This window comes from Acinonyx jubatus, chromosome A1 (assembly GCF_027475565.1).
Source record: "Acinonyx jubatus isolate Ajub_Pintada_27869175 chromosome A1, VMU_Ajub_asm_v1.0, whole genome shotgun sequence".
NCBI lineage: Eukaryota > Metazoa > Chordata > Mammalia > Carnivora > Felidae > Acinonyx > Acinonyx jubatus.
Genome location: NC_069380.1, coordinates 32,125,850 through 32,270,028, shown reverse-complemented (window position 1 = coordinate 32,270,028; position 144,179 = coordinate 32,125,850). Strand labels below are relative to the sequence as shown.

Below are 144,179 nucleotides of genomic sequence, written 5' to 3'. Positions count from 1 at the left end.
ACTTCCATTTTCATTACTGTCAACAGAAATTAGGGTCCTCCTAGCTATTTATTTGTAGTTCTAAATAATCTTTAATAATGTCAGTTGTACTTATTCCTGTTCTCTACTGTCACATGAATTATACTAATGCACTATTCTGTCAAAAATATTTATTGAATTCTTACCAAATATAGAAAATATTCTAAGCCTCTTAGCTTCAGAGTGAACATTTTCTATGATCTCATCACGGCCTGGATTTTGCCTTCTCTTTAACTCTCATCCTCTACACACGCCCTACCTTCTGTTGAATTAGACTACTACTGATTTCTCAAACACAACTTAGACTTTTTCCACATCCCTTATATTTGCTTGTTGTGTTCCTAAGGTTTGGTTTATATTCCATTTATTACCTTCTTTACATGTTTCACATCTGCCTAGGTCCAGCACAAATTTTAACTTTTCCATGAAAATCTTTTTATCAGTATCCTCAATATTTACTAGGAATCAATATTTACTATTTTAACCCTTAATAACTTTTAATAAATACACTTATTATAATATAATGATATAATTAAAATAATGAAATTTATAATATGATATGTAATATATATAATAATATGTAATTATATAATACAATATATAATATTTTAATAATAACACAATGACTTTTTAATAATACACATTATTCCTTAGGAAAGAAACCTTACCTAGTAAAGTTCTTGGCACAAATTTAGGACTCAATAAATTTAATTGAATTTATATTGATATTTATATTAGAATTATTTCTGTACATATTTAAACTCATCAGAATTTTAAGTCCTTGACCCTCTGGAATACGGTATATTCATATTTTGACCCATATTACTTAATAGTTCATGACATAAATGCATAGATTTATGCATTTCCTTAGTAATTTTTATTTTCCTTAGTAATTTCCTTAGTAATTTTTATTTTCATTTCTGTCCATTTTCTGAATACATTTGCCAGCTTGAGTTTGTTTCAATTTATTATTTTTTTCAATATATGAAATTTATTGTCAAATTGGTTTCCATACAACACCCAGTGCTCATCCCAAAAGGTGCCCTCCTCAATACCCATCACCCACCCACCCCTCCCTCCCTAGTTTGTTTCAATTTAATGTGAAATTTCAGAAATTATCAGTTAAAAATTTTGACTAAAAACACAAGTCAACCACTAGTGAAATGTTTGATTTTTTGAATTATATAATTATCTCACCTCTAAACTCATATATTATCTAAGATAATTTGTGAAGTTAAATCAATCCAATATTTGAATAAAAGAAAGGCATAAGTGACTGTCAGGCATATTTTTAAAACACATTTGTATGTATCTATCCTTATTAAAGACTGATCCCAGTGTTTAAAATACAGATAATTATGTGTTTGAAAAATCTTTTATGTTTCATAATCTAATTTGATATCATTGTTAAAAATCAAAAATTATACAAATAAGCAATTTCAGATTTATTAAATAAGAACAGAGCATCATAGAATTTCCCGTTTTCTGAAAATTTATAACTTAACAAATCATAATCCAAATATTCATTTTAATGTAACCCAATTATTGCAACAATTTGTAAAATAACATTTAGATTTCATTAGTTTAATATTCTTCATCTAATTACTACGGTAAAATTATTTTTAACATTAAAATCTTCACATAATTAAAAATGCCCTTTAATTCTGACAATCTCCTTCAGAATATCAAATTATATGATAAAAACTCCTAACCAATCTAAGTCCCTCCCAAAAAGTGTCCACTTCAAATCACCACTTTCAAGTAAACATTTGGATAAACAGATGGGATTTGTATCATGCCATGAAGGTCAGAACATTTAAAACTCCAAACGAGTGACAGTTTTTTAGAGTTAAGAATCCCCTTCAATGGTTATCCTTCCCCTATTCCTCCTGAACTTTTATTTTAAATTTATAATTAAATATGTTTTAAGGTAATTGTTATTGAAATTTGACAGACAAAAAAAAAAGTCTATATTAAGGAGAGAAAATCCATAAAAAACAAATGCATTAGTGAATATCTATATATTTTAAAAAGTATAATTTTCACAGTGTTGCTAGTAAACCAAGGTATACAGTTCAATCAGTATATTAAGGCTCGAGTTACTAAACAAAACTTCCTGCTAATTAGGCATCCAGTTGACGAATATACATAAATATCATAACAGTGGTCATTGCAGAGTATATAAGACACTCTGGACTGTTTATTGGCCCAAATAACTGATTTTTCAGTCATATTGAAACTTTCATCTTACATCATTTCAATGATTAATTTCTAACAATCAAATTTACAATCTTGCTGCTATGCTTTTATTATTAAAATAAATCACACACAACACACTGAATTTACAGTCCCTAAATTTAATATTAATAGGAATGATAAAAATGTTATTTATAATCTGTTCTAAAATTTATAAATCAATTTTATAAGTGAAAAGTGTATAATTAGGAAGCATTTGTTTTTGTAAATAGTTTCATCTTTCTTTGATTTCTTAAATCTTGGTTATTTCCTTTTTCTTGGGCATCATTGAATGAACTTTGCAAACAAGGTAATAATTCTTATTCCTTTTATCAGATACCTGCAGATTTCAAATAGAAGACTGAGATGGGATAAAATCTTCGTAAGTTAGCTAATTTGTACATCTGATTTCAAATAAATGCTTAGGTTTTTTAGGTTAATCCACTTTTCCCACTGTTTTACTCTTCTAAACCTTAATAATAATAGAATCTCAAACAGTTGTTTCAAAATATATTCTGAATTTGTCCAAGGTGAATGAAGTGTGTCTAGCAAAGGATATTGTATTACAACCCACTAATCCAATCCATTTGTCAATATTTTAAAAGTAGATGAGACTCAAAATGTACACTTAGTGTCCAAACTGAATTATTTAAATGAATAAATTCTAACTAAATATTTCTATTCCCCTCAAAAAGTTTGAATAGTATATTTCTATACAACAGCAACTCTTACTTTTTCTTTTAAATAACCACTTATAATAGTTAATATATATTTCTCTTTCACATCCATATTGCTATTATAACTACAAGAGTAATTTCCAGTTATTGATATAGACAGCATCTCAAACTATCATAAAATTATTTAATAGTAAATGTTTTAATATCTTGTCATAACAGTCACAGCATATGATGTCCAATACTCTCAAGTTTTCTGCTTCCCTTGATAAACAGTGATCATTTTGAAGCACTTAAAGTAACTCATGTTTTATAAATAATAGTTCATTTAATCCCTGTAAAGCAAGAAGTATTACTTCACAAAGGAGACAACCTAATGCCAAAAAAAGAGGGAAAAAATAGCATAACGTGGTACAGTAATTGACAGAACACAGATTTCCCTTCGTATGATGACAAAGCTGATGCTTTCGCCTTCAATATGCCTCTTAGAGACACTCCAAAATAAAAATGCAAATGTTACCAAGCCATGTAAGACTCTATTAGAGGTCTGTACTTGAGAGACAGAGCTTGATTCTTCCATATACTGACTTAGGGACTCTAATCATTTTCCCAACTAAAAAATATTAAAACATTTAACAAGACTTAAGTTTATCAATTCTCAGAGAAGTTTCAAAAATTCCTAATGTCAACTTAGGCTACGGTTCTAATAGCTAGTCATTTTGTCACTGGAGATGTCTCATACTAGGCATGGTCACAGTCCCACTGCTCTAACACATTCAATCTCAAGCCAAAATCACATATTTGTCTTCAAAAATTATCATGAAATAACTAATTAAACTAATTACAATAACTAATTAAACAGGCATATTGTTTTTATAAATAGTATCTAGAAATTAATTTACCTAGCTTTTACCTAGGTAAAAATTTACCTAGAAATTAGTTAGTTACCTAGCTTTGTCACGAACTTAGTGTGAAATGTAAAATGACTATATATATTGTGAATACATCAATGAACTGAATGTTTCTTATGACGATGCATTTGTGTGTTTCTTTTTAAAAATACTGACATACATTTTCAGGAAATGCACATAAGCATCATGAGTTTTAAATTCAATGAATTTTCATAAACTGAATTAAATCCAAGTAAATAAAATCCTGATAAAAATAGGCCACTGTCAGCATATCAGAAACCCTATCCCCTTTTCTATCATTAGCCCTCACCAAAACAGTATGATGCTTATAAAGGCATAGATATTTATCTGATTTTATATAAAAGGAGACATAGTCTTCTGCACCTGGCTTCTTTTACGAAGTATTACGTTTGTGAGATGTGTCATGCAATAAGGTCATGGATGCACACCCCTGGCACCATATGCTACAAATATAACAGATTTTGTGGGGCAGGAGAGGGAAAATTAAAAAGCAGACAAGTAGAAGAGTGCCCAGAATCCTAACTCTGTTTATTCCACAGCACCGGTTGGGCAAAGATGATCCTTGTGCACCACAGTCAAGATTCTAGCTAAAAGAGATTTGAGGTGAGAAATATTTCAAGAATGAGAGCAAGCCCCACACAGACACTGGAGTACATTTGTGAATTCCTGGCCAAATAAGGCCTTAGGAAACACCTGGTTTCCTAAGTAACAAGAAATATATCACTGGATCTCTTGCTCAGGAACAGCATGTGGGAGTGTATATAAGGAGTATCAAGGATTGCGTACTAAGGCTAGGGAAAGGACTCCACCAGATAAGAATGCTGACATTAGTTCAGCTGGGCCAGCTCTGCACGAAGCAACCAAAAAGAGAAAGGAAATGAGGCTCTGTGGCCATCCAGATTTGTCTCTCATTATCAGTCTTATTTTGTGTAGTTGTATATTGCTCATTATCGACGCCAGGTACTATACACTCTTGTGTGACTATAAGACCATTTATTTATCCATTGTACTGTTGATGAACCTTTAGATATTTATAATTTTGGATTTTTTTAAGTTTATTTATTTATTTGAGGGGGGGAGAGACAGGGAGAGGGGGTGAGAGAGAGAATCCCAAGCTGACTCCATGCTGTCAGCACACAGCCAGACATGGGGCTCCATCCCACGAACCCAGAGAACACAACATGAGCGGAAATCAAGAGTCGGCCACTTAACCAACTGAGCCACAAGGCACCCCTGTAATTTTGAATTTATAGTGTTGCTAAGAACATTTTAGTACATGTCTTTTGATTATTCAATATTTACATTTATATTGGAATTTTTGGAGTATAATTCAAAGGTCACAGGGTATACACCAATTAAGTTTTGTCAAATAAGGCCAGAGTTTCTCCAGAGTAATCTAGATTCCATTAGCAGTTAATGAAAATTTCAGTGAGTCCACATCTTTTCTGACCATTGGTATTTCCTCCCTTTTTCATTGTATTCATTGTGATGACTGTGTAGACCAACTGAATTATGATGACTAATGAAGTTCATCACCTTTTTATATTTTTATTGGCCATTTGTATATTCTTTTTTTAATCCAATGTTCCATTATTATTTTATTTTTTACTTAAAATTGATTTTGGAAATTTTTTAATACAAATACTGGACATGATCCTTTGCTTACTATCTAGAGCAAATATCTTCAATTCTGATATTTTTCTTTGTAGTCTCTTAATGGCTGATTTTGAGTAATATATTTAAATATATAATTTATATATTTAGGTAAATTTGTATGTGCAACTTAAATCGTATGAAACATATAAATAAGTGCAATTTGACTTATTATTTTACTGTTAGTTTTATATAAGAAATCTTTGTCAGTTCCAAGCAATACAGATACTCTGTTGTCTCCTAAAATTTTATTTTTTCTATTCTAATTAAGTCTAAAACTACAGTAAAACCTTGGTTTGCTAGCATAATTCATTCTGGAAACATGCTTATAATCCAAAGCACTTATATATCAAAGTGAATTTCAAGAACCAGTGGATCACTTGGGATCATGTGACATTTGGCGTCACAAAATACTCATACTGCAAGATACCACTCATTTATCAAGTTAAAATTTATTAAAATGTTTGCTTGTCTTGCAGAACACTCACAGACCAAGTTACTGTATCTGAAATTGATTTTCTTCTTTTTATTTTTATTTCAGCGTAACTGTGTGTATATGATGTAATGTAATTTGCAAAATTATCATCTCATTATATTTCATAGATATTTCAAAACTATATTTCATAGATAGTCAATTCATCCAGCACTATTTATTAAAAAGGCCATATATCTGATAAATGTACATATCTTAGAGGTTAATTCTTAATTCTCAACTTTGTTCTTTTTGTCACCTTTGTTCCAATACATTAATTGCTATACTTATAAAATATTTCAGAATTAATATGTGTTTTTATGATTTCTTCAGCTTTGTTCTTTAAAATTCCCTTGATCATTCTGAATTCTTTTCATTTTTGTATGATTCAAAACCAGGTTGTCAATTTCTCCTCAAAAAGTTAAGATTTTTACCTGTATTTCCATGAAATTCATGTCTGTTGGGGTTACCTGACATGTTCACAATACTGAGTATTCAAATCCATGAACATGGTACATTCTTCCATTTATTCAGATCTACAATTTCTTTCAACATTATATCATGTTTTTCAAAGTAGAAACTGTGCACATCTTCTTTTAGATTTTTTTCATCTTTAATAAACCTAGCATTTCAATACATTTTCTTACTAGCCAACATATAAAGGTAAAATAGATCTTTTTCAAAATTTTGACTTTATAACCTTATCAGTTTTACTTATTAAATATAGTAATTTAATAGTAATTTAGGGGATTATGTTATCTATAAGTGAGACAGTTTTGTTTCTTCCTTCCCTTTGAATCCTATTGGTCAGTGTTGAATATAACTAGTATTTATGAATGTATTTGATTTTTTTAACCAAAGATAATATCTCAACATGAAGTTTAATAGGTATAAATTCTTTCTTCTATCCTTTATTAGATTGAAGAAATTTCCATCTATCTAATTTCTTGAGTTCTAACATTCACTGAATACTATTTTTTTCAAATAATTTTTTGCAGTGGGGTGCCTGGGTGGCTCACTTGGCTGACTTAGACTCAGGTCATGAGCTCACAGTTTGTGAGTTCGACCCCCACATCAGGCTCTGTGCTCACAGCTCAAAGGCTGGAACCTGCTCTGGATTCTGTGTCTCCCTCTCTCTCTCTCTCCCTCTCTCAAAAATAAATAAATATTAATAATGATAATAACAATAACAACTTTTTGTAGCTATTTGAAATGAATGTTTTTTTAACTTTTTTTTGTGTGTGTTTGCATTGGATTTTTTTAAGTCTTCGATGTGAAACCAATCTTTTGTTTTTGGAATAAATTACATTTTGTTATTTTTATCACGGTGTATTCACTGAATTTTATTTGTATTGCTTTTTATGAGATTGTGCACACCATATCCATGAAAAAAAATAGGCCTGTAATTTCCTTTCACACAATGTTCTCAGGTTTGGTATCAAATGCTAACTTCACAAAAAAACGTTTCTCCTTTTCAGGTAAAGATTTTATAAGTTGTTAGTAAATGTTTCCCTTAATAAGTATGGTAAAGAAAATCATAATGGGGTGCCTGGGTGGCTAGGTCGGTTAAGCATCTGATTCTTGATTTCAGCTCAGGTCATGATCTCATGGCTTGTAAGTTTGAGCCCTGTGTCAGGCTCTGTCCTCACAGTGTAGAGCCTGCTTGGGATTCTCTCTCCCTCTCTATCTTTGCCCCTCCTCCAGCCTCACTCTCTTTCTTTCTCCAAATAAATAAATAAACATTTAAAGAAAAAGAAATCACAATAAAATCAGATAGAGTAAAGAACTAATTAGCTCTACCAGTAACATATTTTGCCAGGTCAAGGCAGTGTTTCAGTTTCATCAAGATACAAACCACTTCTAGGGATAAATCTAACCAAAGATGTAAAAGATTTGTATGCTGAAAACTGTAGAATTCTTGTGAAAGAAATTGAAGAAGGTATAAAGAAATAGAAAAACATTCCATGCTCATGGATTGGAAGAATAAATATTGCCAAAATGTCAATACTACCCAAAGCTATCTACACATTCAATGCAATCCCAATCAAAATTGCACCAGCATTCTTCTCAAAGCTAGAACAAGCAATCCTAAAATTCATATGGAATTTATTGGCGCCGAATAACCAAAGTAATTTTGCAAAAGAAGTCCAAAGCAGGAGGCATCACAATCCCAGACTTTAGCCTCTACTACAAAGCTGTAATCATCAAGACAGCATGGTATTGGCACAAAAACAGACATATAGACCAATGGAATAGAATAGAAACCCCAGAACTAGACCCACAAAAGCATGACCAACTAATCTTTGACAAAGCAGGAAAGAACATCCAATGGAAAAAAGACAGTCTCTTTAACAAATGGTGCTGGGAGAACTGGACAGCAACACGCAGAAGATTGAAACGAGACCACTTTCTCACACCATTCACAAAAATAAACTCAAAATGGATAAAGGACCTGAATGTGAGACAGGAAACCATCAAAACCCTAGAGGAGAAAGCAGGAAAAAACCTCTCTGACCTCAGTTGAAGCAATTTGTTACTTGACACATCCCCAAAGGCAAGGGAATTAAAAGCAAAAATGAACTACTAGGACCTTATGAAGATAAAAAGCTTCTGCACAGCAAAGGAAACAACCAACAAAACTAAAAGGCAACCAACGGAATGGGAAAAGATATTTGCAAATGATATATCGGACAAAGGCTAGTATCTAAAATCTATAAAGAGCTCACCAAATTCCACATCCGAAAAACAAATAACCCAGTGAAGAAATGGGCAGAAAACATGAATAGACACTTCTCTAAAGAAGACATCTGGATAGCCAACAGGCACATGAAAAGATGCTCAACGTCACTCCTCATCAGGGAAATACAAATCAAAACCACACTCAGATATCACCTCACGCCAGTCAGAGTGGCCAAAATGAACAAATCAGGAGACTATAGATGCTGGCCGGATGTGGAGAAATGGGAACCCTCTTGCACTGTTGGTGGGAATGCAAATTGGTGCAGCCACTCCGGAAAACAGTGTGGAGGTTCCTCAAAAAATTAAAAGTAGACCTACCCTATGACCCAGCAGTAGCACTGCTCGGAATTTACCTAAGGGATATAGGAGTACTGATGCATAGGGGCACTTGTACCCCAATGTTTATAGCAGCACTCTCAACAATAGCCAAATTGTGGAAAGAGCCTAAATGTCCATCAACTGATGAATGGATAAAGAAATTGTGGTTTATATACACAATGGAGTACTACGTGGCAATGAGAAAGAATGAAATATGGCCCTTTGTAGCAACGTGGATGGAACTGGAGAGTGTTATGCTAAGTGAAATAAGCCTACAGAGAAAGACAGATACCATATGGTTTCACTCTTATGTGGATCCTGAGAAACTTAACAGAAACCCATGGGGGAGGGGAAGGAAAAAAAAAAGAGGTTAGAGTGGGAGTGAGCCAAAGCATTAAGAGACTCTTAAAAACTGAGAACAAACTGAGGGTTGATGGGGGTTGGGAGGAGGGAAGAGTGGGTGATGGGTATTGAGGAGGGCACCTTTTTGTATGAACACTGGGTATTGTATGGAAACCAATTTGACAATAAATTTCATATATTGAAAAAAAAAAAAGATTCAAACCACCTCTAGCTCTCCCTTGTTCTTGTGCCTGGCCCTAATGAGATTTGTTTCTTGTTTGTTTGCTTGGTTTTGGTTTTGTTTTTTGTTCTAAACTTTGTTATATTTTTTTAATTTCAGCTTTATTGAGATATAATTGACATATAATTATAAAATATTTAAAGTAGAGTATATCATGGTGACTTGATTTTTTATGTGTCAGAGAATGTTTAAGTTCTACTCTCAGCAAATTTCAATTATATATATATATATAGTGTTAACAACTACAGTCACAGATTTTACATTAGATCTTCAGACCTTATTTACCTTACAGTGAGATTTTGTACCCTTTTACCACTTTCTCCCAATTCCCCAAAACCCCAGCCCCTGGCAATCACTTTTCTATGCTCTGTGTCTATGAGTTTGACTATTTATGATTGTTTATATTTTTTAAGATTCCATATATAAGAGATACCATACAGTGTTTATCTTTCTCTTTTTGACTTATGAGCTTTTGAAAGAATTCCAGGAAAATAGTTACCTCTTCAGTTCTAAAAACCTATGAAAATAACAAGCATTGTTTCCAATGTTGCCTTGCCTTTCAATCTACAACTCTACTCACCTTCAGCTTTTGTCAAATGTCTTTATAAGGAGATTGGAAAATTCTTGTTTAAGGCCCATGCCACCAAGGTATTTCTTTCCTTAGCATGATTACACTTGAAAATATTTTGCTCCTCATTTCCAAGCTTTCAGCATAGTTTTTATCGTACCTGGAATTCTTGATAAGCTCCTATTTTTCTTAACGATAATTCTCTTTCTTGAGACAAGAATTATGTTTTTATATTTTTTTCAGAAAAGTATGTTATATCTAAATGTGAATTCAATATAGTCTTATATAAATCTATTCAATCCTATTAAAAAATGAAAAATATGGTAACAAGATGAAGAATGCCTTTGTTAGACTCATCAGTAGAATGAACATAACTGAAGAAAATAATCAATGAACTTGAAGACAGTTAAAAGAAATTTTCCAAAGTGAGTATCATTGAAAAAAACAAAAAATAAATAAATAAAAAGGATTTGAGGGAAAAAATGAGACTTAAATAGAGCATAGCAGCCAAGGAGTGTAGGGCAATTTCCAATGGACTGACATAAGTACAACTGAAATCTCATATGATTAGAGACAGAATGTGGTAGAAGAGTACTTTAAAAGATATTGGGTGAGCATTTTTCAGAAGAAATAAAAGACATAAAATCAAAGAGCCAAAAAGCTCAGACAACACAAAAGAGAATAAATAATAATAACAGCAACAACACCAGCAGCAACAACAATACAACTAGAAAAAATTATAATTAAAACAATAACATACAGGGGCAGCTGGGTGGCTCAGTCAGTTGAGTGTCCAACTTTTGACTTCAGCTCAGGTCACGATACCACAGTCGTGAGACTGATCCCCATGTCAAGCATGCTGACAACACAGAGGCTGCTTGGCATTCTCTCCCTCTCTCTTTCTGCCCCTGTGTTGATCGCACGCATGTGTGCACTTTTTCTCTTTCTAAATAAATAAACATTTAAAGAAAACAGTAAAGTACAATGATGAATAGAGTATCATGAGACAGCTAGAGGAGTAAAAGCACATCACCTATAGGCAAACAAAAATAATAATTGAAGCAGACCTGTCATTAGGAAGTATTGTTGAGAGACAAATTCCTTGTCTCTCATATTTCTTCTTCTAATCAAAGGCATTAACAGCTTCTGACTTGGACAATTTTTTCAATATTATTTGTATACTAAATAGCTTTGGAACATAGACAATGTCTCTCTCAATATCAGAATGCATATATGTTTGTTTTCCAAGATAATAAAAATATACTCCCTCCAGGCACAGTTTGGGCACGTTTGCTTACAATCCCTTGTAACCATATTACCAGTGAAATAGATGAATGTTTCTATCATGAATGTTCTGGATTATAGTGATTATACCTCATTTTCTTTATCTTATCAAGAATATTTTAAAACTATATTCTGGTAATTTTATGCATTGAATTTTCAATGAGAAAGTCAGTTAAAATAGTTCAACTTGTCATATCCCAGAAAGAGAAGTCTGTATGCTCCTTTTATCTGGATTACTAACAGTACTTGGCACAGTGTCTTTCTATCTTAGGCACTTGATAAACACCTATTAAATGAATCAAAGAATGTGTTTAAAATCAATATGGCAACATAGGAAGATCCTGAACTTAAGTCCACCCACAGTCATACCAAGCCCAGAGTTACATATGAGCAATTTCCTCTGGAAACAATAGAACAATAACTATACACTGGGCAAATAAGAAGAAAACAACACTGAAGCAGGTAGGGACATAATCTCATGATAAAGCCAACCCAGAATGGCAAACCACAATCAGGAGAGGACTCAAGACCAAAGCTTCTCCCTGAGATCTGAACAGTTTGAACCTCATTTTGGGCAACTCAACTTTTAAGAACTTCACCTGAAGGAAAAGCCCCCAAAATATCTAGCTGTAAAAACCAATAGAATTCATATCCATAAGACCAAGGACTATTGTAAATGAGAAAAGGCCCCTACGTGGCCCCCTAGATGGCTTATACACTAAGACTCACTAAACCCAGGACCCAGCTCAGGGGCAAACAATCATGTTCAAATGTTAAGAGAAAGAGGCTCATTTGCTCATATTAATGTGTTGGCCTGAGGGGCAGGCATCTAATTTAATACAAAAATCTAGTAGACTACTGGAATACCTATATCCAGGGACAGAGACTGGAAGGCACCAACTTTGTGCTCTCCCTCTGTCTGGTAGGTGCCAGCATATTTTTTTTTATTTTTCTGGTATTTGTAAATATTTATGTACCCAACATAGAAATACTTAAATATATAAAGTAAATATCAGTAGATCTAAAGAGAGAAATAATCAGCAACACAATTTTAGTAGGGGATTTTAATATCCCACTTACACAAATGGATAGATCATCCATACAGAAAATCTATAAGGAAACAACAGTCTTAAATGAAACAATAGACCAGATGGATTCAACAAATAATACAAAACTTTCAATCCAAAAACAAAAGAATACACATTGCTCTCAAATACACCTATAACATTCTTCCAGATGGATCAGAAGAAAAGTATTAATAAATTTAAGAGGACTGAAATGATCACAACCATCTTTTCTGATCTCAATGGTACAAAAATAAAAATTAATTACAGAAGAAAACTGAGAAATCACTAATATGTGAAAATTAAACAACATGCTACAACAAATGAGTGGGTCAAAGGAGAAATCAGAGACAAATTAAAAACTACTTTGAGACTAGTTAAAATGCAAATACAACATGACAAAATAATGGAATGCAACAAAAGCAGTTCTAAGAGCTGTTCATAGAGATAAGTGCCTAACTCAAGAGACAAGAAAAAATCTCAAATAAACAACCAAACTTTACACCTCAAATAACTGAAATTGCTGGAACAAAGTCCAACATTTGAAAAAAAATAACAAAGATCACAGCAGAAATAAGTGACATAAAGACTAAAAAGATGATAGAAAAGATCAGTGAAACTAAGACCTGGTTCTTTGAAAAAATAAACACACTTGACAACACTTCAGTAAAACTCACCAAGAAAAAAGAAACGACTCAAATAAATAAAATCAGAAATGAAAAAGGAGACATTACAATTGATACCACAGAAACACAAAGGATCATAAGAGACGACTATGAACAATTATACACCAACAAATTGGAAAACCGAGAATTGAAAAAATCCTAAAATACACAACCTACCAAGACCAAATCATGAAGAAACAGAAAACCTTAACAAAAGTCATTGAATCAGTAATCAAAAACCTCCCAACAAACAAAAGTCCAGAACCAGACAGTTTCACTAATGAATTCTACCAAACATTCAGAGAAGAATTGATACTAATTATTTGGTAAACTCTTCTAAAATATAGAAGACAGAATCCTTCCAAACTCATTTTAGAAAGCCAGCATAACTCAGATACCAAAATCAAACAAGGACACCACAAGAAAAGAAAAATACAAGCCAATAACCCTAACACATATGAAAAATCTTCAAAAAAAATATTAAACCAAATTCAACAAAACATTAAAAAGATCACACACCATGATCAAGTGGGATTTATTCCAGGGATGAAAGAATGTCTCAACACTCACAAATTAATCAATGTGACACATCACATTAACAAAATGAAGAATAAAAATCATATGATCATCTCAATACATGAATAAAAAGAATCTGACAAAATTCAATATCCATTCATGATTAAAAACTCTTAAAGTGATTGTGGAAAGAACATACCTCAACATAACAAAGATCATATATGACAAGCTCAGAGCTAACATTATACTCAATGGTGAAAAGCTGAAAGCTTTTCCTCTTAGATCAGACATAAGACAAGGATTCCTATACTTAGGACTTTTATTCAACATAGTATTGTAAGTTCTAACCAGATCAATTAAGCAAGAAAAAGAAATAAAATTCATCCAAATTGGAAAAGAAAAAGTAAAATTGTTAGTATTTGAAGAGGACATGATATTATATATAGAAAATCCTTAAGACATACCATAAAAATGTTAGAATAAAATAATCCAGTACAGTTGTAGGATACAAAATCAATATTAAAAATCTGTTATACTTCCATACATTAATAACAAATTATCAGAAATAGAAATCAAGAAAAAAATCCCATTTATAATTTCATGAAAAAGAGTAAAATACCTAGAAATAAACTTAACCAAGGATATAAAAGACCGATACATTAAAAACTACAAGGCATTACTGAAAGAAATGGAAGAAGGGGTACCTGGGTGGGTCAGTCAGTTGAGAAGCTCACTCCTGATTTCAGCTCAGGTCATGATCCCAGGGTTGTGAGATTGAGCCCTGCATTCGTTTCTGCATTGAACATGGAGTCTGCTTAAGATTCTCCCTCTCTCTCTCTCTCTCTCTCTCTCTCTCTCTCTCTCTCTCTCATTCTCTCTCTCTCTGGCCCTCTCCCCCACTCACATTCTCTAAAATAAAATAAGAGAAAATAAAATAAAATAAAGAAGACACAAATAAATGGAAAGAAATCCATGCTCATGGATTGGAAGGATTAAAATTGTTAAAATGTGCATACTATCCAAAACAATCTACAGATTCAATATAATTTCTACAAAAATTCACAATACCTTTTTCACAGTAAAAAAAAATCCTAAAATTTTAGGGAGTCAAGAAGACTCCGAATTGCCAAGTAATCTTGAGAAAGAAGAACACAGCTGGAATTTCCAACTATACCACAAGGCTATAGTAATCAAACAGTATACTACTGGCCTAAAAACAGATACGTGGATTAATGTAACAGAATAGAGAGCTGAAAAATAAAGGCACATATATATTATCAATTAAATTATGGCAAAGGAACCAAGATATAAGTGTATGAAGAACAGTCTCTTCAAAAAATGGTGCTTATAAAACTGGAAAGCTACTTAAAAAAATGAAACTGGACCACTAGCTTACACTATACACAAAAGTATTAAAGATTTGAACATAGGGCGTAAAACTATAAAACACCAATAAGTTCTTTATCACCAAAAGGAAAAGAAACAAAAGCAAAAATAAACAAGTGGGACTAAATCAAACTAAAGATTTTCTGCACAGCAAAGGAAATCATCAACAAAATGAAAAGTCAATATACTGAATGAGAGAACATATCTGCAAATCTTATACCTGATAAGGGGTTAATATCCAAAATACATACATAACTCTTATAGCTCAATGTAAAAAAAACAAACAACCCCATTAAAAAATGGGCAGAAAATCTGAGTAGACATTTTCCCAAAGATGTCCAGATAGCCATTAAAAGATATTCAACCATCATTAACAATTAGGGAAATGAAAATGAAAGCCACAATGAGATATCACCTCACCCTAGTGAGGATGAGTATTACCAAAAAGACAAGAAATAACAGGTGTTGGCAAGGATGTGGAGAAATGGCAACTCTTGTACACTGTTGATTGGAATATAAACTGGCACAGTCACTATGAAAAGCGGTATTGGAGTTCCTCAAAAAATAATAACTAGAACTATCACATGGTCCAGCAATTCTGCTTCTGAGTATTTATGTGAAGAAAATGGAAACACGTAACTCAAAAAGATATATGCACTCCTATGTTCGTTGCAGCATTATTTACAATGGCCAAGATATGGAAACAACCTAAGTGTCCATCAACAGGTGAATGGATAAATAAGCTGTGATACACACACACATACACACACACACAATGGAATATTATTTATCCATAAAATTGAAATACTGTTATTTGTGACAACAGGGATAGACCTCTAAGTCATTCTGATTATGGACCTCTGAGTGAAGTAAGTCAGATAGAGAAAGAAAAAAAAAACATCTGGATCTCATTTCTATATGGAATCTAACAAAACAAAAGCATAAACGAAAACAAAAACAGACCAATAAAAACCAATCTCAAATACAGAGAACAGAGGCAGGGTTAGAGAGACAGAATAAATGGGTAAAGAGGATCAAAAGGCACAGACTTCCAGTTATAAAATAAATAGTCACGGGGATGTAATGTACAGAAAGCTGACTATAGAAAACAAACTAGATTGCATACTGAAAGTCGCTAATAAAATTTCTCATCACAAAAAAAAAATAATTTTAACTGTGTAAGGTAATGGATGTTAACTTGTGGTTATCATTTTTGCAATGTGTACACATCAAATCATGCTGTAAACTGAAACTCTTATAATGTTATATGTCAATTATACCTCAATTTTAAAATATCAAGGGGCGCCTGGGTGGCTCAGTCGGTTAAGTGTCCAACTTTGGCTCAGGTCATGATCTCCCGGTCCGTGAGTTCGAGCCCCGCGTCGGGCTCTGCGCTGACTGCTCAGAGCCTGGAGCCTGTTTTGGATTCTGTGTCTCCCTCTCTCTCTGACCCTCCCCCATTCATGCTCTGTCTCTCTCTGTCTCAAAAATAAATAAACGTTAAAAAAAATTAAAAAAAAAATCAAAATAATCAAAGAAATTTTCTCCCTTTCCTTTTTTGATTCTATTAGAGGCAAAATTCCTCTTTATTTCATCATGGTGTATGTATGTGTACAAAAGCAACTCACGTTAAAAGAGAGCTGTGGTTTGGTTGTTGGTATAAGTGACATGCTGCTCCCTTAGAGTTAGTATTTAGCTCGCTTATATGAAAACATCATTAATGACTAATAAACTGGCCAGGCTTTATTAAAATTCAGTAGTGTGATATGAATTAACAGGAAAGAACAGTTATGTCTTTCTGGAAACTTCCCATTTCCCATAAGAAATAATTCTACATCACTATTGAAGATATAATACGTTAAACAGAGGTATGATAGGCAACATTTAAGCAATTAAAAAATAACTCTTATTTATATTGAAAACTGACAATAAGCTATGACTAGCCTAATTCAGAAAATACGTCCGCATATATTATGCACATATATGTATAAATATGTATATATATTCAAGAACAATCTGCTAAAACTCACTTTAATTGTGTAAAAAAATAATTTTGCAAAGGCTTTCCCTTAATTATGTCTACAGCTGATAGAGATGAAGAAAATAAACAAAGGGGAATTGGAAAGCACACAAGTATGTTTAGTATTTGCCTATTAACACCTGGCAGATCAAATGGTTTAAGTAATAATTTCATCCAAATACACAGCAAATGTCTATTAAATCTAACAGAGTTATTTGCAAAAAAGAAAAATTCACATCTTGGGATAAACTCTATTGCAGACACACAATTTGAAGTTGAAATTCAAGTCAAACACCCATTTATCCTCATTATGGACATGAATAAATGCATACTAAATAGCTTAAATAGTATAATAGCGCTCTAATGTATTTGAATGTGTTTTGAACAATTTATGATTTTATTAGGAAAAATGGATAGAGTGAGAAGCTGTGCTATAAGGAAACAAGTTATCGTGTATTTATTTAAGTTCTAACAGGTGGGTGACAAAATTCAAAAGCAAAATTTATAACAAAATTATAATTTACAGAATAATACAGAAGCTAACTAATTATTTCAAAAGGAGAGAAAAAGTTGTCAGTTAAATAGTAAACATGAATTACTTCTTAATTGATAAAATTGCTTGCTATGTTAAGTGGTCCTTTCTTTTATAGTTAAATGGAAAATAATTAAGTCAAACTTCTGTGGCTAGCCAGTAAATAAATTAGGCTATGTTTTGTTTGTTGTAATTTTATCTTTCACACTATAGAATAGTTGCCCAGGTGAAAAAAAAAAGCTACAAAAGCTTCTTAAGTGAGGTACAAACTACAATATAAATGGAATCCCCTCTATCTGTTTACCCCCAAGCATTTTTAATAAGGGATTCTAAATAATAATACAACAGTTATTTTTATCATCTGAGTAACAAAAACAAAAACAAAATCTATCATGCTTGTTCACTATTAGTATTTAGTAGTAACAATTAGGAAAATCTTCCCAAGTTGCCTTTTAAAGCACAATAACTAAAGTAATAAAGGAAAACTACCCAAACATACTTTGTGATAGGCCTTCCTTGACAACTTTAATATTATCGTATCTCCAGAACCTATTTAAGTGTTCCGTTGGTATTTAAGAGGAGAATTTTGAAGTGCTTGCCCATTGGGACAGATAATTACCAAAAGCATTTTCATTTTCAATTTGGGTTTATCCCCCTAAAGTAAGAGACTATGAACCCATCATATCAAAATAAGTATGAATCCTTCCGTACCTGAAGCAATAAAGAGTCTTAATTGAGGTATGTTATATTATAAGTGTCAAATTACCATGAAAAATGTATTGTTGTTTATTAAATATTTAAAGCATCTATTCCATCATCCTCTAGATTCAGTTATGCTCATTTAAAATTTCACACCTGAATGCTATTTATACTTAAAAATACTTTATAACTAGAAATGATATGCTATTAGAGAACCTATTCATGACTGGTTAAGTTTTCCTTAACCCCCTTATAAACCTAAGCATTTATATATATGCACTTGCAATGAGATTGACTATTTCACATTAAGCTACTTTTTACTGAAAGATCAATATTTATTCAATATTTATTCATCATCAATTCTGGGTCTTTCTATTTAGATTTACTTATTATGATTTAGTAGGAGGCTTAAACATATCATGTATATTACCTGTCACTATTTGTCAATGTTTTCTAAGAATCTGCTCATATTTTTCTACTACTAAAGTTACATAGCAGAAAGTACAGCTGACCACCATGCTCTAAAATGCCACCCCAACTATTTGGAATAAGGTGGAGAAACTATCCCAGATTTCAAGCCTACCGAACTATACACAACAGTTAAATATTAATTTTACTTATAAAATTTTCACCAATTCATAAACAATTTCTTTAGTCATTATTCTTGACCAAGCTCTATTATGACACATGCTTTTTAAATGTAGTCAGAAATGTCCTCGTGTATTTATTCAGATAGCCATGAACCAATGCATCTCAAGGACTACAAAAACAATTTTATGAATCAATTTTTGAGGAGTAAAAAATAGAAAAGGGAACACTATGAAGAGTTGAAGAGCCATCCTCTTACACAAAAAAACAGAAAAATCATATTTACTGACCTTCATAAGGAGTATAAATAAGATCAACTGTTCATTATTAATAGATTATGAACACACACAAATACTCACACATTTGTGTGCACATATACACACCACGACCATGGTTAAGTTAGTATTGTTGACAGTAATGCTATACATACTATTTTTTTTAACATTTATTTTTAGTGAGAGACAGAGCATGAGCAGGGGAGGGGCAGAGAGGGAGAGACACAGAATCTGAAGCAGGCTCCAGGCTCTGAGCTGTCAGCACTGAGCCCGATGTGGGGCTTGAACTTGTGAACCGTGAGATCATGACCTGAGCCGAAGTCAGATGCTCAACCGACAGCCACCCAGGTACCCCTGTACATAGTATTTTAAAGCTGAAACATCTTTTTCACCTACAGGAAAGACTGAACTACAGTATAAAGTGTGAAACTGGATACTCTCTTATTTTGTTTCGATCCCCATGCATTATGACTGAGTTTAGACATTTGTTAAAGAGCCCTCTTATTCATTATTTTTACTTTTTTTTGGTTTTAGGATAGTATTTAAAAAGTGTTGTATTTCTTCACATTCTTGGAAATAATTTGGCATTGCCATACATCAATAATCTGCATAGTCCACTAAATAGAACAATTTTGTTTTAGCCAATATTTTCTTGTCATCACATTAGAATTCATTACTAATTAGGACCATTACAAGTGGACCCAAGAAAATACATATCCTAAGTTACATGTGATCGTGTAATTGTACAACAATTTCTAATGAAAACCTGATGGAAAACCAAGTTGCCCTGTGCACATATGTCAAACAAATATTAGAAAAAGGAATGCTCAAATATTCAGGACAGGGAAGCTCAACTCTACCTATAAAGAGACAAGATGACACTAACCACCAAAGAAACAAAATAAACAGTGTTAGCCAAAAATGTCCTATTCATTCACTCAGATATCAATGAACCATGCATGCATCATCACTTCAAGCATTGTAAAAATATACTCTTATGAATCAAACTTTGGGGGAGTAAAATTAAAAACAAGAGACATTATACAGTGAGCTGTAACCATAAGCCATTAACAATCAGAATGTAATTGCAGATGTTTTTGAAGATTGGCTCATGAGACTGAACAATAGTAGAGTAATAGCCTTCACTCTGGGATTATGAGTTGCGAGATGGAAGAGAAAGGTTTCATTGTCCTTCACTCCTCCCCAAAACCTTTAGTTTTGTTCCAAGAGCAATCTTCTAGATAAAATTATGAAACACTGAATAGTGAGTTTCAAGTAGGGAGCATATATGTCTATTACATGTGGATATTTTTTATAATATGTATTATACGTATTTTCATATTACTATACACAGATATAGATAGTCCTGTAGAGGACATATGCTTAACTGTGTTTCCTTTTGAAATGATGCATTCTTAGCTTCTGGTTTAAAATGATACTTACCACCAAAAGGAAAGGTAGCATGAAATAGAGTTCTACATTAGGATATGGGGCCAAAACAATAGCCAATATAAACAGTACAGGCATACTTTGGTGATACTGTGAGTTTGCTCTGGACCACTGCACTAAAGCCAATTTCACATTAAAGCAAGTCAAACAAGCCTTTTGGTTTCTCAGTGCACATAAAAGTCATGTTTATGCTATACCATAGTCTACTAAGCATATGTCTAAAAAAACAATGTGTGTACTTAAGTAAAAAATGCTTTATTGCTAAAAAATGCTAATCACCACCTGAACTTTCACAAGTTGTAATGTTTTTGCTAGTGGAGGGTCTTGTCTCCATTCTGATGACTGCTGGGTGTTCAGAGTAGTGCTTGCTGAAGGTTGAAGTGGCTGCAGCAATTTCTTAAAACAAGAGGACAGTGAAGTCTGCCACATCTATGGACTCCTCTTTTCATAAATTATTTCTCTGTAACATTCAATGCTGTTTGATTGCATTTGATCCCACAAGTAGCACTTTCAAAACTGGAGTCTATCCTCTCAAACCCTGCCACTACGTTATCAACTAAGTTTATGTAACTTTTCAAATCCTTTACTGTCCTTTCAAAAACCTTCACAGCACGTTCACCAAGAGTAGGTTCCAGGAAATAGACTCAGTGACAACCAGTGTTTCAGTTCACCTAAGTCAAGGAAAAGATGATGTTTTTTCTTCCTGGAAGAAATCTCTTTTGTTTATCTTCTTAATGTTTATTTATTTTGAGAGAGAGAGCGAGAGAGAGAGAGAGAGAGAGAGAGAGCGAGAGCAGGGAATGGGCAGAGAGAGAAGGAAAGAGAGAATTCCAAGCAGACATAGGACTTGAACTCATGAGCCGTAAGACCATGACCTGAGCTAAAATCAAGAGTCAGATGCTTAATTGATTGAGCCAACCAGGCGCCCCTGGAAGAAATCTCTCTTGTTCTTTTTTCTTCTTAAATGTTCCTTTTGAAATGCAACTTCAACATTAAAGCCATAGGGGACTGATGTTTTCCCTGTGGGAAAGTATTTTACAATTGATTGATGGATTAATTCAATTTATAGTATAGGAAGTTCAGTGTTTTCTTGTGTCAGTTTTGCTAGTTTATTTCTCTAGGCATTTTTTCACGTGATTTAAACTTTCAGGATAATTTTTAAAAAGATTGTAATATGCACTTTTTCTGGCATTAGTTTTGAGGGTAGATGTCAATTTTTTTTTATGTTTAATGTAGTTTGTGCTTGCATTATTTATTTTTTTACTTGATGAGCTTCACAGCTGTCTATCAGTTATTTTAAGGATTTTGGCTGCCTAATTTTTGTCTTCAATATTTTTTACATTCCTTATTTGTTTGTTCTTGCAATTCATATATCTTTACGTGTTTTTCTTAAGTTTTTTTCTTCTGAATTTCAGTTTCATTCATTTTAATGATTTCTTTAAAGAAATGATGTTGTTGATTTTCAACTTTGATTTTTGAATACATTCAATCAAGTCTAAGAATTCTTATCTGAATCTGTCTTTAGTTAAATCCCACAAATGTAAAGTATTTTCCTTCTCATTCAATTCATTATATTTTCCAATATCCATTGTGATTTCTTCTTTTATCTTTGTGATATTTGTAAGTGTATTTGTTATTTTTGAATGGCATGGGGATCTTCTATTTTTCCTTTTAGTTAATGATTCACATCTTAATTCTATTGTGTCACACAATATTCTTTGTATGGTTGCAGTCCTTTGGATGTTTTTGAAACATGTTTTATGGCTCAGCATATGGTCACATTGTAAATGTTTCATGTGTGCTTAAAGATAATGTGTAATCTGCAGTGGTATGGATGCAGTGCCCTCTAAGCCTCAATTATGACGGTTTTGTTAATATTGCTTTTCAAATCAAGTATATCTTTATAGATTTTTTACTCGTTTGTTCTATTCATTTCTGAGAAAGATGTGTTAAAATATCCAATTTCCTTCACATGCATATATTCACACTACTGAATATATATATATATTCTGACTACTCATATTTTTTTCTCTTAAAGTCTAATTTGTCAGATATTAATATAGCCTGATCATCTTTCTGTTGGTTATTATTTACTAGTACAACTCTGCCTTTCATGATACTGCACATTTAACTTTTCTTTTGTACAATACTCCATAACACATTGTTAATGTATTGTGTAACGAATATTAATTTATGTTTACTTACAGATTTAAAGTTTTAGTCTTCAATCTGTATCTTTGAGCTTCTACCTGTAATCATTTTCTCTCTGCCTAAAGAAAGCATCCAGTGCTTTCTTAATTCAGTCATGTTATCTCTGTATTTGCTTGAAACTATTTTGTTTATTCACTGGCTGTAGAATTCTAGATTGACAGTCTTTTTTTAGCACTTAAAAATTATCCCTTGATCATTTGGCTCTGTCTCTATTGAAAAGTCACACATTAGACCGATCTGCCTGGAGGTAACCTATTATTTTATTCTGGCTACTTGAGATTTTTGTCCTTTACTATGTATGTCAATAGTCTTGTTATGAGATTCTAAGTTCTTTTCTTTTTTTTTTTTTTTGAACATAGAACAAATAATGGTTTATTGAAAGAAATTATGAGTCCTCCAGATTCCATTGTCCCAGAAAGGTTTACTCATGCAAGTATTTTGGAAGGAAAAATGGAAAGGAAAATCCGAAGTCCGTATGTTTTGAGTTATTTTCTTTGTAGTATTCCTGCTGGAAGTTCATTGTGCCTCTCAAATGATAGCAGAAAGACTTGATGTTTCAGCAAATTCTCAGCAATCATTTTTGAAGGTTTTGAGTCTGTGCTATTTTCTTCCTTTTATCCTTCTAACACTCCATTGGTGAAAAATTAGAATTACTTTCATTATCTTTTCAGTTGTATCTCATCTGCTCTTAACTCAGGTTTGTTAAGGACTGTTATTCTTGCTTACACTTATTTTGTCATTACATTATTATTTTATTTGAAATTTAAAATTTACTCTCTGGTTCTACCTTGTAATTTCTACATATTGGCTGATTTTCAAATTTTATTTAGTTTAAGAATAAACAAATATTCTACAATTTTATTTCTCACAATTCAAAGAACTAGAGTCTCATTATTTAGGTGTTTTTTTTTTCCTTCTACAATGCTATGTTACATAATGGATATGTACCGATAATTGTCTGTGAAAATAATTTGACTTCAGGTGTACTTACACTATTCCAGAGATGTTTTATGTATGTTTCTAGACAGTTAGGAGAGGGAGCAATAACCATCCTGGCCATATTCTAAATAGGGTATGAGATGATTTGGTGTTTGATTTCGATTGCTGTGAAGGATAGTCATTTCTAGCTTACCATTAATCCTGTATCAAAGGCCTTTGGGCTTTTGCATCCAAAATATTGGGGTCTATCAGATCCTTTTCTTTTAGTTATTGAACTCTAATTTTTTATCCCTTTAGACCTACAAGTCTGCCAAACTTCTACTCACTTATTCCTCTCTGCAGTCTCATTTAAAATTAGAGACATATTGGGGTGCCTGGGTGGCTCAGTAGGTTAAGCGTCCGACTTCGGCTCAGGTCATGATCTCGCAGTTCATGGGTTCCAGCTCTGCACTGGGCTCTGTGCTGACAGCTCAGAGCCTGAAGCCCACTTCAGATTCTGTGTGCGTGTGTCTCTCTCTCTGACCTTCACCAGCTCACACTCTGTCTGTCTGCCTCTCTCTCTTAGAAATAAACATTACAAAAAATTAAAATTAGAAACATATTTGTCAAAGTTGGCATAGAGCCACTGTAGGTTTTCATATTTTCCTGAATCTTGACCTATAGTTTTTATATTCCTTGTTAGTTCGACAATTCATCCATCAAGATATTTTATTAATATTATATCCGCCTTTTTTTTCCATAAGGGGATGAGTCAAATTTACTTAATCTGCTATTAGGACAAACATATTCAGCAACCTTGAGTTTAAAAAATGTATTACTACTAGATAAACAATTTATAATACCATCATTTTCCTAGTCATAGTGCAGATTTTAAAATACTGGTCGTAAGCCTCTTCCCTCTTATTTTCCTGATACATCCTTGGCAAGTATATATATTCACCCTGTATCTGGCAATGAAGGCAGAGAAAGTGAAAAATTAGAACATGTGAAATCAGAGTTTTGTTGAACTGTTGTGCTTACTCTTTCCCTGGTTTAAGTTTGGCATTACTGGCTTTGTATGATAACATATCAATCTATTCTCCAGAAACCATAGCATTCCCTTATCCCCCATACACCCCAAATAAACCATTATAAGCCTCTTAGAGGATTAGAGAGAGGGTCTGGATAATTTCAACAGTATTGTCCAGCAACACAGAAATCTCTGCCCCGAGGAATTTAGCTATTATAAAATCAGACAGTGACAGGAGTATCCAGAGATCAATTTTTGGCATGTTGAGTTGACACTTCTTGGACATCCCAGTGAAAACATTCAGTAGGTCACTGAATAGCTAATTCAAAAACAGAACGAAGTCTGAGGTTGCAATAAGTACTTCATAATTGTCAGCTCCATAGTTGTAATGAAAGCTGTGCTAGTGACTATGAACACTCATCCAGGGGAAAACTGAAGATTACTCTAGAAGAGTAAGTGAATAAGAATGGCCTGATGGAAAAAGGGTAGGAATAAGAGTGTGATATCTGAAAAAGGATGGTAATAGTAGTCAAAGGAAAAGGAAGGGATCTGTTTATCAAATCCTCTAGAGATGTATACCAATGATTATACACACCTAGACATTTTCTGTGATTGAAAAGGCTTGTACAGTGATATTAGTAGAATCATTGGACAAAAGGCCCTGAATGTAGCTCATCTACACCAATGCCCAAGCAAAATGAAATGATCATCTATCTGATGATCAACAACCAAACTATCTGATAGAAAAATTATTTTTGCCTAATAAATACTGAACATATGACTAGAACTCACTTGCAAAGGTAAAATAAGGTGGAGGAATCCTTTCTGTATATATTCTTCACCTAGCTCATCTCTGGAAAAATATCATAACTAAATTGAATCATGCAAGTAAGTTACTGATATAAGAAGTTCATTTTTCAGAGGACATACAGTTCTTACTAATAAATTTCATCTGTTAGGAACTGTAGAATTCCTTGATGATTCAATATTTTCTAAAGCTGAAAAGTATACCTATAAAGGTAATATCTTATTAATTAGTAAAATCTCTCCAGTTGGAAAGCTTAATTAAAAAATATTTTATAATAGTGATAGATAATAATTTAGAAGAAATCCTGATATACTATGATGTGTACTGTGATGGTGTGATATTTTTAATATAAGAAAGTCATTTATGTTATTCAACACAGTGTTGGAAACTATGCCTCAGCAATCAGACAACGCAAACAAATAAAAGGCATCCAAACTGGAATGGAGGAAGTCAAACTTTCACTCTTTGCAGACAACATGCTACTGTATAGAGAAAACCCAAAGACTCCAAAAAAACTGCTAGAACTGATTCATGAATTCAGCAAAGTCGCAGGATATACAATCAACGTACAGAAATCAGTTGTATTTGTATATCCAATAATGAAGCAGCAGAAAGAGAAATCAAAGAATCAATCCCATTTACAATTGCACCAAAAACCATAAAATACATAGGGATAAATCTAGCCAAAGAATTAAAAAATATATACACTGAAAACTATGAAACATTTATGAAAGAAATTGAAGAAGAGACAAAAAAAGGGAAAAACATTCCATGCTCATGGATTGGAAGAATAAATATTGTTAAAATGTCAATACTACCCAAAGCAATATAGATATTCAGTGCAATACCTATCGAAATAACACCAGCATTCTTCACAGAGATAGAACAATTAAAAATTTGTATGGAACCAGAAAAGACCCAGATAGCGAAAGTAATGTTGCAAAAGCAAACCAAAGGTAGAGGCATCACAATTCCAGACTTCAAGCTGTATTACAAAACTGTAATCATCAAGTTGGTATGGTAGTGGTGCAAAAACATACACACAGATCAATGGAACAGAATAAAGAACCTATAAATGAACCTACAAACATATGGTCAACTAATATTTGACAAAGCAAGAAAGAATATCCAATGGAAAAAAGACAGTCTCTTCAGCAAATGGTGTTTGGAAAACTGGACAGCAACAACAGAAGAATGAACATGGACTACTTTCTTACACCAAACATAAAAATAAACACAAAATGGATGAAAAACATAAATGTAAGACAGGAAGGCATGAAAATCCTAGAAGAGAAAACAGGCAACAACCTCTTTGAACTCAGCCACAGCAATTTCTTACTTGACATGTCCCCAGAGGCAAGGGAAACAAAAGCCAAATGAACTACTGGGACCTCATCAAGATAAAACAAAACAAAACAAAACAAAAAAAAAAAAAAAAACACAGTCAACAAAACTAAAAGGCAACTGACAGAATGGGAGAAGATATTTGCAAATGACATATAAGATAAAGGGTTAGTATCCAAAATCTATAACGAATTTACCAATCTCAACACCCCCCCAAAAAAACATATAATCCAGTGAAGAAATGGGCAAAAGACATGAATAGACACTTCTCCAAAGAAAACATCCAGATGGGTAACAGGCACATCAAAAAATGCCCAAATTCCTCCTCATCATCAGGGAAACGCAGATCAAAACCATAATGAGATACCACCTCATACCTCTCAGAATGGCCATAATTAACAACTCAGGCAACAACAGATGTTGGTAAGGATGCGATGAAAGGGGAACCCTTTTGGACACCTGGTGGGAATGCAAACTGGTGCAGCCATTCTGGAAAACAGTATGGAGGTTCCTCAAAAAATTAAAAATAACACTACGCTACGACCCAGTATTGCACTACTAGGTATTGATCCAAAGGTACACAGGAGTGCTACTTCAAAGGGGCACATGAACTTCAATGTTTATAGCAGCACTGTTGACAATAGAGAAAATATGGAAAAAGCCCAAGTGTCCATTGACTGATGAATGGATAAAGAAGCAGTATATGTATACAATGCAGTATTACTGGCTATCAAAAAGAATGAAATCTTGCCATTTGCAACAATGTGGATGGAATTAGAGGGTATTATGCTAAGCGAAATAAGTCAGAGAAAGACAAATATCATATGACTTCACTCATATGTGGAATTTAAGTTCAAAACAGATGCACATATGGGAAGGGAAGCAAAAATAATATAAAAACTAAGAAGGGGACAAACCATAAGAGACGCTTAAATACAGAAAACAAACTGAGGGTTGCTGGAGGGGTGTTAGGTGGGGGTGGGGGGAAGGGCTAAATGGGCAAAGGGCACTAAGGAGGAAACTTGTTGGGATGATCACTGGGTGTTATATGTAAGTGATGAATCACTAAATTCTACTCCTGAAATCATCATTACACTCTATGTTAACTAACTTGGATGTAAATTTAAAAACAAAAACTTTGAAAATAATTTTAAAAAGTAAGAATAAATGTGTATGTAAACAACAATAAAGAAATGATACTGTATTGTGCATGTTGATAGGCTACCATTACATTTACTAGTATACCACTTATCAGAGAATCAATTACTTGAGCAAGGAGGGCAAATATGAACAAAAATGATAAATTTGAATTAGTGAACAGAGATTTGTAATTCACATCAAGGCCCAAAATATAATTTCTTCTTCACTAGAAAGGTTGCTATCCCAAGTGGTAGAATTTGGGCATGGCTTAGTGTGTGCTCTTTTTGGTGCTCAAAAAATCTGTGGATGAAGACTTCTGTGAACATTTTGGTTGGTATCATAGGGTGAAAGGTGTGGCCCTCAAATTCACATGCTGAAATCCTAATCCCCAGTATGTCAGAATGTGACAGTATTTAGAGAGAGGTTCCTTAAAGAGGTGTTTAAGATGAAGTGTCATTGGGGTGAGTCCTAATCCAATATGACCAGTGTCCTTGTAAGAAAAGGAGAATAGGACACATACACAGATGAAAGGACATGTGAGGACACAGGGAGATGATCACCTGCAAGGCAAGGAGAGAGGCCTGAGAAGAAACTGACCTTGCCACACCTCGATCTCAGCTTTCTAGCCTCCAGAACCAATAGAAAATATATTTCTGTTATTGAAGCCCTCAGGTCAGGGTTACTTCATTATGGTAGCCCTTGCAAACTAACACAGTTCATACCTACTACCTTTAGGTTTCATGGTGTGGCTGTTTAACCATCTCTACAGGTCAGTTACAGACCACATGCAACCTCTTTCTGTGTCTTAATACCAAGGTCGTGAATTTAGAGAAGTTACAATCTCCACGGTCATTAATTACTAAAACAATTATTTTTAAAGAAGACTTTCCCAGCCAGCCAGAAATACACGTTAACACTAAATTCTAGTTCTTCCTTCAATCCTCAAAAAGGAGTGATTGGAATAAATGAAAAAAAAAATCCTATACTTAATATTAACCCTATTTCACTTGGTCATTGATAAGAAGTTAGGTTCACTCTTTTAAAAAGTCATTTACTGCTAGTTTGGAAAGGCAAAAGTGAAAAAAAACAGTGAATATAATATAAAAAATGCAAATATAATTTTGTATGCTTAAGTAACTCAGATGACAGGTAAATTAATGTAATTAAATATATTCATTTTTACATAAATGTACGTTGCTCCTAATATGTGAAGTAAAATTATTATTTTTGAAGTGCAAATTTCAGAAAGACCTCTGAATCTGCTGCTCATTTTTAACATTCCAAATTAAAAGAAAAATCACTTTATTGATTAAGTTTCGAAAATGGATGACGAAGGGGCACCTGGGTGGCTCAGGTGGTTAAGCGATTGACATTGTCTCAGGTCATGATCTCATAGTCATGGGTTCAAGCCCCACGTTGTGTCAGGCTCTGTGCTGACAACTCAGAGCCTGAAGCCTGCTTCTGGATTCTGTGTCTCCCTCTCTCTCTCTGCCCCACCCCCACTTGCAGCCTGCCTCTCCTCTCTCTCTCTCAAAAATAAACATTAAAAAAAATTTTTTAGGGGCGCCTGGGTGGCGCAGTCGGTTAAGCGTCCGACTTCAGCCAGGTCACGATCTAGCAGGTCCGTGAGTTCGAGCCCCGCGTCAGGCTCTGGGCTGATGGCTCAGAGCCTGGAGCCTGTTTCCGATTCTGTGTCTCCCTCTCTGCCCCTCCCCCGTTCATGCTCTGTCTCTCTCTGTCCCAAAAATAAATAAACGTTGAAAAAAAAATTAAAAAAAAATAAAATAAAAAAAATTTTTTAATAAAAAAAATGAAATGGATGAGGAAGAGACAAATGACTTGAATCACAATTTCAAAATCAATCTTTGCAATGTAAAGAGTTTTTAGATTATTATTTGAACAAACTCATGAGAAATTAGCAACAGAAAGATTTTTTAATCTTTTCAACATTACTGGTGATCTTAAAAATGGTGAACTGATTGTGGGTAGCCAACTATTGTCTTGATGCTTATTGCCATAGATTAATTTGGTCTCTCACCTCAAATATCAGGCAATCCAATTTAATTCCAAGGTCATATGAGGTCAAATTTAGTGTAAGAGGAGTAGCATAAAGCACTGGCAACTACATATTTTCTCAAAAACATTTTAGTCATGGAAATGTTCATTTGGTTAATCATTGTGACAATTTTTATGGTTAAAAGTAAAGTAAAAAGTACTCATAGTAACACATGAAAACTGGGAATATAGAGTAAAATATAACTGCTCAACATTGATTTAATTTTCATCATTGTGTTTCTCTTATTTATAAAGCTGATTTAAACTCTGCAATTGCATTTTAGATACTTAACTCTTAAATCAAGATAAAAGAGTGGTACACAAACCTCCCTACTATATTTATGGTAACAAAGAATCCTACCAAAACTAGGCATTGACAGACACTCACTTAGGAAGAGAGGCTTTGAGCCTTTACAGATTCATATACAGATTTAGGATTTAGCATTTAGGATTTAGAAACCCCAGATACTACAATCCAACAATCACACTACTAGGTACTTACCCAAAAAATACAAAAACACAAATTCAAAGGGATACATGGACCCCTATGTTTATTGCAGCATTATCTACAATAGCCAAAATATAGAAGTCGCCCAGGTCTCCACTGACAGATGAATGGATAAATAAATAAATTTATTTATAAAAATAAATAAATATTATAAATAACATATACATATATATGTTATTATTCAGCTATAAAAAAGCCGTCAAAAAGAATGAAATATTGCCATTTGCAAAGACATGGATTGATGGAGCTAGAGAGTATAAATCAGGAAGAGAAAGGCAGATACCATATGATTTCACATGATACCGTATGTTTGAGAAACAAAACATAGGCACCTGGGTTTCTCAGTTGGTTAAGCATCCAACTTCTGCTCAGGTCATGATCTAGAGGTTTATGAGTTTGAGCCCTTCGTTGGGCTCTGTGCTGACAGCTCAGAGCCTGGGACCATCTTCCAATTCTGTTCCCCCTCTTTCTGCCCCTCCCATGCTCATGCTCTGTCTCTCTCTGTCTCTCAATAATAAATAAACAAAAAAAATTTTTTTAAGAAACAAAACAAATAAGCAAAGGAAAAAGAGAGAGAGGGAGATTAAGAGAGAGAGAGAGAGAGAGAGAGAGGGAGGGAGGGAGAAAGAGAGAAATGAAGAAACATTTTAACTATAGAAAACAGGGCCACCGGGGTGGCTCAGTCAGTTAATCTGACTTCATCTAACTTTGGCTCAGGTCATCATCTTGCAGTTCATGAGTTCAAGCCTCACCTTGGGTTCTGTGCTGACAGCTCAGAGCCTGGAGCCTGCTTTGGATTCTGTGACTCCCCCTCTCCTGCTCACACTCTGTCTCTCTCTGTCTCTCAAAAAATAAATAAACTTTAATTTTTTTTTAAATTTATTTTAGAAAACAAACTGATGGCTACCAGAGGTGGGTGGGTGGGGAGGTTGGGTGGGGAGGATGAGTGAAATAGGTGATGGGGATTAAGAGTACACATCATAATAAGCACTGAGTAATGTACGGGATTGTTGAATCACGTACATATTTTACAACTAAAACTAATATAACACTGTGGTAGCTCTACTGAAATTATTTTTTAATAGTACAAGAATAAATAAATAATTTGGAACTCTATATGTGTTTTCCTGTGGGAGAAAAAAAAAGAAATCCCACATACTGAGTAAAAACAGTACGGAGTAGAGGGTAAAATAAGGATCAAATTAAGATCTATCAAGAGTAGATTACTCCTGCCAACCCTTCCTCATTTGCTGGCTTTGACTTTGACCCCATATATGTAGACAATAGCAACCAAAGTTTCCATATCTGTAGTCTAGCAATAGCTACCCTCCAATGTGGAGGTCTGTTTTCCACTCTACCAGTCTAAATTTAAAAATTCCAAAAAGGCCAACAAACCTATAAAGAACTCATAAGCAGCTGTTTAAAGGTTTTAGACTTAAATTTGAACAATAAACAAGGATTGCCAGTGTACTGAACATTTTTCAATCATTTCAGTTTTCCAGGATTTAAATTCTTTCATGCTCTCTGTGTCTCCCTCTTTTTCTCTGTCTCTGTCTCATCAGTGACAGGTTACACTTTAGATGGCCCCTGGGTTAATTTCCTGACAGAGGTGTCAGAAATTACAATATAATTGAAATTTTGGATTATTTCATTTTCGGAGGTACTGTTTCTGATAGCTTAGACCAGAGGTCCTTGGCCCTCAAAAATATTTTGAGTTACTCAATATTTAATGAATCACTTAGTTAATAATATATAATAAGCTTTGATCATTTTCAATTAAGACTGTTGACTGATATAAAAATTGGTAACTGGATTAATTGTGGGTCAGAAAACTTTAGGAACATGATAGGAAGGTGGCATTTGTTTTATGGTTGGTGGCTAAAGGCAGAGAAGATTCCAGTTGGATTAAGACATGGGATTCTGGCAGCCCATGACATTTAGCGGAAAAACAGCTAATTAAATTATTACCTGTGGTCACCTAGAATAAAGTGTCTATTAATGACAAGGCTTTGAGAGATTGAGTCACCTCTAAAAAGAACAGAATGAAGAGTATGAGGAATCCAAGGCTCTAGGGTGGGCTGGTTGCTTTTAATTTTTCTGAATAGCTTAAAGAAAACTGTAACAAGCTCAAGGTTCTAAATTCTCAGCTCAGAACTCAGACAGACAACCAAGGATTTTCAGTATCTCTCATTTCTTTTTGCCTCTAGGCTGAGATAGATGAAAATCAAACTAAAACTTGATCCTAAGGGTTTTCAATTTATGTAGGTTGAATTAACAACCTGACAATGCATCAAATGTGACAAAGCTTTGATAAGGAAAAGAATAAAACCCTGAATGTAGGCATAAGGACCTATTGAGAGATTTGGATGTCTTAAAATACACCAAATATCCAGACTCTAACCTTTATTTCCAACTGAGACATTACCTCTGTCTTATGCGACTATTCCTGTCCTACTCAAAAATCTTAAAATTATTTGACCAAAGCCGTTTCTTCCAAAGAGAATTCAATCCTTCCCATTTTCCATACTCAACAGCTCTCTTATTATCTTTAACTAAAATCAGATTCCAGCAGATGTATGAAATTACATATTCAAATGCCAGAGAAAAAAGCTTGTATCAAAAAAGAATACAAGATTATATATATAATCTTGCATAGAAACAATCATTTAATTTACTTGCATGGTTACTAAAATCTTGATGAAAGATCATTCACACTAACATAAGTGGACAACCTAAAAATGCCTTTGAATATGTAGATGAAGGAAGAAAAGGACTTAAGGATGCATTTCTCACATATAATATCTTAAACTATTCCCCAAACTAAAGAGACCCAGAAAACATTACACTCATCAAAGCCTCGAGAACACCTTTAGTGAGAAGAGTACATGCATCTGTGAAAAGGCAGGAATGGCACTGCTCCTGGGGATGGCTTGTTGATGGGGTGCAACACTTGAAATTTAACCCCAGATACAAAATGGATAGGCCAGAAATGAGATCAGACAAATCACCAGACTGATTTGATAAACAGGAATTATCAAACAGGAAGGTTGCTAATTTATCATGGAGTCTATAGGACTGAGATTGCTATTTCAAATAGATTCTGCCTTATTCACAACCAAAGTTTATGCTAGGTTTGGCAAACAGAGCACTGACATTAAGAATCATTTCTATACCTAATTTCAGTTCCTATACCTGAGTTACTTCATAGACTTTAGAGTATCTAGAAATAGAATAATCATAGGTAATTTTGAGAAATAACATGCAATTGTGTACTATAAATACTTCTATCACTACAGAAATTCACCTGCAAACATTCACCAGGATCATTAATCACTGCTAAAAGGGAAATAACCAAAATTTAGGAAATTGATTATATTGGATACCATCTCTAAATTAATGTTTATTTCTGTGGTCCAGGATAACACCGTTGTGCACTGAGGAGGGAAAATTAAATTTTCACCTGACACATAATTGGTATGGTGGGCTGTTAAATCTCTAGTTTCTGAATTTATGGTTGAAGTAGTTACCCATATAAAACAGCATTTATGATAGGAAGAGTCTAATGAAACCCAATGGAACTGCTTTCTTTTTTCAAACCGTAAGCCAAAAGCAATAACATATTCTTGCAGTCATCATAAACATTACTATTGAGCTTTAGATGACCAAGGAAAGATGGTGATTCCTATATGTAACTTATCTGTTTCCCTAAATAGAACACAGATGAGATACTGTTTTTTAATACATTAAGCTTATTATAAACTTAATTCAATTTCGTCTGTTAATTTAGATGTCTACTTTTACTAAAGAAATCAACACAGCCCTTGACTGGTATGTAGCTATTGATCTATAATGTCCTCTTGTACCCACCCTAACAAGCAGAGATTATTAGAAACTAGATTTTCACCTGCCAGTAATATTAGCACACATTCAGCTTATAATGTCAACTCCCTGACTTGGGCCACAGTTTAGTCCAAAAAGACTTTGATCATCATCTTATCATGCCATAAGAGGTCCTACTCTCAATTACACTGTGACAGCATTCTACTAACATTTGGAAAGCTAGAATCACCAGACATTCTCAAAACACCAAATATCCCAAGTTATGAGTTAATAAAAGAATAACAAAAAGTTAAGATACCCAATTCAATGATGGTCTTAGAGGTCAAGTAGTCTTGGTTTATATTATAATAAATTATCCAAGGTAAAGTACCAAGTACTGCCCTCAGCATATTTTATTATTGCAAAAGATATATCATACCTATTGCATATTTTAACAATTTGGAGACAAATTGATATTTTGGACACAAATGTATATTGGGAAACCTGGAAGCTTTCTACTTTATGTGGAATCTAAAGGAAGTGAAGGTTCTCAATCTTCTCCAGACAGTGATATACTCATCTCTACTACTGGACTATTTGAGGCAACAGGTACAATGTTCAGGCTGCATTAGTTCCATTCACTGTGCAACTCCAAGGATACCATTCAAAGCTGACAAAAATGTGGGAGATTCCTTGGAATTAGACAGTGCCCAATCTTCATGATTATATATAGTGACCCGAACAAGTATATGACAAAGTAGAATTCTCTTTAATCCATAAGAAACTCTTACTGGAAATCCTAAGTAGATGCCTCTAGAGTTCTGGAGATAATCCATGATATCTTGGGGAAATAAGGAAAGATACCTTTTTAAAAAGTTGTTCCTAGCTTTTCTGAGCACTAACATAAACTGAATGGTTTACTCTGAGATACCAGATGATCACTCCAGGTGATATCACTTGAGTGCCCATCACGAGCTGGTGTTGTATGCACAGTGAACAATATTTATTATTGAACATTAGAGATGAGGCTAGGTTCAAATAAGTTTGAAGGCACAAGTAGGTTGCATGAGCACACAGCTCATTAGCCTAAAATATCCACCCTATCACTTTCCTCAATCTACACTTATGGCTTCATAGACATTACAAATATACAGATAATGCAGAAAAAAATTAGTCTTATTTTAAAGACAGACCTCTAAAATTTTCTAGCACCAGCACAACATGCAATATTTTGGTGAGACACTCCTGGGCTGAAAATGCTAATGATATATCTCACTGCCACCTCTATTAGAAAGAAGAGATGGTTAGAGGTAAGGATGTCTAACATTTGGGGCTAATAGACTATATTTTAAGTGAGTTTTTAAGAGCAATATTAGAAATCTAATGATCAGCTTTGGGAAAAAGGGATGCAAATGCTCAGCTTCAAATATTCCAAGAGTGTGATATCTTCGTCCTGTATGAATGCTCAAAAAAGCCTTCAACTGTAGGAAAGCCTATAAATGTCAAGTAACCCTTTACCCTGCCACACTCAGTTTTCCCACAAAGGACTCATGAACCAAGTGATAGTGGCAGCAGGGATAAATACTGTACATAGCCGAATATTGACTTCCCTTTATCAAGGCTGACCTGATTGACAACACTAGTAGATGTAGAATTTTCCAGTGACATGAACCAATTCCATGTGTCATCATCCCCTCAGACAATCAAAGAGTATGGTGGATTTTTTTTTACACTGAATGTTTCCCACCCTGAAAAAGAGACATTACTGATTGGAAATCACCATTATACACACTACACTTTAGAAAGCATTACCTTATGAAAATTACTAAATGTGTTATTTAATATTATGATATAACCAACAATAATACTTATGACCAAAATGATTTTTAAAATTAAAGATACAAGGTTGTACACTATTACTCATGGGACTCACCAATCTTGACATGTATTCCATCTTTCAGAAGTAGTTGCCCTAGAGTACACTGGAATTAATATAAAATACGTATCTAATATTCTAAATGGTGACAACAACTTGAAAGTTTTTTCTTCTTATCCTAAATCATAGCAACTGACTAATATGGGGCATCATTTTTCTTTCCATACAAAATACAAGGATCCAGAGGGTGAAAAATAGAATGAAGAGGTGAATCGTGTGATCATATCCACGACCTACTTGAGAGTATATGGTCTACTCCTTGTAATCTAAGACTGTGCGTGCCCACTGATCTTGTGCAAACAAACAAAAAACAAAAAACAAATTACATGCATGAGGTATTTTGGAATAGCTTACCAGATAAAGTATTCTGTGGTGCTGCCTGAGAGCAAAGGAAACATGGCATAGATAAAAGAGAAAAGCAGTTGAAAATACCACCTGTGGCCTTGCAAGCAGCTATAGGAATTAGTATATAATAACAACCTCTTCACTCTTATTTTACATTTAAAATTCCCTAGTTTTTTAATAATGTTTGTTCTTACAATCCATAAGCATGGAATGTTTTTCCATTTTTCTGTGTCCTCTTCATTTCTTTTATAAGTATTCTATAGTTTTCAGAGTACAGATCTTTTACCTCTTTGGTTAGTTTAGTCCTAGGTATCTTATTATTTTTGGTGTCACTGTAAATGGGATTGATTCCCTGATTTATTTTTCTGCTGCTTCATTATGGTGTATAGAAATGCAACAAATTTCTGTACCTTGATTTTATATCCTGTGACTTTGCTGAATTCACGTATTAGTTCTAGCAAATTTTTTGGTGAAGTCTTTTGGGATTTCTGCATAGAGTATCATGTCATCGAATACCCAAAGCAATCTATACATTTAATGTAATCCTTATCAAAATACCACCAGCATTTTTCACAGAGCTAGAACAAATAATCCTAAAACTTGTATGGAACAACAAAAGACCCCGAATAGCCAAAGAATTCCTGAGAAAGAAAAAGCAAAGCTGGAGACACCACAATTCCAGAATTCAAGCTACATCACAAACCTTTAGTAATCAAGACAGTATGTTACTGGCACAAACACAGACACATAGATCAATGGAACAGAATAAAAAACCCAGAAACAGGAAACCATCAAAATCCTAGAGGACAACACAGGCAACAACCTCCTTGACCTCAGCCAGCAACTTCTTGCTAGACGCATCTCCAGAGGCAAGGGACACAAAACCAAAAATGAACAATCAGGACTTTATCAAGATAAAAATCTGCACAGTGAAGGAACAATAAACAAAAATAAAAGCAACTGACAGAATGGGAGAAGATATCTGCAAATGACGTATCTGGAAAAGGGTTAGGTATCCAAAAGCTATAATGAACTTATCAAACTCAACACCCAAAAAACAAACAACCCAGGTAAGAAATGGGCAGACAGGAACAGACATTTTTCCAAAGAATAAGACATACAAATAGTTAACAGACACATGAAAAGATGCCCAACATCACTCATCATCAGGGAAATACAAATCAAAACCACACTGAGATACCACCTCATACTTGTCAGAATGGCTAAAATCAACAACACAAAAAACAACAGATGTTGGTGAGGATGTGGAGAAAGATGAATCCTCTTGCACTGTTGGTGGTAATGCAAACTGGTGCAGCCATGTTGGAAAACAGTATGGAGGTTCCTCAAAAAATTAAAACTAGAACTACCCTACATTTGCACCCAGCATTTGCACTACTAGGTATTTTCTCAAAGGATAGAAAAATACTGCTTTGAAGGGGTAGATGCACCCCAATGTTTAAAGCAGCATTAGCAACAATCACCAAACTGTGGAAAGAGCCCAAATGTCCATCTACTAATGAATGGCTAAAGATTATGTATACACACACATACATACATATATACACACAACGGAATATTACTCAGCCATCAAAGAGAATGAAATCTTGCCATTTGCAACAACTTGGATGGAGCTAGAGTGTATTATGCTAAGTGAAATAAGTCAGGCAGAGAAAGACAAATGATTTTCACTCACGTGTGCGATTTAAGAAGCAAAACAGATGAACATATGGAAAAAAAGAGACAGACAAACCATTAGAGACTCTGAATGGGGTGCCTGGGTGGCTCAGTTAAGCATCTGAATCTTGGCTTTGGCTCAGGTCATGATCTCATGCCTTTGTGTGTTTGAGCCCCACCTCACACTCTGCACTGGTAGAATGGAGCCTGCCTGGGATTCTCTCTCTCTCCCTCTCTCTCTCTCTCTGCCTCTCCCCCACTCATGCTGTCTCTGTCTCTCTCAAAATAAATAAATAAACTCAAAAAAAAGAGACTCTGAGTGACAGAGAACAACTGAGGGTTGATGGAGGGAGGTGGGTGGGGATGGGCTAGATAGGGGATGGGTATTAAGGAAGGTACTTGTGATGGGCACTGGGGGTTGTATGTAAGTGATGAATCATTGAATTCTACTCCTGAAACCAATATTGTACTGTATGTGAACTAACTAGAATTTAAATAAAAATTTGCAAAGAAAAAAAAATAAAGTGATCATAAAGGAATAAGATTCCAGAGAAACAACAAAAAATGACTTTTTCAATAAATTATATCTAAAACTCCAAAAAAAACCCCGAAACAAACCCCTAGCTGATAACTTTAAATACCTTTCAAGTATTTTTGATTTTGTAAGTGTATTTTTTAAATACAAAATATCAGTGTTTAGATAGAGGATAATAATATTATGTTTAAGTACCCAAGCCCTCAGTAAATGAAAACTACATGCTTCCAATTACTCAGACCAAAATAGCAGCCAGTATGTTCCTTTCATAAAGTAAGCCAGTATGCCATTACTCTGTTCAAAATCTTCCATAACTTATTATTACATACATACTATTACATACAGAATTAAATGCACAATCATCTAGCTTTTTAGACCAAAGCCTAGACCAAAATTTCTCCACTATCTTGTCTTTTACCAATCTGATCATTTCTCATAGCACATTCTTCCTTCCTCAATCAGTTACAGAAATATTGGTCACACTTTAGAATCAATCTGTTTCTAAATTCTTATTAGAAGGGAAAAAGTTGGGGCACCTGGGTGGCTCGGTCGGTTAAGCATCCGACTTTGGCTTAAGTCATGATCTCATAGTTCATGGGTTCCAGCCCCGGACAGGCTCTGTGCTGAGCTCAGAGCCTGAAGTCTGCTTCAGATTCTGTGTCTCCCTCTCTCTATATCTGTCTCCCTCTCGCACTCTATCTCTGTCTCTCTCTCTCAAATATAAATTTTTTAAAAAATAAAAGTTTTAAAAATAAGACAAAAGTTATTGTCCACCTTCTACCCCATTTAATCCTAAACGAATCTCAGAATTCTTTTCTCCAACATGCCATCAAAATAGTGTTTGAAGAATTGTGGTATATTAATGGCCTCACTATTTTATGCATCCACACAGCTATACTCTTCACTATTTGACTTTGATGTTTATCCCATTTAAAATGTTGAAGATATTTTTCCACCCCCTGACTTTGAATTTTGCAAATAATTGGCTTTAGCCAATTGAATGTTAGCAAGTATAAGTTGACCAATGGCTAGAAAGTGCATGAGCAGTTGGGATTTCTATCCTGTGATACAGCCAACTCCATGAAAAAAATATCCCTGGCCCAGACACCTAGTTCCAAAAGAAGAATTTAGGACATATGGAGAACAGCTGAGACTATCCAGATTCCCCATAAGAAAATGCCTAGAACTGCTGTGTGCCCAAACAAATTGTATTAAATAATTTTTTTTCATGAAGACAAATGATACCTTTTTATATATAGATTATATGACTAAAAAGAAGGAGTTCAAAGTTTAAGATACTTTGATTTCCTCTTTGCTATTTATTATAATAGAAAATGAAACAAAAACTTTAAAGGCCATGCTCTAGCTTTGAAAAAGAAATTTTAATTAAAAACTTCAGTGACAACTGTTTTGAATAAAGGCGCTAAAATGAACAAGAGCCTAATAATAACCAAGGATGATAGTAGAGGAAACTGCGGTCATCTTTGGGAGTGTGAGTGGAAAGGAAAAGGAAGGCAAGTGAAGAGATATTCTGAGAAAGTGAAGAGGCAAGTGAAGAGATATTCTGAGAAAGGTGAAAGAGATCTATTCTCAATATTGACCCATTTTTCCTTTCTCTATCTTCCCGGATATCAGTCTACTCCTATATTCAAAATCCTGGTGCCTATGATTCAATTTCCTCTATAACCTCTGTGCCTGCCCTTGCTAGTCAACATGTAGCCAGGATGGCAGGGGTCAGCAAAAGGAGCTTGAGGGTTTATCAGGGAGAGACCTGTTGGGGATTAGTGATTAATGAGCTACAGAGTGACTATTCTTGCTAAATTTAAGAATATATTTTATCATAGAAATAAATTCATTCTGGTTGCTTACGTTTGAAGGTATACAACACATTACTATGGCTCCAGTTTATTACTGAGGTGAAATAATAACTTTGGTAGGCAAAATAATAAAAATGTCAGCCTCGTATATAACATTGCTAATTTGAGATCATGTGTTCCATGCATTGTTGAAACTTTCACACAATTCAATTTTTTTAGAACCCCACCTATTCTCAATTGAGGATGGTCTGCATATATTAAAATCATAATTTCTAAAAATCCCATCTTGCATAACAGGCTAAGTGCACAAAATCCATAGCCATCAAGTTCTGTAGAAGAAATAAAAGAAATAGTTCTATTATTTAATTTTTTAGATGATTTAAAAATATTATGAATTTGAATCAAAATATATACATAGATAAGTAAACCAAAAAGAATACATGGATTATATTTAATGTTTTATTTGCCGCCACAAATTGGAAATGGAAAAATTATGTAATAGTAATTTATTATAGTAACTAAACATTGAAATTCAGAGGCAAATAAAATTATGCATTTTTAGTGCCAACATAGAAACTAGATGAGCAACTGTTTACATTTAAATAATTTTATTCATTTGAAGTAATCATAATTTGATTCAAATATTATTTGCATTTTTATTTCTCACAAAATATTCATATTTTTAAAACCATCTTTTGGCTAGATATACTATAAAGTTTTGCCATACATAATATAATTTAAGTCATAGATTTGAAAGAGAGAGAATCTGCTTTGATTATTTTACCATTTTTTAACATGACAAAGTTAAATATATTAAGAGGGACTATTATGAAGTGTCTAGACAAACACTAATATTTCTTAAATGGAACCCGAAATAAGGAAAATTCTTTGTGAAGATTTTTGGACTTGAAGATATAACTGTCAAAATTAGAAATTCAGAATGATGCTACCATGTCAAGGCCCATATGAACCAACTGGCTAATATTTTACAGAAGGCTTCTTAAAATTTTTTTTAATGTTTATCTATTTTTGACAGAGAGAGAGAGAGACAGAGGATGAGCAGGGGAGGGGCAGAGAGAGAGGGAGACACAGAATCTGAAACGGGCTCCAGGCTCTGACAGAGCCTGATGCGGGGCTCAAACTCGCAGACCATGAGATCATGATCTGAGCCAAAGTTGGACGCTCAACCGACTGAGCCACCCAGGCACCACTTACAGAGGGCTTTCTTGACAGTTGTTGGTATCAGGATCTGAATCATTTAACCAACACACCTGGTGATTGCTGAGAGCAATCCTCAGGGCCTGATAGAGAGCCATGCTTGGCTACAGTAGTAGAGTAGCCCATTCCTTTCAAAGAGTATTTTCTCCAGTTAACGTCTTTTCTTCTTTGTCCTCTTTTCTTATTTGGGCCAAGTCCTCTCTTTGGTTGCTAGTGTGGGTGGCTACCCGATCCATGTGCTTGTCACATGCCTAGTCCAAGCCAGGCTTCCTAAGCAGTAAATTCCAACTGCAACAAATTGTGAACTTGTGACAGATCAATACAGGACTGTTTAAAGTGTTGATGTGCCCTATTGAGATACTCACAATGTTCTTCACCATTTCCATCATGATAATTTCAGACACCCAGAAGCAAGTAAGTCTTAAAAACAGTACCTTCTCTTTCCCACAATTTCCTTTATGTGGTTCAGTCTCTGATAGTTTTTCATCACAGCAATTTTAAAGGAGTTCTAGGATAACTTTATTTTTTTTTCCTGCAATTTCAAAGCATCCCAGTTGTTCCAAGTAGAAGTAGCTCCATGCTGTATCCAGCTGGAGCACTGCATAGTTATTCAGTTCTCTGCAACACTCAGAAAATGTGTCAGTGTCCAACAGACACAGCAAGACTACTCCATATTATTTTCTTTTCAGGAAAGCTCTGCCCTACTGATGATATCCCATAGGTAAAATAAGGGCTTTTCTTTCTGATGGAGGAATTCTGCTTGCTCTGCCTGTCTGGTTAGTTGCATGTTGTTTCTGGATTTACCACCTATTCAACCCTCTCTGATAATCTTCATAGTCTATAAATCCTCCAAATTCTTCTTATTCTTTTATTTTGGCTTTATTTTCCTCTTCTTCTCCAAACTGAAGTTTATCTCACATCCTCTTCAGACTGCTTTAGTTAGATCACTATAGTTTTTACATTGTGTTACTACTCGTTCTTTAAGTGTTTCTCCTAATTGAAGTTCTTTCTCATTTATGACAATTTTGATATAGTTTTATTGAAAGCCAAAGGTTTCAGCTCTGTTAGACTTCAGTTCTCTGCTTTTAATATACAACCAGTCCTCCAACAAGTGGTTTTTTTTTTGTTTTGTTTTTTTACCTTTTCTTAGTCTTGGAGGTGAAAATACTCAACTGTGGCAATTCCTATTGTCTTATAATTTTCATTTCCTGTTTCATGCTCAATTGCTTTTTAACATACTTCTTCTATTATCTTTCCTGCTTTATTTTGGCAACCTACTAGCTTGTCAGAGTCCTTAGCAAGGTCCTTCAATGCCAAACCAACTTCTTCATTTTCAACTGTATACAAAGATCCCCAAAGTTGCACTCTGTCTTCCCTTAAAAACTAGGTCAGGTTTGCTTGAATTCCGTGCCACCCTGCACCATCAGGGCTTCTGCAGCAACCCACCAAGTACCTGGATGCAGAGGCAGCCGTGGTTTGTTTTCATTACACATGAGGACCCCCGTGTTCAATGTACTTTGATTATATGCCAGTGCCTATAACAGATGTTCCATTCACTTTTGCTTTTGTGTCTCATTACCTTAAAAAAATAAAATACAGTGATTTTACCTATTTGGAGAATGAGATTTCTGAAAGTTAGGAAGTTAACTGTGAAAGCTGTAAATCCAGGATTAAAGATGTTCACATACGATTTTCTAATTTCCACCAATAAGATTCTTGACTATGTTTACATTGTGGTGATTTTTCATATTTGAGGACATATGTTTGCTTTTATATGGGCAATACAAAACCAGCAGAAAGAAAAACAAAAGTTGTCCTTTAACTTCTATGTACTTGGGATTCAACCATTCCTTACTAAGTATACTGTCCTATCTGTTAAGCTTCTCTCAAAGTAGTGGGGCATAATTAAATTACCATGGTAGCAGGGAGCAAGGATATATGAACAATATGAAATATGTCCAGCAGGGAAATATGGGTACAAAGTACAGTGACCCAACTGCAAATGTTTTCTCTCAAAGTAGAGCCTTGTAGGTGAGGTTTGGTAGAGGAAGCTGTTAACTTTAGTATCTATTGTCTTTACCACTTGATTGTAATAGCTCCTTGTTAGTAGGGGTTCCATCTTGTTTGCTATTGTATCAGCAGATCTCTGAGTGTTAAGCTGAGCACTAAATGTTATTTCTCAAATGAGTGAACACTCAATAAGATGGATTGATAATTGACTTGTCAATATCAACAAGATCCAATCTAGGAGCCTAAATATGAGAACAAGCTCTGGTCAATGAAAGAGAGACAGTATGCTTATCATACTGGTAAAAGTTTCAGGTTAGGTCTCCAAATATAAGGGGTAATAACAGGAACTTGGCAAGGAATAAGGACAAAGCACGCGTTTAATCCTAGAAACTCTGTGCCAAAATGTGGATAAGACAGATTGATAAGGTAAAATGTAAATTTGTAATAACAGTGAATAAAAGGTTTTTCTCTAGATTCACTAAAAAATGAGTCACATTAACTAAGGTGTCTCCAAGGTATAGAAGCTTAGAAACTCTGAATAGGCCAAAATATCCCTGTTGGATGGAGGTCTGGGCAATCTGAGACATTTGGAAACATATTCTGCTCCTTTCTGTACAGGTTCAGAAACTGGTGCAAGAATGATTTGCATGCAGGAAATCTAACTTTCATGTATTGACAATGAACTACTTTATAATTCCATTTATTCAGGGTGACTCTGAATCCAAATCTGGATATAAACATGTTGACTTGACATAATTATCAATGGCATAACTTTGTTTTCCAAAGTGTCTCAGTTTGAATGATAAATTAATTTGGACTTTATTGAAACTTTATTTTACTCATGTTTATTTTACTTATAAGACTTTGTCTGTCATATCTCCCATAAAAGAATTCAAATTTCTGGACAATGGCCATGCATTTCCCATGTAAACACAATATGTTATAGTTGATCGCACTGAACTCTCTCCTAAAATCCTGACTCTACTCCTAATGTGAGGTTGGGCAAATTATTTTAACTTTAACTTTAGTTTTATTGTCTATAAAGTAGAAATAATTATAGTACCTGGTATACAGTTTGAAAATTAAATAATATACAGTTTGACATATATGTAGAAGGCTAAGCATTGTGCTTGGAACATATACTACTTAGTAACTTCAACAGTTTAGTTATTATAATACAAATTAATATAATACACTATAACAGATGTTATGAGTTCACAATAAAAGTTATAACTTCCAGGGAAAGGGGACAGGATTGAGTTAAAAGGGGAAAGGATTGAGTTAATTAAAATTTATGGATAAAGGAAACATTTATGTCAATGCAGTGGAGGACAATCTCATGAAAATGAAAGAAACATGAATAAAATCACAAAAGAAAATGTATGTTTAATGCAGAAACTGATAGGTGATTCATTTGATAAAATTTCAGAATAAGTAAAAATGAATGAAGGGCAATAAATTGTAATAAATCATATGAGGAGTATTTACTTGGTTTTCCAGCTCTAAATAGGTCCTGCCTGAATTTGAATCTTTTTTTTTTCACTAACTAGATGTATATCTTGAGTAGATAAACTAGACTTTGTACGTATTATTTTTTTCATCTAGAATATGTTTCAGCAGAACATGTTTCACCTAGAATATATTTCATCTAGAATATGAAATAGTCATTAGAATATGTTGACTAATAGCTTCTATTTCATAAGGTTTTTTTGAGAGTTAAATAATTCTCATATATAACACATACATAGTACAAATATACACATACACATATATATGTAATATTGCTTAAAATAGCTATTGACATGTAGAAAGTGTTCATTAAATGCTAGATACTTCAATATCAAAACTGTTAATAATATAATCAAAAGATATCGTCAAGAAATTGATGGGATGGGTTCATTGGACCTGATGTCTTTAAGCTTTAAAGGAAAGCATGCCATTACCTTAGGAGACATGAGAGGATGTGGATTCAGGCTAAAAAGATGAAATTTACGGAATAGATGGTATTAAATTTAAAGTGCTGCTGGGGCATTCAGTTACTGTTGTTCAGGTGACAAGAGTTTTATGGCTAATGGCCTTCAGAAACGATCAGATATCGAACTACGGAGTATGCTTTAATGAAGGCTGGGATGCATGGAGACTCACAATAGAAAGCACAGTCATGGATAAAACAACTTGCCCAAAGCCACTGTGCCAATAGGTGGTAAATTGGGGACTCAGGGGTTAGTTTGAGAAGTGCGGAAATTTCTTTGAAACTCCATTACCTATAGAATGGTGGGATAGAGTTAGAGAATTCCTTTCTCCCCCCATCAAGAAAAGTCCCTTAATTTTTACAGAAGCTCTTAAAAAAAAATTAATGTTTATTTGTTTTTTGAGAGAGACAGAGCACGAGCCAGGGAGCAGGGAGAGGAAGAGGAGGGGGGACACACAGAATCTGAAGCAGGCCCCAGGCTCTGAACTGTCAGCACAGAGCCCGACTCTGGGCTCCAACTCATGAATTGTGAGATCACAGCCAGAGCCAAAGTCTGCCTGAGCCACTTATATGCCCCTTTACAGAAGTTCTTAATTTGGTTTTGAGCATGGACACTGGATTCAGCTACAATTTATCTGTTAACACAACCAGAAAGATTTGATTCTGTGGGCCTTATACCACCTTAAAATTATTTTCAAAGATGCTAGATTTTTCTTTAATTGACTGTATTATCAATTTCTCTGAATGGATTCTTTTTTTTCCCAAAAGTTTATTGTATTTCTCCCTTTTTCACTCCTTACCAAAGACAAGAAATATTTATTCTAAATGAAGTTACTGAGAGGAAATTATGCAGAATTTAGCAGCTTTCTCTTGGTTTTATGGGGTTCTTACGTCCTTATCCAACTAGAAGTCACAGTTATCTAGTTCTGCTTGTGACTGAGTGGTTTCATTACTGAGCTGAATAGTGTGCCCTCCAAAATTCATGTCCACCAGAACCTGTGAATGTGACGTTATTTGTAAATGTGATCTGAGCAGATGTAAGCAAGCTAAATGAAGTCATACTACATTCAGATGGGCTCTAAATCCAATGACTGTGTCCTCATAGGGAGACGGAGATTTGGAGAGACACAGAGATATGGAAGTAAGAGGATTATGTGAAGATGAAGACAACAATTGGAGTGATGCGGCTATAGTTGAGGAACACCAAGGATTGCTGGCCATCACCATTCACTAGGAAGAGGCAAGAAAGAATTCTTCCCTACAGCCTTCACAGAGGAATGGTCCTGCAGACATCTTGATTTCAGATTACTAGCAACTAGTACTCTACAAGAAGAGATTTCTGCTGTTTTAACCAGCTTGTGGTAATTTGTTATGGAAACCTTATGAAACTAATCCTGGAGTGAAATATTGGGAAATTGATGTAGTCCTATGCCGAGTTCTCCAAATAGCTATAACAGGGATGCATACATATGCTTTTGTCTTCTTTTCAAATATACACTTGGGTAGGAGGATGAGGAAGGGGGGAGCAGGTGTGTAATTTGTTCTTTCATTAAAATATCAACATAATGTTTCCTCACTAGGGAGGCCAAATTTAGGAAAATAAACTATATCAGCAATTATAAATAAGCTCTGGAAAATTTGCTGAAAAGACCTTTCTAAGACTGAACAAAGAAAATTGTCAAATACTTTGGAACTATATCCTCCTAGAATTGCTTTGGTTTCTGGTTTCGAGGCTACTGTTTCAGAGTAGTAATGCCATTTATAAATATATAATGTCACTTCCCCTTAGCCTATGAGTCCCATATTTGGAGGGGCCATATGTATTATGCAGGCTGTTTTATCCCTTATCTCTTGAACAGTGTCAGACACATGAATACTATTCAATAAATACCTATTTATGTTAATGTTTTTGGGACACTAAGACAATGTTTTTTTTTTCAATATATCATTGGAAAACCCAAACATATGTAGCCATGACAATGGCAACATATCTAACAGGAGAAAGAAATAGAAAATTAGGGGAAAATAATACAAATGGCCAGTAATCTACATATGTAAAAGATTTTGCTTCAAAACATTCAAAAGAATAAGCTAATAAGTTTCTATTTTCTCCCTTTGATTGTAAAAATAGGAAAAGTAATGATACCTAAGAATAGACAGAGCCTGGAGAAAAAGTACTGGCCCAAGTGGTAAAAAGAAGGCCACTACATACACTACATGCTCAAATAAAATTAAAAATAAAACAAAAAAACACAAAGCAAAACACAGCTCTACCATGGCTGTTTCCAGATGGTCGCATTTTATTTTATTTGTTTGTAATGCTAATCTGTTCATCCTAAATATGATTTCATAAATATGTATATGTAGTTTTATCTTAAAACTACAAAAATAAATATGTAATTTTATCTTAAAACAACTAACGGTCCATAATACCTAATGACAATCAATTTAAACATAATAATGTTGAGTCCTAAGCAGTGCCTTACACATAGCCATTGTTTTATAAATAGTAACTGCCATTACTGCCATTGTTGTTATTGGAAAAATGATCACGGGACAGTGTGTGCTATGAGACAACACAGGACTAAAGATGAGATTTGGGGAATAAGAATGTTTACAATCTCAGACAAAAATTACATGTGTGAGAATTTACATATACCCATTAATGAGACTAAGAAAATTTTTCATTGTCTTATGTATTTTATAATTAAACATATAATGACTAAGGGTTGGATATTCTGTGAGTAAAGTGTGATCTATAAGGAAGAAGTAAATCAACAATCTTCAGAAGGGAAGGATCTGATAAAATGATCCAAATGACTTAGTAGATGAAGTCAAGTTTAGATTATTCTAACTAATGGGATGTAGCTTTAATTAAATGCCTTGAAAGTCAAGTAGCCTCTTTTAAACTAGAATGTTATCGATTTAAGTACTACTTAAATCCAATAAAGATACAGTTGGATGTTCAGGTATCTTGGTTTTACTTTGGAAAATTCTAATGTAAGGGAAAATATATATCTGGCTTAAGACCAAACTGTTAAATCTTTTAAAACCTAGAGTTAATTTTAAATTGAATAAAAATATTTGTTTTTTAAATAATCAGGTATATAAGTTATGGGGTTGTAAAGTTGGTATCAGTATGCAGAGCCAAAATTAAAAAAAGGTTCGGTAAACGACTAATGTTTGGTAAAAAGAGTTTGGTAATCACTCTTCAATTTCACTAACAACCTTTTTACCATAAACTCAATTCAATAGGCATTCATTGAGAAACTTCTACTTATATGTTTTCAGTAGTTTAGTAGGTTCTGAAAGTACAGTGTTGAGGTTAACGAAACAGTATTTTAGATCTTATGACATAAGACTAAATTAAAGTAATATCTCACTCAATCCCCCTTGAAATAATTTTTATTAAAAGTTTACAACTGATTTAATAATACATAAATAATAGAAATTTGAGGTTCCTGTTTTATTCAGAATACACTTATTAAGAATTTCTTTTTTGATTTTCCAATATTATTTAGAGGATAACATGAATATTAAATTATTCCCCCACTACTACTGCCTGCCATGTTCTCATTTTCATAAATCTATTTATCTTTGTATCATGAGCGTATTTACAACAGTTTTCCCATGTCTATGTAATGATAGCATAATGGGAGGAGTTGGGGTAGAAATTTCTTTTCACCTCCCTATTTATGTACAGATCAATAAACTTGGATTCAGAGGACCATCACCATGGTAATATTAAGAAGATTAACAGTAAGAGTATATATGTAAGTATTTGCAATTAAACTATCTATTCTAACATTGTGGAAATTGAGGTCATCAGTATAAGTACCAATATTCTCTACACAATTACACTGAAAAGTGAACAAAGAGGAAATTATTTTCCTCTTGTTTTCAAAAGAGAAAACGTGTACCTCCTGAAATAAATTATTTTCCATTCAAAAGAAGGGCCCTCTAAAACTACTTCAAAATGTGTGCTTTTCTTGGGACAAGTCTAAAGTAGACATTGGGGACACAAATGCAATTTGAAACATTTCATTTCTACATTACTTCTATAGTCTCTGTTATTACAGCTTCTCTCATAGTTAAAGAAGAAATGGAGCACTGAACTTTGTGTCAACAGAAGGGAATAGAAAAACCACCCTCAAACTCAATACTGTTTAGTCCAATTTATGAAGTGATTTAAGGCAGGTAATTCAGATACTGGAAAAACTGTCTTTCACTTAAGTACCAAAAAAATCTAATTTAATGCAGTTGATATCTTCATTTCAGCCAGGAAAGCTGTTTCATCTTCATTTTAGCCTAGATTGCTACTATATGAAGTGACAGTGGCTTTACACGCTCTGGTTGTATATTTATTTTTCAAAAAGAGCTGAGGCGCCATCATTTTTCAATTTCATTTGCCATTTCATTGCTTATTCTAGGAAGGCTCAAAATGTGAAATGGACATGGTGATCTAATTATTTTAAATTAACTCAACTTCACGAAGAGGAAATGATGATTAGTTAAATAATTAGCACATGTCTAAACATTGAGACTGTTAACATGTCTCCCATTCTGATATTTTAAATAAATTGAAAATATTTATTAAAACCCATTCTATGAACGCCTTCAAGTAATTGCTACTAAGATTTGAATGCCAAGTCTTTTTAATAGGGTTTTTTTCTCTCTTCTCCTCTGTAACTGGGTATTTCTGTTTCTACCTACCTACCTACCATCATTATCTATATCTCTCATTTGAAAAGATCAATTATTGCTAAAATACTGAAACACACAACTAATGAATGGTACTATAAAAATTTAAATATAATATAGGTAAGCATTTTCTTTCAACAAATATTAGAATCAAAAATGAAACTTCATCTTAGCAAAGAAGTCAGATAATTCAAGTGAAAGGACACAGGAGAATGAGAAATGGACTTTGAAAATACAAGGTGTAGCTGTAAAACAATGATGTGACTATACTTATTACCTGCCTTCTATCAATTTTAGTACATGCACAGCTTGTTCATAAATTATTTACTCGTATCTTTTCTGGCATGAAATGCTAACTTTGTAATATATCTTGCATCTATTCCTTTTTTCCAGATGTGGTCCAGGCCCTCAGTGTCTTGTAGTCATACTAGACTTATCTCAAATTGTTTTCTTGTCAAACAATTCATCTATCCAGAATTAACTGATTACTCTTCTCTGGAATAATTACATTTTTTCCTCAAAATCATTACATCCATATCCCACCACCACCTCAAAGTTACTAAAGTGTAAACTACATTGCTTAGAATTAAAGTAATTTTTATCATCAAATCAATCTAGTACTGCTTTAATTTATCAAGAGTCTGCTGTCTTTATTTTCAGATATTACTTTTGAGGGGTCATCTTTCAAATCTAGAAATGTAGATGTATATGAAGTAAATAAAGTCAAAACACTATACCTTCTAAAGAAATGACTCAGAAATTTAAGATAATACATGTATGTAACTAGGCACTGACTATCAAAACAAACAAATGACAACAACAGAACTCTACAATCCAGGTATTCTGCTAGAACTCCCTGGTGTTCACTTCCTCTTATAGGATGTTTACTCTCCTATATTACCATTACTATGTTCATTTCACCTATCGCTTTTTTTTTTTTACTTTACTTCTGGACATGTGATTCTTATTGAATTAGACAATCTTTGTCAATACCATTACCTGGCAGTATCAGAAAAACTCCACATTTACTTTCCTTGATGCCTGTCCTATCCAGTTTTAACAAAAGGTGTCCACAACTCCCAAGTGATGAAATCCATCAGTGTGGTGATATGACTGTTAAAAACGTACACTATACAGGGGCACCTGGGTGGCTCAATCGGTTAAGCCTCCAACTTCAGCTCAGGTCATGATCTCATGGTTCAAGGGTTTCAGCCCCCCGTCGGGCTCTGTCCTGACAGCTCAGAGCCTGCAGCCTGCTTCAGATGATGTGTCTCCCTCTCTCTCTGCCCCTCCCCCAACTCTCAAAAATAAGTAAACGTTAAAAAAATATGCTATACATATCAAATATCAAAAGAAAATACATAATATTCCAACAAGTCTGAAGAGTGAGATAAAATACATATTTAAAGAGATTTGTGGGCATGAAAAGTACAGCATAGGGAATATAGTCAATAATTGTGTAATACACTTGTCTTGGTGAATATTTCTTAACATATATAACTGTTGAATCACTATGCTATACCTGGAAATGATATATGTCAGCTATGTTTCAATTATTTTTTTTTAATTTTTAAAAGAGGATATTAGGACACAGAGACAAAGACCATGTAAGGACAGGGGTAGAAGGCGGCCATCCACAAGCCAAGGAGAGGGGCCTCAGAAGAAACCAACTCCACTGACATCTCAATCTCAGACTTCTAGCCTCCAGAACTTCAAGAAAATAAAATTTCTTTCTTCTTTCTTTCTTTCTTTCTTTCTTTCTTTCTTTCTTTCTTTCTTTCTTTCTTTCTTTCTTTCTCTCTCTCTCTCTCTTTCTCTCTCTCTCTATTGCTCTTTCTTTTTTACAGGGTTAGATTGGCCTCACACTGAAAGAAAATGGAAATGAAGAATTTGAAAGCATTTGACGTCAGCCTGTTAACAGGGCCTAATGCATTATATGGTGAGTATGACATGATCAGGCAGGCCCTACTTGTGCAGACAGCACCACCAAAATACTCTCTCAGATAGAGATTTTATAGAATCCAGTTTTGACAACTGTGGCATGAAGTGAACATAATTTCAAACTCAAATATAAATCAAAGTAAAAATAAGTATTATTTATTGGTAAGAGTGAGCTAGATTCGCTCAAACCCCTTCTGTCAATATCTGAATTGGTCCTGGGCTCAAGATTCATAGTAAAACATCAAAGTTTCAGTGAAAAAAAATATATGTGCAATGACTTAAATTCTCTGAAATATTCACATCCATAAATACTCAGGGGTTTTCTAGTCTCTCCACAGCTCCACCCATAATGTTTACATGGGCCTACCTTTCCTACCTACTTTGAACAAGATGGTAATTTTTTTAAAATGTGATTCTGATTATGAATTTAACTAATCTGGATTTTTCTTTCTTTACAATGCAAAGATATTAGATGTGAGCTTTGTCGTACTCTGAGAGGGGGTTGTTATATGCCATGAAAATCTCTAACATCCTTAAATCTAAAGATCATCCCTAAAGTGGGAATGATAGTATCTACCAAATATATCTGCTGTGAGGATTAAATGTCAATTGTTTGTAACATAATAACTGCTCATAATATGAATTCTTTTATTTTCTTGCTTCTATCTCATACTTTGGTTATGTGACTGTTACCATGGATAGCATTTATTAGCAACTTCTCAAATTAATTAAATTCTAGAAACTATAAAGTAAGATGTTAAGTTCTCATCTTTAAAGGCGAATATCCTCCTTGCCTACTTTTGTTTGTTTGTTTGTGGGTTTTTTCTTTTTTTTTTTTTTGCATAAAGTGATTATTTTTTAAGCTTACATTGTTTTTCCATTAAAACTCATGAAATGCACCAAAGAATTGGCTTTTCATCTGCTTGAAAGTCAATTTCTTAATAAGTAAATATGGTTGAGGAGGGGTAAGAGTACCAAACTTCAGGTTTATTGTAAAAGCTACAAAGTACAGAGAATAGTGCTTTACCTGGTGTATGTTAAGGAAACCATAGAAACATTATTAAAATCATGAATGACTGTAGCATTTAAAAAGCCTAAATACATATTCTGAGAATATTAAAAGCCCACCAAAAACATATTTGGTTTTCCAAGGACATTTTGCATAAGAAATTCTTACTATATTAAAATATTTGTTCATCAAATACAAAAAAGGAATTAGGAGTTTACAAGTAATACTTGTGTGGATAATGGAGACAGAGTTGTCATTTATAGTACAGGGCTGATTTATAACCTCAGATGCTCTGTAAAAATGGTTGCTTCTGCATATTTTAAGAAATTAAAACATTAACATTTGACACTTAAATACATCAACCTTCTCAAAGTTTACCTTACACTAAAATAAAAACATATAAATCATACCTGTAATTGTTTTGAGTATTCATTACTTAAAAACCTCAAGAATACTGACCTTTTAAGAAAATCAAGTAAAAAAGCTAGGTTTACCTACCTAAGAGTTAAGATTAAGTTTAAAATAAAAAATAAACCTGATGAAATATTCTTAAATGGCTCTGATTCTCCAAAATGAATATAAGAAATTTGAATGAAGAGTATATGAGCTTTTTGTGTGTTCCTGATCTGATACCAAAAGATCTCTGGTTAGTATCCATCCGTTTTAACTTATAGTTAGATGATGGGTTGCACCATAATCTGGTCAATACTTAGTTCCCCTGCGGTCTTTTGTGATCCCTTGTTACTATTAGTATTTACAATTTAAAAATAAAGAAATTAGATTCCAATAAAGTAAGTAATTTTTCCTTGATCATCCTAAAGGTAAACAGCAAAACTTGAGTTCAAACCAACATGTTTGAATTCAGAGTTGGTGCTTTTCCTACAACGTATTATAGAATTATTGATGCCATCCTGGCATATTTAGTGTAGAATAACAGAAAAATAAGTACTTTGAGCTGCAACTTAATACAAAATATGCATTAATTCTTAAAATAAAAGGAGTGGTTGCCTAAAAATATTATGCCTAGAATGATTTTGCTTCTTTAAGCAAGTGAAGCAAGAAAACATTGATTTGATTTCAGCCTTTAAAAAACAGATTCCTTTCTTACTATATGCTTGTTTTTCAAATTTTTATTTAAATTATATTTAAGTTATCTATAGTGTAATATAGGTTTCCGGAATAGAATTTAGTGATTCATCACTCACATATAATACCCACTGCTCATCATAACATCTTAGTATACACTTTGGTTTCCTAATTAATATGTAGATAGATAAAGATTAGATGTTATAATGTGCTTTTGATAAGAAATATACTACCAGCTTCAAGAAAACTCAAAAGCTAGTATACAAAATAATTATGTACTTATTCAACTCTTTTCCACTTATATTTTCAAATGAGAAGTCTTTATATTTAGACATTTGAGAGAGTGTACTCTTTCAAGATCACTATAAAACTGCTGACTTGGGGTGCCTGGGTGGTTCAGTTGGTTAAGCATCTAAATTTTTTAAAGAGTATTTATTTTGGGGGAGGGAGAAGGGGCAGAGGAAGAGACAATACCAAGCAGGCTCCTTGCTGAGCTTGGAGCCTAACATGGGGCTTGATCTCAAGACTGTTGGATCATGACCTGAGCCAAAATCAAGAGTCAGATGCTTAAGTGACTGAGCCACCCAGGAGACCCAAGCATCCGACTCTTGATTTCGACTCAGGTCATGATCCTGTGGTCCTTGATATCTAGCCCTGCATAGGGGCTCTGCACTGACAGCGGGGAGCGTGCTTGGGATTCTCTCTCTCCCTCTTTCTCTCTGCCTTTTTTCCACCGTACTCACTCTCTCTTTCTCTCAAAATAAATAAATAAACTTAAATAAATAAATTAAATTAAAAAATAAAACTGCTGACTCATTTGTGTGATACAAATATGTCACAATCAGAAATACAATTATGAGATCAAAGATCAAATTTTGAGAACTCTTATTAAACCAGTGAGCCTGATGTATTATTGGGATATCCAAAGTACATTTTGTGGGCCCTTCATGAAATTTATTCATCCCTCTGAATTTGAATGAAAATAATATGAGTTCTTGGGCTCCTGGGTGGCTCAGTTGGTTAAGCAGCTGACTTCGGCCCAGGTCATGATCTCACAGCTTGTGAGTTGGAGCCCTGCGTTGGCTCTGTGTTGACAGCTCAGAGCCTGGAGCCTGCTTCATGTTCTATGTCTCCCTCTTTCTCTGCCCCGCCCCAACTCATGCTGTCTCTCTCTGTCTCTCAAAAATAAATAAACATTAAAAAATTTTAAAAAAAGAGAAAATAATATGAGTCCCTACATCATACCTTAGAAACACTTCAGAGATGTTCAAAATTTTCCTGAGGTGTCGATGACGGCTTCAGGCTCAAAATGCTTTTTGCCAACTGCTTCTCAAACTTTTAAATTAAAGCTTTGGCGCTATCCTGATAGTGTTCAAGATCAAAAATGAGGCACAGTAGAAAATGATAGAAAGTCACTTTCAGAATACTTTCACCTTGACTTATAATTTTATTATTATAAATTTAAGTCACTACTTAACTAGATGTGTATAAAAAAGTAAATTACAATGTGCTCCAAGGATTGGAGGATTGATTTCAAAAGTAGAATCCCGGGTTTACAACCCAAATAATTTTAAGAAGATTGTTGGGTCTAGCAATGCACAAAGATAAAAGCTCACTTCTTGTGGTAAAGTACAACATTAACATAGTCTTCACTCACTGTCATTGCTTTTTGTTCGAAAGTATCTTCAATGATACAATGATGCTAAAACTCTAACCTCTCTTATACACAACACACACAGACACACAAAACACACTAATGCAATTTCTCTCTTTTAGGAAAATCAAATTTAAATGTGCAAAGTAGTTCTAAATTCATCTTGCAAAAAAATCCATCTTCATATACATGTAAGAAGGATCACCTTGAAAGATTGTGAGGCTAATATTTTCTCATTTTGATTTCTAATAGTGCTTATTTTTCCTCAAAGTTTTCTGCCGTGCTACTTGTGCTTACTGACTAGACATGCATCAGGCACAAACACCATTTTTTTCTTTTTTTTTGCTTACTATGTACAAACTCTATATTTAGTTTTGGCAATAGACAAATGACACGTGGCATCAGTAATTGTTGTGTTTCTTGACATGGGGAAATTTTTAAAAAGGTTAATTCTGTAGGGGCACCTGGGTGGCTCAGTCGGGTGAGCACCCGACTTTGGCACAGGTCATGATTTCGCTGCCCATGAGGTCAAGCCCTGCGTCGGGCTCTGTGTTGACAGCTCAGAGCCTAGAGCCTGCTTCTGATTCTGTGTCTCCCTCTCTCTGCCCCTCCCCTGCTCATGCTCTGTCTCTCAAAATAAATATATGTTAAAAAAAAACACTTTTTTAAAAAAGTTAATTCTGTAAAAGTAGTCAGCTTCTGTTAATCAAAAGGATGCTTCTCAGTTCTCTGTATCTCTTGTTTTCAAAACCTGAGAAGCACAGTACTGAAAAAATACATTAGACTTTGTGGTGTCTAAAGTGATTGTCTATTTACCGACTGTTTTTCTCAGTCAAAAACTCAGAGGATCCAATAGTGTAACTAATTGTTCAGAGGACTGGGCAGACGTTTGAACAAATAACTCCACTGGGGTACTCTAATGGGATATGTGAGTTGCGATGGAGACAGTATACATGCATCTGAATGTGGTGTTTAGGGAAGTTACAATTAAGGAGATGGCCTTTGGAATGATTCTTCAAAATAAAGACATTAACACTAAAGAAAGACATCCCACACAGTCTAGTCATGAACTTACGTTAAAATAAATTTGGACGTTTGGAGTATAGGATGCATATAGGGTAGGTACAAAGGAGGGCAAGAAAATATATTTGAAGAACAATTACTTCACTGTAACTGGCTAAGTATTGGAAAAACCATCGCTTATTGAAGCAAGCATAGATATTACTTTACCCCATGGAACAAAAAAGAAAAGCTCAATACATTTAAAAAACACATTGGATTTACTTTAATTCTAAAACTTGATAAAGAATGAATACAAGAAATTAATGAGAAGGAAACTATATACTACCTGACTTATGGAAAAGTCCTAATTAAATTTTAGAAAATTGATTATTACAATGTAGCAAAAAGAGAAAAACCTTACAAATTCGTCAATATGATTCAAAGCATACACCAATCAAAGAAATTAAACATTATGATCCTATCCATGGAGGTTAGCAAAATCCAACTGTAATTTCTAAATATCAAAATAAAATAAAAAAAATAAACAGAGTATGGTTATTTTGCAGTTGTTTTCTCTGAGGACACTGACAATGTTATTCCACTAACTTTTAACTGCTGTTGTTGATGTCTGAGAAGTTACCCATGGGTCTGCCCTTCTTCTAAGTGATCAGTCTTTTCTTTCTGGTTCCCTTTATCTATCTTTGTTTCTCTGAAGTTTCACTATTATGTATGTCCAGGTTTGATTTTCTTTTAATTTATTCTGTTTGAGGTTCATGGGCCTTATTTGGTAAAATTACAGTGCCTTAGATTTTAGAGAACTTCCAGTCATTGCCGGAATACACACTTCTTTTTTCTCATTATTTGTGTTACCTCTAAGGTAACATCAAGCTAAAAGGCATTGGACTTTACATTCTTTCTATCATCAGTGACTCAGTGTCTTACTGTTTCCTATCTCTGTTGCATTATTACGTGTTCTAGATAATTTCTTAGCACGACTTTCATGTTTTAGTTCTATCGTATGCTGACTTTCATCTGCTCTCTAACTCTTCTATTGAGTTTTACATTTCAATTACTATGACATTTTTTTCCTAAAAGTTTTAAAAGGTTTTTTGTACTCATTATTATCTCTTGTTTCTTGTTCATTTGAACATGCTTATTTTATAATCTTTATCGGATGCTCTATATAACTAAAATCTTACAGGACTCATTCTTCTAATATCTATGGGTTTTTTTTTAATTTTTTTATGTTTATTTATTTTTGAAACAGAGAGAGACAGAGCATGAATGGGGGAGGGTCAGAGAGAGAGAGAGGGAGACACAGAATCTGAAGCAGGCTCCAGGCTTTGAGCTGTCAGCCCAGAGCCCGACACGGGGTTTGAACTCACAGACCGTGAGATCATGACCTGAGCCGAAGTCGGAGGCTCAACCGACTGAGCCACCCAGGCGCCCCTCTAATGTCTATGTTAACTTTCTTGTAGCATGTCTTGTTTCCATGTTGATTTTGTGATTTTGACAGTGAACTGAAAATTCAAAAAAAAAATATAGATATAGATATAGATGATACAGATATAGATATAGATATAGATAGATATATAGATATAGATATATAGATATAGATATAGATATAGATATAGATATAGATATAGATATAGATATAGATATAGATATATAGATACAGATGCATTCAGTTCTACCAGTCATTTAAAGCACTACTAACCCAGGAATCTGTTCATTTAAATTCACTTATTAGGTATTTTTGACCAAAAAAGTAGCACAGATTTAGAATACAAAATCATGTGAGGATGGGCTCCTGGTTATAAATGTCCAGGAGGATTTTATCTCTAGCATCAGTCCATACAGTACTATCAGAATGGAAAAGTGTAGTTTTTATCATTGTATTGTAGATTTATTTTTTATACTAATTTACACAGGTGCATCCCATTGAATCCTAAGTTTTTTATTAGTTTCCAATTATATTCTCGAACTTGAGTGAGCCCTAGACCTTTTCTTCATCCACAGAAACAAAAACTCAACTTATCTAGGATTTAGCAGACACCAGCGGAGTGAAAGTTGACTTGGGTGCTTAATTGTCTCCCCAAATTTCTAGTTTCATTTTGTTTTTAATTCCTTACAATTTTATTTGTCCCTCAGACTTTTAGATTTTTATTGTTTATATTAGCTAATCAAATATACTAATGTAAACTGAAGCATGCATTTCAAATAATTCTGATCATAAATATTTAGCTGGATTCTTTGGTGAATATGGCTTTTAATTTTGGGAAGGATAAACTGTCCTTTATTAGTTTATTATTGTACCTTATCTTTAGTGTTTTCAACACAGAATTGGCATGTATGTAAATGGAATGTGTATTTGTTTATTTGTCATTTTCTCTTAATATTTCTTGACCTTCTTTTTGTAAATGTTTCTTTAGCACTTTGTTTCTCACAAATATTCCTTAGTTGGGTTTTATTTTGAGTATCAGAAGCAACTCAAATAATATAAGTTTCTTATTAGAATTTGATCTTCTCCCTTATCCGAGAAGTGTGGAAAACCAGGGCATCAATTTGGTCAGAATGTCAGGCTTCTACATTCATGTTGCTCTACCGTATTTGGCTTCCATCCCCAAGACCAAGTCAGGTTCTAAAGTTGTTTTTGGAGCTCGAGAAATTATATTAACATTCAACCAACAGAAAATTAGAAAAAAAAAGATACTCTAATGTCCCTTTCATTTAAGGTCAGTTCCCCCAAATTTCCCAAATTAGATCTTCTTACATTTTTTTGGCAAAATTTAGTAACATAGCCACACCCAGCAGGATGTAAGCCAGAAATATTTAATCTTACTAACTGCTAAGTCTTCTGAGTTCCAACCAAAATCTATATAAGGATATGGCTTGGAGTAAAAAAGCCATTTCTTCAATCTGCCAAGGTTCCAAACTACACATTTAGCCACCAATTATGTTTCCTTTAATAAGGCTTCATTCATTCTCTCTCTATGTAAAGACTGACTATCTAATTCTAATAGAGTACTTCTCTCTTGAAGGATTAGAAGTAGAAAAAAATGGACAACTAAGGCTGTTATTGATTTTCAACTATTCCCCCTAGTTCTGCTTGTGACTCTATCCAAAAATGTAATAGGGGCACTTGGGTGGCTCAGTTGGCTAAGCATATTTGGCTCAGGTCATGATCTCATGGTTCATGGATTGAATCCCGCATTGGGCTCTGCTTAGGATTCTCCCTCTCTATTTCTCTCTGCCCCTCCCTTGTTCTCTCTCTCTCTCTCTCAAAATAAATAAATATTTTTAATGTCATAATGTGACTTCCATTGTTTAACAAGCATCATCAGATTGCCAACCTATCTTCTTCTCTTATTCCAAAGCCATGTATAGGTTCTGTCATGTGCAGTATTCTGCTGGGTTCTAATTTTTTTCAGTTTTGTCATTAGAGTCATATGAGAGTTTCAAAACATATTAAATAACAGGAGTTTAAACAGATAGTTAATTTTCCCTGATACTGAGAAAGGCTGGAAGTTGGCATGCTGGTACTGCTATGTCCCTGCAATTCTACAGGGATGCAGACTCTTTTTATCTTGTTCGTCTACTTGGCAAAAAGTTTCCATTGCAAAGGTCTGGCGGATTTCCATCCACTACATCCACACTCTACTTGGAATGAGGAAAGAAGAAGAAAACTCTCTAATGCAAATGATACTGCCTAGGATTTAGGGACTGCTTCTGCTTATACATCTGAGAAGGAAAGAGTTAAGAATCCAATCCACCTTAAAGGAAAGAAAGAAGTCAGTGACCTGTTTTAATGTCCTTTTAGGCATGTTAATCACAGACTTCCTGACAAGCAAACTAATGATATTTGCAGGCAGCAGAGTCTGTATCTATGGGACACATTTAGCAGGAGATACTTAGCAGGTTGTCTAGGATTGTTTATAAGAAACAAACATAAAATCCATGGATCTATGGGGAATGGTTCCCTGGAAAATGTCACTGAAGCTCTATCACTCACTGAATATAAAATGGAAATGTTTTATAACTGAAATGACTCTCTTCTGTGTAAGATTTGCAGTTGCACACATCACCTGAAAGCTCACACTGAAGTCAGGATAGAACAAGTTGGATGCAATGAGAAGTAGCCTGGGAAGCTCATTGTAAGTCCTCGACCAATTTTTATAACACCTTGCGATTATCTGAGTACTTTAAATTACTGGTAAAGTTTAATCATGGGTTAGATCTTTGATTTGTCTGAGGCTAATTTGACAAACCAGTATATTATAGTATCTTATTTTTATTGGCCAGTACTTAGGCACATATGAATACAACTTGGGCAAAAGTATACTTATATTTTGAGAAACCATGTGCCCAGTGCAACATGAAGAAATCCAATGTTACCTTAAAAAGGAGATGATTAATACTGGAAGACAACTAGAAACCTCTGTAATTTACTTTGAAATATATATCCTATAGAAACTCTCATAATATGCATCAAAAGGCAAGTACGAAAACGTTCACACATTGGAACTGACATGTTTAGAATCCTAAACAATAGTGGAAAGGGTTGCCTCTGTTCTTTTCTCTTGTCACCTGCACAGTTGCATCAGCAACAGTTGCAGAGGTCAAGAGAGCGAATCCTGGTCCTCAGCCTTAGGATCACTGGGAGTATGTCAGCAGGTCCTTCCACAGATATTCACTCAGGCCAGAATGGTTCTTTTTCTTACATCCCTAAGGGCCAAAGTATCTCTAGAAAATGCTGTCTTATTCTTGCTTCAGGGCTTTCCACAGTTGGTCACTAGGTTTTGTCCTCTGGTGTCAACTGTTCCCTCCCAGTCTAGACCAGTGCCCATGATTTTCCTTACATCATAACGATATATCTGAAGGGATGCCGAGGACAGAGAAGGCAGTGGGCATGCAGTCAACATGCTGAGGCTTTCTTACACAAACCCATATCGTTCATCATTTTTAAAAGTAAATATAGTATATATAATTTGATTCTGTTTTCATAAAGTAGTTGTTAGCGTATCTAGATCAGTATATTAAAATATGCCTGGTTGACTTAATGCCCAGTCTGTTGTTACTTCTGAGCATTAGAATTGGGATTTTCAAATATCATTCTGTTAGTGTCCTACATTGTCTTAATGCTTTAAATAATTACATAACTTTAAAATAAGATATTTTTACGGATCTCTTAAAAAATAAAAGTGTGTACCCTATGAAAACACAGACTTAGGACAACATCCCTGTCGATAACGGCCCTAACCCCATGCCTACAAGACATTCTGGAGATACAATGGTTTGCCTCATACTTTGTCAGAAATTTGACAGAATTAAAGATTATTTTTAAAGAATTTTATGTTTAAAAATATTTGTCTTAATAACATTATGATTTTCTATGCAAATAGTTTATCATAAAAAAGAATTGCACTTCAAATTAAGCATAGTATGTCACATCGAACCTTTCTTGCAAAATATAAACACTTCTATATCAATATCTACAGATCCTTTCATAAGACAATTTAATGTTACAATCCACAGATACATTCACAAAACAATATAATGTTAAAATCCAATCCTGCTAGCATAAGTTTCCGTTTAAATCACAATGAGTGTAAAGTCAATGCAATCCAAATTATCTATTAAATCTGTTTTGCATTCAGCAAGCACCTTTACAATCACTTTGCAAAATGCACCTTGAGAAGAAGGTAAATTTTCCATCAATTAACTACAGATTCTATATGCCTTAAAGTTCAAAGGCTTATCTGCACTTGCACCTAGACAGAACATAACAGCTGAAACTTTATATTCCCTCCCCATGCTTAACCAGTGCCCATGCGTGGCAATGTGCAGTGTCTAATTCTCTGCACACAATTTCTGTAGCTAAGGTGAACTGGCTCTCCTGTTTTCTGTGGCTCAAATTAATAACTAAGAGAGTTCTTCAAAATACAATATGATTAGTCATCTTTAATCAACTGAATAAATTGACTAATAAGAATCTGCCCAGTGATCACTCTCTGGAGAAGCACATTAATCTATGTATACACTCGAGGCTTCCACCCAGAGAGAGGTCACTTACACTGCCTGTGCTGTTGCCATGTTAAGTGCCTCCCAAGCAGGGTAAACATCCATCTTTCTTCAAGAAATGATAGTTCAGGTCCCTGGATAATGTCAGAGATTGCAAGCCCCGTATGAGTATGCAAAAGACTTGCAAAATAAAAGCAAAATAAGCACGCTATCAAATGCTTCACATTTCTTCATAGTCTGGATGCTACCTTATACTGAAATGAACTGTTCCTTTTCAAAAGCAACCGACTAATTATCTAACAAATAAAATGCATTTCTATTAAATTCCCTTTAAGTATTTTATACTATAAAACAATGTTTATAATCTGAAGTACAAAGATATTTAGGCAGGCAATCATGTAATGTGTCAGAGCTAAGCTACCAAATTTTTTTTCTAAGGAGAAAAAAGAGGTTTTACTCTTTTAAAACATTTGTCACAATATAACAATTTTATAAATATGGTGCCCTCAAGTTTAGAAGCTGTAAGATTTAAATCAGCTCATTTTAAACAATGAGAAAGAAATATAAATCTGGAACCTGGTACTCAGAAATGTATTTAAACCACAATGTCCTTGGGACAACTCATACTGAAAGAAGTGTTGTACATCTCAGTGCCTTGTCTAAAGTCACAGCCACAGCCTGCATATAAGTTTTGTGCTCATTCTACACTATACCTGAAGTCCAGCCCTAGTCCTTGCATTTTTAAAGTAATAAATTCTACAGGCCCTAGAGGAAGTGAAAGCCATATAGCCCCGATTTCTCGCTGGACTATCAGGCATCCTTCAAGTATGTTTTTGCATTTTTGAAGTTGGTAGAGAAAGAGAGAAAGAAAGTATTTTCATGATTCTTGTACCTGACTTTGAGCAATTTGCTGCTCCTATTCGGAGATGTTCCTAATACCACAATTATATATAAGTCATCACAACATAATAGGTGTCATTTTCCCCATTTTCACAATGAGAAACATAGGATTCAGGTGGAGAACCTAATTTCCTTAGGATGATTCAGGTGATAAACAACACAAACATATTTGGTTTATAAAGCTCTTGAACTTATAACTATTACAAGTAGAACTGACCAAAACATGAGTGTGCTTAACATGCCATGACTACACCTGACCGCAGTGGGACAGACTATTTCCATCATCTGTGTACCTGACGAAGTGTTTTATTTCACATCAACAACAGATCTGAGTCTTTGTGTTTTGGAACTCAAATTGGAATGCAATTTTATATTCTCTATGCTGATGCAGTATTTAAATTTTAAGAACAGATGAGAGAGTCAAGAGACAGCTTGCAAGTACATAAAAGAAAGGAACATAGGAGATAACCTTAGAAAATGTCCAGTCTTGAACATAAAGGAGTCAGAGCTGTAAATATCCATGTTAGAACAAAAACCAAGGGATAAAACTATGTCCCACAGAATGAAATGAAGGGAAGTCAAAGTGTTGAAGATGCATTAAAGATAGAAAAGGGAGGGGCGCCTGGGTGGCGCAGTTGGTTAAGCGTCCGACTTCAGCCAGGTCACGATCTCTCGGTCCGTGAGTTCGAGCCCCACGTCAGGCTCTGGGCTGATGGCTCAGAGCCTGGAGCCTGTTTCCGATTCTGTGTCTCTTGTGTCTCCCTCTCTCTCTGCCCCTCCCCCGTTCATGCTCTGTCTCTCTCTGTCCCAAAAATAAATAAACGTTGAAAAAAATAAATAAATAAATAAAATAAAGATAGAAAAGGGAGATGATGCTAGGCCAAATATGGATTACTCAAGTTGAAACTAGAGAGCAAATATGGAGTCAAGAAGGGATTCTTTTGTATAACAGAGACACAAGGGAAAATACGATAGTATTTGCTATATGTAGAAAATATCTCAGGTATCAAATTAAATGGAAATACCGGTAAGGAGAAACTTGGGATACATCAATCTGAAACCAAACAAACAAAAAAGATTCCAATCACTAAGATGACAGACAATGAATGTCTGACAAAAAAAAAAAAAAAAAACAATGTAAAGAAGGGAAGCTGGCTTTTATTATTTTTTCACATCTTTTAAAATTTAAATTATGAATTATTTTAAATTATTCAATGAAATATTTAGTTTGGGTTTTTACTAAATAATATCTCATATTTTTAAATGAAGAGACATGGTTCCTACATCCTAATTTACCCTCCAATATTGATGCAAACACTGATATGATAATGCTTATGCATGTTAGTAGCATAGTGACAAAGGAGACATAGAAATTAACTTATGTGGACATGACAATAAAGGTTCTGAAATACAATATATGAGGGTGTGCTTGGGTGGCTCAGTTGGTTAAGCGTCCAACTTCAGCTCAGGTCAGGATCTCGTGGTCCGTGAGTTCAAGCCCCAACTCAGGCTCTGTGATGACAGCTCAGAACCTGGGGCCTGCTTCAGATTCTGTGTCTCCCTCTCTCTCCTCCCCTCCTCTGCTCATGCTCTGTCTCTCAAAAATTAATAAAAATGTTTAAAAAAATTATAAAATACAACATATGAGGACATATAGAAGAAAGTGATTCAGAAGAGATTAAATTTATGCAAGGCTTATTCTCACATTCCAAAACTAATTACAGACACACACACACACATGCACACTTTCTCATGTATGATCCTAATATCATTTCTAATGACTTTAAACCAATGGGACCTATTTCTAAGAAGAAATAGGTAGCCTTACAGTAAAATCCTCATAACAGAACATGACAAGATTCCACATTCTTCTGTCTCTTCTTCCAGCTTTGGTCATGGTCACAAATGAAGCAATAATACTATAAATCTAGTCAAAAGAATATATGAACCCAGCAATTTTAAGTCTAGTTATATACCTAATATATATGTATATTATATTTACATTAGCTATATCAGTTATAACTATGTGTATCTGTTCAGCTTAGGATATATATAAGAATGTTCAAAGAAGGACTATTTGCAATAGTCTCAAACTGAAATGTCCATCAAGAGTAGAATGAATAAATGTATGTATTACATTCATCTAACAGATGGTAAAAGCTAATGAGAATGAGTAAAATATAGGAATTAACAACAATTCAAATGAATTTCAGAAGCACAGTGTTGAGCTAAATAAGTTAGAGATAAAAGAGTACTTATCATAAACTGATATACATATCAGTTAGAGATAAAAGAGTACTTATAAGTACATATAAGTTAGAGATAAAAGAGTACTTATCATAAACTGATATACATATACATATATATATATATATATATATAGTGTATAACACAGGTTTTATTTATGTGTGTGTGTGTGTGTGTGTGTGTGTGTGTGTGTGTGTGTGTCCTTTGGTTATGGAGTAAATGGAAAGATACTTTCTGGAGTTTCTGAGGTGCTGATAAATTTATGTACTTTAATATGTGGAGTGGTTTCATGGGTTATGTTCTATATGGAAATTCATTAAGCAATACTTAATCCCATATATATGTTATACACCTATTGAATTACTCCACAAGGTTTGCCCTAACCAAACATTACAGACTAGGTATTTTAAAGCATAGCATATGCTTAATATCTTTATTTTCTCACAATTATGGAAGCTAGTAGTCCAAGATCAAGATCTCAGCAGGTTTGGTTTCTCCCAAAACCTCTCTCCTTGGCTTGCAGTAGGCCGCCTTCTCACTGTATTCTGTACATGATCTTTTCTTTATGTGCACATCTCTGGTGTATTTTCCTCCTCTTACAAGGACACCAATCCTATTGGATGAGGGCCTCACCCTTGTGACTATATTTAACCTTAATCACCTCCTTAAAGGCCCTGACTACAAACACAGTCACACTGGGGATAAAGGGCTTCAACATATTAATTTGGGGGGGCACAATTCAATCCATAAAACGGCAACAACAAAAACAACAACAACAATGTCACAAAAATAATAAAAAATAAAAAACATAACATCCACAATCTGAAAAGTACCTTATTCAGCAATCATCGTCCCTCACTCTTTTACTTTGATATTCTTGTATTTGTTTATACAAGAAGGCATAACAAAGTTTAATGTTCCTGTCCCTTCCTCACCTCTATGTCTACATTGACTGTATTATGCATTTACCTTTAACCAACAGACCTAGCATCATTGTTCTTGCTTTTGATGGAAAGAGTTGATAATATTTCTCCCCCAAACTTTAAGCAAAACATTGAAAACATAATTATTGTGGGCTATGATTGAGGGTAAGACATTTCCCTTTGTCTGACCTTTATAAAAGAAATATACATTAATAAATTTACCAAATCTCCTCTTTTCAAATCATATTGAAACGTAAATCAAATTTGGAATATGAATTAGGGATACAGCATCATGTTAATGAATGAACACTTGCTATGAAATTAATTAGTAAGAAATTTAGCTGGCATGAGCTGTGTTAAGCCTAAAAATTTTAAAGGACAAATAAGAAAAAAATTAGTAACAATAAGATTGCTTTTAGTGATTAAATAAATTATAATTATAAATCTGCATTGTACATAAAAATGCTTACTCTGATACTTAATTTACTGACATTCTATTCTACCCAATTTGTTGTTGGATAATACACAGGGGGCAGTATCTGATCTGGGATTATACAGCTTGTTGTTAGAACTTGGCAAGCAATTTTAGAAATTTTAGATACCAAGATAACAACTCTGAAGTTGGATGAACTGTAATCCTTGAATAAAATCAATGTAACACCCAAGATTTTCAATACAAATCATATACAATACATTTCAAAAGTATACCAAGAGTAAGGCACTGAAATACACAGTAACTAATCCATAGCCCCAGGGGTATGTGAACAGCTAGCTTATTTTTCACTACTCATAAGCCTTTGAATTTAGCTTTTCTGTTTTCTGCATTTAAACATGTGGTGCTTATAACATCCTTAATAATCAAAACTAGATAGCTACCATAAAAACATGCCCCTAGTTATAGCATATTAAACACATAAATAATTATATTAAGTGCACTTAGCTGTTCCAAAGTAAGGAATGTTTTTTGCAAATGGTATTATATGTTGGAAAATGATATTTAAAATATTTCTATCAATTTTCATGACCAAAATTATCCTGCATGTATTTTTCTACTTAACAATAAAAAATATAACAAAGGTATAGCCTGAACATGGCATATGAATATGTGCTATATTTACTCTAAATCATACATAAAATGGAAGAAACTCATTTGATATTTTGCCATATCAGTTTGTTTTTCTGAATTATAGCAAACAGGTCAACTTATAAATTCTTTTATAAGCATATTACACACGCTTATGTACAATGACATAAATTTAAAGGGCTATAAACTAAGTTTCATCAACTAATCTTATAGAGACAGATGTTTATGATATATATTGTATTACTTAATATAATCCTTTAGAAGGCCAAAGGAAATATTTGGTATATTCACTTACTTTCCTATTGATTTAATTTTAAAAATTTCACAATGTTTTTTAGAAATCCTTATTCCTCCCAGGTTTGTAAAACTATATGAACTTACCAAACTAATATAAGCATTAATTCAATAAAGTTTTGAGGGCACTTTCTCTATAACTGGAACTGCCATAACCTTTATAATGTACAGCAGTCATCCAACTATGGCCTATGGGCCAAATCTGCCCTGCCATCTAATTTTGTAAACAAAGTTAGCTTGGAACTCAGACCTATCCATTCACTTACACTTATTTACTATGAGTGTTTTCTCTCTGCACTGACAAAGTTGTGTAGTTGCCACAGAGACTACATGGCAAGCAAAGTAAGATTATATATTTATATATACTATCTGATTCTTTACCAGAAAAGTTTGCCAAACCTCTGCACAGAGGATTAGGATTACGTGAACATACAGAAAAGACAGCATCCTCATGGGCAATGAGGAATGAATAGCAATAGAAATTTGCAGGGCTGTTGTGATCATCAGAATAGGCATTATGTGAAAACACCTTAGTGTCAATATTAGTGCATGTTTTGAAATATTCAATAGATATTTACCAAGAAACTGAGCTAAAATTTATCTGTGAATATACACTGAGCACATATTGATGCAAATCAGTCAGGTGCTTATACAAATATGAAAAGAACACTTTTTGAGTTTAATCTATCATCTTACTTAAAGTATAAGAATAAAAAATAAACTTTATGCTGACTCTGCCCTTTATTTTCTGTCCTTTATATTTATTTCTGCCCTTTGAAATCTTAGAATTATACTTTGTTTTCCTATACTGCTCTGTCCAGACGTCTTGTTTTTAAGCCTCACCACTTCCTAATAGACTGTGAGATTTTGTTCAGCTAAATATCTTTAGGATGCTAACAGGGTTGCAGGGATGAATATATGTGATGGGTGAAGTGACAGGAAGAGGTCAGATTCTGGATATATCTTGAAAGTACCATCAACAATAATTCCTGACTAACACAATATGAAGTAAGAGAGGAGTCAAGAATGAGTTGAACATGTATATATTTCAAAATATTTTTTTCTGAAAAAACTGGGAGGATAGAGCTTCTATTGACAAACATGGAAAACACTATGCAGCATAGATTGTAAAGAAAAGAATCAAGAGTTTATTTTCAAATATGTTATTACTGCCTAAGCTATATGTGGGTGATTTTATCTCCTACATACTAAACATGTGAAAGTATGTATGTAAATGACCCAGGGTTTGTCAACAGGTGTAGGCAGAAATGTTCCTGAATAGGACAGAATAGGTGGGATGACAGAAAACTATGATCTCTTTTCCTATACAGTAGAAAAAAAAAGTCAGAAACAAAACTGAACTCATGTGTTAATCTCATGATGCCTCAGTTTCCCATATTAGAACATCAACTAAATTTGAACTATTTCCTGAGGATATTACAATGACAGCAAAATGATTTATATTGGAATAAATTGCTTTTATTAAATGTGTAGAGATGAGATGAATATTTCTGAAAATGCATACATAAATTTAAATATATTTTCAAAACAGCAACTATGTAGCATTTCCCATGATTTCACTATGGAGTTATGAAGTCAATTTGATTTCCCAACTGAATGAACATCCTCACACCTTTTTACTCATAAAATGAAGCAGTGAATGGATTGTAATTTATAGTTCTACTGTGTAGATGACACCAGGGGAAGGAACAGAGGTATACATAAAAATATACATTTCTTATTTCCTTAAACTCTATCCCAGTCACCTTCAATGAGTATTTGATTCATTCCATGCTACTGTTCCTTGGGTTAAATGAATAGACTGTAGAACTTTTCTTTATTAGTTATTGCATAAATAGAAAAACTTCCTCTAAAATAAAATTAGAAGAAAATACTTTAGGTTAAATGATGAATTGCAATATTATTTTACAGAAAAAAATCAAAGGGTCCTGATACATGTTATTTGAAAGTAAGGCTTATGAGCATAAATTTATTTGTATCTTAAATATAGTCAGGAGTAATGAAATTACTAAAAAAGAGTGTGCCTTTATGCCCATGGCACCAGAAATGGGAAAGACTATCTCCCCCGAATGAAATTCTTGGAAGCGCATCACAAACTCTAATTTCCTCACCACCTAGTGGATGATTATTTAAAATATTTAAATGTTAGGTTATCATCTCAAAAATGAAGTAGAAAAAATGTATAGGGAATCACCAAAAAAACCCAAATAGTCAAAGAAATCATGAGAAAGGACTAAGAAGGAGGCACCACACTCCTTGATTTCAAGCAATAATATAAAGCTATAGTAATAGAAAAATTACTTGTATAAAAACAAATAGATCAATGTAACATAATCAAGAGCCCAGAAATAAGCAGAAGTATATATGGCCAACTAATATTTGACAAGGGGCCAAGAATACCCAATGCAGAAAAGAGTCTTTTCAATAAACGGTGCTAAGATAGTTGGATGTTCACATGTAAAAGAATGAATCAGAAACACTATCTTACTCAACTCACAAAAATTAACTTGAAATGGATTAAAGACTGAAAATAAGACCTGAAACCCTGAAACCCCTATAAGAAAACATAGGAATAAAGCTCAATATGGATATTGGTAATGACTTTTAAGATATGACACCTTAAAGTACAGAGAACAAAAGCATAAACAAGTGGGACTACATCAGAGTAAAAAGCTTCTGAACAGCGAAAGAAACCATGAACACAGTAAAAATAAAACCAATGGAATTGGAAAAATATTTGCAAACCATATATCTGATAAGAGGTTAAAAGCCAAAATATATAAAGGACCCATACAACTCAATAGCAAAAAAAAAAAAAAAAAAAAATCTCAATTTAAAATATGGGCAAAAAATCTTAATAGACATTTTTCAAACAAAGAGATACAAAAGGACAACAGGTACATGAAAAGATGCTCGATATCACTAGTCATTAGGGAAACACAAATTAAAATCACAGTAAGATGTCCCCAACCCCAATCCTGCTGGAATGGCCATCATCAAAAAGACAAATGCTGGCATGGATGTGAATAAAAGGAAACCCTTGTGCAGTGTTGGTGGGATTATAAATTGGTACAGGCACTATGGAAAACAAACAGTATGAAGAATCCTAAAAAATTAAAAATATAACTACCATATGATCCAGTAATTCCACTTTTGGGTATACATCCAAAGGAAATGCAAACACTAACTACAAAAAGATATGTGCACCCCCATGTTCACAGTACCATTTTTTACAGTTCCCAAGACATGGAAATAACCTCAGTGTCCACTGATGGATGAATGGACTTAAAAAGTTGTGTTACAAATACACAATAGAATATTATTCAGCCATAAAAAATGAGGAAAGCCTACTGTTTGCAACATGGATGGACTTTGAATACACTATGCTAAGTGAAATAAGTCAGAAAAAGACACGTACTATATGATCTCCCTTATATGTGGAGATCTTTAAAAATTTAAATTTAAAAAACACAAAAGATCAGACTTGTGTTTATCAGAGACAAAGAGTGGGGGAAGGGAAGAGTGGAGGAAGATGCTCAAAAGGTACAAACTTTCAGTTATAAGATAAAGTATTAGATATGTAATGTACAACATGATGACTATAGTTAACACCATTGTATGATATACAGAAAAGTTAACAGAGTAAATCCTAACAGTTCTCATCTCAAGGAGAATTTTTTTCATTTATTTTTTATCAGCATATCTATAGGAGATGATGGATGTTAGCTGAATCTATTTGGGTAATTATTTCACAATATGTATAAATCAAACCATCAAACTCAACTTCTTAAAGTTATACAGTAAAGTATATCAATTATTTTTCAATAAAACTGAAATCTGCTTTTGTAGTTTAAACAAACATTAAGTGGAATAATGCTTTTGTTGTTGTCATCAATCTATTATTTTTATCATTCTGGGATTCATAGCAGTATATTTCACATGCGTTATATAATTATGAGTGACCCTCACATAGCATGTTGTTTCATTTTCTTCACAAACATAAAACAATGCATCAAGTCTTTTCATCTTGATTTTATTAAAAACACAAATGTTTGTTTTTAAAAGTGTAGAACTAAAACATCACAATGCAAATAGATCATTTATATTTAAACATACATATGACTGAGTTGAAGTTAACAAATCAGTTTACATTATTAAAGACAAAAACTGAAACTATCCTTATATAATCTAATTAGCATTATACTTGTTTTAAGGCAGTAAATCTGATGAGTCCATTGGTATTTTCCTCCAATACAAGCTATATAAGTAGCCATTATTTATCTTAAATGTACTAATATATATATATATATATACATATATATATATATACACACACACACATACACAATAATACATATATACATACATATTTAATTCCATTCAGAAAACAGGAAATGAGAAAGAATGAATTTTAAAAATGAGAAAGAATGAATTTTAAAAAGGTCTAGGGTCACCTGGGTAGGTCAGTTGGTTAAGTGTCCAACTCTTGATTTCAACTTAGGTCAGGATCTCAAGGTTGTGAGATCAAGCCACACATCAGACCCTACGTCCAGCACTTAAGATTATCTTTCTCTCTCTCCCTCTGTACCCCGCTGTCCCTCCCAATCTTTCTCCCTATCTAGAAAAGAAAAGAAAAGAAAAGAAAAGAAAAGATCCAAAATGGTCTAGAAAGCATTCTAAATTATGAAATTAAAGGTTTTAGAGGGCATTTCATATTTTCTTTCATGTTTAGTAAGTCTGTCGAAAAACCGCAGATTTCATCATTTTCATGCCAGAATTATATCCTAACTCTAGTAGACTTTTTTCCTTAAATTGTTTCAATGATATTTTGCTTTGGGGATATTCTTAGGCGTTTTTCCTATCATTACCACTTACAGCTGTAGCAGGCATCAAGCGAAATTTAGCAGTGTGTTTGTGGTTTCTATTCATTCAACAAGTATTCCTTAAATGACTACCATGTCTGAGATGTTACTGCTAGGATAGCAGTGATGAAAAATGTAGTCTTTATTCTTACAGGAGCTTAAGTTCTTATGGAAATTCTTCAGAACAATCTATCAATAATCTCAGATACTGGTAAAAGTGCATCATGATAAGAAAATATGAAAGAGTAGGAGCCACAGTTACTGCAGATGAGTAGAGTTATGGAAATCTTGAATGATAAAGAACTCTGATTTGTAAAACTGAACACAAGTAAAGTAGCTATTCAGGATCAAGAGGGAAAATATTCTGAATAGAAGAAACATCATGTGCTTTGAGACCTATAAAATTGCATGCTCATTTGGTTATTCCTATTGACATTGTGTTAGTTTCTTCTTCAACCTTGTTTTAATGCACATCCACAGATTCACAATAAAGGTACTTTCAGTTATGATAAACGATTATGTAAGAAGCATGCACTGGTATTCATATTTATATTATTACACTAAATATGTGAATATATTTTGATTATTAGAAAACTACAAGGCTCTTGAAAGGAGGGCTTCCAAGTTAATTTCTTAACCCATCCCCAGAGTGATTTTAGACGCTTGCTTCTTCAAGGCCAATAGTAGAGCCTCTCTTTATAGTCTACTATAATGGAGTCTTACACAATGCGATGTACTCATAGGAGTGACATCCTATCTCCCTTGATTGTAAGCAAGTCAGTTTTCATCTTCACTCAAGGTGAGAGGATGGCATAACCCAGGGAAATCTTCAGGGTTATATCATTAGGTGTGTTACCTTTCCTATCTTCCCAGTTAACTCACATTTTTTCTTTGACTTTGGCAAAAAAGTTAACTTTTGTTAAAATATGAACAGTGAATCTATGGCTGCCTAATATTAGTTTTCACAGCTTTAAAATGTTTAAATTTTTCATAGGCAAATATTTTTAAAGGTATAAGCAGTATCTGTATTCAGGCACAGTCTTCTTTTTAGAGTTTTGTTAGTTCATCAGGTGGGCTTAATCATGCATTTTTTTCTTCCTTCCATTACTGACTGACAATATATTAAAACACTAACATTTTAAAAGACAAAAGAAAAAAGACTATTTTTCTTTTGTTTTCATATTCTACATTGTTATAGAAAAGACTGGAATTAATTTATACAGAAATTCATATGTAAAAAATAAATTCACACTTTTATTTCCAGTTGACTATACTGACATAACTGTATATTTTCAGTGTTTGTTACATAGAAAGTATTTAAGACATATTTGTTCACTGAACTGAAAAATTCAAGTGAACTTTTTCCCTCAAGTGAATGAAAGGATAAAATTCTTTTATTTTTATGTATTATGTCCTTTATTGAATATAATTCTGTTTAAATGATTTTAAGTAAAAGAAAAACTAAGATTTACTCTTAATTTATGTGTTTTATCCTTTTGTGGGTGTTTGCTTTTTAATACACCATGAAACCAGTGTGTCTTAAAATGTAGTGTGTTCCTTAGACTTCGTTAGACCTACAGGATCAGAAATCTCGTGGTATTGGATCAAGAAACTGGCACTATAACAATCTCCCAAATGGGCTACAGAAGCGATAATCTGAAGAACACTTTCTGGGACTTCATACATATGCACTGCATATATATCATATAAACAACAGACTTCTGTTATTACTCTCACCATACTGACAGGAAAGAAAAATTACATTGAAGACCTGATCTGAAATAAGTGGAAAAGACGTAACTATTGATACCTTAGTCAATATTTCCAATAAAGTGTGACTCTACAGTGTATAGCAGTCTTAAACTAGGCCTTACGTTGTTTGCAATGACAGTAAAGGAAAATTACTACTTGCCTTGTTTGTGCTCACATACAAAAATGACTACGTTTATTGAAAGCACTGTCACAATATTTTTACTCTTCATAAATAAAATTTAATTATGCAAAGAATAAGTTTAGTTATTGCCTATAATATATATACAAACTATGTAAACACAATGTGCATGACTGATTCATCAATGACCATTCGCATCTCTAAATTTTAGAAAATAATTTCACAATCTTTTACACTACGGTATGTTTTCTACTGCACTTATGATAATCTACTACATACTTCTGAAATAAATTATATCGGGAAGTTACAAACTCTCTCCTTTGAAGATACAAAGTACAGAAAATTAACCTATTGGGAAAGGAAAGATTAATTTAAAGGAAGACGGAATTTGTTGAAAAATTCTACTTATTATTTAAGATAGATTTTGGTAATAAAATATGCTATTCTAGAAGATACATTCCTATGAACACTGCTAATAATGTTAACTGAGGAAACATTAAAAATCATCAACATTGATATATTTCTGGTATTCATTTGTGGTCATAAGATATCTGTGAATAAAATAATGTATTTATTTCTAAAATGTATATTTCATAATGAATCCACTAAGGTTATTTATTTAATGTTTATTATTCTCAGAATATATTGATATTATAGTTATATATCCATAAAATATCTATGATGGAGGTCAACTGCTGAGTAATTTGTAAACATGCTAAGTTTATCTGAAATTAAGCATTTCTGAATTTTAGGTGAAAGAAGCAAGCCAAATGTCAACATAGTAAAAAAGCAATATAGTTTCATCTGTTACTCAAATATGGGCTTTATTGACCAAAATAGCAATTCTTTGTATTCTTTATTTGTTTGTGTGTGTCTATGCGTGGGATGAAAGATTCCTGTTAGAATTAGAATTACATGTTTGAGTATGTTGTATAAATAAATTTAAAAAAAAGTTTTGCGGTGAAAATTTTAGCAGACATTACAAAGGAATTTGCATAAATATATTCTATTCCCTGATAGATCCCATCCATATTCAATACCTTTTAAATAAAAGTATTCGAAAGTTGGCTTCAATGACACTCTTGCTCTTATGATATGAAACTCTTCCTCAAAGTGGTGATATTTAGGCAATGGCAAGAAAATCTGTGTTTTATTGTTAAAACTTGAAATACTCTTTACTCATTGACTAATGGACACTGTCTTAAATATATGAGTGCCTCTTCTGTCATTCACTCTCCTATCCTCTCCTTGACAATCCCCCATTTTTCCCCATGTCCATAATGAAAGGATTATCATTTGTCCCATTGGAGAACCACAAGACTCTGACCTAGTACTTCAGACTTCATTCATTCAAAATGTTCAATGTCAATGCAATCATTCCTTTAAAATTCCCAACTTTAGGCTACCTAGGGAGACACAAGAGGATCAACTTCATTTCCAAGTACCCTCCCCTCAGGGCTTGGGCAGTTGACAGCCAGATAGGCAAGACCCTCTGTAGACATCCCCTCCTTTCTCCAATTTCTTCAGAGCTAGTCCAGATGGCAGCATGAAAAATGGAATCTCTTTAGGCAAACACCTACCACTAATGCTTATTATATGCTTTGATTAAAACTCCTGACTTCTGTTGCTTGGACATATAAATATTTGTCTTTAGATTAGTTGATATCTTCTGTTACAATATAATCTTTACTTCCTCTTCATTCCTATCATCTGTTTTTATATTCCTTCACCTTTGAACTCACTTCTGTCTGTATTCTATAATTAGTTGTATACATATATGCCTCTGCTTTTAGATTATAAGTTTCTCTAAAATAGGTAAGCTCCAAATATGATTTGCTAATGTATACAGCTCCTAAATGTTCAGTATATGTTTCAAGAATAAATGAATCAATGAACTAGTTGAATAACTGTGTCATTAACAAAGGAGTGTAATGTCTCATTTTTAAATATTCAAATTAAAAAAGGAACCAAAACTAAAGTATCAGACTGTTATTTTATATGATATTCATATAGACCAAGAAAAAATATGGATATAATTTTGAGATGCATTACTCATTAACAGGAAATATTTAGAGTAATTCAACAATGTGACAGGTGTTTCCCACTCTCTTCAGATTTCAGTTGATTCTTTATCAGCTAATGTGACATTCATAAAACAGGACACAATATCAAGGGACAAGCCAAGGAGAAAGGAGCAAATGTACCAGAAAAGAAGAATCTTGTTAAATGAACTCCATTTCTATCCTTTTATTGCATAATTTAATTATAGAGTTTGATTACTTGTTTGGAAACTTTAGTTGATACACAAGCAAAAATGACTACTATTTATAATCATATAGACTTTTGTTATTTTCAATAATGGTATAATTTTTTCATATTTTATCTTGCTTTAAGTGGATTCCTTGTGATTGAATCTATAGTGGTCATAAATATGTGAGATTAATCATATTAAAATTACACTATCTTTATATGTTTCTATATGTAAACTGCCAATTAACATTTACACAATATTTTCCTTCCTGGCTAATTTTAAGATGATACAACTTACCAAACTATAACATATATATGTATACAACACACTCACATACATGCGTGCACACACACACACACAGAACTATATATGTCACACATGTATAAAATGTTATATCTATTTCAAATCTCTAAAACATAGGGGAATATATTTTTATTTCAAAGATAAGTATGTATATACTTTTAATTAGGTAAAAATCAAATACAAATATCTGGGCAACATATTTATAGCACCAAAATATAGATGTATATATAATATATATGCAATGTATTTGCTAAATAAAATGGTTTCCTTAGTCTACTCAATAGAAAAAATACCATAAACTGGGTAGCTTAATAAATAACAGATTTATTAATCCAAGGTTATGGCACAAGAGGATTTGATATCCGGTGAGGGCCTCCATCCTCTCTGATGGCTATTGAAGCTAACATCGTGAAGAGCAAGGGAATTTTCTCAGGCCTCTTTTATAAGGACATTAATCTCATTCATGATGGTATAAACATCATAATCCCCACCCTCCCAAAGGCCTCATCTCCTCAGGGCTTGGGATTTCAACATATGAATTTGGGGGATACTAACATTTAATCTATAGCACTTGTTATAGAGGATATTTATTAAATCAACATATATTTACTAGGGGTCTCTTATGTTCTTGGTGCTGCTAGGCACAAATGATGTGGCCAAGAACAAGACAAAGCTGGTACCCTTCCAATGTTCTTTATAACATACAGAGTTTTCTGTAATCTCAGGACCTCCAGTCAATTCAATTATTCAACAATTATGTAGTAAGAATTATGCTAGATGGCGAAGATTCAGCAGGAAACAAACAGATTAAAATGCTTAACATCATAGATATTACATGTTAGAGAAGACATATGTTAGCGAAGACAAAAAAATAATTAGGTAAACTAGGTAGTATATTTAAAAGATTATGTATGGCATGGAAAAACAGAAAACAGAATAAGAGGAGTGGATTATACTAAGTGGATTATACTATTTTAAGAGTAGTCAGATTAGGGGCACGTGGGTGGCTCAGTTGACTAAGCCTCCCACTCTTGGTTCTGTGCTGGCAGCACAGAGACTACTTGGGATTCTCTCTCTCCCTCTCTTTGCCCCATTCCCACTCATGCTATTTCTGTCTCTCTCAAAATAAACAAATAAACTTAAAAAAAAAAAAAGCAGTCAGACGAGGCTTCAATGACCAGTGAAATGTTAGCCAAAATTAAAGGAAATGAAGCAATAAGTCATGGATATTTGAAAAAAAGCCAACAGCCAGTACAAAGGTCAGGAGCCAAGAGGAACCTTTGAAAGGAGGACACTGGAAAACTAAAAAAGGCCAGGATGAATAGAAATAAATCATCAAGGGACAGAGTAGGATTAAATTCTGTCGCAGACATAAAGAATCCCTATATATATAGGCTTTATAGATTATTGTATAGACTTTGATTTTATCTGAATAAAATGGAAAACCATGAGTGACAGACTGATGTATATTTACAAAAGAAAACTCCTACAAGTGTGCCAAGAATTTACTGCAAGAAAAAGGGTTTAATCAGGAAGGCCGTATAGCAGGTTATCACAACTATCTTGGTCAAAGATAACAGCAGCTTTACCAGGATGGAACCAGTGTTAGAAGTGGAAGATCCATTCCATTGTATTTTGAAGGAAGAAGAAGCCAGATATTTTGACACATAGGATGCAGTGTGATCAAAAGAGATGACTACAGGTAATTTAAGATGTTTAACCACATCTAAGTTAAAGAAGATGGATGGTGGAATAGGTTGACGGGGCTGGTTGCAAATTTAGATTGGGTAATCCCAATTTTGAAGTGAACAAACTGAAGACACATTTGGGTAAATGAGTCTGAATTTCAAAGGAGAATTATGGGCCTAACATACTTATTCAGAATCAAATAAATTTGCCATGCAAGTGAGTTTGGATGGAAAAGTCCAAGGACCCCTCCTACATTAAGGAATCAAAGAAACAGGAAGGTGAGAAAAAAAAGTGCAGCTAGTGCAGCTAGCTGAAAAAGTGCAGTTAGTGAAAAACAAAGACAAACACGATAGTTTGATTCCTGGAAGTGTGGCAATGAAAGTGTTTCAAAGAGAGAGTGATAAAATACTAAATAATGTTGAGAATGCAAATGAGATGAGAACCAAGAACAGAACATTGAATTTAGCAGGCAGACGTCAGTTCAGACTTTGACAAGAGCAGCGAACATGGAGTGACATGGGCACAAGGCAGTTCAGTGGTATTGTAGAGAATGAGAGAAGAAAAAGTAGGAAAGAAAAAGTTGACAATTCTTTTAAGGATTCAAAAAATGGCAGATCCTCCTTCCCAATTGTTTAAGAATTGTTGAAGAATAAAAAAATAATATTTTTAAAAAATTCTCAGAATATCCTAAGTAATAGGTAAAGTACAGAATTCTCACAAATTCAAATGAGAAACATACATAAAATTAGCTGTGTAAAAAATTTTTGAGCCACTAAGAATTTTGTAAGCAAATAGTCTACTAAAGCATTTCACCTCAATTTCCACCACTTCCATTGTAAAATATTTTGTTTCTTCACCTAATTTTACAGTCACAAAATTTTCCTCAGCCTGTACTGTATGTGGTTACTTCTGTTCACATGCACACATGCTTATTTCTCAGAATAAATCCTTTCACTGGGTTCTAGGAACACCCGGGGGAAATATTCATAGATTGCCTTTGTTCTCATCCTCTCCTGAACTGCAATTGCACGTTGAAATCAGTTCCTTTGAGGAATAGAAAGCAATTCAGCAGGAAAAACTGCCTTTTTATTGGCTTTAAGTCCATGAAAGGTCCATCACTGGACATCAAAATTGTGTGAGTTTTGGTTGTGTGCTTTGCTGAATCTTCTGAATTTTCTCCTCTTTTATAGGTTTTAAGGCAAAAAGAGGGTGTACATATACACAGGGAAAGAGTAAAGCATTTAGGAAAATCTTGAAATACAACATAATCATCTAAGAGGCAAGTGGAGGAAGAGAAGCAAAGAAAAAAACACAGAGATAACAGAGTATTGTTTAAGAATAAAAGAAATAATATTTTTAAAAATTCTCAGAAAACACAAGAGCATTTCCACAATGTCAAATTCATAGCCATCGAATACTATGAGGACATAAACATATTTCACACATATACTAAGTAGGGTGTCATTAGCAAGTACAGTAAGATCAATTTTAACTGAATGGTGTGGAGGAAAAAAAAAACATGATTCAAAAAGGTAGTCAAAGAATAAACAGGGTTTAATGAAGAGAGTCAAAAAAGTGGTGTTGATATGACCTGCATGAAAGTGGGAGCTGTTATCTATTTTATACAGTATTCATACCCAGTACCTACCACAAAGACTGGTAAAGTAGGGACATGCATTAAATATTTGTTAATTAAAGGATCCAGAGAAAGAAAACATTCTCAGTAGTCCTTTTATGTTTACTAACATTCCTATTTAATAACCTGAGAAATCGTGGGGCACTAACACCCTGTTTTCCTTCAGAAAAGTATAACTCTTAAAAAAAAAAAAAAAAAAAAAAGCAAACAGAAGAAATGTGTAACTCTTCCCTTAAGCCAATCACTGACTATACATTTCAGAAGACAAAATGTCATTGGGTGTTTAACATTAGAAAAGCCTCTTTGACAATATAGCTATTTAACAAATATAATATGCCAGACTATAAATAAGGGAAAACAAAAAAAATAATTAAATGAAATATTTACTGTTAATGTTACTAAAATTTAGCTTCAAATATTGTAATTCACAAATTTTATTTTCAGCTTTTAAGATTAAATACATAAAATAAAGTGGAACACAATACTTTCTTCCTATTAATTTTGAAAGTCTAGTCATGTTTTGAACAATATACATTTAATATTAACCATAATAGTAATAATTAATTTAGATAAGTTATTAATTGAAACAGCCTGTGTCATTAATATATATTTTCTTTGTTGTTAATTAAACCCCTAGAGTATGCAATTACTTCATAGAGTCCTCAATGTATTTACACTAGTGTTCTAATAGAGAAAATGTATGAGTAGTAAAATTCTTTAAAATAATAGTGCGAGTAAGTGTAAAATATATTCAGTGAGCCAAAATACCTTTGCATAAACTCTCGTGAGCCATCTAAATAACAAAGTTTAGTCTCTTCTAGATTTATCAAGATTGCTTCTGAATTTTGTAGCTACTAAAACAACTTCACTTGATTATTTTGAAATAAAATTAAAATACTCTTATTTATGTCATTCATTTGCTTTTTTGAGAGAGATTATATTCACTGATATTAGGTGTGTAGACTAGAGAGCCTTTTAAATTTAGATTTTGCATCGATAGATAACACATCTTCTAGCCAAGATCTGTATTTTTATACTACATTTCTGAAAACATACTTATTCATTACAAATTATAAAGTTAATTACTTCAGTTTAGACCTTATTAATCTGAAATAGATATATTTACTTGGTATACTATGTGGATAATTTTTTAGACGATATTCTGATCACTTCATTCTAAACCACAGAGGCACATGGGCACAAAAATCATCCACAGGTGGGACTTTTCTCCCACCTCCCAACACAAAGAGCAATAGAAAAATGGAAATTCTCTGGCCATCCACAAGTAATGCTGCTATTCTCTCAACTGTTTTAGACCTCTTGTTTACACTAGGTGCAATATTCAGATCCTTGAGGTGTTATTGGACACTGATTCTGAGATAATACTAATTCCTAAAGATTTAAGAATAATTCTGTGATCCATAGGTAAGAGCAGACGTAATGGAACCAGAAGATAAACTTCATTTTGTTCTAAATCCACGTCATGGTAGTTTAACTCATAGCTATCACCCATACTATATTTATTCCTATCCCCAATATGTATTACTATAATAAATACTTTTACCCACTGGAAGAACACCCACAATGTTTGCTTGGTATAGACATAATAGTTATGATGGTAGAACAGTCAAGTGGAAAGATTTGGAACTCCCACTAACAAAATAGTGAATAGCAACTTAATACCAATATTATAACTTCAAGGGGAATAGAAGAATTAGTGTCATATTGAAGGATTGTAGGGTTCAAGAATATTGATTCTTATCACATCCACATTTGTACTTTCTAGTACAGGGATAGATTATATTTGAGAATGGCAGTGGATTGTCTTACAATTAATCACCTGCAAATGTAATTACAGCTATTGTTCCTGATAGGAACTTATCGCTTGAACAAATCAAACAGTCCCTGGCAATCAGTATACACTTATTAGGATAAAAACACTTTTATCTCTTGTCCAAAATGGAGAATAGGATAACTAGCTGCCTTTTATCTGTAAGAGACAGCAATATACATTTCCTACCTTGCTCTAAAATTTATTGGCTTTAAAACATTATAAATTCAAGGTATCCTTGTCATATAAAAATTACACAAAACATTACTATAAATGATTATTTAAGTTAAATAATACTATATGAATCTGTAGAGCTGTTCCTAAATGCTTTGACAAGATAGATGCATGCTAGAAGTCCAAGACAACACCCATGACCTGCTACCCTAACAAATTTTCTGGTTATTTCCAGAGAAATATTTCATATCCCCTCCAAAGTGAAGAACTATTCTGCATCTTACACCCTCGACTACTAATAAAGTTGTAATATAGGTGACTTTGCTTCATTTTTGAAAGCTAAGCATTCTGATGTTCTCATTTATTCCTTAAATGACATAAGACATTCGTAGCTTTGGGTGGCTTTCAGTGCAAGGTTTCCCAGCTGGTTTGGGCAAACCTATCAAAAAGCAGCATTGCTATTCAGTACTTAAATATCAACAATTAAATATCAAATATCAAAATGTTCTGAATATCAAAATGTCTCCGATGGATAGGGATACTGTAAAGATGCAGAAATCCCTGCTAATAGGCTTACAATGGAGTCCACTAGTTTTGGAGCCAAGATATTCCCTCTTTATAATGTTCTTCTTTTGAAAAACAGATCTTGGCCTAGTGATAGAACTTAAGTTGCATCCTTAGTCTCCCACATATGATTTCAAGGGTAATTGCCTATGACTAGTTGACTCTAAACAAACAAACTAGAATCTGGTTCACAAACAACTCTTAATGACATACTGAAACCATTTGGAAGGAGATTGTTGCTATGGTTCAATTCAATTCAAGATCTGTAAATGAGGAAAACATAAATCTGAGCAGAATATTGCTAATTTTTCTGGAAATAAAGAGAAGGATCTATACTATCAGGATCTTGAGATAATGATCTATATTAATGTATAGGAAGTAATGAATGATTTTGAACTGGGACTTAAAAGGTTAGAAGACTGGAGAGAAGGAGACTTGAACAATGTTTTGAGGGATAACTATTAAACATAGGCTCAGGGCACATGGGTAATTCAGTCAGTTAGTCATCTGACTTTGGTTTCAGCTCGGGTCATGATCTCACGGTTCGTGAGTTCAAGCCCTGCATCAGGCTCCATGCTGACAGCTTGGAGCCTGCTTCAGATTCTCCCTCTCTGCTGCTCCCTCTCTCGCTCTCTCTGTCTCTGTCTCTTTCTCAAAATAAAATAAAATAAAATAAAATATAAAAATACGCTTGATCTTTAAGAAAATCTTTGTCCCATGGAATCCCTTGCATAGATCTCCATTATGGACATGCTCACTGATTGAGTGTAAAGGTGATGTCAGTCACCCTTAACTCCCAGCTTGTTTGGTATACCCATAAACAAAGTAAAATGGCAACAATGGAGACTATGCATGGGGTCAAAAACATGGATTCTCTAGGTCAGGCCAATCTAGCCACTACTGCTTCTCAGTGCTCAGTGGCAAGGAGCAACCCAAGCACCTGATATGGTGCTATAAACCTGAGTGGACAAGCCATTTGTTGGCAGCTTGATTATACTGAACTTTTTCCTTCAGGGAAGGACTAGAAATATGTTCTCATGAGAAGAGATACTATATTTGGATTGAACTTCCTTATCTATCACTTATCTAATTATCTGTTCCTACATAACAAATTCCTCAAAACTGGGCTGTTCATTTCTAAATCAAATAGCATCAGCTGAGGTGAGCTTATGTTGGAGAATCCACTGCCAAATTGGCTTCTTCATTCACATGTCTGACTCCTGAGTGTTCCTTAGTGAGTCTCTGCCCCTCGCCTCTTTCTCTCCATATGGTATTTCTCCTTCAGATTCTATTTGCCTTGGGCTTATCAAAGTATAACTGTTTCTGGGTATTTGGTCTTCTAAGAAGGTGGCCAATGCCTCAAGTCAATTATTGCAGTGTTCTAAAAGCACTTCAATGAATCTGAGCAAAAGTGGCAAGGCTTAATATCACCAACCTTTAGCAGTTTGAACTATCACCTCAGTGCATTTTACTGGCCAATCAAGTCACTAAGGAAATCCTGATTTAAGTAGAAGGAAGAAATCTTTTCACAAATACCACTTCTCACTGGCAAAAAGGCACATACATGCCAGGGGGCGCAGTGGGGGGAAGGGTCTGGAGTCATCTTAAAGAGGAGCAAATACATCTATTTTTTTTCTGCTAACCATAATATATATTATTCACCATCATGGCCCCCATAAAACCTATTTCTGATGAAGATATTCTTTTAATTATTTATAAAATATTCAGATGTTAGCTTTATTGATGTATGGAATAACTTATTGAAGATACTGCTACAGTTTCAGAAGTATAGAATTCCTTCCAAGTTTGAGGATTCTGTCCCTCCAGAAGTGGTACAGCACCCAAACCAGACATCATAAAATGGTAAGCTCTTATCTAACTAGAAGGTATGCATTCTAAAGTCAAAGGATGGAAATTAGAATGACACCTCTCACAATGATGCCTACCAATCTTTTCACAAAGACTGCTTCCTTTCCCTGCAACTATGGGTTCTTCAGTTTTGGAAGATGCAACACCCAAAGAAAAAATGTTTCCATCAGGAGATACATAATAATAGCATTTTAAATGGAGATTGAGATTACCTCCCAGTCTTTTGGTTTCCTCTTACCTCTGAGTCAGCAGAAATCAGTGGGGTTACAGTATTGATTGGGATGACTGATCTTGACCATCCAGGGGAAATAAGGTTGTTTCTATAGAACAGAGCAAGGGAGGGAAGGAATGGAATCCAGGTAATTCCCTGGAATGCTCTATGTACTGCCACATCCAGAGGAAAATATCAATGAAAGTTCACTCTACTTCTATACAAATACAACAACTAAGAGCTTATAATTGCTGAAAAATAAAAGTTCAGGCAGTTTATTTATTTATTTTATGGTTTATTTGTGAGAGAGAGAGAGACAGAGAGAGAGGGAGAGAATGAGTGGGGTAGGGGCAACGAGATTGGGAGACACAGAATCTGAAGCAGGCTCCAGGCTCTGAGCTGTCAGCAGAGAGCCCAACATGGGGCTCAAACCCAAACCCACAAACCATGAGATCATGACCTGAGTTGAAGTCAGGTGCTTAACTGACTAAGCCACCCAGGTGCCCCAAAGTTCAGGCATTTTAAATAATTTCTCTTTCCTTCTCTTCTCTTAACATTTTTGCCTATAGGTTGCAGAATACCATGACAGTATAAGGACTAAAACCAGAGGGGAAATATACATCACCGAGAGATTCTGAACTTGGACCTGAATGCAGCCAAGAGATACACATTTACATATTTTGTATTTGATTGATGGTCTCCCTTCCTTTTTTCCTTCCTTCCTTCCTTCCTTAATCTTCTTTGGAGAGGGAATTAATTTTATTTATTTTTGAGACAGAGAAAGAGCATGAACACGAGAGGGGCAGAGAGAGGGAGACACAGAATCTGAAGCAGGCTCCAGGCTCTGAGGTGTCAACACAGAGCCCGACGCGGGGCTCGAAGTCACAGACTGTGAGATCATGACCTGAGCCAAAATCGGACGCTTAACCGACTGAGCCACCCAGGTGCCCCGGAGAGGGAATTAATTTTAAACTAGTTATGTGAGGCTTAATTGAGAAGATATCATTGCATTTTTTTTTAGGAATACATTTTGCTGCTTTTTTTTTTTTTTATTGGAATTACCCTCTGGGGGAAAAATCGTGTATATCGGTTGTGGCATACCGTAGCATGAAATGTACTGGATGTTTCTACTTGTTTTATTGTCAAGCAATTTATTACCATTCTTATATATGGGAAATTCCCCACTGTATAAATTTTTCCCAATCAGACATGTTTATGTGGATCTTTTAATCTGGACTAATGACTAAAATAAGCAGAGACAAAAAATTCAATAACGACATCAATGGAAGCCATATCAGTTTTCAGGGTCATCCATAGCAAAAATGGCAGCAAAGTCAATTTATGGTTGGTGACATTGGTAGTTGTGGTTGTGGTAGTACAAGCTGAAACAATCTGTGTCCACTGGAAGAAAAATGGTCCTCACAGATTGCTTCTGTGAAATGATTTAGACAGCAGTCCTTATTCTCTAGATTCCCTTTTTCCTTCCTCATTTGCTAAGCCTTGTCCTTTTATTTTGCTGGTGAATTTATGGGCTACCTAATAATCAATCAGTAAATTCTCCTAATGCTTAAATTACTCAGAATCAATTTCTGTTGCATGCAACTGCAAATTCTGTCTTATGAACATATATCTACAAAGACAAATACCTTTTAAGTCCATTCTGCATGATATATGAAGAAAGTAAATGTGTATTAAAATTTTTTAATGTCTTTTAAAAAAATTCCATATCAATGTGATTGATATTTGCCTCACACAAAATATGCAATCCATCATATGCATACTCCATCAAAAAGTAAGAATTACAAGTCTGCCTGAGGATAGTGAAATCATATCAATTTTCTATAAAATATAACTGAACACTCACTTCTCCACTGTGGAAAAACAGACATTCATCAGCATATCCTGTGAAAGAAATGCAGGTGTTTTACAGAATACCAAACAAATATTGATCTCTAGTAGTATTATAAAGAATGCAAACATTGGCATTATACCAGTGTTACTTTACCTATTGGTATTGACATTACGTTTAGCTAAAAAAAATCAGATAGTCCTGAAGTGTCATTTTCTTGTTGTTTAAGGATAACTGTATCTGCTGAACACTCATACACACAAATTGATAAAGATGTCCCTTAAGATAATACAGGATTCAAAATGTTTCACAAGTACTTGGCTTAATCAGTATTTATCATAACAGAAAAACTAAATAAATATATTAAGAGGTAGAAACTTCTGGTTATAAAATAAAGAAGTCACAGGGATGAAAAGCACAGCATCAGGAATATAGTCAGTAATATGGTAATAACTTTGTATGGTGAAAGATGGTAAGTACCATAGTGAGCGCTGATGAGCACAAATAATTGCTCATCAGTGAAATATAAGAATTGTTGAATCACTATGCTGTACACCTGAAATTAATGTAACATTATATGTCAACTATACTCAAATTTTAATTTTTTTAACGTTTATTTGTTATTTTGAGAGAGACAGACAGACAGACAGACAGAATGTGAGCAGGGGAGGGGCAGAGAGACAGGGAGACACAGAACCGAAGCAGACTCCAGGTTCTGAGCTGTCGGCCCAGAGCCCAACGCGGGGCTCGAACTCCCAGACGACGAGATCAAGACATGAGCTGAAGTCAGACGCTCAACCATCTGAGCCACCCAGGCGCCACAGTTATACTCAAATTTTAAAAGAACTAAATAAATATAAAATTAGGGATTGTAAATGAAAAGAGCTCAACCGTTAAATTTATTACTATTTTTTTTAATTTCAAATTTTGTGTGTAGGTAAAATTTTTATATACTTTTATATATGTAGTCCAAAATATTTAAGATGATACTTTGTATATTCTTGCAACCAGGACATTGCTAGAGTTGATAATTGAGTTTCATGAACTTGAAATAAAATAATTTAAGAGAGTAATCTAATGAGAATATACTATTTTTTTCAACAAGATTTGGAAAGAACCTTTGTAAAAACAGATGATGTATATACCTATAGGTACTATCCTTTTTTTTAATATGAAATTTATTGTCAAATTGGTTTCCATACAACACCCAGTGCTCATCCCAACAGGTGCCCTCCTCAATGCCCATCACCCACCCACCCCTCCCTGCCACCCCCCATTAATGCTCAGTTTATTCTCAGTTTTTAAGAGTTTCTTATGGTTTGGCTCTCTCCCTCTCTAACTTTTTTCTTCCTTCCCCTCCCCCATGGTCTTCTCTTAAGTTTCTCAGGATCCACATAAGAGTGAAAACATATGGTATCTGTCTTTCTCCATATGACTTGTACCCCAATGTTTATAGCAGCACTTTCAACAATTGCCAAATTATGGAAAGAGCCTAAATGTCCATCAACTGATGAATGGATAAAGAAATTGCAGTTTATATACACAATGGAATACTACTTGGCAATGAGAAACAATGCAATATGGCCTTTTGCAGCAACGTGGATGGAACTGGAGAGTGTTATGCTAAGTGAAATATGTCCTTTTTTTTTTTTACATTAAACTTATTCATTTGAAGAAAGCTTAATGTCTAGGTTTTAAATACCATGTTTATTATAATATTGTTGTTTCTTCATATTAGTTTGTCTTCATCTATTTCAGGTCATTATTGTATATATATTTAACACCATAGCAGTGCTTTATGGCAGTGTGATATTTGGATCATTTCATTTCTACTTCAGGAGAGACAGAGGGGAGGGGCAGACAGATAGGGGGACAGAAGATACTAGGCAGGCTCTGCGTTGACAGCAGCAAGCCCAGTGCAGGTCTGGAACTCACAAACTGAACCATGAGACCATGACCTGAGCCAAAGTCAAATGCGCAATGGACTGAGCCACCCACGCACACCTACAGCTCCTCTTCTTGACTATGCTGTCAATTTGTTATAATCTCAACCCGGAGTAATTGTCCCTCTATCTGGTCAACTTCACTTTTGGTGAATAAGCAGATTGTTAAATTCTGCTGACATATATGCTAATACAATGCTGTGAATTGGCAACTGGTCTACTGGACCACATGGTGTGTATTCAGATCCATTTGGATATACAGTAGCTATACTTGTATCTGGTGTGGTATAACTGCTCATTATGTATATATGAATGTATCAACCTATGAGTGAATGCCACCTTTGTAAGGCTACGGCTTTTATTTTTTCTCCTTTGATGATCCAGTAAAGTTAAGCAGCGTGATGTCTGACTCGGTAGTTTCTCTAAATGCTTGATGAATGAACAAATAATTGCTCATCAGTGAAATATAAGAGGGATATCCTAGACTCATTTTTTGTGTGTTCAATAAGCTCATGCATAATACACAAAAAAGTGTAAAATAAATGCAATCATGTGAAAGAGTCATATGATTATAGTTTGTTATATATAGACATTATACATTTACTATATCTTAACCCTCCTTCAGCTACCCTATGGTCTTTGTTCTAGCAAAGCATTTAAATAAGACTTTGAAATATTCTGTAGTATTTTTCCTTTAGTTTGCTATGATTCATTGTGACAGTGATTACAAACAGTGGTAGTCATTTTACTGACAGAAGGTGATTTACAGAACATGCTTTATTCCTTTGGAAGTTTACCAGCTTCCAAGGGACAGCAACACCCTATGATAACTCATATTTATTGAATAATAACAATGTTTGGAGAGTTCTACCTGTAATAACCCATTTAATCAATCAAGTAAGACTATTGCACAGGGATTATTATTTTCTTTGTTTACATATTAGGAAACTGGGGCAGAGAAAGTAAATAACTTGCCTAAGATCACAGAGTTAAAAGTACTAAATCTAGAATTTACAAGGTAGTATAACTCTGGAGTTAATATTTGTGATTCCTACCCTCAAATGATGAAGGAATACAGCTCTACTTGGTAAATGAGGAAAGTTGAGCTTTCATGATCTAGTCTTAGCCATTTCTGAAATAACACTATCTTCAAAAACTAAAATAATGATGCTTTCCAGTGATCCCCAATTTTCCTTTGTCTTTGTTCCATTTCTTTCTGCTCTCCATCAGGTGTGTGTCACCACAGAATGAAGGTCTTACCTAGGTAGATGCTGTAGCCTAATGGATAAGAGGCTGTGCTTATTTAGTAGGTAAGGCTATATTTCCCAGCTAGAAGTGTTCACTCATCTTGGAAGAATGACACATAAGAACATGCTTTCCTGCCAAAAACATGTTTTCCTCTGGTACTGGGCATTGAAGGATTCACAGACCTGGACAAGAAGTATATCAGGGCCCAAAAAACTCACACTCAGCCTGAAGACAGAACAGGTATAATAATGATATGGTTATCTGTCTCTAACAGGCTGAACTTTGCTTCTACTTCTACAGTATATTATGGGATGTTTAGCTGTATCTCCACAAATCTCTTCAAAAACATTCCCCTTAGTTAGCTTTCAAAGACAAATAAAAGTCATAAATTTAATCACATGAAATAGTTCCTGAATTTACCTCAACAATTAACTGAGCAATGAACTGGAGGAAAATATTTATTGTACTAAGAAACACACATCTAAAAGAGTTAAACCAAAACTAAAAGGTATATATTTACTGGGCTCACTGAACCTTACAAATAAAAAGTAAATATCCAACAGATGCAAAAATGAACTAATACTTCATTTAAAGATACTTGATTTAAAGATAAAATGTAATCTTATTTTACATATTACATTGTAAAGTACCTTCAAAGAAAGAAACATACTTCGCATCTTTTAAAACTTATTCAATTTTATCATTGCTTTTTGCCAATTTATTTATTATGTATCTTGGTGTGGACCTCCTTGGTTTGAATTTCTGGGGAGATTTCTGTGCCTCCCAGATCTCTGTGCCTTTGTACCTGCCTCTGTTTCCTTCCCCAGATTATGGAAGTTTCAACTATTTCTTCAAATAACTTTTCTGCCCCCTTTTTTTTTCTTCTTCTTCTGATATTCCTATAATGCAAATGTTGTTACACTTGATGGAGTCTCTGAGTTCCCTAAGACTACTCTATTTGCATGATTCTCTTTCCTTTCCTTTGCTCAACTTGGTTACTTTCCATTATTTTGTCTTCTGGGTCATTATTTCACTCCCCTGCTTCATCTAGCCTGCTATTTATTCCATCATATATATTTTTAATTTCATTTATTGTGGTCTTGATGTCTGATTGGTTGCTTTTTGTTTTTGTTTTGTTTTGTTTTGTTTTTTTGTTTTTTTGTTTTTTGTTTTTATCTCTGTGTTAAGGATCTTACCGATGTCCTCCACTCTGTTCACTGGTCAAGTGAGTTTCTTTAGGATCAGTACTTTAACTTTTCTCTCAAGCATATTATTTCTAACCATTTTGTTTTAGTCCCATGATGGGGTTTGGTCCTGTACTTTCATCTGGGAGATGTTTCTCTGTCTCCTCATTTTGTCTGACTTTCTGTGTCTGTTTCTGTGTGTTAGGAAGGTCAGCTGTTTCTCTTTCTCTTAATAATAATAGTGTTATGAAGAGGTCCTGTAGTGCCCTGCAGTTCAGTGTCAGCTGCTCCCCCAGGCCTATGTGTGTCACGTATGCTCTGATTTTGAGACTTGGCCTCTTTTTCTTTCAGTCCAGTTGTCTGCAGAGACTCTCTTTGCCTATTGTGGACAGGGTTCAGCCTCCAGCGTGGGTGAGGTATGTTTTACCAAGGTGTGCAGTGGTCTACTTATAGACCACTCATAACACTATTATTGTTAAGAGAAAGAGAAACCGCTGACCTTCCTAACATGCAGAAACTGACACAGAAAGTCAGACAAAATGAGGAGACAGAGAAATGGGGCCTGCCTCCACCACTGCTGAAACTGAGTTCCTGCACATCTTGAAGCAATTAAATGTTTCTAATTCCTCTCAGCCAAGTAAGATTCATATCTAAAGTTCTGGGACTACTATTTTTTTTTCCTTCAGAAACCCATCATTCATATACTGTAGGAAAATCAGGATGACTATAAATATAAATTATAATATTATGTACTATAATATTAACTGCATACTTGAATTGTTATATGGTAGGTGTTAGACAAATATATATAATATAAGGTTCGGGGAGTGAATATTTCCATTAGCAAAGCATTAAAATAATTTCTGGCATAGTTTGCTCAGGAAAACTACTTCTAAACAAGTTTTTTTTTAAGTTATTATTTAGGCTCTTTGTTAGATTTTTTTTTTATTTACTGCTTCCCAAAAGTTCCAGCCTTTTATGATTTTATAATTCTTCCAACAGCCTCATCATAACAATTGCATTAACTGAAACATGCTCATATACCTTATCTGCATGTCAGAAATATATCTAACCACTGAGACAAAACTCTCTTCACACCATCCATCAGAAGCATCAGAGGTATAATCAAGAAATGATTTGCAGTTCATTTAACAATAGGTCTTCAAAATAAGATATCCAGAGTTTATAGGACAATATGTTATGCCTTCATGTAACATGACTCATTTTTAAATGGACTTTGTGTCTGATGAGAGAACTAATGAGCAAATCTGATTCTACATTTAGAGATGAATGTAATGGACAATAAATATTACTACTCCATATTATGGGTTAGCAATAATGAATTGACAGCTGGGAAGGGTGTTATTCATATGCATAATTCCGAATTCACCAACCCAAAAGGTGATGTAGAAGTGTGGATAACAGTAAACTAATATATGGAGCAATTCCCTTCTTATAGATTCACTTATTTCATTGGAATTGGATTACTCATTTATCATTACTGGGAATTTTCAACAAGAATGCTTTTTGTACAACCTGCTACATTGTCTTCTCAAGCTGAATAAATTGAAATATGGGAAGAAAAATAAAGATAGACAGGCTTAGAAGTTAAACATTAACTAAAATAAAACATTTTAAATTCACCTTATAATTAGAAAAGAGAGAGTCTGCAGAGTGAATATAAATTTACTACAATACAGATTGTGTTAAAGAATATATAAAATACACTTAAATGACATTAAGTTAGAAACATATTTCGGTGGTCACTATACAAAAGACTGCAAATGAAACAGAAAAATGGAAAGAATAAAAAAAATGACCGTATGACAGGCTAACAAATATAAATTATACTAAATAAGTAGACCTTTTTACAAAGAACAATTGCTATGCCAACAAATCCAGATAATGTAGAATTATTTGGTGTTAATTTTTAAACATGAAACTATTCTTTGTACTATGACATATATGACTGAAAATAGCAAGAATCTTGGATTATCATTTTATAGCTTTGTTTAAGGGTAAGAGTTCTGTTTAACCATGTGACACATTTACCTGTGCTGGAATGGAACCAGTAAACCACTTTTATAGGTCTTTGCTCCCCAAACTGAGCACAGAATGGTATTCAATTTAAAAGTAAGCAGCTGTCTTGCTACACTGAACAACTATTTTGATTCTCTCTGAAAAAAAAAATTCATCTATTTTAGAAGCTAGTTTTAGCTGAATAGACAACTAAATTATACCTTGGACTCTTGGTTGACTTTTGAATTTCCCCTTCTATATCATCCCTTCCCTCATGTATTTAGGAAAGGCTCCGGTGAATTAACTTATACAAATTAAAACAAATTGTGAAAAACCTTAAAATGTGACTTATGTCTAAAGTCTTTCCATTTCAGTGGAGTTGAATTACCAAGCTCAGGACTCAGTAGTCAAGAAGAGGATAATATCATAATCAACTAAATATCATAATCGACTTCTTGGAAGCTCAGAAAGTATCTCAAGGCAACTGGATATACCAAAACTTGAAGAGGTAGTCCACAAAGATGAGATACAAAGGGCTATCAGTAGGTGGAGTGGATAAATACGTGTTTTTTTTCAAAACCTAAGACAAGAATGACAAATAGAAAACAAGACTAAGTTTAAGTGTGTAAGAGTAAATTATATTGGAAAAAAAAGAAAAACACAAAATTCTTAAAAATGGGAGAATTCATTTAAGTCGTACCAATAATTTATACCCATTAATTGTTTATTGGACATATTCTTAGTTGAACATCTACTGCGTTTGGGGCATTCTGATATTCCCTAGAGATACAAATATGAATGCATTACTGTGAATAAATCCCTGCCCTCATGCAGTTTCTATACTGTAGTTGAGAAGGCAAATAATAATGCTGCCTCTAGTCTCACTGTGTCTTTGAATCTTTGTGGTTTTCCTCCCACGATACTTTCTTTCACAGAATATTCACTAACACTCATATCTACTTTCATTATTTAGGGTATCTATTATTCTTGGTATATATCTTTCAACTACTCTTTTTTAAAAATTTATTTATTTTGAGAGAAATAGAGAGAGAGAGCCATGAGCAGGGAAGAGTCAAAGACAGAGTGGGAGGTGGGGTGAGAGAGAGAGAGAGAGAGAGAGAGAGAGAGAGAGAGAGAGACACAATCTCAAGCCGGCTCCGTGCTGTTAGCACAGAGTCCGAGCCCAAAACAAGGCTCAGTCTCACAAACCATGAGATTATGACCTGAGCCAAAATCAAGAGTCAGATGCTTAACTGACTGAGCGACCCAGGTGCCCCTCTTCCAACTACTCTAACTGAGGTTCTAACCATGCGAAGTATGTTCCTCAAAGAGACAGGTCTAGGTATTTTAGTTTGTCAATATAAATGGAAAGGGGTCACTACTGGCATTTAGTGGAGTAGGAGCTGATAAAGGTAAATAATCTGCAATATGGGACAGTTAAAATGGCAAAGGACAGTCTTACCCCAAAGCTAATAGTGTGTTTGTGGAGAATTATATACATGTTCTCAGTTCTTCTTGATATACACTTTGTTCTCCCTTGGAAAACCATCCTTCTAGGTGCCCCACTTTCTGGAAAGGTCTCTTCCTCAGTCTATACCTCAACACATCAAACTATCAAGATTGTCCCAATTTTAAGGCAAGGAAATGTCTCAGATGACTTTCCACTAGCCCCAGATACAGTGTTTGATGTGGAAATGAATATAACCTAAGGTTTTCTAGCATTAGGTCCACAGATCATTCCATTATACCACACACTACTTCTGGTGAATAAAATTTTAGATGCTGAAGAAAAATAGTTGAGATATTTTTGGTAAAGGATGCTATTTAGTGTTTTTCAAAATACACTGGTAAGTAGATATCTAAGTTTCTGGATAGGAAGGTCAGACTTGCACCTAGCAGTTCCTGAAGCAAGGACAAGTAAAATTTTCAGAGGAGGTTGCCATTAAATCTAGCAGTTTTATAGCACATCCTTCGTATCCATTCATCAACCAGTGGACACTTGGGCTGTTTCCATATCTTGCTATAAACACAGGGATGCATGTATCCCTTTGAATTAATGTTTTTGTATTCTACCCAGTACTGTGATTGCTGGTTTGTAAGGTAGTTCTATTTTTAATTTCTTGAGGAATTTCCATACCGTTTTTCAGAGTGGCTGTACCAGTTTAGATTTCCACCAAGAGTGCAAGAGGTTTCCCCTTTCTACATTTCTTTGCCAACACCTGCTGTTTCTTGTGTTGTTGATTTTAGCCATTCTATCAGGTGTAAGGTGATTTTTCACTGTAGGTTTGATTTTCATTTCCCTGACGGTAAGTCATGAACATCTTTTCATGTGTCTGTTGGCTATCTGGATGTCTTCTTTGGAAGACATTTATATATACGATGGAATATTATTCAGCCATTAAAAATAATGAAATCTTGCCATTTGCAATGATGTGGATGGAGCTAGGATGTATAATGCTAAGTGAAATAAGTCAGTCAGAGAAAGACAAATACCATATTATTTCACTCATATGCATAATTTAAGACATTGTTGAATTACTATATTATATATCTGAAATTAATATAACACTACAAAGAAATAAAAATAAAGTTATACTTACACCAAATAAATAAAGTGTTTCTACACGAAAAAAATAAATCTAGCTGTTTTAAAAATGTTATGTTAAGTGAAATAAGTCCTACAGAGAAATACAGATACCATATGTTTAACTCTTATGTGGATCCTGAGAAACTTAACAGAAGACCATGGGGGAGGGGAAGGCAGAAAAAAAGTTAGAGAGGGAGGGAGCCAAACCATAAGAGACTCTTAAAAACGGAGAATAAACTGAGGTTTGATGGGTGAGGGGGTTGGAGGGAGGGGAAAGTGAGTGATGGGCATTGAGGAGGGCACCTGTTGGGATAAGCACTGGGTGTTGTATGGAAACACATTTGACAATAAATTTCATATTAAAAAAATAAAATAAATAAATGTTGCTGATGATGGTAACACTACAACTACTACTAATAACGACAGACAGAGAGAGAGAGATTGAGTGAAGAACATATACAAATTGATGCTACAGAATTAAACTAGCCCAACTTTGTTTCCAGGGTCCATTAAAAAAAAAGACTATGGAACAAGGACACTACATGACACAGCACAGTTTCCCACAGGCAGAGATTGGAGACCAACAATAACTGTTAAAGAAAATCACTGAATTTGGTCTTTCTTTAGGTTTATGTCAAATATTCTTAGAGTCTCAAATTAGATGAATGAATGTCAACTATACATTAATATCCAAGATTAACTAAGAGTAAAGTATAGTCAATGAACGTGTGAAGACATGAGAAATTGACTCTCCATCTTAAGAAGTTCCATGAGAACCAAGAACTTAATAGTCATGTAAGTTGGGGTCAATTTAGAATCACTTTCATTTGGACAATGATAAAGGTATAAGCTAAGAAACTAACAATGGTGGATATTACCCTAAGTGACTTAAATACGAAGATCCTCTTATGTGGATATTATTTATCTACATTTTACAGACATGGACACTTAGAATGGTGTTGGAAAGTATAAAATATGTTTAGTCCTTTATAATATCAATGTATTTCATTTGATAACTAAATATATACAGCATGGTTTCCTACAGTTCATGCAGATATGTGTAGCCTCTAGCTTTTAGAAATTCATGCAATCAGCCATGCGATTAGGTTCAGTCAGCAACAAAAAGTGGCAATCTTCAAAAAAGCTCATGTTTACAATGCCATCATACAACAGGACCTTACCTTTTATCTCTCCATTACCCTGTTCACACCACACTTAACTTTATGCTTAATCAACTGCCTTGCAAAATAACACTGAAAGTTAACAATATATTTTACAAGTGGCTCATGCATGGTCAGAATGAGTACAGTAGCATTTATCATAATAAACATTTATATCTCATATTTATTGAATTGAAAATTATATAAATATAGTATGCATCTGAAAATTATATAAATATAGTATACATCTGATAATAGTTACAGAACAAAACAAAAATATCTACAATATTTTTCATAAAATATCTAGTCATCTCTTCTGTTTAATTTTTATGAAAAAAATAATTGGTAAGAAATTGCATCTAGTTATATGTTTAACTGTTGGCAAGAAATTGCATCTACTTATATGTTTAACTGTCTACTGGACATTTCTACTAAAACCTGAAATGATTTACACTCACACAGTTAACTCTCTGTGTACTTTAACACAACTTTACTATTTCTTTGTATTTATCAACATGAATTTATTATTCCTGAAAACACTTTAATAGAATATTCAAATTGTAAATAACTGTATTTTTCGATTTGGGAAAAAGAAAACATTTAAATGTTTATGAAACCACTCAAATTTTGGTAAACAACATCAAAGACTGTTCTGTTTGTTTGTTTGTTTTAACTATAAGTCTTTGAATATTTTAGTTCAAAATGAAAAGATGGGAGGGACATCATACCAAAAATATTGTCTATTTTTATTTGCATAAAACTCATTCTCCAAAAAATTCGATCCAAAAATTGCTTCCTAAATCTATTCCTTGGCCAAGCTGAGAAAAATTCTGAAACATATATATAATAAAAAACTTAAAACTATCTTTCTTTTAGATCCTCTACATCATAACTAGAATCTAAATGCTTTATCTAACTAATAACTTCCCTCACTCTTTGCTTCTTCATTTCCTTCTGCACCTAATTCTATCTGCACCCCTCTCCTTTCCCCTAGGCCTGCCAAAGCCCCAAATCTCAACTACTTCTTAAAGTAAAATAACTCTCAAAACAAAGGACCATGTAAGACTCGGTGTTTTACTTAATTGACAGCCATCATCAAAGACTTTGAAAAGATAGAAAGAAATCTGCAGAAGAACATATATTAATTAAAAGAATATATAATCCAGGGCTTCTAGACATATACCAACTAATTTGTGTTAGTGGAAATCTCAGTTGCAAAACCTTGTATGGAAAATGAAGAATGGGGAGATTCCAAGGGTGACTTAACAAGACTCTAAACTGAATAGGAATTAAGAAGTGTTTGGATAAAACTGTAGATGTTGGACAAGATATTTTGAAGTCTGTCTTCAAAATCTTTCCTGTGAAATAGCTTTGTCACGATTTAGTCCTCTAAGCAATCAAAGGTTGAGTCATTGGGACTTTAGGAATAGTTCTTTAACACTTTTAAATAGACAACATTCAGAAGTAAAACCTAAAATATATGTAATCTTAGCTCTTTCCTCAAGTTTTATTAATATTATGTCAAAAGTGGGAAACTTAATATGCAATAAAAACTAGAATCAGAAATTACCCCACAGGCAAACCTCCAATACTTTGCTGAAACTTTTCAGAATCTTAGAACCAAAGCCGACTATAACTCTGATAAATTGATGGTATTACAGATAAGAATAAAACAAACAACGGACACCTGGATGCTCAGTTGGTTGAGCACCTAACTTTGGCTCAGGTCATGATCTCACTGTTCGTGAGTTCAAGAACAACACCAGCCTTTCTGCTGCTGGCACAGAGCCTGCTTTGGATCTCGTCCCCGCCCCCTCTCTGCACCTCCCCCAGTCGTGCTCTCTCTCTCTCTCAAAAATTAATAAACATTAAAAAAAATTAAAACAAACAAAAATCAAAATAAAAATTTCTACCCTTGTTTATTTAAACAGAGTTTCTAGATACTGTATACAGGAGAAAAAAAATTTTTTTAAAGTTTCCTGTGTTAGCCAAGAAAATAAAATAAGTTAGTGATCAGTGAAGTTGGTACTAAAAAATTAAGCACCAATTTCCTATTGTTCTCTTAACCTCAAAAAGAGAATTTTCTCAAAATATTCAAAGACAACCTTAAGAAAATGACTTTCAGAACAGATTAGGGAGTACCTCAGTGAACTTGTTATAAGCATAAATATATGGGCAAGACAACTAAAATCAACCATATCAGAACTCTGGCCATTAATCAAAGCCACAGAATGAGTTGAAAATCATCTATCCAATAAAAATCACTAAACCAAAACAGTAGGTTTGGAGATGTTTAACTTGGAACTATTTCCTTATCTCCCACCTCCTCAGCTCATTGATGTGATACCAAAGACCAGTAGCACTGCAAACAACAGAGAGAGCACACCTTTTCTGATGGTCTGTTAAAAGCATTATAATCTGAATACAGTCAATAAATTTATCTTAACTTATAGCCCGTAGGAAAATCTCTACCATAAAAGGAGCCTCGGAAAATTGAAACATTAACATATTTATTATGTGTTCTGATCACAATAAAATTAAGTAAAACATCAACAGGAGTAACTTTGAGAATTCCCAAATACATGGAATGAAAAACATTCTCCTAAGTAACTAATGGTCAAAGAAGAAATAACAAGAGAAATTGAAAAAGTACTTTGACCTGAAAGAAAATAAAACTACAACATACCAAATTTTATGGGATGCAGCAAAAGCAGTGCTTACAGAGGAATTTATAATTGTAAATATCTATACTGAAAGAAGAAGAAAGATATAAAGTCAATAATCAACCTTCTACCACAAAAATTAGAAAATGAACAAAAAGTTAAATCTAAAGCATAAAAATAAAGATTAAAATTTAAATTATTAAAATAGAAAGCAGTAAGAAGAATCAATGAAATAAAAATCATATATTTAAAAAGGTCAAAACTGGGGCACCTGATTGGCTTAGTCAGTTAAGCATCTGACTTTTGATTTTGGCTCAGGTAATGATCTCACGGTTTGTGAGATTGAGCCCAAGCGGGGCTCTGCACTGACAGCATGGAGCATGCTTGGGATTCTCTCTCTCTCTCCCTCTCTTTCTCTCTCTGTCCCTCCCCACCTCGCACAAGTGCATAGGCACTCTCTGTCTCTCAAAATAAACAAACATTTAAAAAAGTAAAAAGGTTGAAAACTGAAATGAAAACATGTAATTCAATGTGCCTTAAAAAATGAGAAAAGACTCAAATTACTAAAATTGAGAATGGAAGAGGAACCATTATTACTGTTCTTAGAGAAATTTTAAAACAGGATTATAAAATAACACTATGAACAATTGTGTGTTAACAGATTAGATAACTTGGGTGCAGTGGCCAAATTGCTAGTCACAAACTACCAAAACTGAACCCAGAAAACATAGATAATCTAAGCAGATTTATACAAAGTAAAAATATTGAACTAATAATTTAAAAAAATTCAACAAAATCAAGCACCAGATTGCTTCAATGGTAAAATCAATGAAATTGATTAATTCTCATTTAGAGAATTAATATCACAATTTCTTTCAAAATATAGAAGAGGAGTGAACACTTCCCAGCTCATTATATGAAGTCATTACTATGGTGATACCAAGAGTAGAAAATCCATCACAAGAAAACCACATCCCTTAAGGACAATAAGGCAACATCCCTTAAGAACATAGACATAAAATCATCAACAAATTACAAACTTAACCCAACAACAATTAAAATGGGATATACACCATGACCAAGTGGTATTTCTCCGAGACAGGAGAGAGTCATTTACCATCCAAAAATCAATGTAATATACCATATTTATAGGATAAAGAATTAAAAAAAAACATAATCATCTCAACAGACACAGCAAAATCATTTCACAAAAATCCAACACCTTTTAATGATTAACAACAACAACAAAAAAAACCCACTTAGACTGGGAATAAAAGGGAACCATCTTAACCTGACAAAACTTCTACAAATAACCTATAACTAGCCTCGAGCTTAATGGTGAAAGATTAAATGATTTACACCTAAAATCAGGAACCAAACAAGGATGTATCCTATCTTGCCACCTATATTCAACAATAACATCGAAGTTTCAGGTAGGGAAATTAGGCAAAAACAGAATTAGAAAGCATCCATATTGGAAAGGAAGAAGTAAATTATCCCTATTCACAGATGACATGATCTTATATACTGAACACCATAATGAACATACCATAATTATTAGAACTAATAAACAAATTTAGCAATGTGACAGGATACAAGATTAATACAAACTTTACTGCATTTCTATCTACTAACAATAAAAAAAATCCAAAAGTCAAACTAAGAAAGCAATTTTACTTATAATAACATCTACAAGATTAAAATATGAAGAATAAATTTAACAAAAATATGTAAGACTGGTACACTGAAAACTATAAATCATTGAAAGAAACTTAAAAAGATCTAAATAAATGAAAGAGTTCATGTCCATGAACTGAATGAATGAACACTGTTAAGAGGATAATACTACCCAAATTGATGTACAGATTCAACACTATTCCTATTAAATCCCAGCTATTTTTTTTTATTTTTAGCAAAATGGCAAGCTATACCTAAAATTCATATGGAAATGCAAAGCACCTAGAATAGTCAAAACACTCTTAAAAAGAACAAATTTAGATGACTCATCCTTCTTGGTTTCAAAATAAACTAAAAAGTTTCAGTAACTAAGATAATGCATTCTTACACGTAGACATATAGATCAACAAATTACAATTGAGAATCCAGCAGTAAACCCTAGATATACAGTCAGCTGATTTTCAACAAGGGTGCCAAGATAATTTAATAAGGAAATAATTGTCTTTTCAAGAAATTAGGTTGAATCAAATACATATCCATAGGCAAAACACTGAATTTAGACCCTGTTCTCACATGACACACAAAGATTACCTCAAAATGGATCATTTACTTTAATGTAATAGCTAAAAGAATAAAACTTCTAAAATAAAACACAGAAGTAACACTTTGTGATCTTTACAAACTTAGGCAGTAATTTCTTAGGTATGACACCAAAACCCAAGCAAAGAAATAATACACAGACTGGACTTCATCAAAATTAAAAAAAAAAGTGTTTTAAAAGACATTATCAAGAAAGTAAAAAGACAACTCATGTATTAGAATATATTTGCAAATCATATACTTAACAAGATATTTTTCTACAGAATATATAAAGGACTCTTACAACTTAACAATAGATAAAAAATCCAATTAAAATACGAGTAAGTGATTTGAAGACATTTCCCCAAAGAAAAATATACAAATGGCCAATAAACACATGAACAGTTGCTCAACATAATTATCAGAGAAATGCAAATCAAAACCACAATGAGATGTCACTTTACACCCACTAGGTGGCTAAAAAAGATGACAGTAAAGAACAAATGTTGGTAAGAATGTGGAGAATTTGGAACCATCATATAAGTTCCTAGTGTGAATGCAAAATTGGTACAGACTCTTTGTCAGTGTGTCAGAAAACAGTTTTTCAGTTCCCCAACATCTTGAATACAGTTACAAATGAGCCAGCAATTCTACTCTTAGATTTATATCCAAAAGAAACAAAAACATATCCAGGTAAAAACCTGTACATGTACAAGTTTTTTTGTATGTGCAAAAGCACACAGCATTATTCATAACAGCTAAAAAAAGTGGAAACAAACTAAGTGCTCAACAACTGATGAATGGATTTTTTTTAAATGTAGTATATTGATACAACGGAATATCGGCTGGAAATGAAAAAAAGTGTTTATATATGCCACACCACAACACGGATAAAGCTTCAAGTATTATGTTAAGTCAAAGAAGACAGTTTAAAGGCCACATATTACATCATTTCATTTATATAAAGCATCTAGAATAGGAAAATCCATTGAAACTAAAAATAGATCCTAGTTCCTGGTGCTGGGTAGGAAAGAGGTGGGAATTTGGAATGGCAACTAATATGTACAAGGTTTTTTGTTTTTTATTTTGTTTTTTGTTTTTTGGTGGGGGGTGTTGAAAAACTGTTATAGAATTAGATTTTGGTGATATGTATTTTTTTTTCCTGTGAATTCACAAAAACCACTGAACTGTTTACCCTAAATATGTGAATTTAGTGGTATGTGAAATGTATCTCAACAAGGCTATAAAATAAAAGTAAAAACAAAAATTCCTTCGTTTTTTTTTTTAAAGGCAGTTTTGAAAAAGTTTCACTGATAGAGGCACTACATTATCACCTTAAACCCAAACAGTGTTACATAATCTCTCTCTCTCTCTCTCAGACTCCGTAAACTCTTAGATTGTGGGTATCTCTGATAAATATAATCCTCAGACATTCCCTGTGTTCTAGTCCCAACCTGTTATCTCATCGTTATAAACAAGAAACATTCTTCTTTCCTTTTGGCCCTACACCAACCTAATTGTGAGATTTTTACCTGGCAGGTGGAATTACCAGTGTAAATGCTCTCCTTGTGATCTTGAAATTCCTGAGGCCATCACTTTTCATAATGAGATAATAGCTATTTTGGTCACTGACTTGCCAGTACCCTTGTGCCTAAACTAAGTCCAAACTGAGGACTTCAAGGAGGTGCTGACCACTTGGGGGGGGGAGGGGAGAAAGTCTACTTTTTTGGGGGGTTGGATTTTGGGTGCTGAATCCATTTATGTTCCTATTGACCCATGTAAACCTCTGGCCAATCTAACAAAATTAGCTCTTAAACCAGAAGGTAAAAGGAGACTAAAACCAACAGTCAAAATCCAAATAATGGAGAAGAACTCAACCTACCTTTACTAGATCTTAGAGTACTCCTATCCTCCCTATCAAAACCAGTAAGCAAGGATCTCTGTTTAGTTAGGAACTGAGAGCTATAAATAAATATAATAGTCTTAGTTTTTCACTGTATTATAGAGTTGAGATTTGTTTTACCTTCAGTACCTCCTGATTCTGCATATTTTGCAGTTGTTGATCTGTGTGCTGCTTTCTTTAGTGTCCCTCTAGAGTTAGATCAATATAGGCAATAATTGCCTTCTCCTGGAAAAAAAAAAGCAAAAAGCAAAAAAATACCTGGACTGTAATATCCCAAGGATTTAGTAAGGAACTTTACTGCTTTTCACAAGTCCTCAACTAAGACCTTAAGGAAACATTACATTTCCTTGTGATTCTACTCTTATTCAATATGTGTATGACTATTTTTGTGTGTTTTAAAGATAAGGAAAATTCTAAGATTGATTGTATATATCTACTTACTATTACAGTTTAGAAAGGGCAAAAGATTTCCAAAGAGTATTTAAATGTTTCCTTAAATAAAGTTTACCCCCAAGAGTATGATTTATTCCAAGGAGATAGATCTCTTATTCCTGAGTCACTACAACCATTCAAACTATCCCAGATCAATTAAAAAAAGAAAAAGATAAAGGAATTCCTGGATTTTATTGACTCCTCCCATCAAAGTACTAACCAGGTCCAACCCTGCTTAGTTTCCAGGATCAGACACTTTCAAGATAGACTTATTGACTTCTACAGGTAATAGGCCTTAACTTTTCTGAAATCACCAAAACACTATATGACTTAACCAAATTTATGGCAAGGGAGACTCTTCCCTGAAAACCTAAGAAGTGACATATTTGCGTGTGTGTCTGTGTGTGTGTCTGTGTGTGTGTGTGTGTGTGTGTGTGTGTGTGTGTATGAAATTAGCTCTTCAACATCTGATGTAGGCTTACTTAATTATCATGAACCTTTCTACTTATTCATTATGTCAGAGTTATGGACAAGCCCTCAACATTCTTGATTAATGTTTTGAGAATGACCACAGACAAGTAGCTAATTATAGACTCCTTCTTGACTCCCTGCCAAAGCCTATCCACTTTGTCTACAGTAATAGTCATGACAGATAATTAAGCAAACGCTTCCGCCAATTTTATTTTAGCATATTCTTTACACTTGATGATCCCTCGTGTTTTATAATGGTTGCTCAATAAAAATACACATTTCTTAGCAAACAGGCTTACTTCTGTGAAATTCTATTATTTTCTATTCATCATCGTAATGTTTTTAATCCTGCCACTTTTATATCATTACATAGAGAAGGGAAAATCATAATTGTCTAACCTCTTATTCATGAGCTATATTTCAGGGAGATTTATTGGAAAACCCTTTATAATATACAGACTTAATTTGGTTGATTATATTAAGACTTGGTTATATCTTGAGACCAAAACAGAAAAACACCCTTAGTATGTCCCCAATAGATTTGACTTTACCCCAAGAATATGACTTCCTGTCCAAGGCAAAGTCTACGCAGAAAGTAGAAATCAATGTTCTCACCACAGCTTGTCAGTTAGCTGGAGATAGGAGAATTAATGTAATGTATACAATAAGTTTTTGGGAATTGACCATAATTTTGGAATGCTTTAAAAAGAAGAGAGGGTTTTTGACCATATCTACGAGTAGCCAATCCATTAAAGAACTTTTGTGCGCCCTCATGATTCACTAAAAGGTGGAATTAAGGGAATAACCTAAAAACTAGAGAAAATGCTCATGATGTTCATTTTGCTAGACAGACTGCATTCACTAACATCCTGGTTACATACCCAAAGAGAAAAATCCTTTAAAAGCTTCAAAAGGCTATTGTACCAGAGTCATTGCACCAGAGTCAGAAACAAAGGTACTGGGAAAAATATGAATGCAGGCTACATGAGAATAATCTTCAAAGATGGCTGCTTAGGAGCACTGGGGTACCACAAATGAAAGCATGCAACTACACATGAAATTGCCTACCACAAGACTACTGTATTCAATCAACACTGGGGGGAACATCACTAAAATTTCTGAGGGTGTCTATAGTGTTTGTCTCATCTGTCACCAGCATAATTTTGGTAAAACTCTAAAGGTGAGTACAAGGTTCAAGAGCCCTCAGTCGGTTAAGTGTCTGACTTAGGCTCAGGTCTTTATCTCACAGTTTATGAGTTCAAGCCTTGCTTCAGGGTCTGTGCTGACAGCCCAGAGCCTGGAGCCTGCTTCAGATTTTGTGTGTGTGTGTGTGTGTGTGTGTGTGTGTGTGTGTGTGTGTGTCTGCCTTCCCCTGTTCACACTCTGTCTCTCTCTGTTTCTTTCACTCTCTCAGAAATAAAATAAAAACATTAAAAAAAAATTTTGAAGGTTCAAGAGCCCAAACCTCAGCAACCCCCTGATTAGTTCTTTTTCACATAACTATCACCTGAATGGCTATTGTATATGTGTCTACAATTGTTTTCTTACTCTCAGAATTGATTGAACCTTCTTGTTGCCTAAGAGTGTGATAATTACTTGAAAGAAAAAAAAATATATATATATGTATGATTTAATTTTATAAAAATAAATTTCATTCATTTAATTTTTCTAAGTAACAATGACTGTACTTTGTGTTACCAATCCAAGAAATCTCATTCTGTCTCTCTAGCATCCTTTAGTGACAGATGTACCCATTTTACTGAAATGTCATATCAAAAATTTTACAAAGTTTTGCAATTTTGAGAAAAGTAGAGATATCAAATGTAATTATGAAAGGAAAAGTAGCAAAACTCTTGGAGATTCTCCAAATTAGATGCATTTAAAGTATTACCACTGGATTGTGGTGCCTGGGTGCCTCAGTCAATTGATCGTCTGACTTTGTCTCAGGTCATGATGTCGCGATTCATGGTTTCGAGCCCCATGTGGGGCCTGTTGCTATCGACATGGAGCCCACTTTGATCTTCTGTCCCCTTCTCTCTGTCCCTCCCCTGCTTACGCTCTCTCAAAAAATAAATAATCACATAAATAAATTAACTAATTAAAAATTTTTAATGATTATTTGCTATTGAGAGACAGAGACAGAGCATGAGCATGGGAAGGTCAGAGACTGCGGGAGACACAGAATCTGAAGCAGGCTCCACTCTCTGAGCCATCAGCACAAAGCCCAACTCAGGGGTTGAACTCATAAACTGCAATATCATGACCTGAGCCAAAGTTGAACGCTTAACCAACTGAGCCACTCAGGCACCCCAGTAAATAAACATTTTTTAAAATTATTTTAAAAAATTGGGGCGCCTGGGTGGCTCAGTCGGTTAAGCGGCCGACTTTGGTTCAAGTCCTGATCTCATGGTCCGTGAGTTCGAGCCCCGCATCGGGCTCTGTGCTGACAGCTCAGAGCCTGGAGCCTGCTTCTGTTTCTGTGTCTCCCTCTCTCTCTGCCCCTCCCCCATTCACGCTCTGTCTCTCTCTGCCTTTCAAAAATGAATAAATGTTAAAAAAATTTTTTTAATTATTTAAAAAAATAAAAAAAAAATAAGTATTACTCTCGATTAATGACAATGAGATCAGCTCCTTCTGGGTATCATCAATTCTCCCTTTATGTGATAGTAACAGGCAGCAACATGTGTTTGGATGTATCATCTCCATTTATAAACACCATATTATTGCAAAAACACATTGCTCGAATTACAGGTGACTTAGCAATGCACCCAGGGCTGTCATCAACAATTATGAGAGCCTTTCTTCACTTTCTTTCAAAAGAAATTTTGCATTAATTAAAACCTAGAGATCTGCCTTGGAATCTGTTGGAAACTGGTCCATATCTCCCAATTAAAGAGGCATATAACATCCTTGAATCACTAGAAGACAATTCCTTCTGGAGTCTTCAAGTTGAGGATTATTAGGGAAACTCCAGAAGCCTATGACTTCTGTAAGGAGACAGATTCCACTCAACACTTCCCAGACCAAATCAACTACGTGAGGTGTTGATAGTCTTCACTGAAGATTCAGAAAACAAAACCAAGAGTTGTTACATTTTGATCTTCATTCTTTTGTTCTTCATTTTTTTTAATGTATATTTATTTATTTTTTGGGGGGGGGAACAGAGAGAGATGGAGAGAGGGAGAACCACAAGTGCTGACAGCACAGAACTAATATGGAGCTCGATCTCACAAATCATGAGATCATGACATGAGCCAAAACCAGGAGTCAGATGCTTAACCAACTGAGCCACGTAGGCACCCCGGTTCTTCATTTTTCTAGTAATCTTCTTTCCCCTTTGGTTGGCTTAAGGCTACTTTTAATTCTGTTAACTATAGAGTAAGTCTCTATTATTAACATTGTTACTTCTTTATACATTTTTTGTTATGAGTTCAATACTTGACTACAGTTGGCTGGTGAACTGGCTAAATCATAACAATAAACTGTCGAATTTGTACACACAGTTTTTTGACAACCACTCAGCTTCTCTTAATACTGGTTATTTGTAAAGAGTCAGTTCATTTCCTGATTAACTGGATTCAACCTACGTGTGATTTTTATAGATGACAAACACAACAGGACAGACATCCCAATGTCTAAGCATCTAAAAGACAAATTTTCATAGAAAAGTAGATTACTTTCTTCAATAAAATATGACTTGAAGACCTTATGTGGGAACTAGTTTTTAATTGAACTGTTAAGAAATAGAACTTGGAAGAAAAAAAGGAAACAGATGGTGTGTATTTGGAGTTTCTCAACTTCACAGATCTTACAAGGAAGACAAACTTCTCTTTTGCTTTAGATCTACCTAACGATCTCACCATTATAAGTTAATTTCTTGGCAGTGGACAATTCTAAAGGAGTTGTGCCATAACACTTTAACACTGTTTACACTGTTCAGAAATCCTACTGGAGTATCTTGGTCCTGAACAGATCATTGTATGACTTTCTATGCCCGGTGTTATATTTGTGACACAAAAGCCATCTGCTGACTAAATACAAACTTGTCCAACTAATTCCTTCTTTCAAGATATTTACTGACATGGTTGATAGAGGGAGGTGGGTGGAGAATGAGCTAAATGCGTGTTTGGTATTAAGGAGGGCACTTGTTATGATGAGCACTGGATGTTATGTGTAAGTGGTGAATCACTAAATTCTACTCCTGAAACCAGTATCACACTATATGTTAAGTAAATGCAATTTAAATTAAAATTTGGAAGTAAAAAAAAAAAAAAAATTACTGACATGGCAACCAGGGTCCAATTTTTACCATCAGTTTACCCTCTTTGATAAAAGATAATAGATAATAATTTAAGAAGAATAAAAAATGGGCTCTGAGTTGAGAGCCAACATCTTAATTATTCAAGGGAAATTTTTGATTGATTTCTTTTCTCCTTACACACTTTACCCACAAAGTAGGATCCCAGGTGCTGTGGATTAGAGAATATCAGAGTTAGATAATGCCAACCGGACTATAGAACCTGGGAGATTCATGAAGTTGGATAAGCAGTGGTTCAGAGGAAAATCAATTTAGATATAATTTTGGCCTTTCAGGGGAACAGAATGTTGTGCTTATATTCCCACAATGTTCACTAGGATTTTCACTATTACAAAAAGACCTGCTAATCAAAGAAAAGAATGAAAAAAAAATAGATTATTTGGTGAATAATACCATATCTGGTGTTATGGTGTTATTCTACAGGATTTTTATTCTATTCTCCTGGTTTATTTCAGACACCCTTGGCACCTGAGAAGTGGACTATAAATTCTGATGATAATCCTTCTCTCAGTTGACTATGTTGAAATTTTCAACTTGTGATCTTCAACATGTTCACTGCTGTACTGGACTATAATAGAATATATATATGTATATGTATATGTATATATATATACACACATGTATATACACATACACACATATATATATACATATACATATATATTCCATTATATAAATATATATATATATTATATATAAATATATTAAATATACATTATATATAAATAATAGAACTACATATAGTTATATAGTCATATAGTGTATAGATACTATATACAGTGTATATATACTATATACAGTATATATAGTATATACATAGTTATATATCATATATATTTATATGTAGCATATATATAGTCATATATATTTTTATATATAGGTATATATATAAATATAAATATACATAAGAAATAAATAAGAAAGGTTGGCACATATAGAGGTTTAAACAACCATTAACAGGAAACTTGAAATGAGAGTATGATACCTCATGTTGTCATTATCTGGATTAATCATACCCCTATATATTAATGATATATCATTTAGCTTAGGCTGAAAAATGACCACGAAGGAAGACAACGAGACCTCAAACCACCCTAAAACAAAGATTTTACTATTTACATTAATACAACATTGTTAGGGGCGTCTGGGTGGCTCAGTCAGTTAAGCAGCCAACTTCAGCCCAGGTCATGATCTCACAGTCCATGAGTTTGAACTCCATGTAGGGTTCTGTGTTGACAGCTCAGAGCCTGGACCATACTTCAGATTCTCTGTCTTTCTCTCTCTGTCCCTCCTCTGCTCACACTCTGAATCAATCTCTCTCTCTCTCTCAAAAATAAATTAATTAATTAAATAAACAGTAAAAAACAACTATATAAAAAATACAGCATTGTTTTCCACTGTCTCTATTAATATAGTAAAGTTGTGTCCAGGATGGAAAATGTTGAGAGTAATTTTGGTATTCCTTTCAGTAATTATTCTTTTCTCCTAAAATGAACATCAAACTGTTCAACTCTGCAAACGGTGTCATCAAACAATTATTTTCTTTTCAGGACTCTTTAAAGACATCAAAACAAAATCCTCACTTTGATGTTCCCCTCAGTTCTAAACCACTATATTATGACCCCTTATACAGTCAAATACCTGGGTCAAACACTTCAAAACCTCATAATACCAAATTTACTTTCCCTCTCTCTGAGATGCTATTAAGATCTTATAAAGCAGGGGCACTTGGGTGGCTCGGTCGGTTAAGTGTCCAACTTTAGCTCAGGTCATGATCTTGCAGTTCTTGAGTTTGAGCCCCACCTTGGGGTCTGTGCTGACAGTTCAGAGCCTGGAGCCAGCTTCAAATTCTGTGTCTCCCTCTCTCTGTCCCTCCCCGCTCGCACTCTGTCTCTCTCTCTCTTTCTCTCTCTCAAAAATAAAGAAACTTATTTTTTTTAATCTGATAAAGCAATTCTTTCTTTTATTCTATAAGAATAAATTCAGTGCTTTCTTATCAACTTGTTATTTTGGCTGGCACTCAACATCACTTAGATTCAAGATCAAGATCAAGATAAACACATTCCTTATCACGGCTTATTTAGGATATATTACTATGTTGTTTTTTACTAAGTTAGACCATTTGCCTTATATGTAGAGTAACAGAAGAGGAAAATAACATGAGTTGAGCACTTACTATGCATAAGATTTTATCCTAGGCACTGTTTAGCACATTCACTCTATACCTCACAAGTATCTCTATAACACAGTTAATATTTTACTCATTTTATAGATGAAGAAACTGAGGCTTAGGAACATTAAGTCAGTAGTTCAATGTTAGTCTGATGTGGAGAGTTGAATTTGCAACCTTTCATCCCTAAATTTCCATGGATCTATAATTTGAATTTCCTGAATAGAAAATAAATTAATAAATGTCCCTCAAAAGTGGTTTCTTATTCATCAGGAGAAAGAAAAATTGAGCAATCCTACAGAGAACACAGTTTTGAAGAGAGATTCTGTATGAAAAATAAAAAGTGCCAGGGTTTATGTTAGAAATATCAGCTGTTGTCCTTAAAATATGACATCCAAAGAGCCCTATTGGGAAGGCTTCATATGTAAATCATTAGGATTCCACCTTCCAAGTCCATGGATATGATATATTGGAAATAGATAACAGATAGATAGATAGATAGATAGATCGATCGATACCATGAACCAACTTGGACATTTTTCTGTGTCTGTAATGGCAATTAGCCCAGTATTGGGTTAACTGGAAATATTCAACTTACATTTGTATTTTATTAAACTTTCATGTTCAATATTTTAAAAATGTTTATTGGAAAATAATCCGAAATATAATTATTGACATATTTGATTCTTAAGGATAATCATAACTTCGAAGAAATGGATCCAGAAACAGTGTTTATTCTTCCAATATATCATATGATGAAATCCTTATTAATATGTGTCACCTTTACCCAATGTGAAAGTAAAAGACAGTTTTAAAAACTTAATTTTGAAGGATTTAGGGGGAGGTGGGAAACAACCATAGACTGAAAAGTAATTAAATTAAATGCACATTGCCCAAATAAAGATTATTTTTAATGAATTTTCCATATGATTAAGAACATAAGACATGAAACTAGGAAGTGATATATTGCCATAGGAATGTAAAGACTTATATAAAATAATCAAATATAAGATAGTATTAATAGTTACATATGAACTGTAAATATTAAAACAGCATACACTTAAAAGTAGAATAAGCTTTCTCTACTGCCTCCTGGCAGACCACAGCCCTTGCAAATACTCCTCTAAAGTTTTTTTAACCAGAGAGAATTGAGTTGATCCCAAACACTGAACAGGGACAGCAGCTAACGAAATGTTCAACAGCCTAATTCAGTATTTCTCCAGAGTGTGCTTAAGTCAATACTGGCAAATCTCTCCTCCTTGACTCCCACTTCCTACAAGCCCTGCAGATCCCAAGCACATTTGGAGAAAAGTCAAAGTCTTCTTCTGTCAGTTGCCAACATAAATGGCTGTAGTTCAACTTGAAAGAGATTAGACTCTTCATGGCTAGAAGGCATCCAGAGACTGATACCTCCAAAATATTGAATTATCCATATTTATGTTATAAAATATTGATCTGTTAAATACTATTCACAGAGAAGCAACTTTGTGCATTTTCAGTGAACTTCCTCCAAGTTGACCATTGCAAAGAACATATAAAAATAAATGTTATACTGGAAATTTGTACCCTTCACCTATTATTGTCAATAATATTTAATAACATATGGTGATAGGTGGTAACTACACTTATTATGGCAAGCACAGCACAAGGTACAGAATTACCAAATCACTGTGTTGTACACATGAAATGAATATAACATTGTATGTAAATTAAACTTCAATTAAAAAATAAAAATTAAAAAGAATAAAAATAAATGTTAAAGCCTTATTTTTTTTTACATTGAAGTGGCTTTCATATGCTAAGATATATGGTAAGAACCAAGCAAACAGATGGAATAAACAGTAGGCAGATAAAGTTTTTAAATCACATTTGATTAGCCTAAGTAATGCCATCTGACTTCCAGTTATGAAATTGTAGTAAATTACATATTCTTGATATATCCATATGAAATTTATTGGTAAAGAAAGGCAATAACATATTGAGCAATGAAATTTTCTTCCTGATTCTGTCAGTTCTATAGCATTTTGGTCTATACTTACTTCTCTTCTCCAGAGATTAAGTCCAACAATGCAAAATGTCTTACATGGCAACCCTCTGTTAAAAATACACTTAGGAAAATAATGCTAATGTGTTGGCATAAATCAACTCGACAGAGAGTAAAGAGTGAAACTCCCATATGGTTACACAGACAATAATAAAACCATACCATCTTAGGCATCCTTTCCAATGGTTCCAATCTGATTCTAATCATTAAAAGAAGCCCAGCCATAAATTTCATTTCTGCAATTCCAGTTGAAGATCAAAGTCGAAAGCAAGACTATCAATAGGGTGTCTGTTTCCAGTGTCATGTTTATTATTCTCTTTAAATTTAGTAGAAGTTGAATGAATGGCAGATTATATTTTAGGAGTAAATTATATGGTTTGTGTGCTATGCTGAAATAATATAGTGAATTTTTTTAGGATTTAAGAGTTACTTGAAGACTTCTTAATTCACATCTCTACATTATAATAATACCACACTTATTTTTTTTAAAAATATACTATAACTCACCTGAATATTTCCAACTTTATAAGATTCAAAGTCTTTAGCTTGACATTCAAGGCCGATTAACTTCGTCTCACCTTTACTCTTCAAACACAATTTTCAACATTATGTTTCATAAACCCATCAGTGAAAGAACCTGGGGATATTAAAAAAAATACTGAGCTTGCTATACTTTTTCAATTAATAAGGAATATGATTATCACAGGAGTTATATATGTGATTCACTGTATCTGGTCTTTGGGTTCATGTACCATCCTACCAATCCAGAACGAATTAATTAATTAAGAAGTTACTTCTTCGAAGAAACTTATAATATCTTCACTTCCTAATGCCCACTTCACCACAAACAAAGCCCCACAAAACAAACCTGGGAATTACTGCATTAATTCTCTGAATTTCAAGTATTGCTTGTATATGTTTCTTTCACAGCACTTAAATATTCTATTAAACTTACTTGTTCATATATCCAAAGCCTCAATACACTATGAACTCCTTGAGATTTATATTTCTTTTATTCCTTGCATAACACTATATATTACAGATTTCCAGGAAAATTACTTCCTTTTTACTACTTAAACATTGAAATGGCGTTAAAATGTTATTTAAACTGAGATGATTATCAGCTACACATTTCCTACAAGTTTATATGTAGATATACATCTCTAATAGTATAACAGAGATAATTTTTAGCTTAGGCTACATATACTTATTCTAGGTCTGTCAGAAGCACTTTATTTTAATTGAATTTTTAGGAAACTTTTTTTCATATAAAGAGCAAGAGTTAATGTTCTCAGAGTTAGAAAAGGATAGAAGGAAGATTTATGAGGGATGAAAATAATCTGAGCTTATTATCTGGGTATTTTCATTTCTCCTGCAAAACCCTTTGGAGAAAGGACTACTAACAGTTTTCTACAATGCAGCCAGTTACCTTTTTATTTTTATTTTTATTTTTTTATTTTACTTAATCCAATTTCGTTAACATACAGTGTATGTAATAAAGGTTTCAGGAGTATAATTTAGTGATTCATCACTTACATATAATACCCAATGCTCATCCCAACAAGTACCCTCTTCATGCCCATCACCCATTTAACCCATATTCCCATCCTAAACCCTTCCAGCAACCTTTAGTTTGTTCTCTGTAACTTAAGAGTCTCTTATGGTTTGTTTCTCTCTCTCTCTCTTTTTATCTTATTTTTCCTTCCCTCCCCCTATGTTCATCTCTTTTGTTTCTTAAATTCCACATGAGTGAAATCATATGATATTCATCATTATGATTTATTTCACTTAGCATAATACACTCTAAGTCCATCCACTTTGTTTCAAGATTTCATTATTTTTGATCACTGATTAATATTCCATATATATATATATATATATATATATATATATATACACACCATTTCTTTATCCACTCAACAGTCAATGGACATTTGGGCTCTTTCCACAGTTTGGCTACTGTTCATAGTGCTGCTATAAAGATTGCAGTGCACGTGCCCCTTTGAATTGGCACTTTTGTTTCCTTTGGATAAATACCTAGTAGTGCAATTGCTGGGTCATAGGGTAGTTCCATTTTTAATTTTTTGAAGAATCTCCATACTGTCTTTCAGAGTGCCTGCATCACTTTGCATTCCTACCAACAGTGCAAGAAGGTTCCCATTTCTCTGTATCCTCGCCAACATCTGTTGTTGCCTGAGTTGTTAATGTTAGCCATTCTGATTGCGGTGAGGTGGTATCTCATTGTGGTGTTGATTTGTATTTCCCTGATGATGAGCAATGTTGAGTATCTTTTCATGTGTCTCTTAGACATCTGGATGTCTTCTTTGGAAAAGTGTATGTTCATGTCTTTTGCTCATTTCTTCACTGGATTATTTGTTGTTTGGGTGTTGAGTTTGATAAGTTCTTTATAGATTTTGGATACTAACCATTTATCAGATATGTCATTTGCAAATATCTTCTCCCATTCCGTAGGCTGACTTTTAGTTTTGTTGATTGTTTCCTTTGCTGTGCAGAAACTTTTTATCTTGATGAAGTCCCAAGAGTTCATTTTTACTTTTGTTTCCCTTGCCTCTAGAGACACTCCTAGAAAGAAGTTGTTGTGACCAAGTACAAAGAAATTGTTGCCTGTCTCTAGGATGTTGATGGTTTCCTGTTTACATTTAGGTCTTTCATCCATTTTGAGATTATTTTTGTGTATGGTGTAAGAAAGTCCCATTTTGTTCTTTTGCATGTTGCTGTCCAGTTTTCCCAATACCATTTTTGAAGAGATTGTCTTTTTCTTTAAAAAAATAATGTTTATTTATTTTTGAGAGAGAGAAAGAGACAGAGACAGAGCATGAACAGGGGAGAGGCAGAGAGAGAGGAAGACACAGAATCTGAAGCCGGCTCCAGGCTCTGTGCTGTCAGGCAGAGCCTGATGCAGGCCTCGAATTCGAACTTCAAGATCATGACCTGAGCCAAAGTCTGACATTTAACCAACTGAGCCACCCAGCTTCCCCAAGACTATCTTGTTTCCACTGGATATTCTTTCCTGTTTTGTCAAAGATGAGTTGACCATACAATTAGGGGTCCATTTCTGGGTTCTCTATTTTGTTCCATTGATCTATGTGTCTCTTTTTGTGCCAGCACCATACTGTCTTGATGATTACAGCTTTGTAATACAGCTTGAAGTTTGGAATTGTGATGCCTCCAGCTTCGGTCTTCTTTTTCAACACCACTTTGGCTATTTGGGATCTTTCCTGGTTACATATAAATTTTAGGGTTGTTCTAGCTCTGTGAAGAATGCTGGTTTTATTTTGATAGTGATTGCATTGAAGGTTTAGATTGCTTTGGGCAGTATGGACATTTTAACGATATTTGTTCTTCCAGTTCATGAACATGGGATTTTTTTCCATTTCTTTGTGTCTTCTTCAATTTCTTTCATAAGCTTTCTATAGTTTTCAGTGTACAGTTCTTTTACCTCTTTGGTTTGTTTATTCCTAGGTATTTTATCATTTCCAGTGGCCATTTACATTCTTAAAGCACAAATTTGATCATGTCTATCACCAATTAGTTAAATCTCTTGGAAGTGAGACAAATAGTTAATGATACTAAAAAACAATGTATGTAGAACACAATCTATCTGGTGTAACAATCTATAAATAGATAGGTTTTGGAAAGAAAAAAAGCAAGGAAAAAATATGAGGAGCAAATACCAAAGAAATAATGCAAAATAATCTCACAGAAACAAAAGATAAAATTCTATAGCTGAAAAGAGATCAATGAGTTCACAGAACACACACACACACACAAATGCACAAACAAAATTCAACATATGCACTGTGGCATTATAGAACACTAATAGAGCGATGATTATTAAAGCTTCTTGGAAGGAAAAATAAAAAATAAAAACAAACAAAATATCACCCAAATTACCTAAAACAAAACAGATTATAAATGATAATTAAATTGAAATTAGACTTCCCATCAGCAGCACCGATGCCAGAAAGCAGTTTAAAAAATAAACAAGACATTTAATATAGAATTATGAAATTCACTTAAATTACTGAATAATAATACGGGCAAAATAAAGACATTTTGCACATAAAAATAAGTCCTTAGGAAAAAACCTTTCACAATCTATTTCTTGGCACATTATGCATGATGTGCTTCATCAAAATTTGAATTTTCTTATGGAAGTAACTGAAGAAACAAAGGATCAAAACAGGAGAGCAGTGAAATGGTGCCCAACGAACACCTCTCTTGTTCTCCTAATAAGAGTTGAGCTAAGATTAAATCAAAATGATGAAAGAAGTCCAGGAGGAAGGTTTCCAGAGGAAAAGAACATTCTAACATTTCACAATTCTAAGTAACTAATAATATTTTTAATATAGGAAAAAATAAAGAAAATTCAATCACAGTATTTAATTATTTCAAGTTTTATTTATTTATTTTGAGAGAGAGAGATAGTGTGTGTGTATGAGTAAGGAAGGGGCACAGAGAGCGGGAAAGAGAAAGAAGCTGAAGCAGGCTCTGTACTGTCAGCACAGAGCCTGATGCGGGGCTCAAACCATGAACCTGAGCCAAAACCGTGAGTTGGATGCTTATCTGATTGAACCACCCAGGAACCCTCAATCACAGTATTTGAATAACTTTGCACAAACTGTATTTACATTGATAATATTCATACCATTTTTTTTCAAATTTGATTCAATATATAGGTTTAATACTATCAATAATTACAAGACAAAGAACGTTTTGTAGAATCTAACAGTCAGTCAATGTAAGATACACCATTATAGTATGGAATCCAAAGGTCAGTCGTTTCTAAGATACACCATTATTTTATATTCTAGGGAAAAACACTAACAGTTAAAATATGATCCACAATCAATAGTAAAAGAGTATATTGGAATTGATGAAAGAGTGAAAACTCTAACAATAGCTATCACTTATTAAAAACTTACTATGTGCTGGGGCGCCTAGTTGGCTCAGTCGGTTAAGCATCCGGCTTCAACTCCGGTCATGATCTCACAGTTCATGAGTTTGAGCCCCATTTCAGGCTCTGTGCTGCCAACTTAGACCCTGGAGCCTACTTTGCATTCTGTGTCTTCCTCTCTCTGCTCCTCCCCCGCTCGTGCTCTGTCTCTCTCTCTTTCAAAAATAAATAAAAACATTAAAGAAAAAAAAAACCTTACTGTGTGCCAATTTACTGTTTTTTCTAGTGCACAAACTCATAGAATTTTAACAGCCACTCTATAATGTATGTTCTATTCTTATTGCTTTTTCATAAATGAGGGAAAAGAGGCAAAAAGAGGTAATCAAGAACCAAGACGACAGTTCTAGAAGGTTGTAAAGCAAATACTCTAACTAGACAACTGTATTGTAGATAAAACAAGACTAGGTGGTATTGCAGGTACAAGAAACAAAGGTGAATGTATTCGTTAAATTTATGAAGGAAATACTATAAGATACAAAGTTAATTACATATCTATCCTACAATATGTGTTGGGTGGATGTAGTAAAATGTGTTGAGATAAGATAAATTCTTATTTATTATAATAGATAATAAATATATAATGGCAAAGCATATTACTTAATGAAATTAATGTAATTAGAAACAAAAAGAAATTACCATAAAATAATTAAAGATATATTCCTCTGCAAAGCAGAGGTGAGATGTATGGAGTATTCTACTACTTTTCATTATAAAGCTATTTATTAAATCTTGTTTTTAAGAATATTTGTGCATCAATTTCATAAAAACTAAAATATATTAATTTAAAATGAAAATATAAATACACATCAATACACATAACAATTAAAATTCTTTGGTGGCTTCAATTTGCCATCCAAACTTAATAGAAGTACCTAGCCTTTTATCACCTGATTCTTACAGATGTTCCCTCCTTATCATTTGTTGCCACTCACTTAAATTTCTAGTGAACAAATTGTTAAACAGACTGATGTAGCTTTGGTAGGAACTGGTTACACTAATGTCAGTTTCATCATTTTATTAAAGAGATTTCAACTCTTCTAAACCCCTTTGCTCCTTATATCTCCTTCCCATGGACACTTCTCACCTTATGTATTTAAATTCGTTAAAACTATTTAATCTCATGTTGTTTCCTTGATTTGGTAGATTTTTATGTATCTCTAACCTTCATTTCATTTTTCCTTTGGCTTTTGAACCCGCTCTCATTCCCACTTTATGTTCTTTTCCCGAGGTTGCCTTCCATGGGTGAACATAACTTGTGCCATAACTTGTAATTGAGCCTGCAATGCTCTTTAGAGCTCAATTGTAAGCCTATCATAAGCAGGACGAAATCAAAAGAAGTTGTTGTGCCAACTTCTGAGTTAATTTGTTGTTAAGGACTAGTGATGTCATTTACCCATAAAAAAGTTTTTAAAGTAAGGAAAACTTTTAAGAGGTAAAGTAGTATATTTCTATCTTACTCAGAAATGCAACTGTGTATTCATTTCAAATAAAAAGAATGCCATTGTCTTGTTCAGAGGTTATCTGGAATTTTTATTATTCAAAATGCTTTTTTTTAAATACTGTTAAATATATTAACTGAGTTTTGAGTGTATCAAGTGAACACATTAATTCCAGTTTAATGAAACTGTATCTTATACTTCTTAAATAAACTTTATGGAAAATATTTCATCTTGCTCAACCAACAAGTACAATTTGAAAACTGTCAGCTGTTAAAGAAACCTAGTATCCAACATAAAAACAAATGAGGTACTTTTCTTCAAACCAAATACACTGGGGAAGGAGTCAACATGGCAAAGAAGTGGGGGAGGGGGCAAAGATCCCTCTTTCCTCAAACACAATAGTATGGAAGCTAGAAGCCTTGGAATTCCAAGAATCTGGGCTACCAAGTGACTGAAACATCATCACCAGGAGTCCACAGGGGAACAGCTCGGCAGGCCATAAGTTCATGATTACAAATTGGGAGAGATAAAATGAGCAGCATAGGCACGGAGGGAAGGTTTCTCCTTCTGTGGAGAGACAAAAGAAAGAAAAAGAGAGGCTGTGGAAGTGTAGGATTCTATTTGGACAAGAGAAAAACCTCTCTGGACCATGGACTAGGAAACAGAAAAAATGGAGAGAGAGCCAGTGTCTAGTTTGCAAACAACCTTAGGAGTGATGATACAGGGTTGCAGGACTTCCTCCAGACTGGGAATTGCCGCCCTATGCACAGGTCTGGGGAGGAGGGGAGCCAGGCCCAGGCTTGGTAGTGAGCTCAGAGGTGCACTGGGAGAGCAGTCCCCTCCCTTGAGTTCTGTTTGAAGAAGGTATATAGTGTCTCCAAGGACAAAAGACCCTGCAGGTGCCCACCAGCCAGAGGCCCTTTGTCAGCTGAGCAGAGTGGCACTGCCCTGGAACCAGGGCATTTGGAGCAGGATCCTTTAAGACATCGGGGTTTGAATCCCAGCCAAGCACTTGGCAGTTGCAGCGGGCTGTGGAGCAGTACAAACTGGCCCGCTTGCACCCTTGGGGCACTGTGAGGATGGCCTGAACAGAGTGGTTTGGGACACCCAGTCTGGGAAGGAGTGACAGGGGTGTCACGATTTCTCTCATCATCACCAACCCAGTGGGGCTACAGGGAATAGGACAGTGGGCTCCCAATGAAGGTAGGAACTGCTTACACCAAACCCCACCCTGTACGTGTCTGGTAACTGCCTATCTACCAGCGCGAGCTTGATTCACCAAACAAGAGGGCCCCTCCTCCAGAACGGGACAGTGACCAGTTCCAAGGCACCATCAGATATAGGTCCACCGGTTTTGCATTTTCTGATTTGGTTCTTGGTCAATTATTGTTATATTCTTTCTTTTCTTCCTCTTATATCTTCCCTACTCTATTCTGGTTATTGGTTTGTTTAAGCAGACATTTTTAATCTATTATTTTTACACTTCTTCTGTATCTCTTCCTTCTTTATTTTTCTCTTTCTCTCTCTCTGGATTCAGCCATATAGCTTCTCTGATTCTTTGCCTGATCAATTTTTTTCTTTTTATTTTCTTTTTCCCTGCCCCTATCATTTCTCTTTTTGTATGGGATAAGCCTTCTTCTACCACTACCCCCTTTTAAAGTTTTTCCAGGATTACTTCAATGAAGAAATCAAAGCATACCTAATAGAAGGTCCAAACCACCACTCTAAGTAGGGAGATAAAGCAACCAGCAGATAGCATTCAGCACACTCCAAAAACACCTGAAGTGCCAGGCCCTAGACAGTGTATGACCCCTCTTTAATATAATAGTGCTCCCAGGTGCAGGATATATAACAAGCTATTAAAACACGTAAATGACAGAAAACTAGCCAAAATGATGAAATGGAAGAATTCTCCTCAAATGAAATTCCAGGAAGAAATGACAGCTAGCAAATTGCTCAAAACATATATAAAAAATATATCTGATCAAGAATTTAGAAGAATAGTCATAAAATTAATAGCTGGACTTGAAAAAAGCATAGAAGACAGCAGAGAATCTACTGCTGTAGACATCAAGGAACTAACAGTCACAGCAAATTAAGAAATGTTGTAAATGAGATGCAAAATAAACTAAATGCAGTGACAGCAAGGATGCAGGAAGCACAGGGGAGAATAAGTAAAACAGAAGATAAAATTTTGGAAAATGATGAAGCTGAGAAAAAGAGAAAGAAAATACTAGAAGACAAGGGGAGAATTAGACAACTAAGTTATTCATGAAATGCAAGCATATCTGTACCATAAGAGTTCCAGAAGAAGAAGAGAGAGAGAGAAAGGGGCATAAGGCTTATTTAAACAAATTATAACTGAGAACTTCCCTAATCCAAGGAAGGAAGCAGACATCCAAATCCAGCAGACACAGAAAAATCCCTTCAGAATCAACAAAATAGATCTTCACCACAACATATTATAGTGAAGCTAGCAAAATACAGAGATAAAGAAAGAATTCTGAAAGCAGCTAAGGACAAACGGGCCCTAACCTACAAGAGTAGACACATTAGGGTAGTAGCAGACCTGTCCCCTGAAACTTGGCAGGCCAGAAGTAAGTGGCAGGAAATATTCAATGTGCTGAATAGGAAAAATATATAGCCAAGAATCCTTTATCCAGCAAGGCTGTCATTCAGAATAGGAGACATAAAGGCTTTCCCACACAAACAAAAACTGAAGGAGTTCATGACCACTAAACCAGCCCTGCAGGAGATCCTAAGGGGGACTCTGTGAGTGGAACACTGCAAAGACTACAAAGGACTAGAGACATCAGCACAAGCATAAAACCAACAGATAACACAATGACACTGAATCCATATCTTTCAATAATTACTCTGAATTTGAATGGATTAAATTCCCTCAAGAAAGTTGGGATAGAAGGAACATACCTTAACATCATAAAAGCCATATATGAAAGGCCCACAGCTAACATCATCCTCAATGGGGAAAAACTTAGAGATTTCCACCTGAGATCAAGAACACAACAGGGATGTATATTGTTTAATATAGTGTTGGAAGTCCTAACCTCAGTAATCAGAAAACAAAGTGAAATAAAAGGCATCCAAATTAGCAAAGAATAAATCAAACTTTCACTTTTCACAGATGAGAAGATACTCTACATGGAAAATCTGAAAAACTCCACCAAAAAGCTGCTAGAACTGATACATGAATTCAGCAAAGTCTCAAGATATAAATTCAATGTACAGAAATCAGCTGCATTTCTATGCACCAATAATGAAGCAACAGAAAGAAAGCAAGAAATTGATCCCATTTACAATTGCACCAAGAACCATAAAATACCTAGGAATAAATGTAGCCAAAGATGTAAAAGATCTATAGGCTGAAAACTATAGAAAACTTATGAAAGAAATTGAAGACACAAAGAAATGGAAAAATATTACATGCTCATGAATCAGAAGAACAAATATTGTTAAAATGTCAATACTACCTAAAGTCTTCTACCCACTCAATGCACTCCCAATCAAAATTGCACCAACATTCTTCTCAGAGCTAGAACAATCCTAAAATCTGTATGTAGCCACAAAAGACCCCGAATAGCCAACGTAAAGTTGAAAAAGAAAAACAAAGCTGGAGGCATCACAATTCCAGACTTCAATCTATACTACAAAGCTATAATCATCAAGACAGTATGATAGTGGCACAAAAACAGACACATAGACCAACAGAATAGAATAGAGAATCCAGAATTGGACCCACAAATGTATGGCCAACTAATCTTTGACAAAGCAGTAAAGAATATCCAATGGAAAAAAGACCATCTCTTCAGCAAAAGGTATTGGGAAAACTGGACAGTGACATACAGAAAAATGAACCTGGACCACTTTTTTACATCATACACAAAAATAAATTATAAATGGATGAAATACCTAAATTTAAGACAGGAAGTCATCAAATTCCTAAAGGAGAAAACAGGCAACAACCTCTTTGACCTCAGTTGCAGCATCTTCTTACTTGACACATCTCCAAAGGCAAGGGAAATACAAGCAAAAATGAACTACTGGAATCTCATAAAGATAAAAAGCTTCTGCACAGTGAAGGAAACAATCAACAAAAAGCAACGTACAAAAAGGGAGAAAATATTTGCAAATGACATATCCACTAAAGGGTTAGTATCCAAAATCTATAAAGAACTTAGCAAACTCAATGCCCAAAAAACAAATAATCCAGGGAAGAAATGAGCAGAAGACATAAATAGACACTTTTCCAAAGAAGACCTCCAGATGGCCAATAGACACAGAAGAAGATGCTCAACATTGCTCATCATCAGGGAAATACAAATCTAAACCACATTGAGATACTACCTCACACTGGTCAGGGTGCCTAAAATCAACAACTCAGGAAACAAAAAATGTTGGCAAGGATGTGGAGAAAGGGGAACCCTTTTGCACTGTTGGTGGGAATGAAAAGTGATGCAGGCACTCTGGAAAACAGTATGGAGGTTCCTCAAAAAATTAGAAATAGAATTACCCTACAATCCAGCAATAGCACTACTAGGAATTTATCCAAAAGATACAGGAGTGCTGATTCATAGGGGCACATGTACCCCAATGTTTATAACAGCATTATCAACAATAGCCAAACTATGGAAAGAACCCAAATGTTCATCAGCTGATGAATGGATAAAGAAGATGTGGTTTACACATACAACAGAATACTACTTATCAATGAGAAAGAATGAAATCTTAACATTTGCAACAATGTGGGTAGAACTGGAGGGTACTATTCTAAGTGAACTAAGTCAGAGAAAGATAGATATCATATGTTTTCACTCATATGTGGAATTTGACTTAACAGAGTACCATGGGGAAATGGAAGGCGAAAATAGTTTCAAACAGAGAGGGAGGCAAACCACAAGACACTCTTAAATACTGAGAACAAACTGAGGTTTTATGGGGGGGAAGGGGGAATGGGTGATGGGCATTGATGGGGCGGGTGGGGGGAATGGGTGATAGGCATTGAGGAAGGCACTTGTTGGGATGAGCACTGGGTGTTGTATGTAAGCAATGAATCATGGAAATCTACTCCTGAAGCCAAGAGCACACTGTATACATCGTACGTTAGCTGACTTGACAATAAATTATATTTAAAAAAAAAAGAAACCTAATACACTATGAGTGGTCATCACTCTTTATATCCGTTACCCACTGATTTGTGTACATTGGAGCTAGATACTCCTGAATCTGCTCTGTAATAAGCATTTTAAACAGGGAATCAAACATGACAATACAAGTTAAGGGCATAAATAAGTAGCAAATATTGCCATATCTCCTGGGGAAATATTAATTTGTATCAAGTTGATATTAAGTATAAAAGAAAAAATAAGCAGAAAGAAAATAGAAAATGCTCTTTCACTTTAAGGAAAATGCATTGCATTGTAAGGTACCTAAGAGTAGGTATCTTCTTGTTATTTTATTTCATGTGGTCTAAATAGCTCTATTTTGGCTCCAGTAGGCAACAAAAAATATATATATAAATTGTTTATTGTGCTCTCAGCTCAGGAAAAAATAGGACTTGTGGGTTCTAAATAACAATAGGGTTTCACTTTTTATTTGTGTATTATGAAGGAAAATGTGGTTTCTTTCTAAGAAAGGGAAGTTTTACTAACTTAGTAAAAGGTTACCACAACTTTCCATAAATCGTCAAGGATGTAAAAACATCAGGAGATATAAAATATCTAAATGAAAATTAAGGAATTGAGACTCATGACGTAGTTATTATTTATTAGCAGAACTTAACCCATGCCTTGAACCATTTCCAATAAGTACGTAAGATTGTTATTCAGTCTGACATTTTTTATAACGCCAACTTCAAACTCTGACACCATAATAAATGTAGTAGTTGCAGTGCTTTCCTGCTTTTTAAAGTCTATAATTTATAGTGTTTACAGTCTATAGGTTATAGTTTTTTATGGAAACATGTTTTGGAAATTAAAGTAACATGATGGAACCCATATTTTCAAATAACAAGATTACTGAAAATTCTAATATCCATGAATTCCATCGATGGTTGTGTTCTCTGGATTGGCTATAAATGCCTACATCACACAGGGTCTTTCTAAGACTCTTCATGTTTTTTTTTAATATCGAATGGTGTTGCCCACTAACATGATGAGGTATTTATCTCTCATTCTTCATATGCAATTGAATATATTGCCAGTTGATGGTATTAAGTTACTTGTGAATCATTTTACTTTTTATCATTTCCTAAAATAATTCCATATAAAATAATATATACAACAGTATGTATTAGGAAGAAATATATGAGTGAAAAGTTTGTTTTTAGGATTAGATATGATAATAATTCTGTAAATGACTTCATAAAACTCCTGGAACTTCTCCAGGATTCAATTTTATAATGAGCTTTAAGGGATCTTTCATATCTGAAGGTAAAATACGGCTGTAATAAAGCAAATACTTTTAAAATTTTTGCTGAAGTAAACTTCGTTTGGAAAATTGATTTCAAACCTTTCAGAAAAGGCACAATTTAAAACTCATTTTAAAAATAGAAAAATTTGGCCTAAATCAAATTACAAATGTATTCTAAAAAATTAATTTCACTCGTAATTGATGTGCATGTATAATATATCACTAGGAAAATTTGTTGAATCAAATATCAGTAGTTTTTAGGGATTCTATAACAAAATAGCCTGCGATTTTGGATTTTCCCTTTTAACCTGATAAGTTATATAAACTGTATATCCTATATTTTATAAATTATCACTTAATTATGACAGTTTTGATGAACCAATAAATACATAACTATTATAATTCCTGTTTAGTGAGTATCTTCTCAGTGGTATAAATTAACCTTCTCATTAATTAATGAAGTTTACGACATGATGGCTTTACATGACCCTTGAAATTTAAAATCAACTTTTTCTTTTTATCTCTTTTTCGAGTATAGTTGACACACAATGTTACACTGGTGTCAAGTGTACAAAATAGTGATTCAACAATTTGTTACCTTACGCTATGGTCACCATAATTGTAGTTACCATCTGTCACTGAACAAAGCTATTACAATACCATTGACTAGATTCCCTATGCTGCACCTTCTATTCCTGTGACTTATTCATTCCACAGCTGGAATTAACTAAATTCCATAACTAGAATAATAGTCTATACCTCCCACACCCCTTGATCCATTTTGCCCATCCTCCCATCTGCCTCCCTTCTAGCAATGATCAGTTTGTTCTCTGTATGTATAGGTCTGATTCCGTTTTTTGATTGTTTATTCATTTGTTTTGTTTTTTAGTTTCTACATAGAAGGAAAGCATATAGTATTTGTCTTTTTCTGTCTGACTTATTTCACTTAGCCTAATACCCTCTACGTACATTCATGTTGTCACAAATACCAATGGAATATTACTCAACCATAAAATCAGTTTTTTTTTCTATGATATGAAGACATTCTTTATTCCTTAGTATATTGGAAGCTAAACTCATATTCTAGGCCTTTAGTTTCTGAAAATGTTTTGGTTTTTGTTTGTTTGTTTGTTTGTTTGTTTGTTTTTTCAGAATCTAAGTAAACCTTTACTTAAATTGGAACCACAGATTAAATTTCTATGTCAACATTCACTGGATATTATGGGGAACATAGTAACCATGTGTGGATGTGCAGACACTCTAACAGGCTCACACTGAAGATTTCAGAGATGTTTCCCTTTGATCACATCATACCCTTTCCCATATAATTAGAACCAGCCCATGATACAGTCATTTTCCAGATTTATCATATAGGACTGGAATAAAAATTTAAAAACCAATAGCTATAGAGAAACACACACAGGGCGAGAGGAACATAAAACAATGTGTGTGGTCCAGCTCACCAGCATAATGAGGAAAAAAGATTGGAAAATGAGTGATTTGAGTTTTATAGCCTTAAGAAGAGCTCCAGAATGTTTTCAAAAACAATGAAATAGTAAATAGCAGAGAATTTGTGGAGTGTTTCCCTAATTTACTAATCCTTACCTTTTGATGGAAGATAAATGCTTTTCATATGTCAGTGCTACTAAAATTAGTTTATAAAATAAGCTTTTATAATCAAAATTATAATAAGATTATGGTAGACAGCCTTTAAGATGGCCCTTCAAAGCTCCCCAAGTCCCAATTTTTGCACATGTTTACAATCCACTCTCCTTGAATATGAGCTGGACTTATTGACACACTTTTAAGTGGTAGAATATGATAGAAGTGATCTCATATTGTATGCTCCTTCCAATGTTAGGTTACAATAAACTGTGGCTTCCACCTTGCACATACTCTCTAGCTCTATCTGGGTCACTCATCCTGGCAGAAGCCAGTTGCCATTTTTTAAAGAAGCCGTGTGGAGACTTGTGTGACAAAATACTGTGAGCTGCAGTAAAAAACCATATAAATGATCTTGGAAGAGGATTCTCATCCTCAGATTAGAGGCTTCAGGAGAGCCACAGCCCAAACTGACAAGAGTCCTCAAGCCAGAAGCTATCAGATAAGGTAAACCAGATAATTAAGTGTGAGAAAATAAATGTGTATTGTTTTGATGTAATGTTTTGATGAAGCTAAGTTTTAGAGGCAATTTATTACAAAAAGTCACTATGTATTGTCAGAAAGTCACTGTTACTTGCGTTTATGTAGAATATGCTTCTTGCAGGAAATCAAATTTACTCATCTAAAGTGATAATGTATGCAGCAATATAATTATAAACTCAATATACTAAGACATCACTGATTTTATATATATGTAGGCATTTATATTATATATATTACATATTATATATACATTTATAATTTATAGAAATATTACATACTATATATATATATATTATACAAATCAATTTCAGTCTTTATCCCCTCACATACATATCCATCATGTGTCTTTGAGGGCTATATTCATCTTAGTTTTTCAGAGGACCCTGCTGATAGAGCATGTACCATGTTGAAATTACATTTTACCTTGTCTGAGATAAAAAAAAAATTTTCTAATAAATTTCAAGAAAACACTGTATTTTATATCTAAAACTTTAATTATTATTTACTTAGGCAATGAAAAATTTTTACTAAAAGCTTATTAAAATAAATATATTTGTATAGGTATATAAAATTAACAATAAATTTTGTTTCTGCATAAAGAGTGGTAAAGTTAGAAAGTATATATTTGGATTATCAGATATGGGTGACTGAGTGCTAATTATCTGATCATCCATAAGTAAGTCAAGTAAACTTTCTGGTCTGATTTCATTCATTTTTTAAACAGTGATTTAAAAACTTTAAATTGTTATTGGGAAGACAAAATGAGATAATATTCCATCGGTTTACATAATTTGTTTTATTTTTGCTCAAAACGTTGAGTCTGTCTTGTTTTAATCACATTTACTTTTAAATTTTTTAGATATATTTGCAGACAAGAGCATGAATTTATTTACTTTACCCAGTATTATAACCCCATGTCAATGTACTGTTTGTATGTAGTCCCTCTTTAAAAAAGTGTTTGTTGTTGTTGAATCTATTAATTAATGTCTAAGTAGGTAACATGAAATATGAAATTTGTAAAAGGTTTATTTACATTTTAAAGAAGGAATTTTTTTTCCTTCTACCCATCTAGGTTCTGTGGATGGTCTAAGAATAAAAATTACATAAGACAGATTAACAGGAGAAAATCAAATTTAATTACATACATACAGGAGCCCCATAGGTCATGAGTCTCAAAGGTAAGTTGGGCAGTTGATGCTTATAAGCCATTCTGAGCTAAGGAATGGAGGTGCCTAGGGCTTCAAAGAGGAGAAGGATAATGTTCTCAGGAAGATAAGAAAGGAAAATGTTTGGTAATTAGATGTTTCCCCTGTCATGCAGATATGTCTTTCTAGATACAAAATTTATCTCTGCAAATAGCTTTTTTTCCGGAAGAAGCTTCCTGTCTAAATTCTTTATGCCAATTAAGGGAGAAGTAAAAGCTTTTCCAGAGTCTGCTGACTGCCCTCAGCTCAAAATACTCCACATGCCAAAGTGGCATATTTTGGGGAGGTTCGTTCTGAACACCTCTATGTAAATCACATATGTATGAACATTATGCCACCCCATTGCAATAATATAGTGGTGAGTTAACTACACTGTTGGAATTTGAATATTTTATCACAAAATCATGGAATTACAGAACTGAAAATGATTTAGAGAAATATGTAGCACAGCTACTGATGGGATCAAATTGTCTGCAAATCCATCAGTAGGACCAAAATTATAAGCCAGGCTTTCTGGCTTTAATATTTGTGGTCCAACCAATAAAACTCAATATATATAATCAATACACCAACTCAATACTGCTGTTATTAAATACTAATTCCTGAGCACCTAACTATATAAAGCAAATATTAACAGACATAAAGGGAAAAATTGACAGTAATACAATAATAGTTGATGGCTTTAATACCATACTAACATCAATGAATCATCCAGATAGAAAAGCAATAAGGAAACATTGCCCTGAAATGACACATTAGACCAAATGGACTTAACAGATTTATGAACATGTCATCCCCAAACTGAAAAATATACATTCTTTTTGAAGGCACATGGAATATTCTCCAAGACTGATCATATTTTAGACCAAAGAAAGTCTCAATAAATTCAAGAAAGTTGAAATAATATCAAGCATCTTTTCCAACCATAATGGTATGAAATTAGAAATCAGTTACAAGAATAAAACTGGAATATCACAACATGTAGAGACTAAAAAAAAACATGTTACTAAACAACCAATGGGTCAACAAAGAAATCAAAGAGGAAATCAAAAAATACCTTGAGACCAAAGCAAAATACAACTTTTAGAATCTACTGGATGCAGCAAAAGCAGTTTTAAGAGGGAAGTTCATAACAATAGAGACCTACTTCAAGAAACAAAAACAATCTCAAATAAACAATCTACCTTTACATCTAAAGGAACTAGAAAAAGAACAAACAAATCTCAAAGTTAGTAGGAGGAAGGAAACAAATACATAGTGGAAATAAACAGACACTAAAAACAATAAACACACACAAAAACTAGAAGAGATCAATGAAACTAAAAGCTGGTTCTTGAAAAAATAAACAAAATTGATAAATCTCTAGCTGCACTCATCAACAAAAAAAGAGAGAGAAAGAGAGAGAGAGAAGGCCCAAATAAAATCAGAAATGAAAGAATTATGCCACTGTAATACAAAGGATCATAACAGTCTACTTTGCATAATTATAGCCCAAAAAATTGACAAACCCTGGGAGAAATAAATTCCTAGAAACACACAACCTTACAAGACTTAATCAAGAAGAAGTAGAAAGTCATTGGTTAAAAATTGGTTAAAAATTCCCCAAAATTAAAAGTCCAGGATGAGACAGCTTCCCTAGTGAATTTTACCAAACATTTAAAAAGAGTTAATACCTATATTTCTAAATTGTTCCAAAAAAATGGAAGAGAAAGGAATGATTGCAAACTACCATGAATAAGTGAGACTTTTTCCAGGGATGCAAGAATATTTCAACATCCATAAATCAATTAATATGATACATCACATTAACAAAACAAAGGATAATATTCATATGATCATCTCAATATATGCAGAAAAAGCATTTGACCAAATTCAATATGTATTTATGATAAAAATTCTCAACAATGTGAGGACAGAAGGAATGTACCTCAACATAATAAATGTATGGCAAAACCACAAGCATAATCATAATTAGCATTATACATAATCAATGGTGACAAGTTGAAAGCTTTTCTTCTAAGACCAGGAAAAAGGCAAGAATGCCAACTCTCACTACTTTTATTCAACAGCATATTAGAAATCTTAGCTAGGGGCACCTGGGTGGCTCAGTCAGTTAAACATCCAACTTTGGCTCAAGTCATGATCTCATGGTTTATGGGTTAGAGCCCCATGTCGGGCTCTGTGCTGACAGCTCAGAGCCTGGAATCTGCTTCAGATTTTGTGTCTCGCTCTCCCTCTGCTCCTCACCAGCTCACACTCTGTCTCTCTCTCTCTTAAAAATAAACACTAAAAAATATTTTAAAAAAAGAAATCTTCGCTACAGCAATTAGGCAGCAAAAAGAGATAAGAGACATCTACATTGGAAGTAAATCTGTCACCATTTGCAGGTAACACTATATACAGGAAGTCCAAAGGATTTCACCAAGACACTAAGAATTAATAAATGAGTTCAGTAAAGTCACAAAATACAAAATTAACATAAAGAAATTGGTTGCATTTCTATAAACTAATGACAAGCTTTCATAAAGAGAAATTAAGAAAAAATCCCACTTATAACTGCATCAAAAAGAATGAAATACCTAGGAATAAACTTAACCAAGGAGGTAAAGACTTTCTCTGAAAACCAGAAGACACAGATGAAAGAAATTAAAGATGACACAAATAAATGCAAAGATACACTGCTCTTGTGTACTGGAAGAATTCACATTGTTAAAATGTCCATACTACACAAAGCAATCTACAGATTCGATGCAATCTCCATCAAAATAACAATAACATTTTTCACAGAACTAGAATAAATGATTCTAAAATTTGTATGGAATGACAAAGACCCCAAATAGCCAAAGCAATCTTGAGAAAGAAGAACAAACCTGGATGTATCATGCTCCCTGATTTCAAACTACACTACAAAGCTATAGTAATCCAAACACTATGGTACTGGCATAAAATCAAATACACAGATCAATGGAGTATAATGGAAAGCCTAGAAATCAACCCAGACATATTTGGTCAATTAACGTAATACAAAGGAGGCAAGAACAAAAAATGGGAAAAAGACAGTCTCTTCAATAAATGGTTAATGAAAAACTTAAGAGCTACATGCAAAAGATTAAAACTGTACCACTATCCTATACTATATATATAAAAAAAATTCAAAATGGAGTAAAGACTTGAATGTAAGACCTGTAGAAGAAAACATAGGCAGTAGGCTTTTTCATATCAATCTTAGCAAAAATTTTTAGAGCAGTTTCCTCAGGCACAGGAAACAAAAGCTAAAATTTAAAAAATGGTATTACATCAAACTAAAAAGGTTTTGTACAGTGAAGGAAATCATTAAAAATAAACAAAAAGGCATCCTACTTAATGGAAGAAGATATTTGCAAATCGTATATCCAATAGGAAGTTAACATCTAAAATAAAGAACTTACATAACTTATTATCAAAAACCGAACAACCTGAATAAAAAATGGGAAGAGGACTTCAATAGACATTTTTTTTTCTGAAAAAAAGACATCTAAATGGCCAATAGGCACTTGCAAAAATGCTCAACATCAGGCAAATGCAAATGAAAACCACGATGAGATACCACCTCACACCTGCCAGATTGGCTTTTATCAAAAAGACAGAAAAGAACAAGTGTTGGAAGTATATGGAAAAATGGGAACCCTCATATGCTGTTGGCGGGAATAAAAACTGATGTAGGTGTTATGGAAAACAGTATAGCATTCCTCAAAAAATCAAAACAGAACTACCATATGATCCAGCAATTTCACTTCTGAGCATTTACCCAAAGATAACAAAACACCAATTCAAAAAAAAAAATATATGTACCCCTATGTTTACTGCAGCATTATTTACAATAGCCAAGATACGAAAGCAACCTAAATTTCTATATTTAGAAAATTGTACAGAGAAGATGTGGTGTGCATGCATTCGTGTGTGTGTGTGTGTGTGTGTGTGTGTACAACCAAAACTATATTACTCAGTCATAAAATAAGAATGAAATCTTGCCATTTGTGTCGACATGGATATACTTAGAGGGTATCATGCTAAGCGAAATAAGTCAGATAAAGACAAACATTGTATGATTTCATTTATATGTGGATTAAAAATAAAGCAAATGAACAAATAAAACAAAACAGAAACAAACTCATAAACACAACAAACAAAATATTGATTATCAAAGGAAAGAGGAGTTGCATGGGCAAGTGAAATAGGTAAATGGGATTAAGAGGTAATAACATCCAGTTACAAAATAAATAAGTCATGGGGATGTAATATACAGCTCAGGGAGAACAACTAGACTTATTTTGGAAATAAGATATAAAAATATCAAATCATTATGATATATACCTGAAAATTATAGGATATTGTATGTCAATTATACTTTAATATATAGCTCTTACCATCATAGACTCTTTGGCTTTGGTATTGATGGTTTCTCTGAAATCTGGATCATGCAAAAAAGGGTAGAAGAGAAACAGTATTTTCCAAAATATCTTAAATGTGATACTGCTTTAATAACAGGCTACTTTTTATGCTACTATATTTTTGCATTTCTTTCCCTTTGAGAAAAGAAAAGTTTCCATTTCTTTTTTCCCTATAAGCCTATATCACAAGAAGAATGTGTAATCCTTAATGGGAAGAGAAATAAAGTAATTTAAATCTCTCTACAATTATACTCTAAGACAGAAAGGTCTTTCTGTCTTCAGTGGATTATTGGCAGTTGATGAAGAATAGCATCAGTAATTAACAATATACAATGCCACAGTCATATGAATGTTTTGTGCTCTTGGTACCTTATATACTATTTCAAATTCTGTACTTATCTCTTCCATCATGACCCAAATTAAATTGAAAACAATGATGATGACAACAAATAACAAAATTAAACTAAATTAGATACATTCTGCATAATATCGTTGGGAAAGAAGATTTTCTATATAAGCAATTTAAAAATTTATTTTACTGTATCTTTCATCTAATAAAACTCTAGCTCATTTTCATATACTGAAGGAACTGTCATTATCTTACCCAAGAAAATTTATTGTTTTCTTTCTCCCCACCTCAAACTGACGCGTGGCACTATTGTAATTCCAGAAATTTCATTCCAAATGTAGAATGTGGGTATTCCTTGACTTATCAGTCTTTCACACAAAGAATTTTAATATTAATGTATTGATTAGAAAACTAACAATTTGTGCACTAGCTTGGTAGATAAAACTGTAGGGGAGAAAAAATTCTTCCTCTCCCATTCTAGATTCTTGGTTGAGTCCTCTTTCCCAACCCCCCTCCCCCATAGTAAAAAGACATTAACAGGGGAAAAACAAATATGAAATTAATAACATGTATACTTCTTGTATATATGGGAAATAACCATGAAAACTGAGTTATTCCCCAAAATGCCCCAAGCCACCACCTTAAATACTATCTCTAGCTAAAGACAAAAGAAGATACTGTGGGGGTGGGAAGGCAGTTATGGGAGGTTATCAGGCAAAACACAGTAAACTAGGGTATGGTTGTTATGCATATGTAAGTAGCTACTTTCTCCATTGATAAGGGTTTCTAGAAATTTGGCCAGAGTGCAAATTTCCTGGTATAGAAAGACAGATACCCTAACAATTAAGATTTCCTTCATACATGTAATTGTCTCTTACCAAAGGGTAACTTGTACTAGGTTTGCAGAGGTTTTCTTATGTCTGCTATTTCTTAAAAATAACCAGCTCAAAATAATCCTTATGCCAAAGTGGCATATTTTTTGGAGGGTGCTATATTTTGTTCTCCTTTACTACAAACTAGTGACAAAACATGTGTTTTGACATTTTTGGTAGATTAGTGATCTGCAAAATTCTTTGTGTATTTTAATGCATTTTTTTCTTCAATTCTTATCAAGTAGTTGAAACAGATTTTAAAACATTAAGCAGTAATGATACAAATATTAGAGTAAACCCACAAACTAAAAAAATTCCATCAAAGATATAAATCATTAGCTTTAGCAACTTTAGTTATCTTCTACCTTTAATGTGTCATTTCTTTTAAGCTAGTCCACTGTGTGTCTTAAAGTACAGAGAAAAAAAAAAAAAAAAGACAAAGCTAAACCAAAAACATACAATATTCCCAAATATTATAGAAGTGACAGTGAAATTCCCTCTGAGAACAGAACAAGTTGGAGTTTGGTTGCCACCCCAACCAAACTTAGGAAAAGTTACTGTTTTGGCTCATTTCTCTTTCATTTGTGTTTTAGTGTTTTAGAAATGCATTATGCAGGAAAAGTAGAAGATCACTGGTAATCTAATCACAAAGGTTATAGCAACCTCCTAGAACTCAAAGGAACTGCCTGCAGGCAGCCTTCTCTTCAGATAAGAGAAAATGCAGGATACAAAAAAAAGGTATTCTCCATTATAAAGGTTTTTAACAAAGAGTACAAAGAAAAGAGAAAGGCCTATTAGGCTTTAGATGTAGAAATGTTGCCTCAGAGAATTATTCATCTTAAAGGATGCTGGCAAAGAGAAAGAGGAGAAAAGGATCAGAAAAGTAGGTTTGAACCCAGAAATGATCACTCTCTATGACAGTAGTTCATGCTGATCCTGATTATTTTAAGCCTTTGCCAACAAATATTGAAAAGTATATAAAATTAAACTTGAAAACTGTCAATCTGGGATACAATAGCAAAACTAACAACATATTATACTTGTTATTTACTGTAAATGTAAATTTATTTCACTGAAAGTAGTAATTGTTTTTAACATTCAAAAAAAGTTGATTTTATATACTTTAATTTTACTAAATGTTAAATAAAAGCTTTAGTGAATTTTGATCAATTCAGTACTACTACCTTCTGTGGGGTTATAGAAGTAGAGCTTGCAAATTTCTAACTACATAGACAGGTTGTATGCCTTACAGGGTGTGGAGTGAACTGAGACACAGGTGTGAGGAGAGCTAATGTAGACAGTCCTGAGAGTGTGCCCAGAAGGCCAACAGCGGACTCAGCATTTCACACTTTTAGTTCTCTTAATATTCCCATGTAAGAAGCATGCTGCTATCATGCCTATTTTATGAAGAAACTAAAGCACTAAGAGATTAAGTAACTGGTATAAAATTGTATTGGTGCATATCAAATGCCCTAAGCGGAGTCCTGATTCTCACTCTAGGCACTGGCCTCCAGGATTGTGACTTATACTCAGCGTACTATGGAAAGGCACTCCTGGTCTTTTCCTAGTTGTCCTGTCTTGCATCAAGTCTCATCACTATTTCTTCATGCATAAAATTATAGGGTGAAAGGGTAGCAAAGCATGCCACCCCAAAATATGTCTCTTTGGCATAAGGATTATTTTGAACCGATTATTATTTTTTTTTTCAAAACTGCAGACACAACAGAATCTCTGAAAACAAAATGGAAGGTACTTTTTTTTTTTTTTGGTGAGAGAAATTTCCATTTATAAGAGAAATCTCCATTTGTATGGGTGTCTCCCTCCAATATACCAGGAAGAAAAGGGTGACTCTGAATCACAAGAAATTTTTATCAATAAAGAAGCCACACACTTAAATCTGCAACCACCTTATCCTTGGTCACTGTGCTTTCTTGACAATCTCTCTTCACTGACCTTCAACTTCTTTCTTTTGTCTTTTGTCAATAGCTGTGGATGGTATTTATGATGGTAGCTTGGACCATTCTGGGAGTTTTACTCAGTTTTCCTGGGCTTCTCCCAAGTATACAAGAGGTATACATGCTCATCAAATTTTATTTGTCATCCACTTATTAATTTTTGATTATGAGGGGAGGAGATCTCAGCCACAGAATCCAGAAAAAAATATGAAAGTGAATAAAACTAACTTCATTTAAAATGGCATGGGAAGGCCTAAAAGGGGGAGCTCTCATTCCCTACCACTTGTTATCAATTGCACCCCAACAGGAAGAGACTTTGCCTCTCAACAGAGAGAATCCTACCCTACAACTCCTGCAGGAGGAAGAAAGAATTTCTCCTTATGTGGCAACAAGCTTGACCAGTAAGTACCACAACTCAACCAATGAAAAGCGAGTACCACCCTGAGCTCTTGCTTTTCTCCAATGGTCCCTCATTCAAAGCAGCCCTCCTAACTTCCACCTATTATACAGTAACATCCCTTTTATCTCTGAACTTGCCTATAGCTTGCCATAGCCCTCATGTCCAGTATTGCAATTCCTCTGCTCTTACTGAATAAACGCATTTTGCCGCTAAAATAATTGGCTGTTATACTTTTTAGGTCAACAGTATTAGGAAAATTATTTTTCCTCCCCCACCGAGTTTAGATTAACATACATTTTTGTTGTTCTTGTTCCCCTCCTTTCTGCTCTTTCTTGTTCCCCTTTTTCTCTATGTCTCTAAAATATCCCTGCATAATTCTAACTTAATCACTCTCAATATATAGCTGTGCCTATATGCATATGTGTGCAATTCTTCTACTACATTTATATGCCTCTATCTGTATCACTGTTAATAATTTGTAATATTTGAATCATCTATATCTACAGAATTCATCTTTATGTATTTTATGTGTTAGATAAAGAAATACCTAACAAGTAGGTATTATTTCATCAGTCTTTTCTACCTTTTTCTGTCCTCAAATGAAATGTTTCCAGAGGCTAGATGTTTCAGCAGTATAAACTTAATGGGTACAATGTTTTATTTCTTCTATTTAAATGCAGAGGTAACCTGACCTTTGCATTGCTGAAACATTTTTTTAAAAAGAAAGTTGACATTTCAACTGTTTCTAAATGACCCAAAAAGATTATTTGTAGTAGAGCAGAGTGAATTTGTTTTTTGTGGGTTTTTTTTGTTTTTTTCTAAGAAAAGGCATCTCTTGACCTATGGGTAGTGTACCTGTGTATGCCCCCTGGAAACATCGTGTTCAACCATGGGTGGTACATAAAGAAACTTATTAAACTATTTTGGAGAAAGAATTTTAATAAATTTTATATTAAGACAAAGAATAAAGAGTATTATCAGTTCTTCTCTGAAGAGTGAATATAATTCCCTGAAAATAACAAAGATTATGAAATAATTTGGAGAACAAGGCTGCTAGCGACTGTAAAGCATTCTTTCATTCTTTTCTGTAATAGAAGATAAAAATCCAATCCATTAAGATGACTGTGGAGAGGACAGAGGAAAAGAACAAAGAGGTCTAGGTATCATAAGTCATTATTCTGTTTTAAATTGGAAGGTAGAAGAGAGACTCATGGGGAAGATGAGATAGGCAGAAACAATCACCCGGGAGGTCTTAGCATTCCGGGTGACCAATTCAAATCTGATTTGAAGGGAGAACACAAGCCAGTTTAAAGACATGTGTAACATAGCCAATGTGATATGTAATACTGATTATTTTAGCCCTCCTGGATGGGGGTGAAAAGCCTGCAGGGTAGAAGGCTAATGAGGGGAGAGCTGCTGGTTCCTAAGTCTAGTGCCTCGGGATCAATTGGTTAGGAGTGTCACAGCCCTCCAAACATCAGGGAACAGTCACCCAGGGAGTGTGCAGAAATCCACCTATCTGATCATTATTTCTACTACCTATAAAGCAATTTCAGACAAAGAACATTATATGAAAACATTCATCTGTGGCATTTCTTAAAAAGTTGCTTTTATATGTTTGTGTAATATCTAAATAATCCAAATTTCCTTTTGGAATAAAAAGGACATAAAGTGGAAGAATTCTTTGTATCTTTGCATCTTTGACATATTTCTTGGTTATAAATACAAACTAAAGTCACAGAGAGAGGTAATGACAGACTTGTCCTGGGCCCATGAGATCTTCCTCTACAAGGACACTTATCTTACATTTATCACATAAGTAGTGCTCTGAATTTTTCTTGATCTCATTTGCAGTCTTGCCCACACAAAGCAAAGGTGGCAATGCTCAGTTAACACAGGACTAACTCACATATTCCTGATTAACTATTACAGATAGTGTAAAAACAGAATGAAACTAAATTAGTAGTAAATATAAATATTTATCTACCTAATTATGGAGAAGTTAGAAAGTAATATATGTATACAAGGCACCTGGGTGGCTTAGTCAGTTGGGCACACAACTCTTGATTTTGGCTCAGGTCATAATGTCATGGTTCGTGAGATCAAGCCCCAAGTAGGGCTCTGCACTGACAGTGCGGTGCCTGCTTAGGATTCTCTCTCTCCCTCTTTCTCTGCCCCTGCTCTGCTCTCTCTGAATAAACAAACAAACAAGCAAACAAACTTTTAAAAAGTAATATATGCATAAAATACAGCAACAGAGTATATTTCACATATCAGCATATCAAAGACAACTGGTTATACTTGCACAAACCCAGATACTCCCTAAGTGTAATTATTTGGAACGCGTGCTGGTCTTCAAGTCCTAAAGTTCAACTTCTTTGTGGTTTCTTGCCGTCTCATCTCACATTTTATGCAACACAAAGTAACAGCAGTAAAACCCCCCAAATAAACAACCAAAAAATCCAAATCTATTCTAACATGATTTTTAGCGAACATATTATTTAAAAAGCTTTATCCATTCTTATTGTAGCTGAAAAGGCTGGAAGCGATGCACTTTATTTTACTCAGAGAGATAAGGGCAAAATAATAAATAACAGGGAAAATAACAAAACACACAACTTGTTATCTAAACCTGCCTATGACTTCTAGGCATTCTTAGCTCTCAAAATGAATTTCAATTCTTCACAAATGCCAAGGAAAAAGAAGTGATCCTTAAAGGATAGATTTCATAATTAGAATAAAGTGTACTAGACAAAAGAAAGAAAAAAAGCAAGAGGCATTGGACAGAAGTGATTAAAGTCATCGAAGCTGGGGCTCCTGGATGGCGCTGTCAGTTAAGTGTCTGACTCTAGATTTTGGCTCAGGTCACGATCTCACTGTTTGTGAGATCGGGCTCTGGGCTGACCATGTGGAGCCTGCTTGGGATTCTCTCTCTCCCTCCCCGTCTGCCCCCCTGCTACTCGTGCGCACGCACATGCCCACACATGCTCTCTCTCCTTATCAAAATAAATAAATGAACTTAAAAAAAAGTAATTGAAGTTTATCAGTAATTTTTTCAGGTCATGGTCATGTGTGACTTGAGTGAAAGCAGTCTTTCTTTTCCATTATCAGTGTCATTTTAGGAAGTTTCTAGAATGAATTTGATTCAGGGTAAGTTATGCATTTTTTTCTCAACATCTCATTTTTATAGAGAAAAAATTGGATTAAGATGAGCTTTATTATTCTTGTGCCCCCAAAATTCCCAAAAATACTATCAGAATATATAAACTCTGAAGTGTATTTGACGGAACTGAGAACATCAGTTTACTTTTTTTAAGCATAAAACAATCTTCTTCAAATTTTTAGGAGACATTGTGTATTCAACGGTAATATTTATATGCACTTTAGATCTTTTTGTTATTACAATTAATTATATTTTTTCAGTTATTTTGATTCTTAGCAGGAAGTAACATAAGACTATTATTGTCCTCAAGCTGCTGGCTTTGATAGTACAGTTGGAGGAAGCACCCCAAAGCAGCTCCTGGTAATAACCCCTAATATCCACACTGCTTCTAGCCTGTTTTCCTTTCAGTTACTTCTTGTTCTTAGTATAGCAACAATTCTCATGGTAATTAATTTTATGATTGTTTTCTGAGGGCAATTCTCAGAATACAGAAAAGCATAAATATTAATCCAGAGCCCTCTCCACCCCAGCACCATCCCAGATTATTTGGTAGGAAATTTATGGTATCACTAATTACCATAATGATTATTTACCAAGTGTATAAAAGAAATACAGCTGGTTTGAAAAACTGTCTTACAAAGTTTTCTTACTTCAAATGTATCATGAAAATTCATTCCACTAAAAATTCCACATTAAATGTTTAAGAAAAATCCTAGTTTTTATTTTACTAAAGCCCAATGTGTACACAGCATTATCATATTAAAAGTTTTAATAAAGACAATAAAGAAGAGTTTGTTTGTTTTAATTCTCATTCGATAGACTGCCATGATGCTGAGCTTCATTAGTTTAATTTTTTTATTTCTTTTTCTATAATTTACCTTTTCCTTTTTGGTATCTGTTTTCTCTTTTTAAAAAAATTTTTTTAACAATTATTTATTTTTGAGAGACAGAGAGAGGCAGAGCATGAGCAGAGGAGGGGGAGAGAGAGAGAGATACAGAATCTGAAGCAGGCTCCAGGCTCTGAGCTGTTTGTTAGCAAAGAGTCCAACACGGGGCTTGAACTCACAAACTGCAAGACCATGACCTGAGCTGACGTCGGTCGCTCAAGCGACTGAGCCACCCAGGCACCCCTGTTTTCTCTTTTTAGCACTTTCTTCATAGACTTTTTTTTAAATATGAAATTTATTGTCAAATTGGTTTCCATACAACACCCAGTGCTCATCCCAACAGGTGCCCTCCTCAATACCCATCACCCACTCTCCCTCCCACTCCCCCTCAACCGTCAGTTTATTCTCGGTTTTTAAGAGTCTCTTATGGTTTGGCTCCCTCCCTCTTCATAGACTTTAAGAATTCTTTATAAATTAAATATTTCAACATCTTGTCTAAAGCTATAAATACCATTTGTGCTTGTGTCTTTTAATCAAGTATATACACGCGGTTGCCTAAATTTCTATCATATGCATTTAAAACCCAACTCTCTTATACACTACATTTTATATACCATACTGTGATAGGGTTTTTGTGTATTTACAGTAAGCAAAAATACATCTCTGAAACATGCCCACATTCTAACCCTCAAAACATACGAATATGCTAGGTTTTGAAGTAAAGGAGAATTAAGGTTGTAGATGGAATATAGTTTGCAAATAGGATAATTAATCCTTTTTAACCAGATACACCCAACATAATCACAAGGGGTCTTAGAAGTGGAATGAAGGGTGGAAAGAGAGCATCAGAGGGAAATATGACTAAATAGGGTAAAGGAAATGCAGTGTTACTAGATTTGAAGATGGAGAAAGAGGGCCACCAGCTGAGAAGGGTTAGTATTCTACAGAAACTAGAAAGAGCAAGGTAAAAGATTTTCCCTAAAGCCTCCCGAAAAAAATGCTGCCTGGCCAACACTTGGTTTTAGCCCAAGTATGACCCGTGTCAGACTTCTATCTTATAGAACTACAAAATTAAAAAGAAAATCTGGTCTTCAAGCTCTACATTTGTGGTAATTAGAGCAGCATAGCAAACTGATAGAGCATTGTATTTTATTGACTTCTGTGTTATTAAAGCCTCATCAGCATTCTTAATCATTCTCATTCCCATTCTTTTATTTTAGTAATCTTCTATATAGATTTAAGCTCCAAGTTTGTATATATTAGTTCACCTTGGAATTTTAGTTTTAATAGACTAGCACTGATAGTATTTATATGTAAATATAAAAATCACCAGTATTTCCAATTGCCCATGTAATGTTATAAACCCTGAAGCTTTCATAAATACAATATTTATTTAGTCCTCTCACAACACTTCTGCAATATATTTTCATAAAAGTATATTTTTACTAAAATTACATAAGGTAAACTCTGGTAAACACAATGCTTATGTTTACATGTATACTA

The 144,179-nt window shown here is 34.0% G+C and overlaps 1 pseudogene; it reads right to left on the bottom strand.

Annotated features, from left to right (window-relative positions):
* Positions 1–41,857: 41,857 nt before the first annotated feature.
* Positions 41,858–121,991, bottom strand: LOC106985941 (NEDD8 ultimate buster 1-like; annotated as a pseudogene).
* Between the last annotated feature and the right edge of the window lie 22,188 nt (positions 121,992–144,179).